The 124,045-nt window shown below is 36.8% G+C and overlaps 2 protein-coding genes and 1 long non-coding RNA gene across 3 annotated transcripts; 2 read left to right on the top strand and 1 right to left on the bottom strand.

The window, feature by feature from the left end:
* Positions 1-40,234: 40,234 nt before the first annotated feature.
* LOC135153294 (uncharacterized) lies at positions 40,235-47,904 on the top strand. The gene is made up of 3 exons (XR_010292749.1): positions 40,235-40,296; positions 46,561-46,857; positions 47,837-47,904. It is a non-coding gene; the product is annotated as an uncharacterized LOC135153294 (long non-coding RNA).
* Positions 47,905-61,783: 13,879 nt separating this feature from the next.
* LOC129254354 (adhesion G-protein coupled receptor D1-like) lies at positions 61,784-105,564 on the top strand. The gene is made up of 25 exons (XM_054892814.2): positions 61,784-62,016; positions 63,467-63,778; positions 64,307-64,518; positions 65,122-65,344; positions 66,168-66,416; positions 74,363-74,403; positions 74,997-75,137; positions 76,010-76,057; positions 80,185-80,317; positions 81,032-81,145; positions 82,403-82,478; positions 82,942-83,053; positions 90,939-90,991; positions 91,514-91,634; positions 92,617-92,720; positions 93,029-93,131; positions 98,202-98,352; positions 98,643-98,709; positions 99,538-99,604; positions 100,737-100,822; positions 101,436-101,598; positions 101,914-101,991; positions 102,296-102,341; positions 102,928-102,991; positions 103,230-105,564. The coding sequence occupies exons 2-25, from the start codon at positions 63,508-63,510 to the stop codon at positions 103,234-103,236; spliced, it is 2,730 nt and encodes a 909-aa protein (XP_054748789.2). The 5' UTR covers positions 61,784-62,016; positions 63,467-63,507; the 3' UTR covers positions 103,237-105,564.
* A 6,621-nt stretch (positions 105,565-112,185) lies between these two features.
* On the bottom strand, positions 112,186-121,304 carry LOC129280997 (5-hydroxytryptamine receptor 1A-like). The gene is made up of 2 exons (XM_064095616.1): positions 120,642-121,304; positions 112,186-112,758 (listed from the first exon to the last, which is right to left on the bottom strand). The coding sequence occupies exons 1-2, from the start codon at positions 121,302-121,304 to the stop codon at positions 112,186-112,188; spliced, it is 1,236 nt and encodes a 411-aa protein (XP_063951686.1).
* Between the last annotated feature and the right edge of the window lie 2,741 nt (positions 121,305-124,045).

The following is a 124,045-nucleotide window of genomic DNA, read 5'->3' as shown; positions in this document are numbered from 1 at the left end:
CTATATTCTTCCCTCAACCTTTCTCATCTGACCTTCCAGGTAATGATGATTAGTCTGCACTCTGCAGGCAGGCACACATTCTTTGTGTTTTGCAAAGTGCATATAGCAGAGTCTGAAGTTTGAGACTCGAGTCATTCATTTAAAGTGGCTACTCGGCAATTATTTGAAACAGATAGATGGTTTGGAGACTAGTCTCCTCCCTAGACATGGTATAATATGTTAATGTGTCAAAATTGAGTCTGTGTTTGTAGTCTAGATGATGATGATGGTGATGGTGATGGTGATGATGATGATGATGATAATGATGGTGATTGTGATGATGATAGTGATGGTGGTGTTGATGGTAATGGTGATGATGATGGTGATGATGATAATGATGGTGATGGTGATGATGATAATGATGGTGATGGTGATGATGATGGTGATGATGGTAATGGTGATGATGATGATGGTGATGATTGTAGTGATGATGGTAATGATGATGATGGTAATGGTGGTGATGATGGTGGTGATGATGATGATCTTTGCGATGATGATGATGGTAATGGTGTTGATGGTGGTGATGATGATGATCTTTGCGATGGTGATGATGATAATGGTGATGACAACAATTATACTAGTATTATTGAAGGTGTTGATGACAATGGTGATGAATATAATAACACTAGTATTGATAATGACAATGATGGTGATGATTATGACGATGATTATGATAATAGAGATAATACTAGTATTGGTGATTTTGGACAAAATACCACTGAAATTAAACGGTAGACCTAGACAAGTTTGAAATTTAGCATCAAAGATTTTCTTTCATTAAATTGGGAGTAAAAAATAAAATAGTAAACCCTTCAGAAAAAGGCAAGACCTGTTTTTTTTTAATAGTAAATATACAAATAGTTGAGTAATGAGGAAAGGTGGCGATCCTGGGATGGGGGTCAAGGCAGGGCCATGGGAACGAATGAGAATGGCGACAGATCTGTGCAAGAATCTGAGACTATTGATCTCGCTTTTTTTCAAATTTCTACCATGTTGTATTTGTGTTTTGTTTACATTGTTCATACGAATATGTAATAGGAGGCTGCATTCTACAAGCTTCGCTTTTTTGCTGCTTCCTCCGTTTCCGACCTGATACATGGTTATCTTGATTATTATACATATGAAGTTTCCTTGTTTTATTGATTATAATTATATCAAGATGTATGTAACAGGACTTATTGTAAATGATTGTTGGAAATGGAAAAGAAATGAAATGAAATGAAATATAAAGTCAATTTGGAAGAAAAAAATGACCACATATCAAAATTAAAGCATGATTTCCAGTCAACACGGGATTCCAACAATTTCTATTTACATATTACATCTATTCACTGCACTTTAATTTCTCACAAGACAGCAGCTGAAAATTAATACATCAACGTGGACCGTGTCTAAAAAACGAGATATGTAGTAGCTGAATTTGAATAAATCCCTACGAATTAATTTTACCTCATCTGCAGATTAACATAGATTTTAGAGTGTACTTTAAAAAATAACTTTGCAAAGTAGGTGACATTTTGATAGAACGTTTAAGCTGGTTCCATACTGTAATTCCTGACATTAAATGACTATGTTTGTACATATATCACTTCTTACACTTGACGGTACTCTATTTTATCTACTGCCACTTAGAAGGATCTCTGATAATTTTTCTTGAATAAAATATGAGAAACAAGCGTCGCAGAGGATAAAAGCTCCCTTTGTGCTCTCTACTTGCCTGACAACGGCATAACTTGGCGGTCTTGAAAATTTGTCATTATTTTATAACCTAGAATATCGGTGCCTCTCATTAGACTCATCCCCAGGATTCCCTAGGCTTATAATTTACTTTACTTTTATCCAACGATGCTTCTAGGACTATGCTGTCCTACATCGGTCAAAGTGAATAAACTGAACGCTCCACAATTCTTTGCATGTGGCAAGACATAAAAATCCATTACTCAAAGTCATACACAAGAGCAGTATCCTTTCAGTGATTATCAAGCCGATTCTTAAAAGAATTTACAGATGGTGCTGAAACCACATATTCTGGTAGACTTGTTCGAAGAACTTATACCTTTGATAAAAACAACATAACATTGTAGAGTGGCATTGGGTGTGATTGCCAAGGCCAATCCGATGTACTGTAGTGATACGAAGCAATTAAATACTGTAATACATGCCATCTTATTTTTTTCTTTCCAATTTATTTCTTTGATCGTTTCGGCCTTATATTACCCTCATGATATGATGGAAAGTGCCCAATATTTACCAAATCATAAACCATGATTGATTTTTTTTAATTAGAAAAAACTTTTTACAAGGTAATCAAATATGAATTAACACAATATTTGTTACAGTTTTAGTATGCGTATACATGATATAAAACGGCATCATCAAGATGTTGCAGTATGGGTGTAAGGAATCAAATAGAAATTGAGAATTCATGGGGTGGGGCGGCTTTCTTATCTATATAAATTACTGAGCAGGGATGACTCCCATGTATTTTGACCCGAGGCAAGAAGAAAGGTGTGATGTCAATTTTTCTTAATTGAATAAAAAGATTTAATAAAGATTTACACAGCCGATACCTCCTTTCTAGTTAATTCTTTCTTCCTTCTTGTACTTTTTTTTTTTTCATTTTCCCCTTTTTTCTCACTCTTTGAAAATCACCATAATTATAGGCCTATTAGAAACTGGCGTTGAGGCCATACAGACAATTTTTCTCCGGAGAGGGGGAGCAAACTATCTTAAATGTACAAGGGGACATGCACTAGCGTACCTACGGGGGGGGGGCAGGGGGGGCACTCTGCCCCCCCCTGACGAGTCAAAACCCATGCAAAAACGTATCTTTGCCCCCCCTGACGGACTTGAAAAACCTTTTTTGCCCCCCCCCCCTGACGAGCTTTAAGACCTTCAATGCCCCCCCCCCCCCCCAGACGAGCTTGAAGACCTTTTTTTTTTTTTTTTGCTTGTCAAATTTTTTGGCGGACGGTTTTGCCCCCCCTGTGGAAAATCCTAGGTACGCCACTGGGGACATGTAGACAAAGGAGGCAAAACGACCACTTTGATTTTGAGAGTGGTCTCAGATGAACATCTAAGGGGGTCTGTTGCACTTAAGGCGGAATTTCATAAAAATGCGCGCACGCACACACACACAAAAAAAAGAACTTATGGCAATGGTTGTGTTTGAAAGGCAGAGACGGAGTGAGGGAATCTGTGAGAGATGACTATAAAGTGTGAGTAGGCCTACGTGTGAGTCCATTAGAACCAATTTGTCGAATTGTTAATAGGGAATAACTTCATTGAGTCTTCATTTGCAATACATCCTTATTGCTATTGTTATTGTTCATGGTTTAAAAAAAGAATATATGCGCTTAACAGTTTGGCGAAGGGCTATTATAATGATGATCGTATGATAATCACGTGGTTACCATTCAACCAATCGTTTGCCACGTTCTGAGAATGCGTGTTTTACTTGTCTGTGATTGGCTAAAGACATAGCCAATCACCACATGGCGTGTCAAAACTCAAGGTAGTAACAATGCTCTACCATTTCTCATCCATATTATCGACCAAACCTAACATGCTTTTCATACGCAGTTTGATTTTTCCAGATATCACTGAACTTCATTGTCGAGGGGAAAAATACCCTTCCCACACGGTTATCAACCATCTCCTGGAGGATCGGCAAAAAGAAGCAGTTTCCACTAATTAGATTGTTTTCCGCTGAGACAATACTGTTCGATAGAGAGCATCAACTATTGTACTATCGTGACAATTTTGAAGAATTCTATGAATTCATTCTGTTGATCATACTTTGGAGCGGAATAATTCGCTTCGTTTTGTTTGTTTGTTTGAAATGGCTACCATTCATACACACTGTCAAACCTGAACATTTTGTAGACCTCAGTTCTCTTGTAAAAAGACTGAATCGAACAACACTTAGATACTTTTTCAGGACCGGTTTGTTGGTATATGGAATGATTTTTATGTGCCTGTGGCTTAATTGAAAATGAATGTGTGTACCATTTTTGCCATCGCCGTGTGCTTGGTGAGTAAAATTTTCCTTCTCATATTTCACAGTATTATATCGAGGAGATGATCCAGGAATTTTTTTAAAGATAGGGCTTCGAAAGTGTACCGATTTCCATATTCTGACAAAAAATCTTAACCACCTATTTTCTCTGAAAAGAAAGACGCAATTATGCACGATAAAACAATGTTTAAAATCATATACAACGCTGTTTACTATAGTGAACCTTGCAGTAGTTGTTTAATAACAGTTTAAAGGGATGCTCCGGGGTGAAGATATTTATATCTCAATAAATAGAGTTAAATTCGCAGAGCAAAATGTTGAAAATTTGATCAAAATCGGATAACAAATAACGAAGTTATTGAATTTTAAAGATTTGCATTATTCCGGTGAAACAAATTCTAGGCATGTCCTCATGTGTATTCATTAGGTGGGCTGATGATATCATATCCCCACTTGTTCTTTCGTATTTTATTATATGAAATAAGGTTTATTAAAAAATTACCAAGAACTAATGCAATTCGAATGACAACTGATTAAGTGCATTATAGTTATTTATCGCTGCAACTTATTATTTCATCATACTGGAGACACATCATTTACACATGTATGAAAAAATGCAACAGTTATGATTACATGTAATAAAATAAGAAAAAGGATAGTGGGGATGTGACATCATCAGCTTACCTAATGAATGTTCATGACGATATGCACAAAATATTGCTTAACTTTAAAATTCAATGACTTCGTAACTATTTTGTTTTCCGATTTTAATGAAATTTTCAGCATTTTGTTCTGTGAATTCTACTCTATTTATTTATATATAAATATTTTCAACCCGGAGCATCCCTTCAAACAACCATGCTTAATTCATTGAGAATTGAATATTAAAAATCAAACTTTGTTGTTTAAGATTTCAAGACTTGTTCAAATTGTTCAAGCAACTATACTGTCAGGTTCGTATAGTAAACGGCGCTGTATAAAAAAATTTGAACAGCGTTTTTACAGTGGTTTAAATTTGTGACATGCAAAAAAAAAACACTTCAAAGCGAAAACCACCTGTCAAGAAATGTGGAATCAAATTCACAACGCTCAATTTCAATAGTGGGTGATTATATGCACCTTTGGATTCACGCCTAATTACCAATAAAAATTCATTTTTGGATTCAGCTGTAAGCAGTTTAGTTTTGCCCTTCAATAAACGGTTTATTTCCAATTCGTCTAATGCCAATTCGTCCAATTACCAGCTCGTCTACTATCATTTGGTCTACCATCAGTTCGTTCACTCCCCACATGCATGGTCTACTTTCATTTAGTCTAATGCCATTCAGTCTAATAGCCATTTAGTCCATATAGCATTTGGTCTAATTGGACTAAGTGTTAAATTGTGCAAATGAATGAAAACTAGATTTTAATTCGTCATGCGGACGAATTAGGTGGTCTGTCATGATTTTTCATTCATTGTCGGCTAATGTTGTATAAAATGAATCCCGGGAATGAATCATTCAGATATGATTGATAATCTTGATCATAGACATCAAAGGAATAAATTTTGACCATTGCTAAATGTGATTATAAATGTAGTGATGACAATCGTGATGATTATAATGATGGTGGTGATAATGCAATATGTTAAATACGAAATAAAGTTAGGAGCACGTAAAATGCCGGCTTAAAAACTCTCCAAAAATCTCAGACGATTTTACCGAAATTGGCTTTCCAAAATTGCGCAATGAAAGGCGCCTTAATTTTCACAGCAGCTAATTTTTAATCGACAGTTTGATGTTATTTATGCAAATTCTTGTTAAAAATTCTTTGTACTTTGAGCATTTTTTTTTTTATTTCACCCACTGACATTTCACAATGTCAGTGGGTATTAATTTCACAGAATACTTGAAAATTCATAGGTGATACTTTTTAAAAGCTAAAATATCTTAAATATTTTTGTTCAAATTTTCTGCTACATTTCAATAGATTTTAATGAGAAGTTTCATAATGCTATAATTTCACAGCATTCACCTCAAAACTCATGAGTGATGTATTTGATAAAAGAACCAGATTTTTTTGTAAATGTTTGCCAAATTTCTGAAAATTTTTAAACATTTCAAATAATATTTTCCGTCAAAAATTTTCAATATCCATTTATTAATTGTGTATGACTTTGACATTTACTTGAAAATTCTTTCTTGATGATTTTTACTGAAAAAAAGTCAGGTAAAAGATTCAAATACTGGCAATTTTCCCGCAAAATTTCGGGAACATGTGTAATTAACTAAATTGCACAATTTTTTCATTTCACAGAAGGTACCTGAAAATTTGTTATATGTTATATTAAGTAAAAATGAACAAACAGAAAAAAATCCAGGAATTTCCGCAAAATGTCCGGAATGAAAATTTTCAACCCAATAGCGTTTAAATATTGCAGCGTTTACTAAAAAATACATAAATGATGTTTTACAATGTTAAAATTGCCCCTTAAAAAGTTCCGGCAAAATTACAAAAATTGTCCTACATAAAAAAATGCAAGGCAAGTGGGCTTGAAATTTTCAGGAAGACTGTACAATTGGTTAATAAAACATTTCTCTAAAGAATTTCTCAAAAATTACGTCCAGAAAAAATTTGCAAAAATTTAAACACATCATAACACATTGATGCTGTGGTCAAAAGTCAAAATTATTCACACGTTATTTGTAGAGAATTGTCTTCACTATACGATATCAAAATTTGGAAGAAAACTGACCAGTAAAAACGAAGATACGGTCAAGTCATTGACGTTTGTTGCGGAAATATGTAATTTTCACTAATAACTTAAAATTGACGTAATTACAAAATCTCCAAATGAAATATTGAATATATAAAAGAGTGAGAAAAAATTTGGGGTCAACGGACTCCCTGAAGAGCTACAGTGAATTTTATATAGGCATATTTTAGCCCATTTACGCGCGCGTAATGCAAATTTGAATGGACGCGCATTCCCGTATTATTGGTCGTAAGAGGCTGAATGAGGTATCAAATTAATCAGAAGATAATGAACAATGGAAAGACATGAAAGAAATGATGACTCGAAGATGCATAACGATGGTAGGTGCAAGAACGCGCACGCATACCTGTGCGCGCGCAAATTCTTGACATGCTCAAAATGACCAGAAACGTACCCAAACTTGACCACGGTCGATTTGGGGAAATTTAAAATTTTGACGCGCGCGTACGTGCGCGTCGTGACCTTTGCATGACCTCTGATGATATGTCCTGATGACCTGTCACCTGAACTTGATATGATGCAAATATGGATGATTTTTGATGATTAGTTGCGATGATATGATCAATCATTTAATTTTACAAAATGGCGCCTAGATGACGTCATCATGATTTGATAACCTTGAAAAGTTTCCATTCCCATGTCCATAATGATGCCCATACATGACATGAAAATCAAGGAAATTGACATGCCCGATTTTGAGATAGAGGTGGACAAAGATTTGGCAATAAAAATAAATAAAGTAAATTCTGACGAATATAATAGGTGATCTGTCATCTTCATGACAGACCACCTAAAAAGGACCAAAAAAAAAAAAAAAAAAAAAAAAGGGGGTCCAGCGAGGTTTGAACCACCGAACCCTGGTATACCAGTCAGGTGTGTTATCCAGTCGGCCACAGTGTGTTCGACAAGCACAGAGAGCAAAATAGGAAACATATTGTCAACTTGACATTGAATGTACATTCTTGCAATTCCAAATTGGCATGATGACAAAACTCTACAAATTCTAGTTTTGAGAATAGTACAAGCTTTAAAATGAAACAGTGGAGATATTGTCTAAAGGATACATTCTAAGCTAAAACATATTGAAAATTTGGCGAGAACAGACCAAGATTTACGGAATTAAAATCAATTTAAATGACTGTGGTGACATCATGAAACAGAAAACACTTGTTCTTAGTTCCGACGCCATTTTGATGACGTCACGATGTAATTAAGAGTCAAATGTGGCATGAAATCATATCTCCTATTCATACTCTATTCGAATATGAAAAGAAAAATTGGGGTCAACGGACTCCCTGAAGAGCTACAGTGAATTTTATATAGGCATATTTTAGCCCATTTACGCGCGCGTAATGCAAATTTGAATGGACGCGCATTCCCGTATTATTGGTCGTAAGAGGCTGAATGAGGTATCAAATTAATCAGAAGATAATGAACAATGGAAAGACATGAAAGAAATGATGACTCGAAGATGCATAACGATGGTAGGTGCAAGAACGCGCACGCATACCTGTGCGCGCGCAAATTCTTGACATGCTCAAAATGACCAGAAACGTACCCAAACTTGACCACGGTCGATTTGGGGAAATTTAAAATTTTGACGCGCGCGTACGTGCGCGTCGTGACCTTTGCATGACCTCTGATGATATGTCCTGATGACCTGTCACCTGAACTTGATATGATGCAAATATGGATGATTTTTGATGATTAGTTGCGATGATATGATCAATCATTTAATTTTACAAAATGGCGCCTAGATGACGTCATCATGATTTGATAACCTTGAAAAGTTTCCATTCCCATGTCCATAATGATGCCCATACATGACATGAAAATCAAGGAAATTGACATGCCCGATTTTGAGATAGAGGTGGACAAAGATTTGGCAATAAAAATAAATAAAGTAAATTCTGACGAATATAATAGGTGATCTGTCATCTTCATGACAGACCACCTAAAAAGGACCAAAAAAAAAAAAAAAAAAAAAAAAGGGGGTCCAGCGAGGTTTGAACCACCGAACCCTGGTATACCAGTCAGGTGTGTTATCCAGTCGGCCACAGTGTGTTCGACAAGCACAGAGAGCAAAATAGGAAACATATTGTCAACTTGACATTGAATGTACATTCTTGCAATTCCAAATTGGCATGATGACAAAACTCTACAAATTCTAGTTTTGAGAATAGTACAAGCTTTAAAATGAAACAGTGGAGATATTGTCTAAAGGATACATTCTAAGCTAAAACATATTGAAAATTTGGCGAGAACAGACCAAGATTTACGGAATTAAAATCAATTTAAATGACTGTGGTGACATCATGAAACAGAAAACACTTGTTCTTAGTTCCGACGCCATTTTGATGACGTCACGATGTAATTAAGAGTCAAATGTGGCATGAAATCATATCTCCTATTCATACTCTATTCGAATATGAAAAGAAAAATTGGGGTCAACGGACTCCCTGAAGAGCTACAGTGAATTTTATATAGGCATATTTTAGCCCATTTACGCGCGCGTAATGCAAATTTGAATGGACGCGCATTCCCGTATTATTGGTCGTAAGAGGCTGAATGAGGTATCAAATTAATCAGAAGATAATGAACAATGGAAAGACATGAAAGAAATGATGACTCGAAGATGCATAACGATGGTAGGTGCAAGAACGCGCACGCATACCTGTGCGCGCGCAAATTCTTGACATGCTCAAAATGACCAGAAACGTACCCAAACTTGACCACGGTCGATTTGGGGAAATTTAAAATTTTGACGCGCGCGTACGTGCGCGTCGTGACCTTTGCATGACCTCTGATGATATGTCCTGATGACCTGTCACCTGAACTTGATATGATGCAAATATGGATGATTTTTGATGATTAGTTGCGATGATATGATCAATCATTTAATTTTACAAAATGGCGCCTAGATGACGTCATCATGATTTGATAACCTTGAAAAGTTTCCATTCCCATGTCCATAATGATGCCCATACATGACATGAAAATCAAGGAAATTGACATGCCCGATTTTGAGATAGAGGTGGACAAAGATTTGGCAATAAAAATAAATAAAGTAAATTCTGACGAATATAATAGGTGATCTGTCATCTTCATGACAGACCACCTAAAAAGGACCAAAAAAAAAAAAAAAAAAAAAAAGGGGGTCCAGCGAGGTTTGAACCACCGAACCCTGGTATACCAGTCAGGTGTGTTATCCAGTCGGCCACAGTGTGTTCGACAAGCACAGAGAGCAAAATAGGAAACATATTGTCAACTTGACATTGAATGTACATTCTTGCAATTCCAAATTGGCATGATGACAAAACTCTACAAATTCTAGTTTTGAGAATAGTACAAGCTTTAAAATGAAACAGTGGAGATATTGTCTAAAGGATACATTCTAAGCTAAAACATATTGAAAATTTGGCGAGAACAGACCAAGATTTACGGAATTAAAATCAATTTAAATGACTGTGGTGACATCATGAAACAGAAAACACTTGTTCTTAGTTCCGACGCCATTTTGATGACGTCACGATGTAATTAAGAGTCAAATGTGGCATGAAATCATATCTCCTATTCATACTCTATTCGAATATGAAAAGAAAAATTGGGGTCAACGGACTCCCTGAAGAGCTACAGTGAATTTTATATAGGCATATTTTAGCCCATTTACGCGCGCGTAATGCAAATTTGAATGGACGCGCATTCCCGTATTATTGGTCGTAAGAGGCTGAATGAGGTATCAAATTAATCAGAAGATAATGAACAATGGAAAGACATGAAAGAAATGATGACTCGAAGATGCATAACGATGGTAGGTGCAAGAACGCGCACGCATACCTGTGCGCGCGCAAATTCTTGACATGCTCAAAATGACCAGAAACGTACCCAAACTTGACCACGGTCGATTTGGGGAAATTTAAAATTTTGACGCGCGCGTACGTGCGCGTCGTGACCTTTGCATGACCTCTGATGATATGTCCTGATGACCTGTCACCTGAACTTGATATGATGCAAATATGGATGATTTTTGATGATTAGTTGCGATGATATGATCAATCATTTAATTTTACAAAATGGCGCCTAGATGACGTCATCATGATTTGATAACCTTGAAAAGTTTCCATTCCCATGTCCATAATGATGCCCATACATGACATGAAAATCAAGGAAATTGACATGCCCGATTTTGAGATAGAGGTGGACAAAGATTTGGCAATAAAAATAAATAAAGTAAATTCTGACGAATATAATAGGTGATCTGTCATCTTCATGACAGACCACCTAAAAAGGACCAAAAAAAAAAAAAAAAAAAAAAAGGGGGTCCAGCGAGGTTTGAACCACCGAACCCTGGTATACCAGTCAGGTGTGTTATCCAGTCGGCCACAGTGTGTTCGACAAGCACAGAGAGCAAAATAGGAAACATATTGTCAACTTGACATTGAATGTACATTCTTGCAATTCCAAATTGGCATGATGACAAAACTCTACAAATTCTAGTTTTGAGAATAGTACAAGCTTTAAAATGAAACAGTGGAGATATTGTCTAAAGGATACATTCTAAGCTAAAACATATTGAAAATTTGGCGAGAACAGACCAAGATTTACGGAATTAAAATCAATTTAAATGACTGTGGTGACATCATGAAACAGAAAACACTTGTTCTTAGTTCCGACGCCATTTTGATGACGTCACGATGTAATTAAGAGTCAAATGTGGCATGAAATCATATCTCCTATTCATACTCTATTCGAATATGAAAAGAAAAATTGGGGTCAACGGACTCCCTGAAGAGCTACAGTGAATTTTATATAGGCATATTTTAGCCCATTTACGCGCGCGTAATGCAAATTTGAATGGACGCGCATTCCCGTATTATTGGTCGTAAGAGGCTGAATGAGGTATCAAATTAATCAGAAGATAATGAACAATGGAAAGACATGAAAGAAATGATGACTCGAAGATGCATAACGATGGTAGGTGCAAGAACGCGCACGCATACCTGTGCGCGCGCAAATTCTTGACATGCTCAAAATGACCAGAAACGTACCCAAACTTGACCACGGTCGATTTGGGGAAATTTAAAATTTTGACGCGCGCGTACGTGCGCGTCGTGACCTTTGCATGACCTCTGATGATATGTCCTGATGACCTGTCACCTGAACTTGATATGATGCAAATATGGATGATTTTTGATGATTAGTTGCGATGATATGATCAATCATTTAATTTTACAAAATGGCGCCTAGATGACGTCATCATGATTTGATAACCTTGAAAAGTTTCCATTCCCATGTCCATAATGATGCCCATACATGACATGAAAATCAAGGAAATTGACATGCCCGATTTTGAGATAGAGGTGGACAAAGATTTGGCAATAAAAATAAATAAAGTAAATTCTGACGAATATAATAGGTGATCTGTCATCTTCATGACAGACCACCTAAAAAGGACCAAAAAAAAAAAAAAAAAAAAAAAGGGGGTCCAGCGAGGTTTGAACCACCGAACCCTGGTATACCAGTCAGGTGTGTTATCCAGTCGGCCACAGTGTGTTCGACAAGCACAGAGAGCAAAATAGGAAACATATTGTCAACTTGACATTGAATGTACATTCTTGCAATTCCAAATTGGCATGATGACAAAACTCTACAAATTCTAGTTTTGAGAATAGTACAAGCTTTAAAATGAAACAGTGGAGATATTGTCTAAAGGATACATTCTAAGCTAAAACATATTGAAAATTTGGCGAGAACAGACCAAGATTTACGGAATTAAAATCAATTTAAATGACTGTGGTGACATCATGAAACAGAAAACACTTGTTCTTAGTTCCGACGCCATTTTGATGACGTCACGATGTAATTAAGAGTCAAATGTGGCATGAAATCATATCTCCTATTCATACTCTATTCGAATATGAAAAGAAAAATTGGGGTCAACGGACTCCCTGAAGAGCTACAGTGAATTTTATATAGGCATATTTTAGCCCATTTACGCGCGCGTAATGCAAATTTGAATGGACGCGCATTCCCGTATTATTGGTCGTAAGAGGCTGAATGAGGTATCAAATTAATCAGAAGATAATGAACAATGGAAAGACATGAAAGAAATGATGACTCGAAGATGCATAACGATGGTAGGTGCAAGAACGCGCACGCATACCTGTGCGCGCGCAAATTCTTGACATGCTCAAAATGACCAGAAACGTACCCAAACTTGACCACGGTCGATTTGGGGAAATTTAAAATTTTGACGCGCGCGTACGTGCGCGTCGTGACCTTTGCATGACCTCTGATGATATGTCCTGATGACCTGTCACCTGAACTTGATATGATGCAAATATGGATGATTTTTGATGATTAGTTGCGATGATATGATCAATCATTTAATTTTACAAAATGGCGCCTAGATGACGTCATCATGATTTGATAACCTTGAAAAGTTTCCATTCCCATGTCCATAATGATGCCCATACATGACATGAAAATCAAGGAAATTGACATGCCCGATTTTGAGATAGAGGTGGACAAAGATTTGGCAATAAAAATAAATAAAGTAAATTCTGACGAATATAATAGGTGATCTGTCATCTTCATGACAGACCACCTAAAAAGGACCAAAAAAAAAAAAAAAAAAAAAAAGGGGGTCCAGCGAGGTTTGAACCACCGAACCCTGGTATACCAGTCAGGTGTGTTATCCAGTCGGCCACAGTGTGTTCGACAAGCACAGAGAGCAAAATAGGAAACATATTGTCAACTTGACATTGAATGTACATTCTTGCAATTCCAAATTGGCATGATGACAAAACTCTACAAATTCTAGTTTTGAGAATAGTACAAGCTTTAAAATGAAACAGTGGAGATATTGTCTAAAGGATACATTCTAAGCTAAAACATATTGAAAATTTGGCGAGAACAGACCAAGATTTACGGAATTAAAATCAATTTAAATGACTGTGGTGACATCATGAAACAGAAAACACTTGTTCTTAGTTCCGACGCCATTTTGATGACGTCACGATGTAATTAAGAGTCAAATGTGGCATGAAATCATATCTCCTATTCATACTCTATTCGAATATGAAAAGAAAAATTGGGGTCAACGGACTCCCTGAAGAGCTACAGTGAATTTTATATAGGCATATTTTAGCCCATTTACGCGCGCGTAATGCAAATTTGAATGGACGCGCATTCCCGTATTATTGGTCGTAAGAGGCTGAATGAGGTATCAAATTAATCAGAAGATAATGAACAATGGAAAGACATGAAAGAAATGATGACTCGAAGATGCATAACGATGGTAGGTGCAAGAACGCGCACGCATACCTGTGCGCGCGCAAATTCTTGACATGCTCAAAATGACCAGAAACGTACCCAAACTTGACCACGGTCGATTTGGGGAAATTTAAAATTTTGACGCGCGCGTACGTGCGCGTCGTGACCTTTGCATGACCTCTGATGATATGTCCTGATGACCTGTCACCTGAACTTGATATGATGCAAATATGGATGATTTTTGATGATTAGTTGCGATGATATGATCAATCATTTAATTTTACAAAATGGCGCCTAGATGACGTCATCATGATTTGATAACCTTGAAAAGTTTCCATTCCCATGTCCATAATGATGCCCATACATGACATGAAAATCAAGGAAATTGACATGCCCGATTTTGAGATAGAGGTGGACAAAGATTTGGCAATAAAAATAAATAAAGTAAATTCTGACGAATATAATAGGTGATCTGTCATCTTCATGACAGACCACCTAAAAAGGACCAAAAAAAAAAAAAAAAAAAAAAAGGGGGTCCAGCGAGGTTTGAACCACCGAACCCTGGTATACCAGTCAGGTGTGTTATCCAGTCGGCCACAGTGTGTTCGACAAGCACAGAGAGCAAAATAGGAAACATATTGTCAACTTGACATTGAATGTACATTCTTGCAATTCCAAATTGGCATGATGACAAAACTCTACAAATTCTAGTTTTGAGAATAGTACAAGCTTTAAAATGAAACAGTGGAGATATTGTCTAAAGGATACATTCTAAGCTAAAACATATTGAAAATTTGGCGAGAACAGACCAAGATTTACGGAATTAAAATCAATTTAAATGACTGTGGTGACATCATGAAACAGAAAACACTTGTTCTTAGTTCCGACGCCATTTTGATGACGTCACGATGTAATTAAGAGTCAAATGTGGCATGAAATCATATCTCCTATTCATACTCTATTCGAATATGAAAAGAAAAATTGGGGTCAACGGACTCCCTGAAGAGCTACAGTGAATTTTATATAGGCATATTTTAGCCCATTTACGCGCGCGTAATGCAAATTTGAATGGACGCGCATTCCCGTATTATTGGTCGTAAGAGGCTGAATGAGGTATCAAATTAATCAGAAGATAATGAACAATGGAAAGACATGAAAGAAATGATGACTCGAAGATGCATAACGATGGTAGGTGCAAGAACGCGCACGCATACCTGTGCGCGCGCAAATTCTTGACATGCTCAAAATGACCAGAAACGTACCCAAACTTGACCACGGTCGATTTGGGGAAATTTAAAATTTTGACGCGCGCGTACGTGCGCGTCGTGACCTTTGCATGACCTCTGATGATATGTCCTGATGACCTGTCACCTGAACTTGATATGATGCAAATATGGATGATTTTTGATGATTAGTTGCGATGATATGATCAATCATTTAATTTTACAAAATGGCGCCTAGATGACGTCATCATGATTTGATAACCTTGAAAAGTTTCCATTCCCATGTCCATAATGATGCCCATACATGACATGAAAATCAAGGAAATTGACATGCCCGATTTTGAGATAGAGGTGGACAAAGATTTGGCAATAAAAATAAATAAAGTAAATTCTGACGAATATAATAGGTGATCTGTCATCTTCATGACAGACCACCTAAAAAGGACCAAAAAAAAAAAAAAAAAAAAAAAGGGGGTCCAGCGAGGTTTGAACCACCGAACCCTGGTATACCAGTCAGGTGTGTTATCCAGTCGGCCACAGTGTGTTCGACAAGCACAGAGAGCAAAATAGGAAACATATTGTCAACTTGACATTGAATGTACATTCTTGCAATTCCAAATTGGCATGATGACAAAACTCTACAAATTCTAGTTTTGAGAATAGTACAAGCTTTAAAATGAAACAGTGGAGATATTGTCTAAAGGATACATTCTAAGCTAAAACATATTGAAAATTTGGCGAGAACAGACCAAGATTTACGGAATTAAAATCAATTTAAATGACTGTGGTGACATCATGAAACAGAAAACACTTGTTCTTAGTTCCGACGCCATTTTGATGACGTCACGATGTAATTAAGAGTCAAATGTGGCATGAAATCATATCTCCTATTCATACTCTATTCGAATATGAAAAGAAAAATTGGGGTCAACGGACTCCCTGAAGAGCTACAGTGAATTTTATATAGGCATATTTTAGCCCATTTACGCGCGCGTAATGCAAATTTGAATGGACGCGCATTCCCGTATTATTGGTCGTAAGAGGCTGAATGAGGTATCAAATTAATCAGAAGATAATGAACAATGGAAAGACATGAAAGAAATGATGACTCGAAGATGCATAACGATGGTAGGTGCAAGAACGCGCACGCATACCTGTGCGCGCGCAAATTCTTGACATGCTCAAAATGACCAGAAACGTACCCAAACTTGACCACGGTCGATTTGGGGAAATTTAAAATTTTGACGCGCGCGTACGTGCGCGTCGTGACCTTTGCATGACCTCTGATGATATGTCCTGATGACCTGTCACCTGAACTTGATATGATGCAAATATGGATGATTTTTGATGATTAGTTGCGATGATATGATCAATCATTTAATTTTACAAAATGGCGCCTAGATGACGTCATCATGATTTGATAACCTTGAAAAGTTTCCATTCCCATGTCCATAATGATGCCCATACATGACATGAAAATCAAGGAAATTGACATGCCCGATTTTGAGATAGAGGTGGACAAAGATTTGGCAATAAAAATAAATAAAGTAAATTCTGACGAATATAATAGGTGATCTGTCATCTTCATGACAGACCACCTAAAAAGGACCAAAAAAAAAAAAAAAAAAAAAAAGGGGGTCCAGCGAGGTTTGAACCACCGAACCCTGGTATACCAGTCAGGTGTGTTATCCAGTCGGCCACAGTGTGTTCGACAAGCACAGAGAGCAAAATAGGAAACATATTGTCAACTTGACATTGAATGTACATTCTTGCAATTCCAAATTGGCATGATGACAAAACTCTACAAATTCTAGTTTTGAGAATAGTACAAGCTTTAAAATGAAACAGTGGAGATATTGTCTAAAGGATACATTCTAAGCTAAAACATATTGAAAATTTGGCGAGAACAGACCAAGATTTACGGAATTAAAATCAATTTAAATGACTGTGGTGACATCATGAAACAGAAAACACTTGTTCTTAGTTCCGACGCCATTTTGATGACGTCACGATGTAATTAAGAGTCAAATGTGGCATGAAATCATATCTCCTATTCATACTCTATTCGAATATGAAAAGAAAAATTGGGGTCAACGGACTCCCTGAAGAGCTACAGTGAATTTTATATAGGCATATTTTAGCCCATTTACGCGCGCGTAATGCAAATTTGAATGGACGCGCATTCCCGTATTATTGGTCGTAAGAGGCTGAATGAGGTATCAAATTAATCAGAAGATAATGAACAATGGAAAGACATGAAAGAAATGATGACTCGAAGATGCATAACGATGGTAGGTGCAAGAACGCGCACGCATACCTGTGCGCGCGCAAATTCTTGACATGCTCAAAATGACCAGAAACGTACCCAAACTTGACCACGGTCGATTTGGGGAAATTTAAAATTTTGACGCGCGCGTACGTGCGCGTCGTGACCTTTGCATGACCTCTGATGATATGTCCTGATGACCTGTCACCTGAACTTGATATGATGCAAATATGGATGATTTTTGATGATTAGTTGCGATGATATGATCAATCATTTAATTTTACAAAATGGCGCCTAGATGACGTCATCATGATTTGATAACCTTGAAAAGTTTCCATTCCCATGTCCATAATGATGCCCATACATGACATGAAAATCAAGGAAATTGACATGCCCGATTTTGAGATAGAGGTGGACAAAGATTTGGCAATAAAAATAAATAAAGTAAATTCTGACGAATATAATAGGTGATCTGTCATCTTCATGACAGACCACCTAAAAAGGACCAAAAAAAAAAAAAAAAAAAAAAAGGGGGTCCAGCGAGGTTTGAACCACCGAACCCTGGTATACCAGTCAGGTGTGTTATCCAGTCGGCCACAGTGTGTTCGACAAGCACAGAGAGCAAAATAGGAAACATATTGTCAACTTGACATTGAATGTACATTCTTGCAATTCCAAATTGGCATGATGACAAAACTCTACAAATTCTAGTTTTGAGAATAGTACAAGCTTTAAAATGAAACAGTGGAGATATTGTCTAAAGGATACATTCTAAGCTAAAACATATTGAAAATTTGGCGAGAACAGACCAAGATTTACGGAATTAAAATCAATTTAAATGACTGTGGTGACATCATGAAACAGAAAACACTTGTTCTTAGTTCCGACGCCATTTTGATGACGTCACGATGTAATTAAGAGTCAAATGTGGCATGAAATCATATCTCCTATTCATACTCTATTCGAATATGAAAAGAAAAATTGGGGTCAACGGACTCCCTGAAGAGCTACAGTGAATTTTATATAGGCATATTTTAGCCCATTTACGCGCGCGTAATGCAAATTTGAATGGACGCGCATTCCCGTATTATTGGTCGTAAGAGGCTGAATGAGGTATCAAATTAATCAGAAGATAATGAACAATGGAAAGACATGAAAGAAATGATGACTCGAAGATGCATAACGATGGTAGGTGCAAGAACGCGCACGCATACCTGTGCGCGCGCAAATTCTTGACATGCTCAAAATGACCAGAAACGTACCCAAACTTGACCACGGTCGATTTGGGGAAATTTAAAATTTTGACGCGCGCGTACGTGCGCGTCGTGACCTTTGCATGACCTCTGATGATATGTCCTGATGACCTGTCACCTGAACTTGATATGATGCAAATATGGATGATTTTTGATGATTAGTTGCGATGATATGATCAATCATTTAATTTTACAAAATGGCGCCTAGATGACGTCATCATGATTTGATAACCTTGAAAAGTTTCCATTCCCATGTCCATAATGATGCCCATACATGACATGAAAATCAAGGAAATTGACATGCCCGATTTTGAGATAGAGGTGGACAAAGATTTGGCAATAAAAATAAATAAAGTAAATTCTGACGAATATAATAGGTGATCTGTCATCTTCATGACAGACCACCTAAAAAGGACCAAAAAAAAAAAAAAAAAAAAAAAGGGGGTCCAGCGAGGTTTGAACCACCGAACCCTGGTATACCAGTCAGGTGTGTTATCCAGTCGGCCACAGTGTGTTCGACAAGCACAGAGAGCAAAATAGGAAACATATTGTCAACTTGACATTGAATGTACATTCTTGCAATTCCAAATTGGCATGATGACAAAACTCTACAAATTCTAGTTTTGAGAATAGTACAAGCTTTAAAATGAAACAGTGGAGATATTGTCTAAAGGATACATTCTAAGCTAAAACATATTGAAAATTTGGCGAGAACAGACCAAGATTTACGGAATTAAAATCAATTTAAATGACTGTGGTGACATCATGAAACAGAAAACACTTGTTCTTAGTTCCGACGCCATTTTGATGACGTCACGATGTAATTAAGAGTCAAATGTGGCATGAAATCATATCTCCTATTCATACTCTATTCGAATATGAAAAGAAAAATTGGGGTCAACGGACTCCCTGAAGAGCTACAGTGAATTTTATATAGGCATATTTTAGCCCATTTACGCGCGCGTAATGCAAATTTGAATGGACGCGCATTCCCGTATTATTGGTCGTAAGAGGCTGAATGAGGTATCAAATTAATCAGAAGATAATGAACAATGGAAAGACATGAAAGAAATGATGACTCGAAGATGCATAACGATGGTAGGTGCAAGAACGCGCACGCATACCTGTGCGCGCGCAAATTCTTGACATGCTCAAAATGACCAGAAACGTACCCAAACTTGACCACGGTCGATTTGGGGAAATTTAAAATTTTGACGCGCGCGTACGTGCGCGTCGTGACCTTTGCATGACCTCTGATGATATGTCCTGATGACCTGTCACCTGAACTTGATATGATGCAAATATGGATGATTTTTGATGATTAGTTGCGATGATATGATCAATCATTTAATTTTACAAAATGGCGCCTAGATGACGTCATCATGATTTGATAACCTTGAAAAGTTTCCATTCCCATGTCCATAATGATGCCCATACATGACATGAAAATCAAGGAAATTGACATGCCCGATTTTGAGATAGAGGTGGACAAAGATTTGGCAATAAAAATAAATAAAGTAAATTCTGACGAATATAATAGGTGATCTGTCATCTTCATGACAGACCACCTAAAAAGGACCAAAAAAAAAAAAAAAAAAAAAAAGGGGGTCCAGCGAGGTTTGAACCACCGAACCCTGGTATACCAGTCAGGTGTGTTATCCAGTCGGCCACAGTGTGTTCGACAAGCACAGAGAGCAAAATAGGAAACATATTGTCAACTTGACATTGAATGTACATTCTTGCAATTCCAAATTGGCATGATGACAAAACTCTACAAATTCTAGTTTTGAGAATAGTACAAGCTTTAAAATGAAACAGTGGAGATATTGTCTAAAGGATACATTCTAAGCTAAAACATATTGAAAATTTGGCGAGAACAGACCAAGATTTACGGAATTAAAATCAATTTAAATGACTGTGGTGACATCATGAAACAGAAAACACTTGTTCTTAGTTCCGACGCCATTTTGATGACGTCACGATGTAATTAAGAGTCAAATGTGGCATGAAATCATATCTCCTATTCATACTCTATTCGAATATGAAAAGAAAAATTGGGGTCAACGGACTCCCTGAAGAGCTACAGTGAATTTTATATAGGCATATTTTAGCCCATTTACGCGCGCGTAATGCAAATTTGAATGGACGCGCATTCCCGTATTATTGGTCGTAAGAGGCTGAATGAGGTATCAAATTAATCAGAAGATAATGAACAATGGAAAGACATGAAAGAAATGATGACTCGAAGATGCATAACGATGGTAGGTGCAAGAACGCGCACGCATACCTGTGCGCGCGCAAATTCTTGACATGCTCAAAATGACCAGAAACGTACCCAAACTTGACCACGGTCGATTTGGGGAAATTTAAAATTTTGACGCGCGCGTACGTGCGCGTCGTGACCTTTGCATGACCTCTGATGATATGTCCTGATGACCTGTCACCTGAACTTGATATGATGCAAATATGGATGATTTTTGATGATTAGTTGCGATGATATGATCAATCATTTAATTTTACAAAATGGCGCCTAGATGACGTCATCATGATTTGATAACCTTGAAAAGTTTCCATTCCCATGTCCATAATGATGCCCATACATGACATGAAAATCAAGGAAATTGACATGCCCGATTTTGAGATAGAGGTGGACAAAGATTTGGCAATAAAAATAAATAAAGTAAATTCTGACGAATATAATAGGTGATCTGTCATCTTCATGACAGACCACCTAAAAAGGACCAAAAAAAAAAAAAAAAAAAAAAAGGGGGTCCAGCGAGGTTTGAACCACCGAACCCTGGTATACCAGTCAGGTGTGTTATCCAGTCGGCCACAGTGTGTTCGACAAGCACAGAGAGCAAAATAGGAAACATATTGTCAACTTGACATTGAATGTACATTCTTGCAATTCCAAATTGGCATGATGACAAAACTCTACAAATTCTAGTTTTGAGAATAGTACAAGCTTTAAAATGAAACAGTGGAGATATTGTCTAAAGGATACATTCTAAGCTAAAACATATTGAAAATTTGGCGAGAACAGACCAAGATTTACGGAATTAAAATCAATTTAAATGACTGTGGTGACATCATGAAACAGAAAACACTTGTTCTTAGTTCCGACGCCATTTTGATGACGTCACGATGTAATTAAGAGTCAAATGTGGCATGAAATCATATCTCCTATTCATACTCTATTCGAATATGAAAAGAAAAATTGGGGTCAACGGACTCCCTGAAGAGCTACAGTGAATTTTATATAGGCATATTTTAGCCCATTTACGCGCGCGTAATGCAAATTTGAATGGACGCGCATTCCCGTATTATTGGTCGTAAGAGGCTGAATGAGGTATCAAATTAATCAGAAGATAATGAACAATGGAAAGACATGAAAGAAATGATGACTCGAAGATGCATAACGATGGTAGGTGCAAGAACGCGCACGCATACCTGTGCGCGCGCAAATTCTTGACATGCTCAAAATGACCAGAAACGTACCCAAACTTGACCACGGTCGATTTGGGGAAATTTAAAATTTTGACGCGCGCGTACGTGCGCGTCGTGACCTTTGCATGACCTCTGATGATATGTCCTGATGACCTGTCACCTGAACTTGATATGATGCAAATATGGATGATTTTTGATGATTAGTTGCGATGATATGATCAATCATTTAATTTTACAAAATGGCGCCTAGATGACGTCATCATGATTTGATAACCTTGAAAAGTTTCCATTCCCATGTCCATAATGATGCCCATACATGACATGAAAATCAAGGAAATTGACATGCCCGATTTTGAGATAGAGGTGGACAAAGATTTGGCAATAAAAATAAATAAAGTAAATTCTGACGAATATAATAGGTGATCTGTCATCTTCATGACAGACCACCTAAAAAGGACCAAAAAAAAAAAAAAAAAAAAAAAGGGGGTCCAGCGAGGTTTGAACCACCGAACCCTGGTATACCAGTCAGGTGTGTTATCCAGTCGGCCACAGTGTGTTCGACAAGCACAGAGAGCAAAATAGGAAACATATTGTCAACTTGACATTGAATGTACATTCTTGCAATTCCAAATTGGCATGATGACAAAACTCTACAAATTCTAGTTTTGAGAATAGTACAAGCTTTAAAATGAAACAGTGGAGATATTGTCTAAAGGATACATTCTAAGCTAAACATATTGAAAATTTGGCGAGAACAGACCAAGATTTACGGAATTAAAATCAATTTAAATGACTGTGGTGACATCATGAAACAGAAAACACTTGTTCTTAGTTCCGACGCCATTTTGATGACGTCACGATGTAATTAAGAGTCAAATGTGGCATGAAATCATATCTCCTATTCATACTCTATTCGAATATGAAAAGAAAAATTGGGGTCAACGGACTCCCTGAAGAGCTACAGTGAATTTTATATAGGCATATTTTAGCCCATTTACGCGCGCGTAATGCAAATTTGAATGGACGCGCATTCCCGTATTATTGGTCGTAAGAGGCTGAATGAGGTATCAAATTAATCAGAAGATAATGAACAATGGAAAGACATGAAAGAAATGATGACTCGAAGATGCATAACGATGGTAGGTGCAAGAACGCGCACGCATACCTGTGCGCGCGCAAATTCTTGACATGCTCAAAATGACCAGAAACGTACCCAAACTTGACCACGGTCGATTTGGGGAAATTTAAAATTTTGACGCGCGCGTACGTGCGCGTCGTGACCTTTGCATGACCTCTGATGATATGTCCTGATGACCTGTCACCTGAACTTGATATGATGCAAATATGGATGATTTTTGATGATTAGTTGCGATGATATGATCAATCATTTAATTTTACAAAATGGCGCCTAGATGACGTCATCATGATTTGATAACCTTGAAAAGTTTCCATTCCCATGTCCATAATGATGCCCATACATGACATGAAAATCAAGGAAATTGACATGCCCGATTTTGAGATAGAGGTGGACAAAGATTTGGCAATAAAAATAAATAAAGTAAATTCTGACGAATATAATAGGTGATCTGTCATCTTCATGACAGACCACCTAATGAAACTGTTTATAAGACGAAATAGTCATAGACGATATGGTGATTAGACGAAGTGATGAATGGACCAAAATAATGGACCATATGGTTATTAGACGAAATGTTGATGGACGGAATGGCATTTGATTAAATGAAAGAAACCATGTGGTGAGTGGACGAGTTGGCAGTATATAGACAAACTGGCAATTCACCAAATAAACTGCTCTTGTACACTAAAGTATTGAACTACATTATCGGTTGATTGAGAGCTAGTTAAAAGTTAAAAACGTCATGTTTTAGTTAAAAGACAACAACAAAATGACCAGGGTGCCTTTTCAATGCTGTTCGTAGTAAGTAAGAGTGACTTTAAGAACGACTGGTGATCCTTCTTGTGGTAAATGATATTCACCATAAACTATCTATTGGTCAGTTGGTGATCATTTCGCTCGTAAGAAAGGTTCATCAGTCGTTCTTTAAGTCGCTCTTAACTTACGAACAACATTTATCAAACACCCACCAGGTTCATAAAAATCTCCTATATACGGGGGTGGGGAGGGCAAAAGGCAAAAGGATACGCGAGGTTTTTCTTTTTTCTAAATGAAATAATGAAAGTATTGTGTAAATCCATACACGATCTCTGTTCAGAGATCGTCTCATTCTTCCTCTTTTCTTTTATCCCTTTTTAATCACTTGACAAATCAAAGGGCGATCGCCCTTCCTTAATAAGCATTTAACAAGATTTGCCCGAAATCACAGGTTTCTAGCAAAATCAGCGCCTCTGAAGTAGTAAAAACACGATTAAAAAAAAATTCGAGCTAAAAAAAAAAGATCAAACTTTCAGAAAGGCCATTTATGAAATCCAATCTATTTAATGCCGGTGTCGGAATATCATTCTAATTATAGCTATACTAGCGCACGCTTTCTTTTAGGTTCTATTGTCTAAGAATATCTTAATCTTCTATTGCTATTTATTATTTATTTGGAAAATATCAATCACATTAAAATACAACAAACATGAATCTACTTAGTATAATATAATATCACAGATTTAATGGGTGAATCCGGTCACGTTTCCCGAATATGGAAAATGTTATCTTACTAACTGTGGTCTGTTGAAATACATAATTAATAATCGTTTAAACATAATGAACATGCAACATAATTTCTTTTTATATTAAAGATGAAAATGTTTTGTTGATTGTACTATAATATATGCTTTTTGATTTTGGAGAGAAATAAAATATTACTTTCAAATAATAATAACCATCGTAACGTTTTTATGCGCTTCCAAAGAGCTTGGATATCATTACACTCGCCCGGTGGCCTTGTACAGCACGCAGATAGTTCAAGGAATTAATTATCATCATACAGATAATTATCAAAGTCATAAAATATTAATTCTAACGAAATTATATAGATGGAATTACGAAATTATATTAATGGATGTCAGTAAAGACATTTTTAATTAATGGCTTTACGCGTAATTTGTCATCTTGTACTTGTGTGTGTGTTTTGGTCTACAGTTTATAAGCACAACTTTAATAGGAGGTTGCACTCTATAAGCTCCACTTTTTAGCAGCCTACTCCGTTCCCAATCTGTTTCATGATAATCTTGACTATATGCATTGTACGTACAAATTTGCTATTTTGTTTTATGTACAAAACCAAACTTCATATTTGTAATCGTTGGAAATGGAAATAAACGAAATGAAATGAAATGAAATAAGGTAGCACCATAGAGCTATTAATAGCTCCATGGTAGCACCATCATGTATGTGTATGTAGGATGCAGATATGGGCCCCGTCTTACTAAGAGTTGCGATTGATCCGATCAATCGCAACTATTACATATCAACATTTACTTTGCATGTTTGTTCAAAATATCTTCTAGCTATGATATTCGTGCATTCATTGTTTTCTTGAAAATTCAATGCGCTTCTCTTTGCATGCAAAGGACATTGTGCAAAATTTTCGAAGACAAAACTTATGACGCTGATGGATTTCTATAGAGTTACGATTGATTGCATCATTAACTCTTTGTAAGACGGGGCCCAGATGTTCTGATGTGATATGATAACGTCGCCATCCAAAATTCCTTATTTTACTAACGATTCTTATAAAAACTGACGCTTTTGAAAGACACAATCATAATCATTACATTGTTAAATAATCATAATCGCATATTTCATGGAGGAAATTATAACATGATTTAGCAAAATTGTTATATTGGCTGTTTTTTCTCTCTCTTGATTTTATCAGTGTTAACAATGGTATACAATAAAATTCGGTTGTTTTGCATCAAAATGTAAACGAAATTGATTTTCAAATCATTTTTGTGCTATCAATTGCGAGTGCAGCTTATCAGGTATAGGGACTGTCAATAGACCACAGTTAGTAAGATAACATTTTCCATATTCGGGAAACGTGACCAGATTCACCCATTAAATCTGTGATATTATATTATACTAAGTAGATTTATGTTTGTTGTATTTTACTGTGATTTATATTTTCCAAATAAATAATAAATAGCAATAGAAGATTAAGATATTCTTAGACAATAGAACCAGAAAGCGTGCGCTAGTATAGCTATAATTAGAATGATAATTCCGACACCGGCATTAAATTGATTGGATTTCATAAATGGCCTTTCTGACTAATGCCCCTTTTGTCTCCTTGTTTCTAGTGTTGCTGTAGCTTGTTTGTGGTCTATATTATGGTTGTTCCACTTTATATGTTTGTCATTTTGCCTCCGACGAAGATTCTGCTAGGATCGAAAGCTTAGGCCCCTTTTTGACTTTCTAATTTTTTTTAGCTCGAATGTTTTTTTTTTTAATCGTGTTTTTACTACTTCAGAGGCGCTGACTTTGCTAGAAACCTGTGATTTCGGGCAAATCTTGTTTAATGCTTATTAAGGAAGGGCGACCGCCCTTTGATTTGTCAAGTGATTAAAAAGGGATAAAAGAAGAAAAGAGGAAGAATGAGACGATCGATCTCTGAACAGAGACCGTGCATGGATTTACACAATACTTTCATTATTTCATTTAGAAAAAAGAAAAACCTCTCGTAACCTTTTGGCCATCTTGCCCTCCCCATCCCCGTATAGGAGATTTTTATGAACATGGTGGGTGTTTGATAAATGCTGTTCGTAAGTTAAGAGCGACTTAAAGAACGACTGGTGAACCTTTCTTACGAGCGAAATTACCACCAACTGACCAATAAATAGTTTATGGTGAATATCATTTACCACAAGAAAGGATCACCAGTCGTTCTTAAAGTCACTCTTACTTACTACGAACAGCTTTGAAAAGGCACCCTGGTCATTTAAAAAAAAAACTAAAACATGACGTTTTTAACTTTTAACTAGTTCTCAATCAACCGATAATGTAGTTCAATACTTTAGTATACAAGAGCAGTTTATTTGGTGAATTGCCAGTTTGTCTATATACTGCCAACTCGTCCACTCACCACATGGTTTCTTTCATTTAATCAAATGCCATTCCGTCTATCAACATTTCGTCTAATAACCATATGGTCCATTATTTTGGTCCAATCATCACTTCATCTAATCACCATTTCGTCTATGACTATTTCGTCTCATTAACAGTTTCATTTTCATTCATTTGCACAATTTAACACTTAGTCCCATTAGACCAAATGCTATATGGACAGTGAAAATGCACACTTAAAATGACCACTGTGTTAAGTAATGTATGTTGCTAACAAAATATATATATATTCTGGGCAATTATTATCCCTATGAGCAAAGTCATTACCCAATTATTAGTTTTTCTTACCCAATTTGGACTGATTTTAACCAATAGTTGTGTGGACAGTATGTTGCCCAGGGTTGGCCAACTATATAAGAGCGTGTAGCAATTAAGAGATCTGGGGAGAGTTTCATGAAAGGGCGCGTCGGACATTTTATCCGTCAAGTCCTGTTTAATTAGACAGTTACCATAGTAACAGTGTCTCTCAGCTGATCAGATTCAAGGAAAGTTGTCAGATCTGAAAACTTGAATGTTGATGAAACGCTCCTCATGCAGGTCCATCGTTTCTTACCAAAATATTTACATGGGTAACAGAGCAAAACAATTACAAATTGTAGTATCGGAACAAGATGCAATTACAAAGAATAAAAGTTATAGATGCTAGAGATTGTTCAATTAAGGCTATCATGGACATTATATCGAAAATTGTTTAATTAATATTTCTTATGGCATAGGCGGATCCAGGGGAAGAAGCGACCCCCCCCCCTCCTTATTGGCGGTGCAAACAAGGAGTAAACAGGGGGAAGACAAAAAAGAAAGGAGTAAATATAAGAGGAAAGGAAGCAAAAGAAAGTGAATACTATGGCCCGTATTCTGAAGTAAGGTAAACCTCGGTCTAGGTCTGTGCTAAAATTATGGAGAGCCAAAAATTCAAAGATTCTGTTCATATTATATCTTTGTTATGTTTACTATTTTGTTTCCTTTCACATTCATAAAAACCTCGGTCTAGGTCTGTGCTAAAATTATGGAGAGCCAAAAATTCAAAGATTCTGTTTATATTATATCTTTGTTATGTTTACTATTTTGTTTCCTTTCACTTTCATAATAAAGAAAAATCCTGCAGTCGTCATTCCCAGATAACTAAGAATGATTTGAGTGTCAAATTAGTTAATAAATTGGATGTGTACTGTTTAAGGATTTGTGCTCTTATTGGCTCTCCATAGTTAAACCACAACTATAAACCAGGGTTTAATTTAAACCAGTGTTCAGAATACGGGCCTATGAGACAATAGAAAAAGTTTCGGGTTGGATAATAAACATACAAATAAATTTTATTCACGATTTGCATGTTTTGCGCTCGCATTGCATGTTGAATGAGATGATAACTTCTGCTCAAGAGAATAACTTGGGGCTTTATAAGATATCTCTATTTCAAGCCAACATGCACAAATCATTCTTCTCGCGATATGAATTTTCATTATTTTGTTATAGCGAGACAGGCAACCTCCTGTTCATGATTACAAACAAGTGCTAAATATCACAAGAAAAACCTATTCAACTCGCGCTACGCATTATTTGATTAGTGAGATACGTATCCTCTTCATGAATTCACACACAGTCCATAAAATGTCCCCTTTACAGGTTAGTATAAAACATATTTTAAGCTCATGCTTTGCATTATAGTAAAATGTGTCATCATTCTTTTCATGATGATGAAAAGTGCTTGCCGTTTTTAGGTCTAAATCGCAAAAAAAAAAATAATAATAATGACACGCTCGCATCATTTACTAACTGAGGTTCATGTCATTTTTACAATTTTCTTACAGGTAAAACAATGCTTAAGAGGTTCACTTTCAGGTGAATGTATAAAGTATTTCAGCTCGCGCTTCGCGCTTGCATTTGTTATTTATTCGGTTGCACAGCTTTTTCTTTATTAATAATTGTACTCAAACTGTCCAGTTTTTAGATCGGAATATCAAAACTTTCAACGTTCGCACTCGTATCATTATCTAAAAAAGATACACATCCTTTTTGTAGTTACAAAAACTTCATAGAATATCCCCATTTCTGTAAAAAAAAAATCTTAGTTAGTGCACGCTCTCGCGATGGTAATTTATTGAAATACATATCACGTTCTTTATTAAAAACGTGCTTAAACTGTCCATTTTTTAAGGTCGGAATGTCAAATATTTTAAGCTAATACTTCGCATACCCATTTTGTTCATTTGTAAAAAATGTTTTAAATGTCCCGTTTTTTTTAAAGTCTTTCTCTTAACTGTCCAGCTTTTAGTAAGATACATATCCTGTTAATTATTACAAACAGTGCTTAGAATGTCCAGTGTGGGTTTGGAAAATCAAAAATCTTCAGCTCGCGCTGCGCGCTTGCATTTATTGTTTAGTTAGATACCCACCCTCTTCGTAGTTACAAAAAGTACCTAGAAATGCCAAATTTTCAGTTCGTTGTATCAAATATTTTCAGCTCGAGCTTTGCACTCGCATTATTTGAGTTGTGAGATATGTATCCTCCTATGAGTCACTACAAGAAGTCCTTATCAGATCAATTTCCAGGTCAGTGTACTAGTACAATTAGCATTACTAGTATTAAAAAAATCAGCTCGCGCTTCGCATTTTCCTTGTATTATTCATGATTATATACTTTGATAATTATTGGTTTGGAATTTCCTGTTGCTTATTATTAAGTTTTGTTCAAGAAGCCCTATAGTCGAGGGGTCTATTCATAGAAAAAAGTTGCCTTTAAACACATATACCAAAAAATACAACTCAATCCCCAAACTTCACGCTTTGATGCGTGGTGTAAATTGAAGTCGCGTTGGATATTTTAGTTTCGTGTTAGGCAATGTTTGGTGCAACGGGTCCCTAATTTCTTCATTTGTTATCTGTTGGTGTAATTGATTTTTTTTCATTTAATTACAGATCTCCTCAAGTCAAGCCGATTATTGGACTTCAGGTACGTACCTATGTTTCAATCTTCTTCAGCCATATTTATGATCCAAACAAATTCAACCATTCAAGCCAGGGTTATACCAAAACCGAATTCTCCCGAATAAATTCGGACCGATTCTGCCCGAATACGGCCTGATTCGGATGGTTTCGGTGGATTTTGAATGTTCCCGAATCCCTCCCGAATTTTCTCGCATTCGCGGAGGGAGAACAGAATACTTCCAAAACCACCCGAATACGTGTATTCGGGATGGATTCGGTTCCGGTGTAACCCAGGCTTATGGTGCATGTTCTTCGAACGCAGTCCGGAATATACGCTCCGATACACATTCCTATTAATAATGAAAATGAAATTTGACTGTACTCGACAGAGAATGTGCTCACTAATTATTATCAATATTAAAGTCTGGAAAATAGTGATTACCTGATTAGTTATCCTGCACTCGTTTTGCAAGTGATAGCTCGTCGTAAGTTAAGAGCGACTTTACGAACGACTGGTGAACCTTTCTACCACCCTTTCACACTGTATTAATATCGTAATTTGAATGGTGATTCCAGTGACAAATAAGGCCAATGACGAATTTCTAGCACGTGTGAAACCAAACTAGGATCACATTCACGAATTCACATTCTACTCCGGACATGCCGGAGGTGATTTCCAGTCAAGCTTCACTCAAATTACGGTATGAATTTTCCGTGTGAAAGGTCAGATGATTCTAAAGACGAATTGCAATCATCATTACAATGATGATTCAAGATTCACGTGTGAAAAGGCCATTTGAAAGTTAAATCAACGCCAATGAAAACCTCAAGTATATGATTTACCCAAGAAGAGGTCGCCAGTTGTTTACAAAGTCGCTGGTAACGTACGAACAGCTTTATGAAACATAGGCCTACAGCTGCCGGACTGAGGTCTTTTTTTAGTTCAGTGGCGGGTCCCCACTTTGTAAATACCTTAAAATGTGCTGGAATAAAATAATGGATATGTATCTGAAACACGAATGAATATACACACGTTTGGAAAATTCTTCTAATTGCAGAAATCAAAGGGGAAAATAAAAGAATTTGGTTGTTATAGAGATTTCCTTCGCAACGATAAACAGGAAAGTTTGTGCTATTTTCTAGCAAATGTAATGATTGTTCATTAAAATATTTATGCTTTGTTAGAAATTGTTGAAAATAATCATTTGAAAATATCATTTGAATGTTAATCAATTAACCACGGTGGCAGATCAAAGTAGGGGCACATCTGGCCCCTGTGCCCCTTTTGAGAATCATAAAAAAATATTTGTTACTGCAAAACGTCGTCCATACGGAAGTGAAGACCCCCTGTTTTCTTTTCTTTTTCCTTCTCAATTTTTTCCTACCATAAATCACCATTAATTTGGAGGCAATTGGGGGCACTTGCCACCCAAAAATTCCCCGTAAAAAAATGTCCTTTTTTAAAAATGGAAAATGCCTTTTTTTTTTAAACGGAATGTGTCCTTTTTCAAAATGAAATACCTTTTTGAAGTTACACATATTTTAGGTTAGAAAATCACATAATTTTTTGCTCGCGCTTCGCACTGCACTTACGGATGCAAAGAGGATGTAAAACGGGAAAAAAAAATTTGCTATTCGTTGGGAAATGCTATGCATCCGTTGTGTACTTATCACATTTTGCTTCATACGCTCTGTCCATCGAGCATCTATCCAATGTGATTTCATCTGCGCAGATGATGAAGAGATGAAGAGCCCCAACTGCGTGGGGTCTGAGGCAAAGCCCCGGTAGCTTATTTGCATAAATTTAGCAAGCTTATAGCACAATGTTGAATGCAGTCCATCTTTTTTTCCCGCTCTTCATTTTCAATCCTCGGCAGCCCGGTCGTGTTATTAATTTTTTATTCTTGTCTCTTTTCCGGGTCCCTTTTCTTTGTTTTCCGATTTAGCTTTTGACTAATTCCATTCTACCTTCGTTTCCCGCTATTGTTTGCCATTTTGTCATCTTTTAATTTATTTCCCATCATGCTATTGCAAATTACATAGGCCTATTTCGGAATGATTTTTTCTTTCCCAAAGGTTCTTCTTTCGTACCTTTTCCCGCTTTCCTTCCTTTTCCATAAAAAAAAAATCGTCGTTTTCTTTTCACTTTTCTCTTTCCTTTTCCTCCTTTCCTTTTCCTCCTTTCCTTTTCCTCCTTTCCTTTTCCCCTTTCCTTCCCCTTTCTTTCTCCCTCCCTTTTTTCTTTTTCCCGTTTTTTTTTCCGGTGAAATCCGCCAGGGGGGCAGCTTGCCCCCCTGCCCACCCCTGTTACGCCACTGGGCATCCTCGATACTCACATCCACTGCAGCTGAACAACGGAAAGAGGGAGGAAAGATAGGGTACATAGAACGTATATAGTAATAGCACGGAAATAGAAAGGATGTAAGCGTATGCATCTCATAAATTAAGTATTCAAAACCATTGGTAGCCTCTTGGAGCTGTCATCCACTTCCATTCGTTTTTATCCGCTAGGTTTCCGATGAACATCCATTTAACAACCGCGTTACATACTACCCACGTCCGTTCTTTCCCGTTATGTTTTCGCAAATTTTTTTGTCAATTTCTGGAGCGGATGAAACGGATGGAATCACCCCCGAATTTTTGCTCGTCCGCTGTGTCCTTCATGAATACGTTTTGTATCTGTCGACCAGTTCCGTCGGCCAGTTCACGGTAAAAAAAATGCTTAAAATGTCCAGTTCTCAGGTTAGAATTTCACACATTTTGGAGTCGTGTTTCGTGGTCTTATCAATTATTCTTTATTAAGGTACTCATTTTGTTCCTGGTTACAAAATATTTTAGAATACCCAGTTTTCAGGTTAGAATATCACAAATTTTTAGCTCGCGCTTCGTGCTTGCATATTTCAACTGGTGAGATATGTATCCCATTCATGAGTCAATAAATGCAGTCTTTGAGGTTCCTTTTCCGGTCAGTAGGCCTATATCAGAATTGTCAGCCCGCGATTTGCACTCGCGTTAATACTTCAGTGAGATTTACATCTTTTTCATGCTTACAAAAACTACTCGAAATGTTTATTGTCCACACCAGAGGAGTGATAAACAACACCAGTTTGGTTTTGGTCTAACACCAGATAGGCGTTTATACAGCACCAATTAGTATTAAAACAGCATCGGTTTGATTCCAAACTGGTGTTGTTTCAAGACTTCTCTGGTAAATAGATTCCGGTCTGGTGTTAAACCAACACCGGCGTTTTTACAGTGAGCATAGACATCAACTCTGCTTATGGCTATTGCGCGGCCGCCACGCATTAAGTTGTCGCTACGTCCTATACGCCAGATAAAGTTCCCATGATGTTGAAATTAAGAAGAAATCCCAAGACGCAGCGCCAACTTCATTTGATTTTCTTGTCAAGTTCCCACTACTGTCGAAACGGTTCCCGCCAGTGGCGGATCTACGAAGGGGGGGGGGGGGGGTTAAATGTGAGTTCAAAATCGGTTCGTCACTTCGCGGCTCGCAGGTGATGGTCCTTCTGGTCATCCCCCCCCCCCCTCCCTTGGAAAAAGCTAGATCTTCCCCTTGGTGTCCGCTATGTCTATGTTACGTCGATGGAGTTGTTAGTAGGTCCTTACTGCTCGATTACTACGCACTATTCAGACGGTGCTCCCGGCGATACGTGGACTTTGTCTAAGTCCACACAGCGGAAATGAGTCTGCGAAGATCATGCAGACTATGCCACGTCAACAACAGTTCTTGCTACGATCTCAATTTGCTGTAGCAGTCATCACTGCGATATGGCAATTTGACGCAGCGAGAACTGCCTGGACGTAGCGTTGGTGTTTAAGCTGTGGTCACATCCCGTCGTACTTGCACGTGCGCGCAGTCTACGTGCGAAAACGTGGGCAAAAATGGGGAAATTCGTACGTCACGCACGTGGTGAGTACCGACTCGGTACGGATTTGGCAGTGCGCAGACACGACGCAGAACTTTTAGTGCAGGAGGAACTTTCGCTGCGTGCAGGCTACGTTCGAGCTACGGATTTGCCCCACGTGCGCGCACGCACGCCCTCGGTACTGCCAAAGTACGCACAACGCACCGACTCCGTGAGACTTTTTAGATATTCGCCGCGGCCACTTCCTGTACCGAAGGTGCACTTAGCAAGTGCGCGTTGCCGCACGGATAATTGCGTGGCCCGTGCTTACTCGGCACTTTCCCAATCTAATTATTCAAATGAACGTGAAGAACTCACGTGCACGTGCGGAGTAAGCATGTGATCAGCACTTACAACGCACGTTGTGCTAAAATATAAACAAGAAAACACAAAGTCATATTCTATTACCATGTTCCACATAATGACCTTATTCTTATTTATTCACACACTATATAATACATGAATTTCATGAACTATGTCCAAAATTTATTATCATGAGTGCTTGAAGAGGTTGTAGAATGTAAAAAATGAAATCGAATCGTGTATCATGAGTTCAAACAAAGACAGTGGGAAACTGTATTAGTCCGCCAAATAAAATAAAAACAAGAATAAAAAAAAAAATGATTTTTCATAGATTTCTATGAAATGAAATAATGCTTATTACGAGTTCCTGCGTTCACACAACGAGATCCTGCCATGGTATTCGTCCGCACGGGGAACTGTAATAGTTCGCGAAGTAGTTCCTTAGGGGTTTTCCTTCCCTCGCGGCCCGTTGGCCGACCATCTGGTCGGGTTCGGTCATCTGTACATCATTCCTCCAGGCCCCGGGGATTACCTTGCCATCCGCATCCTCACGGTCCACATTCACGTCAGTTTGTCCGGGCCGGTGCTTTCAAAGCAAATTGTGAAGGATGATACAACCCAACAGGACGCAAATTCCGTTGTTAGGCTCCATCTGCAAGGTAGTCAAGAGACATCGCCATCGATGAGCCAATATCCCGAAACCGTTCTCTACGACACGACGAGCCCGAGAGGTCCGATAGTTCATTACCCTCTATTTGTGTATCAGGGCATGGCGACAATATGGCTTCATCAGCCACTTTCGAAGGGGAAACGCGTCGTCACCCGCTAGGAAATTAGGAAAATTCTGGTCGTCACCTGGCAGTGGATCCGGTGGTGGAAATCCAATGGTGGTTCCCTCAAGTGCTCCCGGAATGCTCCCCAAAACGTGGACTGGTTGAACACGCCTGCATCTGAAGAGGAGCCGTTGGCCCCAATATTGCACCACAAGCATGACAAGAAGGAATAGTTAGAATCCACGATTGCCATGAGCACCACAGAGCAGAACCACTTATAAGAGCGATCCACTCGTCCTGGGTAGAGGGCTTGGTGCGCATCTATCTCCTTATATTCCTCGTATAGGGCGGTGCAAACTTCCGATACGAACATGGATATACTATTGTGTGCCACCCGGAAGTCATATGCAAGGGACCTGCTTCCCGTTGCCAAAAAAGCGAAGAGTGATGGCGAGTTTCAGGCCAGGTTCCAAGGCGCGGCGACTCCTGAAACATTGAAAGTATCTACACCATTGATATATAGTCAATATGTGTAATCACACGTAAAGACAATTCCTCCTTTTTTCTAAAAGGAAAGGCAATCCCCCTCCCCATAATGGAGAATATAAGTTTTAATTGGCATTATAATTGCAGTTAGTTTTGCCCAAACCTTTCTAATAGTACATGGACCTTTTCTATTCAAGAAGGATTGCTTCAAAACTGTCAATATTCTTTATTACAAAATTAAGGAGTTAGAAGTAGCGAATGAAATAATTGTTTATAACACGTCAAGTAATATTTGCCGTCCAAGTTATCGATTTTTATAAAGGTGCCACGTCTTGCTCATGCCCTGCCACTTGAAGCTGCTCTTGCAGTATCAGAAGTATTTGGAGTCTCTGTGGTAGAAGAGGCGGCATTTTAAAGGACGTCAGAAGATCAATCTCTATAAATATACCCCACCACATAGGGGGGGGGGGCTTACGTTCATCGCAAGTGCATGCAGTTGCAACCTGCGCGTAAGTAAGGACGGCGTACGTGAGCAGCACGTGTAAGTACGGCCTCCGTTCCAAAATGTGTCGAACGCACGGAGATCGTACGTTGTAAGCAGGTACAACTCACTCCACACGTGCGCGACGTACATTGCACGCAATCGCTCACTGCAAGGCGTGACACGCGGGCAGCGCACGCACTACGTACTTACACCTTGCGTAGTCGTACGAGTGACGTGCGTCGATGCACTTGCTCCCTGCGTTCGCCACTTTTCCCTACGTTTTCAGAAAAACGCAGCGACCGTAGCCTCCCCCCAAAAACGTACGGCCAAAGAAACCGTACGGCGGCTTGTGACCAGGGCTTAAGGGGGTATCAGTTGGCGCTACGTGCAAATAGACGAGGTATAGCTAGTCGCGTAATCTGTTGGATGTAGTCAGAACGTAGCGAGAAACGTTTTCACGCAGCATGGACCGCTTCTGCACGCATGATAAACTTAGTAGGAACACCACACACGTATCATAAACTTAGTAGGAACACCACACACGTATCATAAACTTTTTCATTTAAGTTTTTGTTGATTTTCAAGATTCATATGAATATTATGCATAGCAATCAATAACAAATTTCAACGTAGCACCCACGTGAAAATTTCGAATCTTTCGAGAAAATCAAACGAAGTTGGTGCCATGTCCGAGGTTTTCTGATTTTCAAGAACGCGTAGCGAAAACTTCATCTTGTGTAAATGGGATTTAAGTCACTATAACGTCTAAATAATATCACTATTATTTCCTCAATTCGTTCTCTCCAGCTCTACCTTAGTACCGACCACTCTATCCCCTCCCCATGTGCCCATCACCCCTTCCCCCTATGCCTGGCCATGTCATCTTGGTCATGGTTGACAATTTGACACATATTCGTTTCTTGATCGTACATCACCGTCCCTACCCTCCCCCTCGAGAAACTGGGGGATTCATCCTCCCCAAACCCCACCTTCTCGTGGTTGTCTCTGCTTCTGGTACGGTGAATCGACCCGTCTTGTCTTTTTATGACCTTAAATAGCTTTCTTCCTGGGGCAGATCCAGCTTCCGCAAATGGAGGGGGCGATTTTTTTTCCACCCATATTTTCCCCGATCGGCCGCTCAAAGTCGATTTTTGTTTGTTTCTTTGAAGGGCTAATCCTAAAAGTCACTTCTTTGCTTTATTCTTAAAACAACGTAAATGTGTAATAATCTCATAAGCCCTATTCAAATCGTACGAGTGCGAAGTGCGAGTTAAATTTTTTGGAAATTTCATGCATTTTGTCCTGAAAATTGAACATTCTGGGCAATGAAACTGGATAATTCAAGCACGTTTTGAATAAAGAACAAGCTGTGTATCTATTGTGTTCTTTTTGGAAAAAAATGATGGCGATCTGAAGAGGGTCAATTTAAGCACTATTTCAAGCATCGTAGGAAAATTGTGGATATGGATCGTACTTCACAAATGGTGCGAGCGCGAAGCGCGAGCCGAATCTTTTAAATTATTATTTAGACCAAGCACCCGGGGAAATTTTAAGAACCTTTTGTCATCATTATGAAAATGACTATTTTCCTATTCCTCTTCCTAAACGCGAGATGAAAATTGTCGATATTGATATTCCATTTTGAAAACAGGGACAATTTCATTATTAGGAATTCATGAAACTGTTACCTCAGTTATTTATCAATCTAATATTAATGAGAGCTCGAAATCTATTGATATTGAGGCCTGAAAACCGAACATAATTATGCATTTTTTAAATATTGTTTTACGCCCTACCTGTGGGCATATGGTAATCCTCCTATGCAGAGCTAATCGACCGTTGGTGGAGTGCAGGAGAATGTCCTGCGCGCGCAGTTGCGGAAGCGTAGTATGCCTACATGTGAACCAACAGAATGCAGTGCCACTGCGAGTAGGCCTGTGGTGATCGGGCCGGCCGTTACGAGTCCGTAAATTAAACATGGGTATAATACCTCCTTCGTACTTTTCTTTCTGTTTTTCAGCGTTTCTCTCAAGTTAAAAGGACATTTTTTGGTTGCCATAAAATAGGGGGGCCGGGGCCGGCTCGACCCCCCTTGGATCCGCCCCTGCTATTTATGTTTTGTAAATCATGAGAAGGATGGGAAATTTGGTATCTTCCTACATTAATAATGTGAGCGCGAAGCGCGAGCAGAAAAGTGTTGATATTTTTATCTGAAACTGTATACTTTAAGCACGTTTTAAATAAAGAACGAGCGGCGTATCTCAATAAATATGCGTGTGCGTGTTTTAAAGTTAGACAGAATATGGGCAGTCTAAATACAATTTTTGTCTCGCCTGCATAGCAGAGCGATACTATAGGCGCCGCTTTTCCGACGGCGGCGGCGTCAACATCAAATCTTAACCTAAGGTTAAGTTTTTGAAATGGCATCATAATTTAGAAAGTATATGGACCTAGTTCATGAAACTCGGACTTAAGGGTAATGAAGTTTCCTGCCCGAGTTTCAGGGGAGCGTTTCATGAAAGGACTTGTCGGACGTTTTATCCGACAAGTCCATTTTTATTCGACAGTTACTACAGTAACAGTGCCTCTCAGCGAATCAGAATCAAGGAAAGATGTCAGATCTGACAACTTGTCAGACAAAAATGTTGATGAAACAGTCCCCGGGTCACATGAACAAGGTCAAAGATCATTTAGGGTCAATGACCTTTGGTCATGTTGGGGGTATTTGATGAATCGGCATCATAACTTAGAAAGTTTATGGATCTATATAAGGGTAATCAAGTATTAATGATTGTTTGCACACATCTTAGATCACATGATCATGATCAAAGGTCATTTTGGGTCAATGGACATAGTATTTTATTATCATATGAATATTTTCTTTAGTGAATAATTATTCAATAGCTGTTTTAAAAATCCGCACTGCTGCTATATCGAATCGCGTAATACAGACGAGACTGTCAGAGGCGCTCCACATATTTTATCAGGAAATCAATAATGCGAGCACGAAGTGCGAGCTGAAAATAATGAAAGCTCGATGTCCGAGCTGAAATGTGTTTTGATATTTTTAGCTTCATATCAGCCTATAGAGCAAGATACGTATTTCATCGAACAGGAAATGCGAGCGAAAATTTTATATAATAATAATAATAGCTGGATACAAAGCGCTGCTATTATTACCCCGGCTTTAGCTCGAGCTACCATCACCGGCGCTCAGTGCATGCAAGGAATTACTCCTGCTGGGTACCCATTCACCTCACTTGGGTCGAGTGCAGCACAGTGTGGATAAATTTCTTGCTGAAGGAAAACAAGCCATGGCTGGGATTCGAACCCACGACCCTCTGTTTCAAAGGCGAGAGTCAGAACCACTAGACCACGACGCACCCACACTATAATGACATTAAAAGATTAAAAATATATTTTTTCAAAGTCTTCTGGCCTTATTTTATTCACTTGTCGTCTTCCTCATATTTTCCATTTTCTTTTTCCTCCTCTCTTTCCCCTTCTTTTTTTTGTCCCCCCCCCTTTAAAATTTGTTTCTCCACCGCATATGTCTTCGGTGGAGTGGAGGTTTGTCCACGAATCATGAAATCGGGCCTAAAAAAACTTGCTATAAGTTGTACAGGGCATACTTGTGTAATTTGTGTTTCATATTTCTAATTTTCCTTCGTTTCCAGATGACTTCGTGGACGACCTGACTCTCAGTCTCCGTCTCATCGGTGGTGAGGAGATGTTCGAAGGAACGGTCGAAATAATGGATACAGGTTTGGAGCACCCCAAATATGGCGCCATATGCGATGACTCGTGGGATATTCGAGATGCCAACGTCGTGTGCCGTAGCCTTGGTTTCCCCGGTGCTGACGTCGCCTGGAAATACTCCCACTTCGGCTCCAGTTCGGGGGAAATAATTTACGATGAGGTCGCTTGTACCGGGGACGAGAGGTACTTCGCTTTCTGTCACAAATCGGAAAAATGGACCACAGATTGCAGTGAATACGAGCACGCCGGAGTCACTTGTAAAAGAAGTAAAGACTTTGATTATTCTTTATTCCCTTTAATATTCTAAAGACTTAATGATTCCACATAAATATGGGTCTTATGCACAAAAAGTGACAATTATTGCATGCTTTTTCTAGCATTTTGTTAGCCTGTGCTCGAATCGGTTTGCATATAACAGTTTCCATTTAAAGGGATACTCCAGGCTGAAAATGAAATGATTTTAACAGATAAAGAGAAATCAGACAATCAAAACCCTGACAATTTGACCAAAATCATTATTTTTTATTTCAATTCCCTCAACCTTCTGACAGATCCTGCCAGTGAGTGAATGATTTTCCCCATATCTAGTGATATATCATGTTACTGTCGCCGCATTTGCACGTTCATATTTATTTTTTATGAGTGAATGGATGCATTTATGTTTGTTTTAACTGTGTATATGGACATAAAACAAATGCAAATCAATACATGAATACAACTGATTTCAATGTCAAATACCACTTTTATAACGTCTCCAAATGAGCAGAATTGGGAACATAATGTAAACACCTTCAAAGAAGAATAAAATAAGTACTTTAATATAAACATTGCAATTACCACTTGATTAGAAATATATCGATCACGATCCAATACATTTCATTTTTGGAATGATATACAAAAAATTATTAATTTCGACAATAAAGTGCAATCGCCCGATAGCAAATATCAGTAGTAGCAAGATCCCAACTGTTTTATTGGGCACCCCATGGGTAACCTTTCCCACCTTCAGTGCCACTTTCAGACCTACACATCCAACGTGAATGGGGGGGGGGGGTGGGCTGCAAAATGCAGGGCAACGAGAACTGCGAGGTGCCCAAATATCCTCGTGTATTGGTAATTTTATGACCGAATGTATAATTTCTGCACGTTTCACTTCATGTAAAAAAGGCAAAAATAATGTTCGCTCGCTTTGCTCGCTCGAAAATTAAAAATTGTGAAGTTGATATATGGGCAATGATTATCAGCCCCCCCTTGAAAAAATTGTGCCTATACGTCCATGCCTACTACCCCCCCCCCCCCACCTTGCTCATCCTTGTCGCTTGCCCCCCTGACGAAATATGCCAGGTACTCCACTGCGTACGGACGATTAAAGAACAGAGTACGCCTTACTGTAAAATGCCCGTCATGACAAAGAACAGCAAAGAGGTCGAAAATTGGATAAATAGGTGAATCAAAGCAGCAGTTCAATCCTTGATTTAAACTGAAATCAAGACTCTGAAACTACTATAAAATTATGACGAAACTGCTGTTCCGGTTCACCAATTTTGTGGGGGCGTCATGGACCAGTGGTTAAGACTCTCGTCTTTCAATCTGAAGGACGTGGGCTCGATTCCAAGCCATGGCGTGTTTTCATTCGGCAAGAAATTTACCCACATTATGCTGCACTCAACCCAGGTGAGGTAAATGGGTATACCGGCAGGAAGTAATTCTTCAAAAAAGCTGTGTGCACCGGAATCGGTAGACTATAGCTTATAGCCGGTGTGATGTAGGAGTGCCTTGAGCACCTCACAAGGTGGATACTTGCTCTATACAAATCCTATATTATTTTATTTATTATTATTTTCGACAGAGACTTTAGTTGTCATTTGACGGGCATTTTATACACACTCTATTCTTGAATCCCCGTACGTCACTGAGCGAAAACTCCTCAGTGTTGTAACCATGGACTTAACACGTACCTCTGCTCTGACTCGTATGTCAGCTGATCCTTATGCTAGCTTATGGTGATCACTATAATCATATGCCTGTACGTACACCTGAAACTAATGCATCATTGTGTGCAAACAAAATCAAAGACGCTTCACTTTACACAAGCTGAAATTAAAGCATAGGCTCGATCTGCACTCCAGTCGAGTCGAATTGTCCTTTTGTAACCCTTTATGATCAGGGAGGAAAAAGTGTGTGGAAAAGTCGATTTTGTTTCCTCTTCCGATATCTTTGGTTTTTAAAATAATGCAACACTCAAGATTAAGCAAATGCTCAGGGCTCGTTAAAATTTGGCTTAAAACTCACAAGCAAATGCACGTTTATTCATATCTTTTCGAGCAAGCACTTGATATCCATGCAATTACTTTTTAGGGAGAGGGGGGGGGGGGTCATGTACTTTTTGCAGTAGCAATTGCGTTTGCTTTTATACTAAGGAGCAGTCACACCCGAGTGTATTAGCCTGTGTATGCCGACATATACTCAGGTGGGTGTTTCATAAAGCTGTTCGTAAGATACGAATGACTTTACGCACGACTGGTGATCCTTTCTTGTGCTATGTGATATCCCTATATAATTGATTTATGACCTAAGAACATGTTCTAGTCGTGCGTAAAGTTGTGCGTAACTTTACGAACAGCTTTATGAAACACCCACCTGGTTATGGCATGCTGTTCATGATATTAAGAATGGTATTTTGTTTAAAAAAGAATGATTCTTCATAATTATAAAGAATTCTAATAATAGGTATTAAGTTTTGTTAATGCATTTGATCTTTGTACCAAGAATGCAATGCTTTATATTAAGAAATTGGATTAAAGGAGAAAACCACCAGCCATATATACCTGCGATACGTCGACATACGCAGGTGTGGGAGTGACAAAAAGCTTGCAAGCAATTGATATTTTTAAGCATTCGGTCCATTGCAAAAACAGTTAGAGTCCTCAACTCCTCGAACATTTCCGTGTTTCTGGCGCAAAATTCAGTGTATAGGGACGTCATGGTTTAGTGGGTTTGACTCAGAATTCAATCAGAGTCTTTTTCAATTGTGGTTCCGAATCCCAAACATGGCGTTTTTTTCATCAGCAAGAAATATACTCATATTGTGCTGCACTCAACTCAGGTGAGGTGAATGGGTACCTAGCAGGACTCATTCCTTGAATTCATAGAACACTTAAGAAATGGCAGGTCGAGTTGAAGCCGGGGTAATAACAGTAGTGCGCCTCGAAAAAAAGTTTATTTCCAGATAAATGGTAGGCCTACTCTATGAATGCATATGATAATGATTCTTTCAATGAATATACCTAGTAAAACAATGTATTTTGCAAACTTTACTCTTTTAAACATTCATTATACAAACTGATGTTTTTTAATGGTAAGGAACAGGATAAAGACAGATTGCTTGCCTTCATTTCTCCTCTTTTCAATAAAATCATTTGGTATCGCAGTATGTTATTGTTTGATTAAGCGGCAAAGCGCAGCTCGTTAAGATTGTTCCAGGCTTCAAAGATTTCAGTTAATTTTCATCAGAAAACTGCGAATAAAAGAACCCCCAGAAGAAGTTTACATATGAAGTATTCATATAAAAGTTTTGCTACAGATAGTTTTGATGATTCAAAATACGTAACAACACAGCACATGAATCTGTCAAAGGACCACTCGATTTTGTATCCTCCCTTTTTTTTTTTTTTGATTTGATTTGATTTGATTTATTTTATTTCCACATTTCAAAACAAAAAAAAACAAAGAATATACAAGTATAACATTTTTTTTCAATATTACATAATAGGCAAATATTTTTTTAAACATAATTAATAATGCACGTAAATCATTATAAAATATCAACTGTACTGTGAAATTATATCTATATATACATTTTCTTTAATTACTGAACATATATATAGAAATGTGGGAGACCTCCATCTTAAGCTTGGAGCTTGAAAGTGATGGAGGCCTCGAAAGGAAAGGGGATAGAAAACCAGACTGTATAGTGCAATAAAAGAGACTATCTTTTATTGCACAAAATAATAGGAATATATCAAAAGTTGATAGAGAAGAGAAATTTGATTGAGAGAAGATTAATAACGTTGATGAAAGTGAAAGTGAAAGTGCAAGTGCAGGTTTCTTCCCCACCTTCCCCTCTCTTGATTGCTATGTTTGAATAGTATCGGTGTCATCAGAAATATAAGAACAAGCGCAGGGGGGGGGGAAGGTAAAGATAAGGCAAAAATGTCACAGAAAAGACATGGATGAATCCCCCATAATAATAATAAAAAAATCAGTTCATAATAATTTTTATTAGAATGACAACATTCAATTGGGAGCAGGAAAGAGAACTAGAAAAGATATATAGGTTTTCTTTAGAACATTTTTTAAAATCTATTTTTGACATAATTATTCACCTCTGGATGTGGTTTAAAGGCGCCACTTAGTTGGATTCAAGCGGGCTTGACCACTAAACTAATTTAGATGTAGTGAACAATATAGTTTTAGCTAGCAATAGCGAACAACGTACAATCAATGTTGACACAAAAAGTCGCCCATGTTACTCTTTCAACTATATTATATTCATGGACCTCTAAGTTTGGAAATTTCGAAGAAAAAAAGGTCCCTGACAAACTGCTCTTTTATTATATTCATTTGGTATACAGGCAATTGGTATATTTCTCAGGGTTTATTTCCAATTCGTCTAATGCCAATTCGTCCGATTGCCAACTCGTCTACTATCATTTGGTCTACCATCAGGTCGTCCACTCACCACATTTAGTCAATAGACCAGTTCATAGTTACTTCATGGACAATTTTGGTCAAATGACTTTTCATTTCTTTCATTGTGATAGGCAGATTTCAAAGCAAGATATTACGTAAGGATGCCTTACAGAGCAGGATGAAGAAATTGAATAGACCAGTGCCGGCCGCACAAAAACGTTGTTAGCCTAACAGAGCTCTAACAGTATAAGCCAGTCACATCTTTCGGATTGTAAAGTCAAAACTTTCATTTCAATGTGTAAGTAATGCATTGTTGTAACATAAGGCATCACTGCCACATTACCGCCGCATTACCGGTTGTAACAGGGCCTCTGTTAACGCATTGTTAGCGTTAACAACGTTTCTGTGGGGTCAGGGGCCCGTTGCAGAAAGAGTTGCAATCGATTGCAACTCTAAAAATCATGCGCAACTTCATTTTCAACCAATCAACAGCGCGCATTTGGGACTTGCGATTGATTTTTGGGCTTGCGTTTAACTAGAATAGCACACCATTGGGCACTGTATATATGAAGGTATTTGTTACATTTCTACTTTGAATGCATATTATAGCATGTTGCACAATGTACTTGGCAAACTGTGAAATACCAGTCGTTCGTGGACACATTGTTTTTTTTGTGGACGTAAATGAAAAACACAATTCAAAGAATATATGAATAATCAGGACATCAAAGTTGGTGCTTATCTCACTAAATTTTAAACCACCATGTAACTTTAGTACAAATTACCTTCCTCTGATCATGCGCAGAATCTTCTGATCATGTGCAGAGTGGAACTACGAACTGGCTTGGTCAATTCGCCTAATAACCAGTTGGTCCAATAACCAGTTGGTCCAATAGCCATTTAGTCCATTTACCATTTGGTCTAATTGGACCAAGTGTTAAATTGTGCAAAATGAATGAAAATGAAATGGATGCTAGACCAACTGGTTATGAGACAAAATGGTCGTAGACGAAATGGTGATTAGATGTAGTCAGTGGCGGACCGTGACCCGGAGGAGACAAAGCATTGGGGGGGGGGGGCACAGCATTGTTCACAAACAATACAGTGCCCCTCCAATGCTTTGTCTCCTCCGGGTCACGGTCCGCTACTGGATGTAGTGATAATTGGACCAAATGGTTAATATTGACCAATTTGTTGTTATATGGACGAACTGTTGATGGAAAGAATGGCATAAGACTAAATGAAAGTAGAACATGTGGTGATGGTGAGTGGACGAGTTGGCAGAAGATGAATTAGGAATTTACCTTTCCCAATATACCTCAAGGACTACTTGGTCTAATACCACTAGCGTACCTAAGGGGGGGGGGGCAGACTGCCCCCCCTGACGAGTCACAACTCATGCAAAGGACGTATCCCTGCCCCCCTGCCGAGTCAAAACTGATCCCTGACGAGCCACAAGTGGCCCCCTCTGAACTTTAAGACTTTTTTTGTTTTTGCTTGTAAATTTAAAATGTCCTTTACTTGCGGTTGAAGACCTTTTTTTTTTTTTTGCTTGTCAAATTTTTTGGCGGACGAATTTGCCCCCCCCCCTTTGCAAAATTCTAGGTACGCCACTGTCTAATACCCACTTATTATGGTCTCATTTAGTCAAATATACGATTGATCCTCTTCGTCTACTCATTATTTTTTTTTTAATCAATTGTTAGTTTTGTTCATAAATGGTCTAATAATCTAAGCATGATAGACTTAGATTCTGTGATTGGACCGTGGGGAAGTGTGACGAAACGAAAAAGGAGGCTTATCTGATCATCCTCAATTCTGTTCACCCTCCCGTGCAGTAAGACTTGCCACTGGACACCCTCAAGCATTCTACGACGGCGATTGGCGATATATTTTGAGTGAGGAAGGAAAGTGGGGATTCTCCGACGCGCTGGTTCTTTGTCGGTCGGCCGGCTACGAGGTAGTCAGCCACTCTGATGAAATAGATGTAGAGCCTCAAACACTTGTTGTACATACGGGCATGATGGTGTCTTGCACTGGAAAGGAGACGACGATCTTTGAATGTGACATCTCGAGCTACGAGCCAACCCAGCACACATTAGACCTATTTCATGCGAGTGTCGAATGTGCACATGGTGAGTGATTGATACATTCTAACTTGCAATATTCACATCCTAAGTGGTTATAGTGACTGGTCGAACAGTGGATTTGATTTGAATTCAAGATATTTATTTTTCAGTCTCAAAGGATTGAAATTAAAATCTTTTAAGTCTATTTTGATATATATTTCATATATTGCACTAAAGTGCATGTCATCGTTCTAAATGATTACTAGGTTATATATAGGTCCTACAGTGTATGAACGATCATGCCCTTAAACGGTTATAGATGTATGGGATAAATCGGGACTCACTACTTCTCAGATTAACTTCATGGAGTAATCCAGTTGCGCATATATAATTGGCTATTATCAATTGTTTTCAGATTTGATACATTTTGGCCCGAAGTTGATTTAATGTTTCGCTCTGTGTGATATCCCAAACATGATAAATCACATCAATGTCTTTCAGAAAAAAAATATACAATTTTAGTAAATAAAAGTCGCTCGGGTAAGTGTTGTGAATGGGCATCTAATTTGACTCTAATTGTGATGTCACAAAATGGTACTAACCGTTTGTACAAGACTGACGAAAATCACTTGACTGCAGTTAAGTCATTCGGGAGCTAGGACCCTCTAACGATAATTTTTGATAGGAGTAGGCCTATTAGGATCCTATTCATTTAGCACATAATTCATCTAACATGAATCAAATCAGAGAAAATATGTAGTACTGTGTTTTGTGAATCTCGGTAGATATTCTTTAGGTTGTGCAGCAATGCTCTTTCAAAACTCTGAGAGCCATGCATTCCTTGGAAAGTGAAGAGAGAGCGAAAATCTTTATACTGCCAGGTGATCACTCATTTGCAATAAATATTGTATTCTTTTATTATTATTTTTTTTCTTTAAGGAATACGATTTTCTTTTAATATACAGGGAGGGACGTCAAATGTAACTTTTATTAACTATTTCCTATTTCATGAGACTAATATTGCCTTCCTTATTGTCCCATGTAGTTGAATTAATCGGTGGACGAACAGAAAATGAAGGGATTCTTGTCTTACATCTTGAACAACATTCTGCCACATTTATCAATCGTGATAATATTAATAAGGAAGGAGCACAAGAACTTTGCATGTAAGATATTTTTTAATCAGTCTTTAAACTTTGAAACGCCTTTACCTACAGGCCTTTTGTTTAAATGCTTTTATAAAGACGAAGACAAAGGTAATAGGCCTACTGTTTGTGAGACAAACGGGCAAAAGTCTTAAATCTTTTTTCACAAAATATTGATAAACTTTAAAATTCAATAACTTCGTTATTTGTTATCGGATTTGATGATTTTTTTTTATTTTGCTTTGTGAATTTTACTCTATTTATTTAAATATAAATATCATCAGCCCGGACCATTTCTTTAAAGCTAGTTACTGACAAAGATTTTGTTATATAATCGGGAAGATCGATCCTTATTTTATGTCCTGTATACTGGATAGGCCCGATTATGTTGAAACATATTTCTTCTGTGTTTTGGAATATGTATTTTATTAGATGAGATGAAAGAACAACATCCAGGTGGCAGGAGGGGCATCACACCTCCCCCATTTCACTATCTTTTATTCTGTTATTTTTTCTCTGCTCTCCCCATTTTATTATTTTCCCTCTCAATCTCCCCCTTTCAACTTTTCTCTTCTCCTTGTCTGCCTTTTAATTATTATGTATATATTTTGTTGGGGGGGGGGGGCAAGGCCCTTCAGAAAAACCTGGATTTGTTTTTTCTTATCTTTATTTCTATTTTTCCCCTATGTCCCCCTCTTCTTTAATGTTCTTCTTCTGCCTCCTCTTCTTTTCTCACTCTCTCTTTTGTGAGAAAACATGGCCCCCTGTATCCGTTTCTCTCGATCTTTAATTCTGTTCTTTCTTCTCCCCCCCTTTTAAAAATATGCTTCTTCCCCTCTCTATATCCCCTTTTTATACCGTTTTCCTTCTCCTTTTCTGTCTGTCTCTCTACTCTTTTATTTATATTTTCGGGAAGGCCCTTCTAGCCACCTGGATCTGTTTTTTATCTTCATTTCTGTTCTCTCCCCTTTTTCTTTAATTTTCTTCTTCTTCTTCTCTCTCTCCCTTTTTTTTTGGGGGGGGGGGTGGTGGAGCAAGAACCCTCTGACCCCCCCGTTCTGTTCTTTCTCTTTTTTTGGGGGGGGGGGGGTGGTGGAGGCAAGGCCCTTCCATCCACCTGGCTATTTTTTTAAAAATCTACTTTTCCCTCTCTCTCCCTCTTTTTTTGGGTGGGGGGCAAGACCCTTCCAGTCACCTGGATCTGTTTTCTGTCTTTATTTCTGTTCTTTCTTTGATTTTCTTCTTTTACCTAGCTGTTCCTCTTTTTATAAGTCAACTTGGCAAGATAACGTATCTCGCCATGTCGACAAGAACCTTTTATAAGTCGACTTGGCGAGATTACGTATCTCTCCATGTCGACATAATGAGGATATTATGTCGACATGGCAAGATAAAGTATCTCGCCAAGTCGTCCAGTCGATGGCACTTTAAAGGCTCCGTATATATTGACGAGGCCATACACAGAGCTGTTTTACCTTTACCAAAATAATGCAAAACTTTGACATTTCATTACTTTGGTATTCCTTGTTCGATTTTGATGAAATTCCCAGTGCTTTATTTGTCTGATTTTATTTGGGGTTGATTTGAAGTGTTTGTTATAAATTCGCATATTCATCGCAAATCAGACACAGAGCAGACGTAGTGCAAACGCAAGATTCTTTGCAAGTCTGTATGCCTTTTCTACAGGTTCTCTACATGTTGTTAATGGTCGGGCGTAGACGTGATAGGCACGCTCTACAGTGCGTATCAAAAAAAGTTTACACTTTGAAAAAGCCCTGGGAATTAAATAACATACAACATGTTGGTAATATTTTCACATTTATTCTTGGGTTTGGGTCTCATCTATCCAATGAAAGTAAAAGTTTTAACAGAACGTTACACTTGAGTGAGCACTGTCCATTTTCGTAAAGCTCGCAGAAATCTGTTTGCGCAGAAATGTTCGTTTTCATGCTGTGTCAAGGGGAAAGGGCGAAATCAAACTTACCCTGCGAAACATTTCTCGTACATTTCCATTGCACTTTTAGTCAATTAAAATAAAACGGATACATTCAAGAATTTTTAAACAATTTTGCCACCCAAATTGAAATTTCAACACTTAGTAAGCACAACCTTTACCCTTTTTGTGCCAGCTGGATTTGAGGACATAACTGAATATGAACAAAAGTTTATATCAGACATCTCCAGCATTTTTTCACTACGTTTTTATCATTTAAAATGGGTTTACATTTTATTTTTCATTTAATATTTGTTTCTTTTCCCAAGCTTCACAATGATTAACAAAATGAATATCAAACCTAAGCCATTTCATGTAAATCACAGCTCAGTGTCAAGCAAATATCGTCACGATGGCCTCGGTGTGTGGGGGAGCGGGGTGGGCACAATGCATTCTTGTTTTTTGAGTGTTTTGAGCCAAGAAACAAGTTAAAAAGGTAAAAGATATCATCAAATCAATTTTAACCAGCTAATTTCCACGTGTTCTTCATGATTAAGGTCTACCTTTATTCGCATAACTATTTGAAAGTTCTGCGCAAATAATTTTTCACTAACTTTTCAAAAAGTAAGTGGTGGTCACTCAAGCGGAAATATTTTTCGACAGTTATATCGTCATTTGCCTATTAAATGGATCTGAACCAATGTTAAAATGTGGAAAAATCACCAGGATATTACCAATGTATAATTTTACAGGAGTGTAAACTTTTTTTGATACGCACTGTATATCCGTTTTATGAATTGTCCCACCATAAACTATCCGGGGGGGGGGGCACTTCCATTGACGAATGGATACCATGCGTGACCCAAAAAAACACGTAAAAGGGATCTCCTTTTCAAGATAGGGCACGTTACGTACGTAACGTAATAAGGGTGTCAAAAACACTAAAAAAATTGAAAAAATTTGCATATTTCGCTAGGAAAACTATGTGTTTACGGTCCAATTTGCGAGGGGTATAAAAAGACTATAAAATACTTTGTAAAGGATGTACTTTTTGACCCACTATTACGTGTTTAGGGTCCAATTTGAGCGAGGTGTGTGGGGTGGTACTAAGCCCAATGAAAGTAAAGGTTAAGCCGACGTCCGTGACATAACAATTAAGATATCGTTGTTCTTGTTTAGGGGTTCAATTCAGGGAATACTTGTCAAGGGTACCGTTTTGTTCCCAAGACTTGTCAAGGGTAGGGTTTCACACGCCAATACTAAATTGTTAAGGGGTGCTTTTCGAAACCCCATGGCCACGCATGGTATCCACTCGTCTATGGAAGTTGCCACCGGGAAACTATCTTGAACAATTAAATTTGAACCCTTTGCCCCTGAATGATGAGTAGACCTAATATCTTTTTTAGGGGTTTTTGGGTGTGTAGAACCAATTTTTTGTTATCTATTTTGCAAAATAAGGTAATCTTCAGGAAAAATTCAAGAGGGCCACCAGATGACACCATCTTGAAAAATTAACATTTGAATCCTTTGCTCCAAAATAATGATTAATACCTTTGTTATGTTATGTTGATTCCATTTTTGTTATTCATTTTGCAATTTAAAATCTTCTTTAAATCAAATAATAAAAAAAAGATGGCCGCCAAACGCCATCTTGAAAAATGTACTTCCCAATACTTATTATGTAGGAGCTCCTCTAGGGGGATTTCAGTCAGAATAATTCTTTTTTTTTTCATTTTAAGGTCGAGGTCAAGTCAGATGTAAGATGTAAGATGGTCACTGATGGTGGCCAGATTTCGTCATTATATAACCACTCACCTTAGAATGAAACCTCTTAAGGTTTGGGTTATGATCAAATTCTGATATTCTAATCAATGTTTTTATGTCCATCCATGCTTTTGTACTGAAGAGACTTCAAAGTATATTTTATTATAAAGGGTTTTCTCTACATTTTTCAGAAATGAAAGTGTCCAATGAGTTCCCCGAGATGGACTTTTATGTAAAATCTGACTAAATGAGCTTTGCTGTCACAGTGCTCCTAGCGTGTCTGAGTTCAGTGGCTTCTACTTGAGGCCAATTTGACCAGTTACATACAATCCATTGTTGTATTTTAAACAAATATTAAAATCAACAACTTTCTATAACAAATCTAAATACGGTAGAAATAGGGTGTATATTAATTTCTTGATTACCTTCCTTTATATCATTGGACTTTTAGACCTGACAAAAGCCTGGTTAGCAGGAGTGGACTATTTACCCTCCTGCAAAAGATAGGCTGTCCCAAAGACTGTTACAGATATAGTCCAGGATAGAAGAGGCATAACCTTGTATTTTCATATATATATATATACAATATTTTTTTCATGGTTTCTTGTCAATTCGAGGGTGCTGATTACGAATCTGAATGATGCTACTCGTGTAACCTTGAGCATTTTCCGCAAAATTGGCAAAATCCAATATGGCCGCCAAAATATTCAAATTACCCATGAAAATCTTAAAATTGCCAGCAGACTGGCTACAAAATGTATGTAATTGTGTTGCAGAAGTGAAATACTCTCTGAAAAAAACGATTTTGAAAAAAATATTTATTTTCTTGATATTCGAAATGGCCGCCATATACCCTATTATGTACAAAATGAATAGGGAAAACTATTTTTCACAAAAATGATCCCTAAACTGCAAGTAAATGTGATCTATGGACGAAGTAATGTATGAAAATCATCAATGCTAACAAGATATATCATTTATCATGTCATGTATGGGAAAATTGTTGTATTTTATATTCAAAATAGCCGCCACTGGCATGACTGGCCCAAAAAGTATTATGTACTATAGCAAATGGGGCAAAAACAAATCACAAGAGTGAGCACTAAAATGCATATTATTAAGATAAACGAGTGGAATACTGACTAAAAACATAATCGTTCACAAAATATATTGTTTAATATGTCATGTATGTGATAAATGTTGTATTTTGATGTTAAAAATGGCCGCCAAAGGCCCTTAAAGTATTATGTACAATGGGAAAGAGGACCAATGAAATCACAAGAGTGAGCACTGAAATGCATTTATTTGTGATAAATAAATGGGATACTGTCTAAAAAAACATAATTTTAACGAAATATATCATTCAGGTTTAAAATTTGTGTTATGACACTTTATTTTGATTTTCAAAATGGCCGCCATAGACATATATTGTATTATGTACAATGCGAACTGGGAAATCAAATTTTACAGGAGTGAGCACCATAAATGCACGTAATTCTGATCTATGAGTGAAATATATAACAGTTCTCTTGCCAGGTAGGTGAAAATACTGGATTTTGAAAGTCAAAATGACCGCTACAGGCCCTAACATTATTATGTACAATGTGAATAGGGACAAGTGATTTTAACAGATTTTCGCTTTGCTTGACTAAATGGTGGTGTATGAGTAAAATATTGTCTGAAAACATGATTACTAACGAAATATATCATATTATATAAAATTTATTTCAAAATTCAAAATGGCCGCCATATGCCCTTTTGTGAAAATTATCTGTCCTCATTCAAATTGTACATAATACAGTATAAGGGCCTATCATGGCGGCCATTTCCAATTTCAGAATGCAGCATTTGTCACCTTAAATGCAACAGATATGATATCCCTCGTTAGGAACCATGGTTTAAGACAATATTTCACTCTTAGATCACAATTATATGCAATACTTATAGTCAAGCAAAGCCAAATTCTTTCAAAATTATATGTCTCAAATTACAATGTACGTAATACTTCAAGGACCTATGGCAGCCATTTTGAATTTCAAAGTGCAGCATTTATTACCTCCATGATCAATATGTGATGTATTTATTTAGAAATCATATTCAAGACAATATTTTTACTCGTACATCTCAGCAACATGCATATTTTATGATTCCCACTGGAAATAAGTTTCCCTAAACGCATGTAACATAATTTAGTTAAGGCTTCTAGCGGAAATTTTGAATGTCAAAATACAGTATTTATAACTTACATGGCGGAAGAAATTTTATATTTCATAAAAATCATGCTTTCAAATAATATTTTACTCATACAAAAGGATTATATGGATTTCATAGTCAAGCAAATCCAAATTCTTACAAAATTACATGTCCCCATTTACATTGTATATAGATAATAATTATTAATACCTATATGGGCCCATTTGAATTTAACAATACAGCATTTATCTCATGCATGACAAGAGAAATTATATTTTTAGCTAGAAAACATGTTTTCAGACAATATTTTACTCGTTTATCACAATTACATGCATTTTATGTACTTATTCTTGTGAAAATTAGTTTCTCCATTCGCAATTTACATAATGTATAATGGGCCTATGGCGGCCATTTTGAATTTCAAAATACAGCATTTATCACATAAATTGCAACTTAAATATTATATTCAGTTAAACTCGCTTATCTTAATAACATGCATTTTAGTACTCACTCTTGTGATTTTCTTTTGTCCGCATTAACAGTATACATAATACTGTCAGGGAGTTTGGTGGCTTTTTGAATACTAAAATGTTTCATTTATTACATACATCACATAACAAGTGATACATTTCGTTAGCAATCGTGTTTTCATCCATTAGTTCACAAAAAAAATCACAATTACTTGCATTTAGTGCTCACTTTTATGAAAATTATTTCCCTCCATTCATATTGTACATAATGTTGAATACAGCGGTCTATGGCGGACATTTGAATATCAAGAAAATAATATTTTTTCAAAAATCGTTTTTTCAGAGAGTATTTCACTCCTGCAACACAATTACATGCATTTTATAGCCAATCTGCTGGCAGTTTTATGATTTCATGGGTAATTTGCATCGTTTGGCGGCCATATTAGATTTTGCCAATTTGCGAAAAATGCTCAAGCATTAAAGGCTGCGTTCTTGACCTGACGCTCTTTAGGATCTTCGTTTCTCCACTGTGTATTTGGCGATTGCACAGTAGGCATCTACAGTGCGTCTCAAAAAAAAAAACTATACACTTTTGAAATGGCTGCCAAACAAAAAATATGTCACCTTTTGGGAAAAGACCGATATAACATGGAAAGCCAATAGAGACAACTTTCAAATGACACCACAAATTTGGAAAATTATTCACGCTTGAGTGAGCACAACCCACTTACACAGAGGGTATGAAAATTAGGCTGGGCAGGAATTAGACATCAATATCTTTCAGTTTTTGAGAGGCGAGTCCCTTGGAACTTGCAAAGTTGAGGGTGTTGTGATAAATGAATGATTTTTTGGTCAAAATTCATGAATTGAAATTTAATGCATGAGTGAACATGATTTGCAATTTTTAGTGCAGCATTTTTCTTTTTCATGTGAATCTCAGCAGTGTACTCATGGGAGTCAGGAGAATAGGGGTGAAGTGAGTGAAGATGGTTGATGGAACAAGGGTCAAAAGAACATTTAGCCCCCCCCCCCCTTTCTCCCCTCCTGAGAGACTAGGCTTTGCTTGGGTGGGCAGGATATTGCATTCCAGTTTTTTGAGAGGTGAGTCCTTTGGGACTTGCAAAGGTAAGGGTGTTGTGCTAAATTAGTGTTCAGTTAAGATCCGTTTTGGTTCCGTAAGCGAGTGTCATGAGTTAATGAATTGAAATTTTATGCATGAGTGAACAGGAATTGTTATTTTAGTGTAACATTTCAAGTTTATTATGCGGACCCTAGCTGTGTGTTCGTGAGAGTCAGAGTAATATGATGGTACCTTTTGCATGCAAGGGGGCGAGATGGGGTAAGACTTAATTAAAATGTCATTCTTCTTTGTGTTCTTTTACAAATTACAAGTCAACCCACCCCTCCATCCCCCTCTCTCCCTCTCTCTCTCTTTCTCCTGTATTCAAAACTTAACTGCCAATTCCCCAGTGGGTGATTGGTAAGTTTTTGTTGTTGTTGAATGATTACTAAGAATATGACTGATTATGATTTATGAAATAATTCATTAAAAAAAGAAAATGTTTTATTGATAATTTATTGAAAGAAATCTGAATTTTTGATTGATCACTTTGATTGAGTTGATTCACTGATAAATTGTTGATTAAATGATTGATAGGTAAAAGTTGACAACCAAAAATTCAGCATTCATTATTGAGTTGACAGTCCGCTCTGGACTTCATGCATACATGTAATAGCAACCAGTCTCGGTCTCAACAGGAGGGCGGGGGAGGGGGAAATCTGTAGGAAGAAGGCTAAAAGTTCTCTTGACCGGTTGACCCTTATCCCATCAACCTACTTCACCCACTCGAGTCCTACCTCACCCATATTCTCCTGAGTCCCATGAACACATTGCTGAGATCCCCATGATAAAGTTAAAATGCTGTACTAAAAATTGCAATTCATGTTCACTCATGCATTAAATTTCAAATTAATAGGTCATGAGTGATCATTAATTTATCACAACACCCTCAACTTTGCAAGTTCCAAGGGACTCGCTTCTCAAAAACTGAAAGAAATTGGGAGTGTAATTCCTGCCCAGCCTAATTATCATACCCTTTGTTTAAGTGGGTATTGCTCACTCAAACATGAATATTTTTTCCAACATTTTGGTGTCATATGAAAGTTGAGTTTATTGGCTTTCCATGTAATTATGAAGAGTTTAGTTGCAAAAGGGGTTAGGTCAACTTTGGACCATTCCGAGAAAAACCACGTTTTTATTCTCACTTATTGCAATATTCTTATGAGAAACTAAATTGTCATGATGTACTACCCTATCATATGAACATAGAATTGGGTATAAAAGAAATATACCTGTCTTCAATTTTTTTCTATATATTAAAAAAAAAATATCATTGTGGACCTAACCCCTTTTGCAAGCAAACTGAAATGAATCCAATCTCTTTTGATTAAAAAAGTGATTTTTCTTTGCCACTTTTATTCACGTTTTCATTTGAATTGAAAATTTTCTTTGGTATCATCAGAGGTTTTGAGACAGAAAACAATAAAATTTATGAAAAATGGACCTAACCCCTTTTTACAAATGAGCTCTGCAGAAGAGTTTGGTTGCAAAAGGGGTCAGGTCCACTCCAAGAAAATAATTTTTTTTTAATTCTCCCATATTGTAATATTCTTATGCGAAATTAAATTTTCATGATACTCTAACATGAGAACATAAAATTTGGTATAAAAGAAATCTACCTGTCTTCATATTTTAAAAAAATATTCTTTTTCAAAAAAAAAATTGTGTGGTCCTAACCCCTTTTGCAACCAAACTGAAATGGACCTAATCCCTTTTGAAAAAAAGTGATTTTTCTTTGCCATTTGAGTTCATTTTTTAATGGGAATTTCAAATTTTCTTTGGTATCATCTTATAGAGCTACTAAAAATCTATACATTCAGACAAAAACAAATCAAATATGATGAAAAATGGACCTAACCCCTTTTGCAAGTGAGCTCTTCATATATAAGTCTCTTCCCCCAAAGTGACATATTTTTTATTTGGCGGTCATTTCAAAAGTGTATATTTTTTTTGTGAGACGCACTGTATACCTTACCAGAGTAGTTTGGAAACTCTTCAAGGTTCCCATTCGTGCATGAGATGTACACCGACGCCGGCCCCCTTGCCTCTCTCCGAGAAGAGGGGCAGCAAGACCTAGTCAGGTGCCTGTCTTGTGCATGCAGGAGTTTGGATTAAACATCAGCCTGAAGAAGAATCAGAAGAAATTCTGACTCAAAGCACTGACTCTCCAACAGCTATATCTCTACCAACAGCACTCGTCTGAAGGTGATGGACTCCTTTCACCTACATTGGTTCGACCATCTGTCTCCAGCTCCCTTTTATTGGGAGCAACAGCCAGCTGACCCACAATACCAAGCTGTGCGTTTTCCGGCCCTTGAACGTGTCCTCAGCGTCGCTCATCCTGTATGGAAGACAGTCCTGGACAACGTCAGCCAGTTAAAGCATCTAAACATCTTTTCTATCACCTGTCGCAGACGAATCCTGCACAATGACAGGACAGATTGACAAATACAGCGGTCATTCAGCGTGCTGGCATTCCCAGCTCATTCTCGGTCCTTAGTCAAAGGCGCCACAGATTAGTGGTTGGGGCATGTTCGCCGCGTGGATCATGGGCTTATCCCATGAAGACAAGATGTCAGGTGAGCAGGGTGATGGGTCTCGTCCCATTGTTAATAGCTCCATGGTGAGACCACACATCCGTTACAAAGACAGTTGCAAACGTGACATGAAACCTGCCGCCATAGAAATAAAAACTTGGGAAGGTGTAGGTGATAGTATATAGCTATGGACAACTGTTAGTGTAGGTGTCAATACGGCAGAAACTAACCAGAATAGCTAGAAGGAAGGCGAGGGCAGCATCTCTATCTGAACCTGTCTCAAAACCTGAACCTGTGCCAGAGACTGCCACTCTAGACATGCTAGAGTGGGGCTTTCCAGCCATGCACTCTCGAAAATGTAAGATCTAGCGCTACACATAGTCTCTCGAGACGAATGGATGCCTACCTATTATTGGACACTTTGATGTTTTGAAAAATATGGAGAAAACGACTTTTAATTCAAGCAATAATTAGTTCAAGTTCCATTTATTCAAAAAACCAGACATATTATGAGTACATATCAATGATCAGATGGTACAAAAAAATACATGATACAATATGAAAGGTTTTCTAGGACCCCGAAGAAGCACAGCTTGTGAGTGGGGCCCTATACCTCTAAATAAGATGTAGATCTAAATGTATAAAGTGACAAAGGAGAATACATAATAAACAGATATATCGACTGAAAATATGTACAAAATGTACATTAAAGAAGTGTCAACATAAACACAAACACACTCTCACACACACCCGCACACACACACACACACACACACACACATGACTAGGGTGGCCAACTACGAGATACATGTAAAACATAATAGACTCTATGGAAGAAAAACTTTCTAAATTAACTAAGATAATAGATTGTCAAAGAGGTATTTTTTACATTGCACTTTAAACCGATAAAGAGTTGTACAGTTCCTAATATCAGAAGGTAACCTGTTCCACTCCGTGATACAGGTTGTTATGAAAGAATTTAAGGATACATTAGTTCTTACATAAGGTCGGTGGATAAAGTTATGTTGACGTGTATTGTAATTGTGTATCTGAGAGTTATGGGGAAATAAATCTTTTAGTTGGCAAATTTGGGGGAAAAATGAAGATTAAACATGAAAATCAGACAATTAAATGCAACTAACTCGTCAAAAGGGAGCAATTTTAGCTGAAGGAATAAAGGTTTACTAGGGTGTCTGAAAGTCGAATTGGTGATGAGCTTTATGATTTTCTTTTGTAAAACTTTTAGTTTGTCAATGTAAGTCTTAAAAGTATTACCCCATGCAACATTGCAGTAAGTCAGATAGGGAAACACAATGCTGGTGTATAAGATTCTTAGAATAGACCCAGGTAAAACACACCTTAACCAAGTCAAATGCTCATGAATAATTACTCCTAGAAATTGAATATGCTCACTACGAGCAACATTGTGGCCCCCAACATCAAGAATATTGACAACGTCTGGAATAATTTTGCCTCGTGATCGAAAAATAATACATTTAGTTTTCTTAACATTTAGCAAAAGTCTATTACAACAGAACCATGCAAGTAACTTTTTAATTTCTACATTTGCACTGAACTGAATAAGAGTAGCAACGTTTCTATCAGACAATAGTAGACTTGTGTCATCAGCAAACAGAGAATACAAAAACACATTTGATGAGTTAATGATATCATTGACATAGATTAAAAATAACAAAGTACCAAGTACCGAACCCTGGGGCACGCCATAGTGAATATTACCAGATTGCGATTTAACACCATCAACCATGACATATTGTGTACGATCTTGTAAATAGCTTTGGAACCAAGCCAATGCTACTCCGCGTACTCCATAGTGCTCAAGTTTACTAAGAAGGATGACATGGTCAATCGTGTCAATTTTATAATAGTATTTAATAAATTGAAAACACCCATGCTAGTAGAGAAGTGTTTTCGGAAACCATGTTGCTGAGGGATCAAAATGTTTCTTTCCAACAAAAACCCGTTCAATCGCTTGTAAACAATCTTCTCCAAGAGCTTAGAAAATATTGGCAAAAGAGCTATAGGTCTGTAATTAACAATATTCTTCTTGTCATCTTTTTTGAAAACAGGAACAACCTTAGCCACCTTAAACTTCGACTGGACTATCCCATGTGACAAAGAATTATTAAAAATAACACACAATGGTTCAACAAAATAATGAATACATTCCTTAACAACCCTAGGGGCAATATCATCAGAACCGCTTGACTTTGATGACTTAAGTGATGAAACAAAATTAATGATTTCAGTGACAGAAGTTGGTTCAAGAAACAGAGAAGAGAAGGTAGTCATAAAATACCTGTTTTGCTAAGCGAAGCGTCCTAACAAGAACATTTTTATATCTAACATATTTTGTTTTATTTGAATAATTTGGCATTTTGACATATTTCGAATATAGATTATGTTTGCGATTGATTGATTTTAGTAAACCACTAGTAACCCAAGGGTTCTTGCTTTTCTTCTTGTCACTTTGACGAGAGGGAAACATTGATCATACAAATCAGTGAATATACGAATAAAATATTCATAGGACTCATCAGGATTATCTAGCAGGTACGATCCTGCCAATCAGTTTGCAGTAGATTTTGTTGAAAGGTCAAAATCCTTTGGTCTGTGATTAATCGTTTAAATGAGGCTTGGTTGTTTGATCTGTCATCAACAAAATCACCCTTATTAACACAAAAATTGGCAAATGATCTGATGTATCTGAGCACAAGATACCAGCATCGAAATCATTATGGATACAGTTGGTGAAAATATTGTCTATCAGAGTTGCTGCATTTCGTGAGATTCGAGTGGGCTTTGATATAAGAGAAAATAAACCAAAATAATTCATCAAGTCAGCAAATTCTTTGACCTTAGCATCAGAATTATAATTTAGCAGATTAATGTTAAAATCACCAATAATATAGACATCTTTATTTTCTCTGCTAAGAGTCTGAAGCTGCAACTCAAGGTTTTCACAAAAGGATGTACTATCGTTATTTGGTGCTCTGTATACACAACCAATCACTGACTTTTTATTACTCAAAGACAATTCAACAAAAATAGATTATATGTTTCTTCAGTAAACAAGTATGGATGGACATAAGAACGTAAAACATTGATAAGAACACCGGAAATGGACCATAGCCCATCAGACCTTTATAGGTTTCATTCAAATATAAGCGGTTAATGCCGAAATCTGGCAACTATAATTATTCTTACTGAAATCCCCTCACATGAGCTCCTACACATAAGTCTCGGAAAGTAAATTGTTCAAGATGGCGTTTGGCGGCCATCTTGGATTTAATCTGAAGATGATCCTTTATTGCAAAAATAATAACAGAAATGGAACCAACATACCGAATAACCCATGAAAAGAGGTATAATTAATGATTCTGGGGCAAAGGGTTCAAAAGTTAATTTTTCAAGATGGCGTACGTCTGGCGGCCATCTTGGATTTGAGCTGAATACGAACTAATATTGCAAAAAATGATAATAGAAATGAACCCTACACACCCCAAAACACCCTACCAAGGGATTCAAAAGTTAAGTTTTCAAGATGGCATCTGGCAGTCATTTTGTCGAATGTCAAATCGACTAAACATATTTACAATAAATATAGATCGAAAAAGTTACGGAAACAAATCGTATCCCCCCAAAAAAAAAAAAATTAGATAGAATAGATAAATAAATGAATAAAAAATAATTCAATAAAAATTGAATAAAAATAACAAAGGAAGCAAAAAACAACAACGAAGCAACCAAGAAAACAAACTATGAAACTTTTTGACGCTCTTGTCAATGCTTGATAATAACAGGAGAATGGGGTTCGCTGATGCTGTTCACATCATCAAAAAGAGCATCTATCTGCAAATTTATTCAAACTTCGACGTCCTAGCCACTAATAGAGAAATATCATGTCATGACGAAGAGCATGCCTGGTGGAACTGCGAACAGCTGGAAATAGAGCCTGCAGGGTTTCTATCAACCTCCGATGAGCCTGCAGGGTTTCTATCAACCTCCGATGAGCTGGCGGTCGGCCTTGTCTGTAGACCATGTACGTACACTGACTATTATATATATATTTTTTTCTCTCTCTCTTTTGGGAAATATATTGGATATTTTTTTTTATTGATATATACATTTCCATTTTAAAGTGGGTATACATCTCAATGAAAAGTGACGTAATGTGTTGAACATATCCCGTTGACCCCATTGACTGTTTTTATTATATTAAAGTAAGAATTCAATCGTTTTTTCTATGCTGCAGTATAAGTTCAAAGAAAACATCTTAGGCGATCTATTTTACTAAAATTTAAATTTTTAGAATTGCGTTTTATCATCACCATTTGCATAATGACTGTGTTCCTTCTGTCATGCTGTCAATAATTTTATTGCTGTATCACCTGACAAAGTGTTGCATCAATACTTATATTTAATCGTCATGCTAAGTAATTGCAATATTGATAGTTATCATTATCATGATTTATATATTTGTTAAATGATTTCACTGGCAACGATTCGAGCAAATGAATCGAATTTTGAAAAAACAACTACAGTATATGTTCACTCCAAGGAAAGAGACACAGTTCTCCACGAGAAGAGATTCGAAGACTAAAAGCTTACGTATCTGACGTGGTTTCTATTTATCATTTAAAATCTGGGCCCGTTGCATAAAAAGTTACTATTATGGTATAAATTTGCCCTCAAATGGTAACTACCATGTTAACACTGATCAGCAGCCAATCAAAATCAAGGATTCCATTCAAGTTACAGTAATGGTAAATTTTATGCGACGGGGCCCTGGATGAAAAATTGAATAAGAGTATAATGAAGTTCTTTCTTTTTTATAGAAACACCAACAATTCGAATGCAATGGCCTGATAAGAGGGTCCCCTAAACTGTGGCAGGAAATTTCTTTTAATTATGCAAAGATATCTTACTGGCAGGAGAGCGCAATGTGTAAAAATGTATTTCATGATCATCAGAATATTTTACACAATTATAGATGCATGTACATGTTATGTGTATTTCGACAAAATATTGTTGAATGTGAAAAAATGTCTTGAAGAAAGAAAGATCGCAGAGAATAAGATTGGTGTGTGTGTATGGGAGTATATATATATATATATATATATATATATATATATATATATATTTATACACACACACAGATGAAGAAATTATAATTCTTGGTTCTAAATCGATAATTACTTATCTTCGACTAAGTACGTTTTAATGTCGTTATTTTTACGGAAATTTCAGAGAGAAATACTACGTGCATAAAATATTATGAATACAAAAATTGCACAAAGGTCTTGCCTCTAGAAAATAAAGTGTTATTCACTATTTTTAATCAATATTCACAAGTTCTATTATCTTTAACATGGCATATTCGCTCTCTGATCATGATTTTTTTTTCTTCAAATATTCATCTACCTCATGGCATCATTGAAATTTACGATTTTTTTTTATTGATTTGTTTTCACTGAACAATATACTCCCAGTCAACTCAATCGCAAGTGTTACATCTTTTGACCACTGGTCCATGGAAATGGTTTTGCCCAACATTCCTAGGGAGGAAAGAACTCCAGATGAACCCCTGTCTTCGCGTTCTACCGGTGGGCACCTTGGTAGCATGACAACCACTACGACTACAGCCTCTCCTCCACACATTCCGATGAATCACACGGGACACTCCCGTGAACACAGAAGAAGTGTATCAGCAGTGGCCACCTGCACACTTTACGGGAGTTTTTTCTCGCATAGCTTGGATGACATCACTTTGCACAATTGTGACATGTTCCAGGATGAGCGAGGTATATTATGTGCAAAGACTGATGTGGATTTTATTTGTTTACTTACTTATTCATTATTATTGTTATTTATTATTATTATTTATTTTTTATTTTTTTTGGGGGGGGCATATTCCAATCTAAGATACTTAATTTCGGAATGTTAAAGTTACATTTTGTCCTAGTTACAAAATGCTCGAAACAAAGCTTCCGTTGGTGTCAAAAAGGTTAGATCATGAAGGATTATCTTTTTTTTATTGAAAAAAGGTGAAATGAAACTCGTCTGAATGGAGAAACTGCCTGTAACACCTGCCTATGTTATCAATTATACTAAGTGGATACTACGATATATAAAATGAAAGAGGCCAGAGATATAATAGCGTAGTACCCATTGCAAGTCTAATGTTTTAATATGCCCTTTTTATGCATACTTTGTGCGAAATACAGAACCACTTGATGTAAAATCAAATGTATGTATTTGAAATTTGAAATGTATTAAATCAGTGTAATGAAAACTCCGCGATCTCCTATAACTTTCCATTATTTTTGCAGGCCCAGTTAATGGTGCTCTACTTGCTATCTCTGGAACACAAGAGATAACGTTTCCTGGGATCGAGAGCAAGACACATGGTTTAAACCTTTTCTGCGTCGACGACCAATGCCCGGATGGGTTTGCCCTTGCCTATTGGTTTACATTGCCGCCCTGTACAAAGCCAGCTATAACCATATCGATAACTAATGGATTGCAGAAATGCTTTAAACTGGCAAGTAACTTAAAGTGCAGTCGAGTATAGCCCAGAGACCCGCAGAATAATGAATGAATGACAAATGCCATTACACCTCCCAGATATCCAAACGACCAAGGATTTCATTAAATTTTCGTCGCAAATTTCTCATTGCATATACTTGAAACACACCTTCAAGACAACCAACACCGTTTCCACCCTCAACCACCCTCATTAATATATATATAAAATGAGGAGATTGTTACGAGACGTATAGCTTTCAGATCGGAGTTTATTCGGCATGCAAATATTACCCCTCTCTTTGTTTAATTGTATTATTATTATTATTACTATCATTCGGCATTTGAACAAAATGAAGTTACAAGGTAAACACATGAGAAGAAACAAATACAGTACAAGTCAAGGTTGCCTGGGAAGGGGAAAAGTAAAACAAGGTACTGTAGCCCACAGGCTTTCCAACCCGACCTGGACTTGTAAGGTGACATCCAAGAATAAAACACTATACATTCATGTGAAACTAAAAATCTGTTTGCAACCAGTTTCTACGTTTTAGTCAATATAAATAGTATTGTTTACCCTGTCACTTTTTTATTGTTTTTATTACTACGTGTACACATATAGGAAGCCGTGTCGCGAATTCGTATGAAATATGACGACGTCAACGATGACGGACAGATAACGATGTCAACCGTGGACTGGGCAATGGACGACATACCTGAATATTCTTCGGAGTTGCTCTACTCCAGAACCTTCACATCAACACCCTACGAGACCACGCCCTGTCCTGGGTGCCGATGTAGGGATCTAGTCTGGAACCACGTGGCCCTCAACATCCATCGATCAAGCAAGGCCTTCCTTTTCATTAAGAATTAAGCTTTATCAATAATCTATAACTGAAGCAATATTAATTTGATATTTAATAGATTAATAGTGAATTAAAGTTTCATGAATCTATGTATCTATCTTGATTTTTTATAAAACCTGAGATTATATAAAATAGTACTTTTGATACTACTAAGTACTTCTACTAATACTACTATTACTACTACTTCTACTACTATTACTACTACTACTACTATTACTACTACTACTACTACTACAACTACTGATAATAATAACATTAATAATGGTGTTATTCTATTTAGCACACACGCCGTTGGAAGACGATCATTGCGCTAGCCCGCATCAACAGTTCCTTTATATATACACACGGAAAAACCACAAATTTCATAAAATGTTCAGAAAGTTATTTTTTATCTAAGATAGAAACAGGATAACACACTTAAATTACCAATTATAACACTATTTTACCAAAGGTAGTGCTGAGTGAAATACTCTCACTAAAGATAGCACATAGTGTAGCACACTGTAATTCGCATACTCTAGAGAATTATAAGGCCAATATCATTTTGTCAACTCAGAACATCATCATTATGTTTGATGGGCAAATGTACAGACATCACATGATCTCTTGCTTCCAATCTTAGGGCAGTATTTGTGGTATCTGGAATAGGTTACTTTTGTTTTTATTATTATTGTTTCTTTTATTATTATTATTAATATCATTACTATTACACATTATTGTTCATCTTGCTGTAGTCCATTGTCACGATCAACGATGATTGCCTCATATTTTCGTCATTTTTGTTTATAATTTTCGCACTTAGACATGACCTGTGAGTTATACATCAACGGGGAACCCGAAGTATTTGATTGCAACCCCCTTCAAGATTGTCTGTCCTCGGTGGAAGGACGTCTTAACCTTGTTGCACAACTAGGAACTGACGTTGGTTTGGACGAGGTGGGACTATGGCGAAGGCCGCTTGATGAGAACGAGGTGAAGTCATTGTATCACCAGCCAACTGATATCCCAGAAACCTTCACGGGAATCCCGCTTTGGGCCGTACCGAAAAGGGGTAAAAGAAAACGTCTTTGCATAATACTCGTATGGTGATGATATACTGCCACTGCTCTTGATGATAAAAGTGATGGTGATAGTGATGATAATACTGATTAAATTTTCTTACACCCCCGCTCCCAGTTTTCGTATGTACTAATATCCATACCTGGGGCCTGCTATAGGAGGAGTTGGAATTCCAATGAAATCGACGCAAATACCAAATGCACTTTCTGATTGAAAATCAAGATTTTCTTTCAAGTCGTTTCACTGCAATTCCTTCTGCAGAGCTAGGATCCGTTACCATGGTTACAAAAAGTAGTAACACATTCCCTGCATTCACATGAGATGAATAACGTCGAAAGTAAATATATTTTCTTCTGACGAAAAAGAGGCATACCCTATTTCTTCGTCGAGTGATTACTTCGAATTTCAGAAGAAGTAGAAGTCATTTTGCTATTCGAAATCGTAACAAATAATCACGGCTCGCCGTACAACAGGCTTTTGGTCAGCAACCATCCCAAAAAGTTGGTTACTTGTCCCACTGACAGACAGTGTGCTACAGTGTGTTCACAGTGTGGATCGCAGTGTGAAATCACCTTCACACTGTTATATTTCACATTTCAAAAGTGTATCACGATCACACAGTCGACCATGTGAACACGCTGTGAACTGTCAAATTGTCGAGATGTTCTCAGTGTGTAAATATCTTCACACTGTGTAATTTGAGCATTTTAACAGTGTGATCATATTTTCACAAAGTCCTATACTATGTGAACACATTGTGATCACACTGTGTGACGCCGTCTATTTCCAGTAGGGATGAGCTAACCAACTGTTGGTTAACTATAATCCCAATTCCATTTTTGCGTGCATTTTTTTTTTGGGGGGGGGTAGTAAGTTCCCCAGGTAACAATACAGCGTTGGACCAACGTTGGATCAACGTTGGGAATTTTTTTCCCAACGTTGCCTCAACGTTGGCAGGCCAACGTTGCATCATCGATAGAAGTGCACGCGCATACATCGTCAGACCAACAACATTTCCAACGTCAGTTCAACGTTGTCCAGCAACAATGTTTCAACGTTGTCTGGCAACGTTGATCCAATGTTGGCTAAATAGTCAAATACAACATTGCTACAACGTTGGTAAGCAACGTTGCATCATCGATAGAAGTGCACGTCCATACATCGTCAGACCAACAACATTTCCAACATCAGTTCAACGTTGTCCACCATCAATGCTCCAACGTTGGTATAATGTCGGCTGAGTCATCAATAACAGCGTTGCTGCAACGTTGATGGGCAACGTTGAAGCAGCGATGGACATGCACTTGCATACATCGTCAGTCCAACTAGCTATGTTTACAACGTTGGTTCAACGCTGTCCAGCAACAATGCTCCAACGTTGTCTGGCAACATTGCTCCAACATTGTTACAACGTTGTCACTACGTTGCTCCAACATTGCTCCAACGTTATTCCAACGTATGGCAGTAATTAACAAAACATTAATTGGTTTCAAGGTGAAGTCCACCATTACAACTCTACACTCTAATCTTCATCATCATGTCTTATCCTATCCTAAAATCCTACATCCTAATCCTATATCCTATTCCTATCATCCTACACCTATCCACTGTATCCTGTCATTGACTCCTATATATAGAGCAACTTTGCTATACTCGGCAGAATACAGTTAATATAATTTTCCACACTTAACCTTGAATATTTCACTTAGAATAATATGTTTTGATTATAAATGATATGGTAATGGAGCCACATACTTTTCTGAAACTTTTCATGGTGGAAATATTGAATAAACATAAATACTCTAATTATTATCGCAATATTACCTAAAATTTTGGTCATTTACTGATGTAATGAATATTCATGAGTGCATAATCATTGTACAGGTGAGGCAGGTATGGCGGCGTTGGTCCAATGTTGGTCCAACGTTGGGTGACGTTGATCCAACGTTGGTATAATGTTGGTCCAATGTTGATGGAAAGTTGATTAAACTTTAGTCCAATGTTAGTCCAACGTTGGCGTAAACGTTGATTCAATGTTTGTCTAATATCGGTTAAATGTTGTTGTAACGTTGATTCTTTGTTGGTCTAATTTTAAACAAATCCAACGATGCGCCATCTCCATCAAACAGTTTTCAACACTGTGCCATCATCATCTGTCACCTGTTCATGATTCTATCAAAAAACATTACAACTATTATTACAGCTATTCATTTCTTTTCATTCTTTCTGTTACAAGTCTCTTCACATAATTAAGAGGAATCAAGAGAATTACGTGTGATATTTATTGAGGCCTTTGTAGCATTCAAACTTTTTTGACATCCTCTTTTTCTCAAACAAGACTAATACCAAAAAAACATATGCATATGTAATAAGAATTAAGATGTATTACATTTTCTTGTGAGTTGCAATCTCTGTTTCTGTCTACAATTGTTTAATGACTCGGTATGCAATGCCAATTGCAACGTCAGTAATCATCACAAAAACTCACATGTGTAATTGCAGTCTCTCAGTATTTACAAAATCTAAAAAGGAGGTCGCGTAACTTGGCCTCACTCAGAGTAACGTAGCTACTACCTACTGTAACTAAAGAGTGCCTCTTTTTGATTAAGATAGAAGTCAACTGATATCTCAATATGTATGGCAATGGCCTAGTCTCGCTCGTGCCATAACTATTAAATGATATTTCAGCGTCAAGTGTAGCATGCCTCACATAGCAACTACAGGTTTGACTGCAGTTGGAAAACACTCGGTCCAGGCTAGGCCAGGCAGGACCGACCAGGTCAATACAAGGCAGCGTATAATAAATAAGGCAGGAATGCCAGGTAGCAAGTCATTGGGTGATTTCAAGTACGGTGTACGGTGTTGAGAGCGTGAAAGGGCTGCTGAACTGAGCTCCAACACCAAGCGTAATATTATTTTTCATTGAAATGTATTAAAACTCTAATGATTTGCTCTCATCTTAAATGTAAAAGATAATTTTACGGAGATGGTTCGTCGTGTTTGCCCCCTGTTCGTGAGCTACAGTTCATCAACACCAACACTGAACTTTAAATCACGATTCTCCCAATCCCTGGGGGTCGGTGTTGCTGAATGGGGAAATTGCTTGTAGATCATCAACACCATGCAGCCACAGTGCAGTGTTGGGTTCAGCAGATGACAATCAACACCAGCCTTCAACACAAACTGCCGGAAATACACCATATTTTCCGAGGTCAATCTCAACACCAGCCTGATTCAAGTACGGTGTTGTCACAACACCAACACTAACCCAGGGAGCTCCGGCCCTCTCAGCAGGCCGGAGCCCAGGGGCTTACCGTGTAATTCACCATACCCACGGTAGTAGCGTGAAGTATGGTCTAAATAATTATCCGAATAAATAGTTTAAACAGAAATTCAGCACTTACCACGATTATATGGATGAAGGTCTAACGAGTGGCAGCTTCCTGACATCGAGGCACAGACTGGAACCTCAAAAAACGAAAAGTTCTGTCGCGGTAGCTCTCCTTCTTTCAGAATTCATAGCAAAATGGCCGTTCGAGACCGGTACCGAGGGTGTAGGGCGCATGCGCGAATTTTACAAACACCAACACCAGATTTCAACACTGTACTTGAAAATCATCCAATGACTGTTGCCTTGCCCTTGGTATCGCATACTCGTTCCCACTCACACGTATTGCGAGGTTAGTATTAGTCACTCACACAAGCTAATTACGAGGTTAGTTAGTATGTTATACTGTGCAGTGACTGGTGTTAGTACTACTTTACTACTACTTACACCCGGGGGAGGCCACTTCCATTGACGAATGGATACCATGCGCGACCATGGGGTCTCGAAAAGCACCCTAAACACGTATTTTCCATATTCTGAAAATGCACCCCTTAACACGTATTGGCGTCTGAAACCCTACCCTTAACAAGTATTGGAAACAAAACGATACTCTTGGCAAGTATTCCCTGAAATGAACCCCTAAACAAGCACATGAATATTTACGTCACGGGTCCTTCGGTCGTTGGTTTTACCTTTCAATACACATCATTTGGTTTAGTACGACCCCACCTTTCACACCTCGTGCAAATCGGACTCTAAACACGTAGTGTTGGGGGAAAAGGACATCCTTTATAAAACATTTTAATTTTGTTTTATCATTCCCGAAAATTTGACCCTAAACACGTAACTTTCCTAGCGAAATAGATACCCTTTTTTCATTATTTTTGTGTTTTTGACACCCTTATCACGTTACGTACGTAACGTGCCCTATCTTGAAAAAGACATCCTTTTTACGTGTTTTTTTGGTCGCGCATGGTATCCACTCGTCAATGTAAGTGGCCCCCCGGGTACTTACATCAATATACTAGCGTCGGACTGTACGCGCACAGAAGCTGACTCCGGGATCTTTCGGAGGGGATCAATGGTTGCAGTTACCGATTATCTGCAAGTGCAAAGAAAATTCCACTGTAGATTGTAGGTCCTAAATATGCAGCTTATAAGTACTGTTCCAGATCACTAGATATTCTGGAATTTAATTGTCTATATCCACTATCCGGTCCAAATTCTGCCAGATTCTTCAAGTTCAAAATTGAAGGAAGCAGACTACACACACATAACAGAAGGAGTCCGACGTCGCGACTAATTCTGCGCATCAGAATAGTATGGTATTTTTAAATAGGCACATTTGATGCTTGTATTTCCTTCTTCAATTTCTTCTAGTTATGTGACGGTAGGCCTATGACATATCTATTACTTACTGTGAAATGCCTAGCCAGCTGCAAAGGACGAGGGCGTTTCTGGAAATTCTGGTCTTAAACTACATTTTTTTTCTTGTTTTTCTCCTTTATTTTCTACATTAATCGACACATTTGCATCCCCCGGTGCATGCAGCCTCTCTATTCTACCCCATCTTTATTTTTGTTTTCCCCTTAGACTTAGTTTTAGTTCCTCTTTCCCTTCCCATTATTTTCCTTTTCTCTCGATTTCTTTTCCCCTTATTGCTGGGGATACCAAGGGTGACATGGATAGACAAGCAAACTTACTTGATCGACCCCCCCCCCCCCTTTGGCCCCATCGGAAATTATGCGAGTAGTCGTTTGTATATCATTATTAATTCTCCAATGAACCAGTTTCTAACGTTCTCAACACTGTGTATATTATGCCGGGATATTATGTTGACTGTCAAACAAATATCCAACAAACTATAGTTTCCAACATTGTGTCAATGTTAACTGTCAACAACTCTCCAATAAACTATTCCAATTACGCTGTCCACGTTGTGCCATTGTCCGTTGTTCAACAACTCTCCATCAAACTAGTTTCCAACTTTGTCAACGTTGTGCCATTGTCGACTGTCCAACAAATCTCCAAGAAAATAGTTTCCAACGTTGTTCCTTTGTCGGTTGTTCAGCAACTCTCCATCGAACTAGTTTCCGACGAAGTCAACGCTGTGCCTTTGTTGGCTGTTCAACACCTATCCAATCAAACACGCGTTTCCAACGTTGTGACGTTGTTGGCCGTGTCCAACAAATCTCCAACACACTAGTTTCCAATGTTGTGCCATTGTCTGTTGTTCAACAACTTTCCAACGTTGCCAACGTTGTGTCATCGTCGACTATCCTACTGATCTCCAATCTACCAGTTTCCAACGTTGTGCCAGTGTCAGTTGTTCAACAACCTCCCATCTAACTAGTTTCCAGCTTTATCAACGTTGTGTCATTGTATACTATCTAACTAATCTCCAATCTACCAGTTTCCAACGTTGTGCCATCGTCGACTATCCAACAAATCTCCATCGAACTAGTTTCTAGCTTTGACAACGTTGTGCCATAGTTGGTTGTTCAACAACTTTCCATCGAACTAGTTTCCAACGTTGCCAACCTTGTGTCATCGTCGACTATCCAACTAATCTCCAACCTACTAGTTTCCATCGTTGTGCCATTGTCGACTGTCCAACAACTCTCCAACTAACAAGTTTCTAACGTTGCCAACGTCGTGTCATTGTTGATTGTTCAACAACTTTCCAGCGAACTAGTTTCCAACGTTGCCAACGTTGTGCCTTTGCTGGCTGTCAACAACTATCCAATCAAACGTGTCTCCAACGTTGTGACATTGTCGACTGTCCAACAACTCTCCAACTTACTAGTCTCCAACGCTGTGCCATTGTCGACCGTCCAACAAATCTCCAACCAACTAGTTTCCAACTTTGTCAACGTTGTGCCATGGTCGGTTGTTCAACAACTTTCCAGCGAACTAGTTTCCAACGTTGCCAACGTTGTGCCTTTGCTGGCTGTTCAACAACTATCCAATCAAACGTGTTTCCAACGATGTGACATTGTCGACCGTCCAACAAATCTCCAACAAACTAGTTTCCAACTTTGTCAACGTTGTGCCAGTGTCGGTTGTTCAACAACTTTCCAGCGAACTAGTTTCCAACGTTGCCAACGTTGTGCCTTTGCTGGCTGTTCAACAACTATCCAATCAAACGTGTTTCCAACGTTGTGACATTGTCGACTGTCCAACAACTCTCCAACTAACAAGTTTCCAACGTTGCCAACGTCGTGTCATTGTTGATTGTCCATCATCTTTCCATCAAACTAGTTTCCAACGTCGATTCAACGTTAATCCATCAAGTTTTTCCAACGTCCAACGACTTTCAAGTTTCCAACGTGGAGCCAACGTTGGCTTGTTACCTGGGTCATATCTGACCCAAGTTACAGGTCGACAACTGATTGACGTGCATTTTCTATGCATTTGCTGCGTTGTAGGATTTATTCTGCGCCGTTGTGCAAAAACTCCCCATGTCTGAGAACACATCGCGGGCAGACCGCATAGCAGTCAGACCGCATCTCGTATGCTAATGAGCCTTGCCGTGCAGATTTACTGAGGTTCTCATTGGCGTGCGACCCAGTGCTCAAACGTTCGTTAGATTGCGAGATTTCGTGGCCCAGCGGAGTCATGCGACACGCGGAGACCATGCCCGTCAAAGAAATTTGTTATAGTATGATAACCCGGGATGATAACTGTATGATCCTTCTCATAAAATTGTAGATATCTTAATGATGAGAGACCACTTGGCTTATAAAGTTCTGCTCATTCCTTTCTGACATATAGAGGAATTATAGATGACATTATAGAGGAATTGTTTCTCATTGGATATGTCTCCAGACTTTCAACCACAAGGTTCGGGGTTCGAATCCCAACGCAGCACTCCCGTCCTTTGGCAAGGCGCCTATCTAAATTTGCCACTCTCCACCAAGGGGAGCGTTTCATCAACATTTTTGTCCGACACATTGACAGATCTTTCCTTGATTTTGAGTTATCCGAGAAGCACTGTTACCATGGTAACAATCCAATGAAATGGGATTTGTCGGATAAAACGTCTGATCCTATCATGAAACCCCGGCATGAAATGTTCCCCATGTGTAGTAAGGAATCTCCGCTAAGAAGAAATTCCTTGAATGCCTGAGCGCCCGATAAGAGAAACCGTGCTTAAACTGGGGTAAAAGTATGCAGCGCTTAGAAGCTTTGTATAAAGCGCTAAATTAATTTCATTATTATTAGTAGTAGTATCATTACTATTATTATTATTATTGGAATTATTCAATCAGCAGCTGAACCTGAATTCGATTTCGAAACTACATATTTACTTATACTGCCTATAGTGTAATTTACTATAAATATCCGCAATTATATCATCTATATATAGAGAGAGCGTTTTAGCCATACATTAAAAACGCTTATTTTGGTCTTCATGAATTCCCTGTGCAGTGTCAGAGCGTATCCCTAGAATGACCGAAATTCCGAAGAGTATCGTTAGGACCAATATTCCACTCATCTGCGATTCGTGGAATATTTGCCCAAACTCTTGGAATATTCCTGGTATTCCATTCTGAGCCATCAAATATAATATAAATATTTATCTTATCGTTTTTTTTTTATAATTGCAGAGAGATCAAACAATTGTCCATGTGAAGAAGTGACAGCAATGGTAAGAATCTACTCATAGTTGCAATCTACCTTTCAGATAGTTGTTTGTTGTTGTTGATTGGTTTTTAAAGGCACTCTCATTCAAAAAAACAATATATGCGCCAATCAAAGTTAGGTTATCATATCACTATAATGTTTTTACTTTTGTGATGGTAGTCAGATACGTGCAACTAATGGAAAAGAATACAAAATTAGGGACAACTACTTTTAAAAGAAATGGAATGGGGAAAGGTTCAGAGAGGGGGTTGTTGGGAAGCGGATAGTGGGGGTGAGATAGGGTGAGGAAATTGGTTCAGAGGGGAACCTTTCTTTTTAAAAGAAGGATTTGTATACTTTATTAATCATATCGATAATTGTTAAGAACAGATAAGTTCAACCGAAGTTAACGTTATGTAATTGATATCGATATGTCGCAATCGGTATTGGAAATAACTGTAGTACCGACCAAAATAAATAAGAGTTGCTTACACAAAATAATTACTATTTCAAAATAAAAAATCAAACTTTGTCTTCATTCAACAACCCAATATGAACTTCCTCTGCATAAAAAGTTAAAGGATGGAAATATATAGATATAATATTTTTTTCATTCAGGAAGTCTTAGAGTATATAGAGGACAAGGAAGAGATCGATTCAAGCGATTTGATTCAAGTTGCAGAATCGTTGTTGACGATCACCAATAAGACTGATTTCTCTCTCATCACTGATATGAGGCAAAAATATGATGCCGTTCAGGTATGATAACTATTAAAGGACAAGTCCACGCCTACAAAAGTTGATTTGATTAAAAAAAGAAAAATCCAAAAAGCATATCACTGAAAATTTCAAACCTCAAACAATAAAAAAAGAGAAAAAGTGAGTGGGGGACATCATCGACTCTCTCATTTGCATGTCACAGATAAGTACATATAACTGTTTTGTTAAAAATAAGCGATACTTTAAAATGTCCTAGTTTTCTTATTTTACATCCGATTTTGATGAAATTTTCAGCGTTATTCTTGTTTAATTTTTCTATAATGATTCAAAACACCATTTTTCTGGGGTGGACTTGACCTTTAATGTATTCATAAACATTACTATGCCACTTAATGAATATTCCTGATCTTAGAGTCTCCCATCGGCAGTAGCGCATATTTCCATGGAGCAACGGGACACGTGCCCCTGACTCCATTTTTAATGGGGCGCAAAAATGCTAAAAGTAAGAAAAATGGTAGCAGAAAAGGGGAGGGATAGGTTAAGAAAGCTCTCACGATGCCAGATGACGAAAGAAGAAGAAAGTGCAATTTTAACGCTAATCTCCCAAGTCCAATGCTAGTTTCGGAAGATGTGCGATTTTAGAGTTTGCTCCCGGTGTCAGACATTATGTGCGCTATCACGGGTGGCTTTTCTTCATGGGGTAACAAAAACAGTTCGATTCTCTGTGATTATAGCACTTGTTTTTCCTATCTGTGCAGCATTCCCTTACTCTAGAAATATTTGTGGTATTCCATTCTGAGCCATCCAATATAATACAGATGTGAACGATTTCAAGCGTAGCAAATGAATTCTCAATAACAACAATTGTCATGTGTCAAGCAGCCTTTCGATCTTTTTTTTCTTGTTTCCAGAGTTCTCTGGATACCATCTCTTATATTGCTCATCTCGGTGCACAAAAGGTAAGTATTAAGCAATATACAGATAATATAAAGATAAATGCCATTTGTGGTAACGATTTCAAAAGGAATTCGTATAGAATCCCATACCACTTGGGTGTCTGTTTGTATAAATGAAAAAAAATATATGTGCCAAAGGATTATGGAGGAAATTGTGTAATTGCTGACATATTAGCAAAAAAAAAAGCACGAAATTCGAGCTCGATGTCGGGTCTTTTTCCAAGCAACAATAATGCACAATTCCACGTTTGCTCATCTGCGTGAATAATCTTTAAGTGTGGTCATTTTTTTTAGCTCAGATTTCATGATTTTACAAAGTTCAGTTAATGCAATTGTTACACATATAGATATACCATGGAATATTGCTAATCTTGGTTTTACAGACTTTTTCATGAAAAAAAGTGTTTGCTGAAACTGCTTTCATTTAGCTTTAAGCATTTGAACAGTGTGAATCTCAATAAAAGTCCACGGACACGCTATGAAAACCGGGGGGGGGGGGGGTGTACTTGGATTACATCTGGACGGGGTGTGGGCTCGGGGCTTGAAACCCTTACCCATTTCTAAGGGTCATTAACAGGTACCCATGTCTTTTTTCAGGATTTTTCTCAGTAAAGAATTCTTTAAAATATAGACCCATTTTCCAGATGTGGAAATACTACAGGTACTCGTCCCGGGGTCTCGGCTACTCATACTCTCGACCGGGACTAACATAGATATTCCGGGGCCGTTTCCGTGGGCATTTCCTGGGGACTCTTATTTGTATTTTTTTTTCAGAAACGGACCCATGTCTAAATATTGTTCAGTTGAAAAATAGGAACCATGGCTAAGGATTATTCAGTTGAATAATAGGGCCCATGGCTAAGGATTTCTTGCAACAGCAAGACCCATGTCTAAGGATTTTTTTTTTGCAAAAAAACCACCCACTGGAGCGGCACATCCCCGTATGCGATATACACACGATCATGAAAACTCTCACTGTAGAAGTGTCTACTGTGTTAAATTGTCTTCACTCTTGTCAAAATTTTGATGAATTTCAACAGTGTGACTCCTAATCCACTAATTGAACACATGGTACACTGTGTTATTTCCATTGGGGATAATCTCTAGCATAGAGATTAGCAACCATGCAACCATTTAGTGTTAAGGCCGGGTGAGAATTGGAGAACCTCGGGAGCATCGTAGTCGTCAGTGGCGTAACTACGTAGGGGGGGGGGGGCGTGGGGGGTAGTGCCCCCCCCCCCCAATCGGCTGGCCAAAAGAAAATTAAAAAAACGGGGAAAAGGAGAAAAAGAGGTAGAAATGGAGAGAAACGTAGTGGGAAAGAAGAAATTATTGTTAACTATAATGTTATATTATAATCGTGTTATGTTATATTACATCATAACTTTATGAAACATAATTTGCTCAGGGCCTATGTCTTCATTGTTCCTGGTGCATTGTCTGTTATACAATCCTGTTGTACTAAAACCTCCCGTTTTCAAGTCAGTATACACCAAATATATTTCCTAGCACTTCGAAATATTATTGTTTTATGTAGTGACATATGCTTCTTTTTCATGACTACTTGAAGTGATTGTCCCATTTTAAAGTCTTAATATAAAACATTTCCTGTCCGTGCGTACGTTGGCATTAGTGGATAGATGAGATATGTCTGCTCTTCATGAATTCTTGATATCAGTCCTTAAAACGTCCCTTTTCTGATCTGAATATCTAAAATTTTCAGCTTGCACTTCGCGCTCGCATCATTTAGTTTAGTGAAATACGCATGGTCTTCGTGAATTCCTACAAACAAGCCCTACAATGCCCCTCTTCAGATCTGAATTTCCTAAATTTTAAGCTCGCGCTTCGCGCTTGCAATATTTGATTAGTGAGATGCGTATGATAATCATGATTACAGTGACTACAAAAAGCGCTTCATGTGTTCAGATGTAATTCTAACAAAATCAGCATGCGCTTGGCACTCGCATTAGATGACTATGGTGAGATATGTGTACTTTTTATGGATTCCTTAAAAAAATAGTCCTTAAAATATCCCTGTTTGGGGTCAATATATACAAAAATTTCAGCTCGCGCTTCGCACTCGCATCATTTGGTTAGTGAAATACGTATGGTTTTCGTGAATTCCTACAAACAAGCCTTAAAATGTCCCTCTTCAGGTCTGAATTTCCTAAATTTTCAGCTCGCGCTCGCAATATTTGATTAGTGAGGTTAATAATGCAGATAAGATTTATATTCTTTTCAACTCGGTCAGTTAATGTACAAGTTTATCAATAAACAATTACCGTTACCTTTTAATAATATGTTTGTAAAAAATGATACAATTCATAAGCACTTCACTCGCCAGGCGAGTTCCTTTCATTTACCTCTGAATAGAACATCGTTTGCACAGAAGACATTTGTTTTTTCTGGTCCAAAATTATGGAATTCTTTTTCAAAGGATATTATACAACGTAATTCAATACACAATTTCAAAGCAAAACTTAAAAAATATCTTCTGAATTCATATTAGATTATCGTTTTTTTCCCAAAGTAATGTAATTCAGAACTTAACATGTAAATGTGTTTATTAATTTCTCTTTGTATATATATTTAATCGTTTTATGATTTCTGTATACAGTGTATACTGAATCATTTATTTTTATTATTATTTATTTATTTTTATTTTTATTTGTTTATTTTTATTCATTTTATATATACATATATATATCTATATATATATATATATATATATAATTATATTGTTTATTTCTTTATTTTATCTTATATTTTATTCATAAAATTTACTTATAAAAGGGGGCCTTCACCCTACAAGCTCTGCTTTTTAGTTGGTCTCCTTCCCTTTCGATTTCATGGTATAATTGTATTATAAAAAATGATTTAAATGTTATATTTTGTAAATATGTATATTGAACTATCATTGTAAATGTAAAAAGATTGAAAAACAGTTTTGTAACTGAACTGGACTACCCTCCACTGTTCTTTTTATCGATTTTTTGTTCAATAAAACATGAATGAATAAATAAAGAAAAATAAATGAATTGAATTGAATTGAATAGTGAGATACATATCCGTTTAACGGCACTGTGCTTAAAATGTCTCTTTTAGGTCAGTATACATGGCAACTGAGCGCGCTTCGCGCGCACACTAAGTGACTCAAATTTTTTTGCTGGTGCCCCCCATGCCATTACCAACTATACGCCATTGGTAGTCGTAGAGGTTAAAGGGGAATCCAGCCTTGGCCATAAAATGCTGTGTGGGGAAGGAGAAAAAATAAATGAAACAGAATGGTGAAACTTTGAAAGAAATCGGACAAGCAATACGAAAGTTATAGCTGCTTTCAAATTGAGATCACTAATACTATGTAGTTTTCAAATTGGCAACTGGGTAAGTAAATTATGACAAGGGGCAAGGACAACTTTCCCATAGGCCATGTACTTTATTATCAGGGATGTGTGGTTTTCTCCTAAGTACCCATTCCCCTGGGACAGTAATCCAAATAAAACCCATGTAGTATTTTGTTTTATGTCCTCATGAAAGAAAAATATCATTTGAAATAAAACTTTTGGGAAAAATGACATTTTAGCCATAATATGTATTGGAGTACAAGAAAGAGTAGTCCTTGCCTTACATCACTATGACATCCCATATGCGGCCAATTTGAAGTCTCCATGGGTATAGTGATTACCAATATTTACAACTTTTAAAAATTCATAACTTTCTTGTTGTTTGTCCGATATTGTTCAAACTTTCACCTATCAACTTGTCTGATTTTTCTTTTCCTTATAAAAACAAGTTTTTATTTGGGTTTGATTCCCCTTTAATAATGCAGACAAATATAATCTATCGCCATCCTTACCACCATTAACACCCAGGTCCCTGGGAACGATTTTTGATTACTGGGGGTGCTGATGTAAATTTGAAAAGCAAAAAGAAAAATAAAGGGTTTCACTAAAAAATCTATTTTTCCACACCATTCCAGGGGGTGCTGCCTACTATATAATGGAGAATAATACACGCAGCATCCCCCCCTGAAAATCTTGAGGGTGCTTCAGTACTCCCGCTTCCCAGGACCATGTCAACACCACCGATATGATTTCAATCAACATCATTATCATGTCATCGTTTTGCAGGTCAAGAAGACCGCAGAGAACACGGCTGATCTCCAAGAAGTGGGGCACAACATTCTTGGTTCTCTCGATCGCTTGCAGAATGCAATCCTAAATGATGGCACGATCGTCCATCCACTCATCTCTGACTTAATCGGTACGCCCGCCCCCTCCCGCCGATGCTTTGACCAGTCTTAATTATATTGCAGAAATTTGTATATTAAGCATAAAACGTATATAAATCGACCTTGAGCGTTAACAAGTTGCGGTTGATTGCAAATAAATATGCATGCGTTTATTTTCAAAGCAATTTCGATTGGTTCCTTGTGAGCGTTCATAACAAATGTGCATGCTATGGCGATTCTGTTTGGTCTAACCTCTGCATTACAAAACTCTAATTATAGTTCGATGCTATCTGTAAAATGGAATATCCGCTTGGGCTTTTTTAAAAACAGAATAGCTATAGATAATATAAAAAACAGTCTGTGAAAGTAGGCGCTAGCGCTTATTAACCTTTGAAATTGTGACCACTTTGGAATAGAAAGTGAACATGAATTTTTAGGCATGCGCAAAAAAATGAGCTAGTCATACCCTTTTTGTGGACCTCCAGAGAAGAGAAAACGATTGACTTTTTTTGACCAATACATGCAGTAAATACTAAATTTTTCCTTAGCTCGCACTGGGATTTTTTTTTTTTTTACTGATTTCGATTTTCTTTTCGTCGAATACATAATCATTCACCAACTTACTTGTTCAATATCTTATTGACCAATTAAGAGTGCGGATATAATCTGCGATGATGTAGAGAAATAACTCATACATTACACGCTTTACGAATCCCGAAATCAATTGATCATTTAAAATTTAATAGAAATTGTAATGGAACCAGCGGAGCCAGATATGGACTTCTTGTATCGCAGTGACGAGACTGGTATTGGAGACGGTGAAACTAGCGTTCGCATTCCATCAGAAAACTTTAACAGTGGTAAGTTAGGAAACTCGAAACCAACTTTTGTTATCGATAGAATATCTACAATGATCTTGGGAAATGAAAAATGCATATACAGATAATAACAATAATAATATTTGAAATTTATATAGCGCATAATAGTCCAAAGACTCTATGCGCTTTACAAAATATGTTAAATTACTAAATTATACATTAAACCCAATTCAAATCATCAAATAAACCTAAAATATGTCGTACAAATAAAAACAAATTAAATCAATACATAAAAGTTACATAATTGATGAAAAGTTACAATATTTAACAACAACATACTATATTGAACATTCTGAACATTATTTTGAAAATAAGTGAGTTTTAAGAATAGATTTAAGTATGGAGATGGATGGTGCGGTTCTATTATTTGACCGGTAGAGAATTCTAGAGTACAGGGGCAGATATAGGGAAAGGGCTCTTTGACCATTATGCATTTGTATTTGTGGAGGGAACAGTGAGAAGATGTTGTGAGGATGATCGACGGCTACATCTTGGTTTATACGGTTCTATGAGTTATGATATGTACTGTGTGGGGGGGGGGCAATTCTGCAATAGAAAGTCAGTGTTAGAGAAGAGCAAAACAACCATAGATTACCTCTGCTGATGTAGTTTGAATCACATCTCATTTCTTTGTATACATGTAAAATAGATGTCAATGAAAATATGAACCTACCGAAATAAAAGTTTGTTGGTTGACAAAATTCATTATTAAAACCAACAAAAGTAAGCACCAGTGAACGTAGCCATAAATGCCACAGATGTCGCACGATTCGGTATAATTATGAGATCGAAGAGAGCGACTTTCGATTTCTTCAGGGACTCTCCGGATACTAACTTTGACTGATTCCCAAGATGTACACACCTTGGAGACGTCATGTGTTGAAGATCTTGAAGGTTGTGCTAAAATCTTTCCAATAAATTCTATAGCTATACGATTCAAGTTCAGAATGCTTCTTCTTTTTCCTGCTTTCGACGCATTTGTGACGAGGATCAGCGACTAAACGCTAGCATCAGCTAAATTTTTGAAAGAAGGTAAAGATGAAATGTTTCAATAATATGCCTACTGTTAGACAGTTGGACAACGCAAGAAATGTCGGGTCATTCTTTAACTGTAACATGATAGTCAGCTCTTTGATTGCTGGCATCAACGAACAAGAAAAGACAATATGTTTCTTGTTTGTTTTTCAAATCATTTTTTTTTATTTATCTTATCTGTACTCTGGTCTTTTGCTCATTTAGGATCTCGAGTGAGTGTGGCGCATTTGAGAGAGTTCCCCGCCGCTTTTCTACCGACGAGACTAGCTCGGAGAAATGGGTATGTAAACGATCTCCCAAAGATAAAAACGATAAAAATACCGTTAGACTGTCTTTGATTGATAAACAGCCTCGTCACACAAAATCCGACACGGGCCACTATGTCCCAAAACGTATAAAATTATTTTCAGATCAATTCTATTATATATTTTTCTCCGGTAATACGTTTGCTAGCCAGACATCGCAATAGACCGATGTGAACATATTCAGTTTGGAATAGTAAATCAAACAAAATGCATCCAAACTAAAATAATACACATTATTTTGCTTGAGAATTAACAGGCCAATTAGAACCCACTCACTGTCCCTTCCATTTACCCTATTTTTTCGTCTTGATTAGATTGAAACTGTTCCAAATGTAGACCTACTTTCTCTTGTTAATTCCCTTGTTTATTGTTTATGCAAATTTAATTGTGTGCATATAAAATTATCACTGTGTTGCTGCTCTCATTGTCATTGTATAGTTCTACGGTTCTCACTAATGTGACGTCATCCGTGATCAGCGTCCACACTACTGGGATTGATGTAAACTCCATGAAGGAGGATCTCATTATGACTATCCCTCATCGTCCAAACGTGCGTATACGTAACTAACCCAATATGATTGGGACAAACAGATGAATTTTATTCGATTTACATATATATAGTTCATCTTTATTTGCCATTTGCCGTAAAACATGAAAACATTAACAATACATCAGAATAGGCTTAATAAAGACGGAAATAACATGTAAACATTTAAATCAAAAGAATAGAATCAAAGCCCAGGTCCCTGGCAGGAAAAGTGATAAATAGTAGGGGAGAGAGATAGGGTTCCCATGCACCCGAATGATATATTTTTTTAACCTACATTTTTGTAATCCATAAGATGTGTAGTGAATGAATTTTGATGTTCCCAAAACGAAATATTGTCCCATGGGGTTCAAATTCAAGATGGCGTCCAAAATGGCCGCCATATTCATGGGATTTGGTTTTTCGTACATAGATTCCGACACAAACATTCATTGGCCACAAAATTAGTGTCATATGAAAGATAAATAAATTTTCTACAAGTTGATACTATTCATGGGTGATGAAAAGCTAATTTGGCTGAGATTTTGATAAGAAAAGTGCAATTTTGAGAATTTTTTCCAAAAAATTGAAAATTCGCGAAATACATGATTTACCATAAATCTAAAGAAAATAAAGGAATCGCCTCAAAAATTTCTAGAAAACTTTTCCTATATACAACTATTAAGCGGACGAAATTCCAAATTGATATCGTTTTTAGTCACAAACTTATAATGTCTCAAACTTGAAAATTCAATTTTCAGAAATTTAGCTTTTTTACTGCATATCGGAGACTTGGATACACTAATGTATATTGTCACATTTTCAACCCAGAAAATGGAGATAGGCCTTAATAAAATGCGAAATTATCTATTATTTTGTCCCTTTATTCTTCGATTTAAAGTCGGTTGATATAGTTTTTGAAAGAATTAAGACTTTTGGCCAAAATTTGTATGTTTTTGGTACAAAAAATGCACATGCACTGTTATTGATCAGATTTATTATGAATGTTAGTAATAAATTCACAATCTCAACATTCGATATGAAAGAGGGTGTATCAACGAGAATATTGGCAGGCTTCATGCCACCATACGTATCTTCATTTTCTTCAAATAAAAGGAAAATATGCTGAATGTATTAAGCGATTTTGCGCTAAAGTGATGCCAAAAAGCAACCTCAGTGTGGCAGTCACACCCATGAAAACGATTGCAAAGTGATGAATGGTACGTCATTCAAATTATACAATAGCTTGGATCAGCCTCTCGCATCGATTGTGTTGGTATGACTAACACACCGTAATGTACAGTATGTAATGTGAATGGTAATAAAAATGTGATTCAGAAGGATGTAAAGGCAAAAAAAGGTGTTTCTGTTACATTATATATAAATTTATTTAATGAAGTCTCTTGGAAACAGTTATAAGATACACTTGCACTGCAGGTAATAGAGATGAAGTTCTTACACACAGTGGCGTACCTAGGATTTTCGATCACAAATAAAGGATTTCGTACCAGAAAAAATTTGACAAGCAAAAAAAAAAAAATAAAAAAAAAAAAAATAAGGTCATCAAGCTCGTCAGGGGGGCATTAAAGGTCTTAAAGCTCGTCAGGGGGGGCAAAAAAAGGTTTCTCAAGCCCGTCAGGGGGGGGGCAAAGATATCTTTTTGCATGGGTTGTGACTCGTCAGGGGGGGCAGAGTGCCCCCCTGCCCCCCCCCCCCCCCCGTAGGTACGCTAGTGCTTACACATCAATACACAACCCAAAGGAATATGTCGAAGCTACCCCCACTTTATCTGTATTTTGAATCTATGGCCTGTATTCCTAAACCAGGTTTATCTTCGAACACAAAATTAGTGTCATATGAAAGATGAATAAATTTTCTACAAGTTGATATTATTCATAGGTGATGAAAAGGTAATTCGGCTGAGATCTTAATAAGAAAAGTGCATTTTGAAATTGTTTCCCCCAAAAATGAAAATTTGCAAAATACTTGATTTACCATATATCTAAGGAAAATAAAGGAATTGTCTTGAAACTTTCTAGAAAACTTTCCTATATAATAATATACAATTATTAAGAAATTTAGTTATTTTTTTTACTGCATTTTACAGACTTAAATGTACTATATTGTCATTATCTTGACCACCCTTTTCAACATATTGATTAGTTTTTCTAACCTACACCTTTTCAATCCTGGAGTCGTATACTGAATGAATTTATTTTGATCTTCTGAAAACTTGAATATTGTCCCTTGGCCGCCACCTTGACGGCCATCTTGGATTCTGACAAAAAAACTCTTAACAGAACTTTTCAATTCAACGTCATAGGAAAACAAATTACAAATGTTTTGAGGGTATTCTGATTATGAGAAATTAATTGAGTGGGTTATCTTTATTCTTTACGATTTGAATTAAACAATTCTGATACATTAAAGTGCCAAATATGACAAAAACCTCTGTTGACCAATGTAAAGAAGGGGAAGGTCTTTTTGGAACATTGAGATGTGTATGGTTGTGTTATTAATCTATTTAATATTTTCAAAAGTAGAAAATGTGGTGACGAATCAGTACCACGGAAAAGGCCTCCTGTAAATTGCATTTTACAACTTGCAACAATTAACTTATATCATGTCAAAATGTAAGCTTTATGGTTCTTAGGGAGGACTTTGACAGACAGGCAGTCAATCTTAGAAGTCATTGGCAGGCTCATGTGCTAGATTTGGGCGATCTTTTTTAACTAAAACTTTGTGCCAATGTGATCTTGGAAGATATATTCCTGATCCAGAAGTTGTAAACTTTGGACTGGAAAAGCAATTTAGTTTGCTGCAAAATTCAAGAGATTTTTATTCTCTTTGAGAAAAAAACCACGGAATTTTCTTGGTTGCCATCCGGGCAACCATGATGGCAGTTTTGGTTGCCAACGTCACCCACGTGTGATCTGTTCCTTCTCAAGATTCCTCCGCTCGGCTTTGATACTTCGTAAGACCTGGGTTCCTCACAGACTTTGGATGCTTTAGCTGGTATCCAAGTGTGTTATCTTGGATGTTTAACTCACACTGGCTGTCCTACATGCAGAGGCGGTAGATTAGAACTTGCATGTCGATAATGCACTTCCTTCACCTTGTCTTGCCTATTCAAGAGAAAATCAGTGGTAGTAGAATCTCTCGAGAAATAGTGACTTGATAATGTGGTTCTGATGGGTCTACCAAATAACATTTCTGCTGGTGATCTCAAGTTACTTTCGACTGGTGTTGCTCTCAGGTACATCATTGCTAGTTGACTGTCTTGGCCAGTCTGAGAACATTTTGTCAAATGATTATTGACTGTACGAACCATCCTCTGAGCTAATCCGTTTGATCTTGGATAGTGTGGAGAAGAAGTAATGTGCTTGATATTCCACTTCTTTTCTTCTGCTGCCTTGCTTGATGTTTCTGGCATGTTTCACTCTGCTTTATCAACTGGTCGATGTCCTCGTTGATGTTTGACAAGAACTCTGTCTCACGAGCAAGTCGTCTGGTACTTTCGATTCCCATGTGTCCTAGGTGAAGCTGTCCAAGGATATAATTCCTCAGTGACTTCGGTACGATGACTTGACTTCCCGTGAAGAGTACTCCATGTGATAATCCGATGTTATCTCTATACGACCAATACTGCCTAAGGGATTTCAATAACTCTTGGATTGTTTCAGGCCAACTCAGGCCAAATCTGCCATAATGATCTGGGAATTGATGTATCTATCTCGACAGTTCTCTCTCTCTCTGGGTCATAGAACTGTAGACATGCACCTGATGATACTGCACATTTCAGGCTGTTCAAGGAATGTTCATGATCATCGTCCCAGATAAACGGTACTTCCTTGTGAAGAAGTTATCGAAGTGGTGCTGACTTTTCCCACAAATTAGGAACATATGCTGCTAGGTATTTGAACAATACTAGGCATTTCTGAACATCCTCTTTGGCCTTGGGTAATAGTACTTGGGTAATGTGTTGGCTTCTACCTTGCTAGGATCTGGGTAGATATCTGATCTAGTGCACTTGGAGCCAAAGAGGTTGATAGCTTCTTTCTTGATTGTGCACTTGGAGCTGTTGAACACTGAGTCTTCTTGCTTTGCCGTCTCCATGAACAAGTACATATTCTTGTTGTGTTCCTCCACGTTGATCTTGATCTTGTCCTTCAATTAGTGTGCTGCACTTGCGTGGTGCGTCTATGGTAGGTTTAGCGATGTCCTTGACATGAAGCATCGCTTTTCCTTTGAAACTACCAATAGCATTGAAGTGCTCTGGAAATGCTTGTTCGAGATCCTTATCACTCGTGATAGGTGTTTGTTTAGGTTTAGGGTTAGGTGTAGGTGTGTCATAATTGTACATTGAGTGAATTGTGATAATTCCAAGGTCAGTGCAACCTAACAACCCAAGGATAGCTGAAACCTTGACATCTGGTACATAGAATGTCTGTGTTGACCATTTCGGACTGTAACATTTTATGTCAAGTGTACCTTTACATTTAATTGGAATCTCACCATAAGCTTCAAGTTTTACTGGTGTTTGTTTCACTAATGATTCCCACTTTGAACTTTATATTTCCTTGGCGTACGTACTATGATAGTCTTAGTACTTGCACGTGAGTCAACTCTTAGGTAGAGCTTATGTTGACCGACTCTGTGGGCATATGTAAATGTTAGCAAATGCTACTGTACCTTCTGAATTTACAACTGTGTGTGGCCCATTGGTGTGTATTGTGTCAAATTATGCAAAGTTTGATAGACTGATAATGATCATGATCTGTGATAGTATCGTGTGCTGTGTCCATTTCGCTGATTGGTTAGTTCTTTCGACATTTTGATTTTGATCGTGATTTCTTTTGTTTTGGTAAACGATCATCAGATATCATGTCAGATCTTCGGTCATCTGAACTAAGTTATGGTTTTCTAATTATGATCACTTTTTGACTGGCGACAGAATTACCCCCAATGACTTTTACTGACGTGGAGAGCCAATTTCATTAATATTGACCCCCAAACGGTTCATAGTTGTCTGAGAATGATAATTGAGTTTTTTTCCTTCATTATGAAAGCAAACGGAACAGAGTTGTAAACATAAGAGATATACAATAAACAGAATTTTGGCTCTTCATAAATTTAGAAAAGAGTTAGAACGTGTTGGAAAATAAACCTGATTTTGGAATACAGGCCATAAATTCAAAATACAGATAAGGTGGAGGTAGCTTTGACACGTTCCTTTCAGTTGTGTATTGATGTGTCAGAACTTCATCTTTATTACCTGCAGTGCTAGTGTATCTTATAACTGTTTTAAAAAAGACTCAATTAAATAAATTCTTTATGATGTAACAGAAACACTTTTTTTGCCTTTACATCCTTCTGAATCGGATACATTTATATTACGATGCACATTACATAATGTACATTAAGGTGTGTTAGTCATACCAACACAATCGATGCGAGAGGCTGATCCAAGCTATTGTATTATTTGAATGGCATACCATTCATCACTTTGCAATAGTTTTCATGGGTGTGACTGCCACACCGAGGTTGCTTTTTGGCCTCACTTTAGCGCAAAATCGCTTAATACATTCAGCATATTTTCCTTCTTTCTAAAGCAAATGAAGATACTCATGGTTGCATGAAGCCTGCCAATATTTTCGTTGATACATCCTCTTTCATATCGAATGTTGAGATTGTGCATTTATTACTGATATTCATAATAAATCTGATTAATAACAGTGCATGTGCATTTTTTTTTACCAAAAACATACAAATTTTGGCCAAAAGTCTTAATTCTTTCAAAAACTAAATCAACCGACTTTATATTGTAGAATAAAGGGATTGTAGTAAATTCTAACAACAAAATAATAGATAATTTCGCATTTTATTAAGGCCTATATCCATTTTCTGGGTTGAAAATGTGACAATATACATTAGTGTATCCAAGTCTCCAATATGCAGTAAAAAAGCTAAATTTCTGAAAATTGAATTTTCAAGTTTGAGACATTATAAGTTTGTGACTAAAAACGATATCAATTTGGAATTTCGTCCGCTTAATAGTTGTATATAGGAAAAGTTTTCTAGAAATTTTTGAGGCGATTCCTTTATTTTCTTTAGATTTATGGTAAATCATGTATTTCGCGAATTTTCAATTTTTTGGAAAAAATTCTCAAAATTGCACTTTTCTTATCAAAATCTCAGCCGAATTAGCTTTTCATCACCCATGAATAGTATCAACTTGTAGAAAATTTATTTATCTTTCATATGACACTAATTTTGTGGCAAATGAATGTTTGTGTCGGAATCTATGTACGAAAAACCAAATCCCATGAATATGGCGGCCATTTTGGACGCCATCTTGAATTTGAACCCCATGGGACAATATTTCGTTTTGGGAACATCAAAATTCATTCACTACACATCTTACGGATTACAAAAATGTAGGTTAAAAAAATATATCATTCGGGTGCATGGGAACCCTATCTCCCTACCAGACTAAAAGTAAATGCCAATGGCAGGGCAAACAAAATGTAGTATACGGATATAAGAAAAAATATAGATGAAGAAGGAAAAGAAAAAGAAGAGAGAGACAAGGAGAGAGAAAGAAAGGAAAGAACGCAGAAGGAAAAAAGGAAGAAGGCAAGGTAAAGGAAGAAATAGAGAGGGTAGAAAGGAGAACAAGTCTTGTCGTATCGTGTAATACATAATATTAACATTGCACATTAATCAATCATTACCAGATAAAACAGGACAGCATTTCGTTGAACAAATACTCGTTAATCTTCACTGATTATAAATTATGATCGTATCAAGGTGCATTTATTAATACTTTCATGTCTTGGTTTTATACCTCCTGACCATAACAGGCCATGAAAATACTAACACCACTTTTTGGTAGAATAAGTTGACAAACAATTGAAACTTACTATCGATCGGCTACAGTGATAGGAATGAAGAGGCCTATAGAGGTGTTTGGCCCATTGCGCTTCTGGAAGACGGTCAATGAACGTGATAAGATCATATCAGAGGCCAAAAACAAAACTTACTAGATCTTTTATAAATGAACCTCCTGTGTGTGAGTAGGTCTGCTGGTAAATAAAGATTTAGAAAGGTGGTTTATATGCACTATCATCGTACTAGAAGCAAAACACAAACTTTAATAGATCTAAGGTAGATATGAACCTACTGATAACGGGATGACCTTTTGACAGGGTAAACTATTGTAAAGACGGTTTGGGAATGTAGGAGGATCGTATTTGATGCTAAAAATAAAAACTTAATCTTAATTTGAAATTAACAGACTGTGAATGAATAGACGTTGTGATCTGAAAGGCGGGTTATGGATGCAAGAGGATCTTATTTGAGGATACAATCACAACCTACTCAATCTTAATTATGATCTTTGAGTGTGGAATTACATTCTTACGTGGTAAACGTACTGAAAACGGTTGAAAGAACGTAATGAGATCGTATTAAAGGCTAAATCAAAATTACTTCATCTAAAGTAGATATGAACAGACTAAAGTTGGGCTGACAGGTTTAACGTGTGCAAAGACAGTTAATGATAGTGACATGATCGTATTCGAGAAAACACGTATCGGCTAAACACAAAACCTCTACGACCAGTAGGACTACTAGATATGAATTAATTGTGAAAGGGTAGGTTTTCTCACTGTGTAAATAAATAGTAGACGATTTCTATATTGGGATCAGAGCAGAGGCTGATAACAAAATTATATTAATTATATTACCCAATCATAATTCATTTACGATTTTTTTTATTAACCGGTAGAAACTTCAAGAGAACTTCAAAGAAACTAGGACAACCTTTAATATCCTGGTTCCATAAGACTCTAATACTTTTGACATTCATATTATCATGTTATATGTTTGTTTTGTTTTCAAATTGCAGACGATGAAACCGAAGGGTGCCTCGTTCTTATGTGCATTCTATGATACCAACTCGTAAGTTTTCAAAATGTTCTCAAATATAAATTTGAATAGAAACAAGGGGGAAACAGCTAACTTTGGCATTATTGCAAAATTTGAAACAGAACAGGCGTGCCACTAAAGCTATTCATCCTCTATGTATCATTCTTAAAGATTTACCAGGTTTGTTTGACCAAGAACACAAATCCATCGATTTTTTATTACGTATTTTTTAAATGAAAAACAAATTTTATGTTCTAATTGGCCTACTTTGACATGAAAAAGACGAGTGGAGAAAGTTTTATAATATCTCGAAAGGAATATATTTCTGTATTTTCTAAAGTGAAAGTGAAGGATTGCGTGCACACTTTTCTTGAATTGTGCGAAGTTTTCAGTAAAACATGTTACAAAATTTCTGGGAGAGGAGCAACCCCCCCCCCCCCTTTGCCCGCTGTGTACAGCCAAGATAGACAGAAAGGGGTGGAGATCTAGGTTAAAAAAGCAAAAATGATCTTGTCACACTAACATTTATCTCCATATTTTGTTTGGATCTACCAGTCGGCATTTTTCCGCGAGGGGTTGTATGGTAGTACCAAGCATCAGTAATGACCAATCAACGACCTGCTCGTGTAATCACATGACCAGCTTTGCTATTTTGATGGCTGTGACGGACATAACGGTGAGTATGCTCTGCCGCGGATGAATTAAGTCCTGTGCTGTGCAAAGGGGACGGATTCTACAGCATAGGAAAATCTATTGTCAAAAGGCCTTCACGACAAAGAATTCTTTGCCGAAAATCGGTGAATTCAAAACAGCATTTTCGTCCGTGACTTTGGACAAACGATTCTTTGCCGAAAAATCGGTGAATCAAAACAGCATTTTTGTCCGTGACTTTGGAAAAACGACATATTTGCAATGTTTCGTCTGCTCAGAATCTTACACCGATCAGCTGGTCAGGTGCACCAATTTTCGGCAAAGACCTCTCAGCTGTTCTTTGTAATTTGACAGGCGTTTTCAAATATGTTTACTATGTTTTAGAATCTGTCCCTGTTGCAATTGCGAAAACTCACCAATGAAAGTTAATGCAATCAGTACTTCACAGATTTTTCCTTGCGCTGCCACTATTTGAATTGTTCACTGTCACTGTGTGATAAGTTCTGACAATGGATATCTTGAAAATAACCTTTTAAAAATCCCATTCCAGTCCTCACCCCAATTCATGGAAATATTTCGTCTTATCCTGCTCACTGCCCTCCAAGATATTGTCAATCTAATAGTCTACCTCTTGTGTATATTTGTAAACATCCGGTCCCCCAAAAAATCTTTATAAAGAATCTAAATCGCAAAGCAAAGCACAGTGCAATTGATTTTTTTTTCAATTTCAGCATCTTCATGTTCGTATTAGTTATCATTATCATTGTTGACCTCACTGCAACGACGAGGCAACGAAATGTTCAGACGTTTTATCAAAAAGACCGAACAATCAAATGCCCAATGTAAAGGAACAGTTTTTGTTTGGGGTGACATTTAGGGTGGCACTGCTTGACTATTGATCCTAAAATACAATTTACATATCTCACTAAGAATCTAAATAATAGTTATCCACTGAGGCCTTAAGGCAAGGCTGTTTGATGTCATCTGCATCATTCAATTTTGTTCAGATCTCCCGCGGTAACGAACTTTCTTTGGATGTGATCACCTACACAGGGTGTAGTTTGTCGATTGTTGCACTCGTCTTTTCACTTATTGTCATCGGTGTATCCAAGTAAGTGCTTTTTTTTTCTCTTCCATTGAATATCATTCAAGATTGACACACTTAGTTGTTAAGAGGAACGTGTATTTTAAAGCGGTCTTCCAAGGATGTTGGAAAAATATGTTCACTTTTTTTAAGTTAGGAACACGGCTGAAAAAATATTGAGAGTGGATATATCGCCAATGCAGCCAGTCTTTTTACGATATTGTTTGCCGAAGCTTGAATCGACGCGGAAAGTGACCAAATGAAATGTTTGAAAACGGCGGCAAATCAATCTAATCAGTTGGTAATTATCATTGATATGTCCATTTCGATTTCAGATTGAAGTCCATTCGCATTCGTATTCTTACCAACCAGTGCGTAGCCATGTTTCTTGCTCAGAGTCTGTTCATTTCCGCAGTCAAGAATGCCTCGGTCAACAAGGTTTGTCTCACTCTTTAACACCTCAAGGTGTTATTTTGTGAGTTTGTATAGTCATTTTGTGAAAAGAAAATGTTTTGTGAATTTGATTTGATTTGATTTTATTTTACATATTTCACAAGTACAAACAAAATTATGAAACAATATCAGAAAACTTATGAGAATACAAATCAGACAAGGCGTAACAATTAATTCAAATTAAAGAAAATAGCGATTTGGAATTAAAAACAATTTAAAACAGTGAAATATGGGGGAACCTGCATAAAAAAGCAAGGCTTGTTAAGTCTGCAGGATCCAGAAAAAAAAATCGGTCTTAATGAGGAGAGGACAGGTAAGTAAATTGATTATAACAAAGTAATGCCAAAAATGTGACGATTGTGTAAGGAATACAAAAAAAAAAAAAAAAAAAAGAGTCCGCCACTCTATGACTATTATTTATTACTCATTACTCGGCCAGAGCGTATTAACAAAGTGCATGAATATAAAAGTTTACAAAGGGAAATTATAAGAATTGATAAGCATCGCTTTCAATTTAAGTTTGAATATATTAAGTGAGGCACTATGTACAATATCATCGGGAAGATCGTTCCAAAACCTGGGCCCTTCAAATGCGATTGTTCTTTGAGCAAGGAGAGTGCGAGTACGCGGAAGGTGATAGGAGTCACTTAGCCGGGTGGGATATGTGTGGATTAAATTGTTCCTTTGAAACATAGAAACAAATGTATCAGGCAATTCACCTCTTGAAAGCTGAAACATAAATATACCAACTTGAAATGCATATACATGTATATCAGAAATTTTGAGTACTTTATTTTGGAAAAATAATGGGTTTGTATGGGAATAAAAACCAACTTGATTAACCACCCTAATTGCTCGTTTTTGTATCGTGAATATTTTATTAATTAAGGTTGTATTGCAATTACCCCAGGCCAATATTCCATAATTCATATGGGATAAAACAAGTGTAGAATATAATGTTTTTAAAATGTGATCAGGAAAAACATATTTTAGTTTATTCAAAATGCCAGTGTTGCGAGAAGATAACTTACATATATAATCAATTTGACATTTCCATGATAATTCATGATCAATGTAAAGACCGAGAAATTTGGTGGAATTAACTTGTTGCAAATCAACATTGTTTATAATTACATGGTCCGGCAAAGAATTCAAAGAGTTACTGAAAAGCATAAAATTTGTTTTGTTTACATCGAGTGACAACTTATTTGCTTGAATCCATGTCTGAACAGACCGCAATTCCCTATTCAAAATGGTAAGTAGTAAATTAGGGTTACGGTGTGACAAAAAAAGGTTCGAGTCATCCGCGAAAAGAATAAATGATAGGTCATTTGATGAATTATTAAAATCATTAATATACAACAAGAAAATCAGTGGGCCTAGGAGTGATCCTTGCGGTACACCGCAAGAAATAGTTTTAATTTGAGATTTATGGTCTTCTATTGAAACAAATTGTTTTCTGTTAGTTAGGTAACTCGTGAACCATTCCAAGGCCTTTCCACGCACACCATAATGTGATAACTTGTAAAGCAAAATAGCATGATTAATCGTGTCAAAGGCCTTGGAAAGGTCCAGGAATACACCAACTGTGTGCAGAGAATTATCAATAGCATTTGCCACTTTGTGAATAAAAGAAAGTAAGGCGTGTACAGTGGAATGTTTTTTTCTAAAACCGAATTGGGAGTCGCATAAAATATGATTATCAGATAAGAAATTTGTCAAACGAGAATAGATTAATCTTTCAAGAATTTTAGACAGGGAAGTAAGGAGTGAAATTGGACGATTGTTGCTGACAATCCGTCTATCGCCTTTTTTAAACACTGGAACAACCTTGGCTACTTTCATATTTTGAGGAACCAGACCAGTTACCAAAGATTGGTTGAATATAAAAGTCAAGGGAGTTAAAATTTCATTAATGACACGTTTTATGACACAATTCGTAAGTTCGTCGCATCCAGGACTTTTCTTAGGTTTTAAATTATTTACAATATTTTTAATTTCAAATTCAGTGATCGGAGTAAGGAAAATGGTTTTAGGGTTGGGATTTTTTAGAGAGTATTGGAATCTTTTGTCAGGTTCAGGAATATTATGGCAAAGAGTCGCGCCAATATCAACAAAATAGTTGTTAAACACGTCAGCCATATCTGCAGGATTAACAACCGTTACATTATTATTTATAATTTCTTTAGTGAACTCCTTCGATTTCTTTGTTTGTAAAACATTATTTATCACCTTCCATGTACTCGATGCATCATTTTTATACTTATTAAATTGATTAGCAAAATACTGTTTTTTAGCTAAACGTAACAGGGATGTAAGAACGTTCCGATAACGAACATATTTACGTTTTAAATGACTATTTTCAGGATTCTTTTTGTGTTTACAATATAAATTGTTTTTACGATTTATTGACTTCAGGAGCGATTTAGAAACCCACGGAAGTCTGGGTATTTTTTTATAATTAGATCGGGAAAATTTTCTTAGTGGTATAGTTTCTTGATAAATCGACATAAATATGTCCATAAACTTGTCAAAACAAACATTAACGTCGTGAATATTGTATATTCCACTCCAGTCAACCAAATCCAGTCTCTCTCGAAGTCTAATAATATTGTCATCCGATAAGTCACGAAATGTATGTTTTTTTTATTGTTATCTTTAGAGACTCTATCAAATACAATTTCAACAAATATTGGGAAATGGTCGGATATATCCGATACCAAGATGCCAGATGATATATGGGAAAAATCGTTAACAAAAATATTATCAATTAAGGTTGATGACGTATCTGTAATCCGTGTGGGTTATTACTAATGGAATGAAAAAGTTGGGTAACATCATATCTATAAATTCTTGATTACAGGGGGTATTACGATATAACAAGTTCAAATTAAAATCTCCCATTATAAAAACCTTTTTATTATTCAAAACATGCATTGACAAAAGACTTTGAGCACGGTGTAAAAAATCATAGACACTACCTTTAGGGGGTCTGTATATTTCTCCAACAACTATTTGTTTTTTATCAGGTAATTCTATTTGGATAAATATGCATTCAATAACCTCAGACATCACATAAAGCTCGGTAAGTTCATTGACTTTCAAGTTATTTGATACATAAAACCCAACCCCGCCTCCTCTTTTGTGTTCCCGATTGTTTGTATAAAAAGTAAAGCCGTCAATGGTTACGAAGGATCGCTGCTGGTCATTCAACCACGTTTCAGAAAATCCAATAACGTAATATCCATAACAAAGTTGCTCAATGAATGTCTGAAATTGGTCGATCTTTTTATTAATGCTTCTTATATTATGATGGAGGAGAAAGAGTTTATTTTTTGAATTGCGGGAATTTACAACAGTATCGTACTCAGAGAAGTATTTGGTACATATGGAGTGCATAGAACGATCTTCAGGATGGAAATCAAATTGGAGTTCTGGCATTTCCAGGTTTAAGTAACGCTGGAAGTGGCCATTATCATTTAAATCAATATTATGTTCATCCATAAGGAATTACGAGATAACTATAGTATAGAAAATAGAGCGAGGATTCCTGTTATGTATAAAAGTAGAAAAGGATGCATTGCTTACTATTGATAAAACGCACTGGCTGAGCAAATTATAGGGTGGCAAATGATGTACAAGAATGTAAAACAAGTCAATTACAGAATTAATTAAAGTAAGGTGATATTCGAATATCACAAAAAGTAACCAAGCAAACATAAACGATTTGCTTCTATAATCATTGGCTATTTGCAACCACCAAAGTATAAAGAGATAACAAGTCATTACAATGAGGTAATTAAAAGAATTGCATAACAATCATTGAAAATATTCAGAAGGTCAACAAAATGAGATAACTACTTTTGCATACTATGGCGACAGTACCTTCAATTTAACCTGAGAATGCATGTGAGCAAATAGTAAAGGAGTATGAAATGCAGTAAAATATTGTGAAGACCATATAGCAATAATTCAAAGCAAATTACATACAATTTCCAAGAAAACCCAGTCATTTTAAATCGAAGCCATCACTTATGTTATAAATAATGATACTTCTATCTTGGTTTAGTTTTGGATTCAACAATGAAAATTGGCCAAGCAAGGCTGACAAAAATGAAATGAAATATCAAGCTGTCGTGCATCTCCAGTTAAAAACTTCTTTGAATGTCATATAGCAGAAAATTGAAGACTAAAAGGAAAACCGTGTTTCTCCTCGAGGTTGATTTTTAGTGATATAAAATGAATTGATTGATTAAATGCGAATTGATTGATTAAATGCAGTTTCATGGACTAAAATGAAATAGTCAAATCAGATCTTAAAATGCTTTTAAGGAAAAAACCCATGAGGGAAAAAACATCAGTGTGAAAAGTAGCACTCATTATGGTATATATTTGAAATGCAAATAAAAACCACAACTTAACTCAGCATGAAATATTTTTCTTCTTCATTTCAATGAAAACCTTTCCAAGGCCGCTTATGGCGCATTATTTTCTACAATTCATAAAGCGCTTGTCAATACTTGGCCATCTAGGTGCAAATCTTTTAGAATCACGATAGCGTAAGTTGAAGCCGTTGAAGGCAATGGAAAGCCACGTCAATGGAATCATCATTTGCTGCGAACGGTGTTAAAATGTGCTAGTGACCGGAATTTTTCAATCATGAAATGCGATGATATATAAGGACACGACACAATCATCTCCCGAATGGAACTGCCCATTTAATTTAACCTTTCTTATAATAATGATTGATGTTTAAATATTAAATTTGCTGGCACTTAACTGTCCGTGTCAACAAATCTACGACAGTTTAACTAAGTATCAATCCAACTTCAACAAAGTCATAAAAGAAAGTTTGAAATCGAACATTATTATGTCTATTTCAACAACGTTTCATATTATAAGTGGATTTTTAAAAAATATATAATTTCTTGTTTCCCATGTATATTTAAAACACGCCGAAAATGTGAAGACACATCAAAGAAATTACACAAATCGTACCAGACCGCGTAAAGCTCTTATCCAATTCAAACATTGAATAATGATATTCTCAAACAGGTTGCTTGCAAAGTGGTGGCAGTATTTCTCCATCTTTTCTTTCTCGCCGTAATGTTCTGGATGCTTGTCCAAGGGGTCTACATGTACAGTAAGACCACCATGTTGCATAAAGCCGTTATCCCTCTCAAGTACTTCATCGTTGTTGGTTGGGGTAAGTTTATCGATTAATTTTTAATTTTTTACATTTACCATGTGGTTGTACCCATTTGTACAGGGGATGGGGTTACTCTATTGATTTGTTATACATTCACACAACCAGCAACATAGGTCTCAGTCGTGTTTATAATGTTTGTCGTTACTTTTAACATGCAAAATTATTTCTTTTCGGAAAAATAATCAGTATAATTATTGGAATAAATATCATTATAGCTATTTAAACACTTGGTATTGTTTTTTTTATTCAATGAAATATTACATTTTTGCTTTACTTTTCATCACTAGGAGTACCAGTTGTTATCGTTGCTGCCACTACTGCAGCTGATATAAACTTTTATGGCTCGGAAGACACGTAAGTTGCCTATTTTTTCTTCATAATTTATATTTGAACATACAGACTATAGTCCCTTTCCTTGATTTTATGATTACATTAACATCTTTTGTTTTAATGTAGTGGCCAGTGCGGACCTCACTTTTGAACATAAAAATAGCTTTAATATATAAATTGCTAATGCAATCAAATCCAGTGTTTAAAGAGGCTGCAAATTCAAAAAGATGTAAATATGGGCTTTTTATAGACCTCCGAGGTGGCGTGAGATATTGACTTTATCAGAATTTATCTCCATGAATTACCAACTCAATCCTTCGACTTACTTACTTTTTCCCCACAAATAACTCGACGTAGTTAAGTCAATGGCTGATAAGAACGAGTTTATAAGAGAAGGAAAGTTAGTGAGTCCAGCGGGAATAGGCTATGGAAAATAAACTGTAAAAATGTTACTTTTTCTTTTACTATGCTGCTACACCATTGCAAGAGGTTCTTATTTAGTGTTGACCTCAACCTTCAATTTTAAAGATTTGAAAGTAGTATAATAGACTATCGAAAGGGACCATTCTATAATCATGTCAAAATATTTTATTCAAAATGTGAAAATTTGTTTGTAAGAATTATTTTTGCTCTCTTATCACATCGTGATGATTACTTGTATAACGTGGAGAGTGCAGATGAGAAGAAAGTGAGGGGGGGGGGGTCGAGAGGGTAGTCGTTGTTTACACGAACATGACTATTAGTAGGCTAGCTTTGAAAAATAAAGATTTTGCCGAGATTGTCCTGTACGTGTCAAATTTACAAAACCATGAATTTGTCTCTGAAAACTTTGATAAATTTGTCTGTATATAGATGCTGGCTGAACAGGGAAAATGGAGGGATCTGGATATTTGTGGTTCCAGCTCTGGTCATTGCAGTGGTAAATTAAAGAACAAGTCCACCCCAAAAAAAGCTAAAAAGAGAAAAATCCAACAAGCATAATACTTAAAATTTCATCAAAGTCTGATGTAAAATAAGAAAGTTATGACATTTTAAAATTTCACCTAATTTCACAAAATAATCATTTGAACATACTATTTTTCTCCTCATTGCCCTGTGAAACAAAGTTTTATTTCTTCCTGAACATGTGGAATTACCATTTTTTAACACTTTATGGCTCAGACAAGTTGGTCCTTATTGTCAAATCTGTAAAAAAATGAAATTATGTATGATTCAAACAATAAAAAACAAAAGAAATAGTGAGTGAGGGACATCAGCGCCTCTCTCATTTGCATATGACTAAATTGTGCAGATAACTATTTTGTGAAAAATAAGCGAAACTTCAAAATGTCATAACTTTCTTATTTTATATCCGTTTTGATGAAATTTTTAGCATTATGCTTGCATGATTTTTCTTTATTGATTCAAATCAACATTTTTCTGAGGTTAACTTGACCTTTAATAAATAATTTATTTTAACATTGATTTTGTAAAGACGCAGTCACACAAAGAAAATGCCATTACGTTATTTTCAATGACATAATGATTAAAAAGATAAATGAAGCTATAACAGTCTTTCATTCATTTTAAAGCTATACATTCATCAAATTAATCATTCATAATTTCTCTTTATTCATAAACAATGAAGTGGCTCATTTCTATCCTATTTCATTATTCCTTATATTCATTATAGTCGTTTTTGTTGCTCCTAGAACTCAATCAAATTAATATAATATGCAGGGGTGGCGAAACTGGGGATGGGGGCTGAGGGCTTCAATCACCCCCCCCCCCCCCTCTTCCCCACTCTTTTCTAAAACCGTGTACAAAAACATAAAAACGACAATCTGATTGTGATGTTTTGCATGGCCAGCCCCCACTTTCAAAACCGTACCGCGTCACCGTGAATATATGATTTCGAATTATTTGTTTGTTGATTTCTCCGTCTTGTTAATTTATTAATTCCATTATTTCTTTCCGAAACATGATGTGAATAGCTGTTTTGGTGAACCTATAGCGCGATGGTCTCTTTGAATTATCGTTTTTTTTTGTTCTTTTATTTTCATTGCCTACAGATCAATGGTATCATAATGATCTTAACTGTGAGGGTTCTTAGGACGGTTAGGGTGTTTCAGAATAAGACAGACCGGGAAAAGATCAAGTGAGTTGACATTTACCAGTTCTATATCATTTCCATCATATTTCATTATTAAAACCCCTAGCAATAAGTGTATCCATTGTCAATTTTGGATTCTGCAGTCACCCTTTAACCGTAACTTCATTACAGATTGAACACGTTAGAATGTAAATCACTTTGTAGTAATACTTGTACATGATTAGCAAAATACTTGGGAGCATTTTCGGGTCAATTCTTGCACATTTCATGAACAAGGTGTTTGAGCAATGATGATCTTACAACTCAATTAACGAGCAGTGGGCCTTCAGAGATTAGCTATTGAATTCGCCACGTTCGCCTGCCTGTTTAATCAGTAAGCTTCCATGATCAGAATCCAGTTTCACTTAAGTAAAGATATGCCAGGCAATCCCATTGGGTTCATGTCATTAAGTTTCAGGTTATTACTTCAAATTGCATTTGTCTTTAGTTTTTTAACGTGGTATGTACGAACTGAATTATTCCAATATCAAGTTTAATTTATCAACTTCAGTCATAGAATCATAAAATTTTTTGGAACGTTCATATTAATACGTATTTCAACTAAAATCAAAGACTGAAGTGAATGTTATATTGTTTTTATTTTATTCTTATTTTCAAGGTCGACCGTAAAGGCGACTATCGTGATCTTACCCGTCCTTGGTGTGACGTGGATAACAGGAATACTAGTCAACATATCAGTCGTATTTAGTTACCTCTTTGCCATTTTCAACGCGTTCCAGGGAGTATTTATTTTCATCATGCAAATCCTCATGAATGCCGAGGTGAGATTATTCACTTTTATTGGATTAAAGAGATTGAATCTTTATTTTCTTGGATTGCTTCTCCCTAGTTCGATAACGGACATATAGGGCGTTTATGATATAATGACATTCTGTCACTGAGGACAAGGAAATAGCAACTTCTTTCTGAAAAAACAATGTGAAAATTCCGCCTAAACACTTAAACACTAATTTTCTGTTTAGTTTAAGTTTGTGATATGGTAATAAAATGAAATGAAAGACATGATTTCTCTTTTAGCTTATCTAGACCTACACCCCCTTCCTTACGGATCGTTCCCTCATTCATTTTTTTTACAGATCCGGTCTGCACTGCGCCTGCGCAAGAGTCGTATTCTGCCGTTCAACACATCGTCGATTTTGGATAGAACTGTTACGGTACAGTATTATGTAGTATAAATACAGCAGGCCTATAGGTGTCCCACTACTTGATAGATCAATTTTACATTGGTGTTGTCATTTTGCAACCATTCATGAATATGTCTGTATTACAATTCAGTTGTAGATGTTCATTACAGACTGAGTAAGGATACTATTACATCATTATTTGCTCAAGGAGTTCTGTAGAAATATATTTTATCAAGCAAAATCGTCGTTCCCCGGAGCTAATCTTATTGTCATAACTTAACACATATTTCCTAATACCTAGACAAGTTTCTGTGATTCTGTTGTAATTTTCCAGAGCAACAACACTGCTAATAGCAACAAGAGCCATACGACCCAAACAGGTATGTTTTAGCACAAACAAATACGATTGACTGGATTCATAAGATACCTACTCTGTTTTTATTTCCTTCTTATTCTGTTTATTGCTTCCTTTTTTTCATTGATCACCTCCTTCATTATATATTCGTTGATGTGCTAGTCCAGTCACCCGGGGAGTGTTTCATGAAGGACTTGTCAGACGTTTTATCCGACAAGTCCTGTTTTATCCGACATTTACCATAGTAACTCGGCCAATCAGAATCAAGGAAAGATGTCAGATCTGACAACTTGTCGGACAAAAATGTTGATGAAACGCTCCCCTGGTCTATGAAATTTCTGCATATGTCAGACATGAATACATAACATCTTGTTTTTAAAGTTGCCTTCCCTAATGATGAAAGAAAGGAAATGTCATTTGAATAAACTTGAGGTAACTATGAACTGGTGATAGCATCTAGAGGAGGTGAGATTGGTTATGAGTGTGTATAATTGTATCATTTTATTGAAGAAATGATAATAATCGAAATATATATGTAAGTAATGGCATATTTGTAAATAAATTACTAACGATTCATCCGTGTTTGGATATTGTTTTTTTTTTCGACATAGGTGTAGGAGTGGTTTCCATTAGTGGCAGTCAGGGAAGTGTGATTGGCGAACAAATGCCTCGTGCGTAAGTATCCATTCAATTCAATTCATTACATTCCATTGCATTGCCTACCCTTTCGCGTCTTTTATTCAATTATCTTCCTCATTTCATTGCTTCCATCCCATTTAATATTACTTCGTTAGTTTGATTGACTTGATTTTTTCTCCCACTGAACGTTCAACCATTCCTCGTTCATTTGTGGCTGAACTTGCACTTTGTCGTATTAACATGATTTCTTTCTCCCTTTCTTCTCATTGTACAGGGAATGAGGTGGCTTCGGAATGGATTTAAATCACCACGATTGATGTACTTTCACGATTTTATATGAATATACGATTCATTTTTTAAATATTTCATGTTAAAAAAATCCAACTTACAAAGGAACGAATAAATAAAGGAACAAATTGATTGAACGTATAATTATTTTGTGTATTTTTTACCCCATTCTGGGACCAATACTTCATTTTTAGTACTAAATTTGAAATGACGTTTTCAATGAGTCAATTTATAATCTTTTGTAAAATAATACATTTCTCATCATACAGGGAATGAGGTGGCTTCGGAACGGCTTTAAATCACCACCATTGATGTACTTTTACGATTTTATATGAATATACTATTCATTTTTTTAGATCTTTTATGAGAGCACCTATATATGTGTAAATATTTCATGGTAAAAAAAAATCAACTAACAACGAAGTGAATAAATAAAGGAACAAATTGATTGAAAGTAGAAATATTTTTGTGTATTTTTATACCCCACTCTTGGACCAATACTTCATATTTTAATGCCATAATTGAAAAGACGTTTTCAATGAGTCAATTTATAATATTTTGTAAAATAATAAATAAAATAAGCCTAATGGTTCTTATGTCATTTGTTGTTCGCTTTTTCGTTTTTTGTATTCGCTTATATTCACATCCCTGGCAGTTATATTAACCTGCTGTTTGGTTATTCAAGACTTGTAGGTCTACTGATTTTGATCATTTATTTTGTAAAATCTAATTGTATTTTATATGGTGTGTGACCAGTAGTCAGTTTTAAGCAGTGAAAAAAAAAACGACCGACGAAAATTTATGAAATTTGATACAGATTTTTTTCACATTACTAGATTAAAATCTTAAGTGCAAAAACATTCGATGATTCATTTGTACGGCGACTTTTTATGCATGAATATTTGCAGCATTTAATTACTTTTCTTAAAAATCGTTCATTTATGAGAATTTACGAGAATAGCATTTAAATACATGTATGTGTAATGTTTAGAATATTCCTGACAGATATTTTTGAAATGTTAATGTTGCTTCTGCTTTTTATACTGTTAATATTACTTCTACCACTTCCACCACCACCACTTCTACTACTACTACTACTACTACTACTACTACTACTACTACTACTACTACTACTACTGCTGCTGCTGCTGCTACTACTACTACTACTACTACCACTACTAACACTACTACTACTACTACTTCTACTACTACTACTACTTTTCTACTTATACTCCTCCTCTTACCACCACTACTACTATTGTACTATTACAACTGCTTGCATGATCAACACTTCTCTTTCATTGTAGTATCTTTAAAACAATTAAAATACAATGGGAATCATTGAACATAAAGTATAATATTAGACCCGAGTGTACAAAATGCGGGAAAATCCTGAACTGTTGCAAAGAGGGAATCTGTTTTGTAGCAACCAGCTAAAAAGCACATAAAAGCCTGCAATTTTTTGTAAAGACTTTCCGCAATATACCATAGTTGGTACAGTTTCATTACATTCATAGTAATTTTGATAAATATTTAGGGTAATAGCTCTTTCAACGTACCATGATGACATGGTTTTTGGTTGTTGTTTTTTTTCCTTCGGGAAATAATCAAGGTTTATTGTTACAGGTTTTCTTTATACCGTAGTTTGTTAAGTCTCCTATTAATATAATTGATAACATTACCCACGATATTTTCATTTGATTTCATTTATTTCCATATCCAACAAAGAAATATAATTCAAGTAACAAAATATGTATTGTAAAACAATGTAAAGCATTGGAATTCATTTAACAATGGGCTGATATTGTAAAAGAGGTAGTTTATATAACAGGTTGCGTAAGGAGAGGACTGCTAAAAAGCCAGGTATGTAGAATGCAGTCCCCTATAACTTGAATTTCCGGTGGGGTGTTTTGTTTTTGTTCAATTGCTGATTTTTATTTCAGTCAAATGTTTTTAAAGATATCTGATACAGCCTAAGAAATTGTCGATTTATTTTATCAAGGTCAGTTTACTGCTTACCTGCAACCATTATGTTTTCATATCAATAATCATGAAAAATTTATTGTGCGTTTAGGGGTTAAATATAAAATCACGAAGATGTAAGACAAGTATGGTTTCCACCGAAGTTATTAAAAAATTGATATAAATCTTGTACATTACACATCATTTTTCTCTCGATAGCTCTTATTTCAGAAAAATTCAAGCAATATATATTCAATCAATAATTTTATCGTATGAATTACATCAGTAATATATAAGTGTATAATATGTCGCTATCTGGAATTAAAACCTAAGTGCCTATCTGTGAATAATTCATTGTCAAACATTGTTTAAATGTCTTCTCATATTACGCTAGTATTGGTTTAGCGGGGTGCGTGTGTGCGTATGTTGTGGTTATTGCGGAGTAATTACGTGGGGAAATAATGGTGTGTGTGTGTATGAGGGTGTGTGTATGTCTGTTGTGGTTTTTAAGGGGTAATGACGTGAGGGGCATAATGGTGTGTAGGTGAGTGTGTGGGTATGTCTGTTGTGGTTATTGAGTGTTAAAGGCGTGTGGAAAAATGGTGTGCGTGAGGGTGTGTGTATGTATGTTATGGTTATTGAGGGGTAAAGGCGTGTTGGAATAATGGTGTGTGTGAGGGTGTGTGTATGTCTGTTGTGGTTATTGAGGGGTAAAGGCGTGGTGGAATAATGGTGTGTGTGAGGGTGTGTGTATGTCTGTTGTGGTTATTAAGGGTTAATGGCGTGGGGGATAATGGTGTGTGTGAGGGTGTGTGTATGTCTGTTGTGGTTATTGAGGGGTAAAGGCGTGGTGGAATAATGGTGTGTGTTAGGGTGTGTGTATGTATGTTGTGGTTATTGAGGGGTAAAGGCGTGGTGGAATAATGGTGTGTGTGAGGGTGTGTGTATGTCTGTTGTAGTTATTAAGGGTTAATGGCGTGGGGGATAACGGTGCGTGTGAGGGTGTGTGTATGTCTGTTGTGGTTATTAAGGGTCAATGGCGTGGGGGATAATGGTGTGTGTGAGAGTGTGTGTATGTCTGTTGTGGTTATTAAGGGTTAATGGCGTGGGGGAATAATGGTGTGTGTGAGGGTGTGTGTATGTATGTTGTGGTTATTGAGGGGTAAAGGCCTGGGGGAATAATGGTGTGTGTGAGAGTGTGTGTATGTCTGTTGTGGTTATTAAGGGTTAATGGCGTGGGGGTAATGGTGTGGGTGTGTGCGTATGTCTGTTGTGGTTATTGAGGGGTAAAGGCGTGGTGGAATAATGGTGCGTGTGAGGGTGTGTGTATGTCTGTTGTGGTTATTAAGGGTTAATGGCGTGGGGGATAATAGTGTGGGTGTGTGCGTATGTATGTTGTGGTTATTAAGGGTTAATGACGTGGGGGATAATGGTGTGCGTGAGGGTGTGTGTATGTATGTTGTGGTTATTGAGGGGTAAAGGCGTGGTGGAATAATGGTGTGTGTGAGGGTGTGTGTATGTCTGTTGTGGTTATTGAGGAGTAATGGTGTGGGTGTGTGAGGGTGTGTGTATGTCTGTTGTGGTTATTGAGGAGTAATGACGTGGGGGGATAATGGTGTGGGTAGGTGTGTGTATGTCTATTGTGGTTATTGAGGGGTAAAGGCGTGGTGGAATAATAGTGCGTGTGTGCTTTTGATAAATACCAAAATCTGTAACTATGTTGCGGCAAAGTTTGGTTACTGCGCATTTTGGTTAAAGAAATTTGTTACCTAAATGTGCAGTTATGATGTGATGTGCCTGCACATTTTCGAAAATATGCACATATTGGTAACAACCTAAAAACAAATTTAATTGTCATTATAGAGTAAAGGTTGGTAATTGTATGGGGATTTCGTGGTCTATAGTGGTTATGATTCGCGTCTTTCAATCTCTGGGACGTGGGTTCGATTCCCAGCCATGGCGTGTTTTCATTCAGCAAGAAACTTACCCAGATTTTGCTGTACTCAACCCAGGTGAGGTGAATGGGTAACGGGTGGGAAGAAATTCCTTGAAATATTCTGCGCCAAAATGGCAGCACAGCTAAAAAGCCGGGGTAAAATTAGCAGCGCTTTGTATCCTCAGGTAAAAGCTCTATAAGTCCAGGTAATATTATTATTATTATTCGCCAGGGGTAGTATTCATGTGTGTGTGGGGGGGGGGTTGTAAGGGTGTGTGTGGGGGGGGGGGGTTGTAAGGGTGTGTGGGAAGGTGTGTGTGGGGGGTGATTTGCCCCTTCGTCCGATCGACCAATGCCATTTCGTCCAATGACGATGTCTTCTAATGCCGTTTTGTCCAATATCGTTTCGTTCAATGGTCATGGTTTAAGAGCCACTTAGTCCAAAAGCCACTTCGTCTAAGGGCAATTTCGTCCAATGGCCGCTTCCTCTAAGAGCCACTTCGTCCAAATGCCACTTCGTTTAATAGACACTTCGTCCAATATAACCGGGGAGTTTGGAGGACTCTATAACTATGACGGCCATAACGGGGGAGGGGGAGTCTTGTAAAGAAGAATAAACCATGACCTATATAGGTGTGTTCCTATATATCAGAACATAGTTTTTCAGTTCATAGATATACTTGAAGCCCCCAGTTCGAAATCACCGAATAATAATACCTAAACCGAAATGGTTGGAAGCTGCCATACACTCACCCCCATGAATAATATATATATGTTAATGAATAATAGATTATTCAATTAAAACCCTGAATAGATAAGTTAATTGAATGTTTGACTAGACTCGAGAAGTATCATAGAAGGAATGGAAACTTTTGTAATCATTCAACACATAATGTGCTTCTAAGGAATAACAACAAGACGCAAAGTACATCTGCTTTGGGGCTCCATGTGGGAAGTCTTCAACGACGAAAAGTTCTGAGGTCAATCAACACTTTTGTTTTTTCTTACACTATTTCAAAAAATACCATGCACATGATCTGCACATTTTATTGGAAATATTGCATTGGAAAGAAAATGTCTAAATAAGAATTTCAATTCATTTTTCTATAATCTGTGTTACAGAATAACAAGAATGGAAATTATCTCCAAATAAAGTTATTTTTAGGATCTCTTCAATATCCCATCATTCTAATCCGTGATTTTAACTACTTTTCTGATATGTATTTCTGCTTGTTTAAGTAATGTTATCATTACACAACTCTGAAATTAGAAGGGCTCTGCTCAGTCTTGGCCAACGCTTACACACATTTTACAATAATATTGATGGAACATGATTATAAGGGGCTGTGGGCGGCCGTCGTGTTGTTATTATTACACAACTCTGAAATTAGAAGGGCTCTGCTCAGTCTTGGCCAACGCTTACACACATTTTACAATAATATTGATGGAACATGATTATAAGGGGCTGTGGGCGGCCGTCGTGTTGTTATTATATATGTGTATAAATATATATATATATATATATTGTATAATAATAATGATTCGTTTCCTTTTACGCTCATGTATGACATTATATATAATTGAGTAATGATTCTGGTTAGGTTGTAAGTGGATGGATGAGGACATACCAACATCTACTGGAAAGAACACAATGTCTCACAGTGTATTCACAGTGTGGAACACAATGTGAAATCACCTTCACTCTGTTTTAGAATTGAGCATTTCAAAAGTGTGATTCACATATTTAGATTTAGTCGACCATTCTGTTTCTGTTTATGGTAACTCCCGTAGGAACTCGGCAGGACCGCATTTTCGCTGGTAAACGGGAAGCTGGTATATAACCAATTACCTAGGAAACATTTTTAGGTCTAGGTTAATCTGTCATTGTGGCTGACCTTTTAGACGACAGATATTACTCTCAGGCGTTTTTATCAAAGTGGAGACAATGGCAGAATGGGGATTCGAACCCACAACCTTGCGATTATGAGTCCGATGCTCTAACCACTGGACCACACGACCATTTGAACACGCTTTGAACAGTAACACTGTGGAAGTGTCCACAGTGTGAAAATAGATCTTCACACTGTTGAATTTGAGCATTTTAACTGAGTGACTAATATTTTCACATAGTCCGCACTGTGAACACACTGTTTTAATTAGTTTATAGTGACCATTGAGATTCGGTGTATTTTGCAATAAGATAACGGTGCGAACTTTAACAAATGCAAACAGAGAAATACTGAAACGCAAAGTTTGGTTAAACAATGTGATGCATTTATTATAAATATGCAATGCTACCCTGTTTCATGCGCGGGATTTCAACTATTGAATCGAAATGCATTCTACATTATTATATACATAACATATTCAACCACACATTAATGAGAAAGTGGAGCCTGTACATAAAGTGATATAATGCGGTGGAATGGTTTAATCATATATGATTTAGACGGCCATATACGTGACTTCACTTTTGATGATATTATCATTAAGTATAATAATGTCGTATTTAATACGACCTTCCGATTAATACACTTAATGTTGCACTGCAATTGGCGGTTTATTCCCGATGCACTTCCGTCCTTCAGATGAAAACCTATATAATTACCACCGGATATGTTTTAAAGCGTTTCACGACAGCCGAAAATGTATCATCCACTCTGAAGGCAAAGAGAAAAAGGATGTTTCCTATTTGGTTTCATTATAGCCTATACATTTCAAAAGCCTACATACACTAGGTTTGACGTATAATTGATTAATAAAGAGATGAAATATGACATCTATATAGACTGCACATCTATAGCCTAGTTGTGGCGGTTGGTGCAGTTTAGACGAAAATGACTCAAATAAAAAAAAGAACGAAAAAATGATTATATACAATATAATACGATATATGCAAAGTGTGATAAAAATGAAAATCAATAAACCAGTGTGGATGGAAAATAAATGAGAATTATATCTTTTATATCTGTATCCTATACTTCTTCATGTTTGGTTCAGTTTAGCCGTATAGCATCTTGATAACAAATACTATGATCACTGAAACGGTTGAACGGAATGCGATCGAAATCCTTTGGGGAGATTTTTCGGACCCAATAAGAAAAAAAAATAGTTTTAAATGATCCCTCATTCAAGCGACCCCTTTTAAATTGGAAAGAAAAGTACTGAACATTGTGCAGAAGACAGTGTCGATGCACTTTTAGATAATCTTATCATTTTGGTCAGATTCAAATGAATGATTTTACACATTAAACGAGTTAAAAGAGGGCTTGCTCTAATCGACGACCCTTTTAGATGCAATTCCTTTATAGTTATTATCAGAATATTAATCTTTGTTGAATAGACACCATTAATGAATAAAGAGTGATTTATTGATACGTTCATCGTTTCATTTGGTAATCACTCCCTTTTGTGGTCGACCGCCCAGAGCAGAGAATGGAATGGGTTAATAAGAAAGAAGTGCAATCCTCCAAAAAGACCAGATATTACGAAATTATTTTCAAGAGATGTGATTAACGTAATGGCTTTTCAGGAAAGTTGATTGTCTAAACTTGGCGAAAGAGCTTTAAATTGAATGGAAGTACAGTTTTCCGGTAAAATGGTTTGGCTTTTGCTATGGAGAGTATATTTAAAGGAATGCATATGAGAAAAGGGTAAGGAGGCTTCGATTTATTCTCATTTAATCAACAGCAGAGCCCAAATATCTCTTCATTATGAATGAGCTCATAGGGGTGCTTAACCTGAGATACATGGAACACTGTTTCATTCCCCAAGAGAATAAGAATTCTCAATAAACATTACTCTGTTTTAGTAATTTTCTATGGTAATTTTGTTTCTTTTCGTTTCATTTATTACTAGTATTCTCTCACATGTTTAATTTGAATAAAGTGGATTGGACACACCTGCAAATTATATCTGGACCATGCAACCTCAGATGGAAGTCTCGAACACCATCCAAGGCGCTTAATATATTTTTAACCGTTACACAGAACAGTAGACGTGGTAGACGAGTTCAGCATGTGCTGAAGACGAAATAAGTCAAAATCTTACTAAGATCTCCGGGTATATCATAAATTACATTCATAATCACACAAAAACAAGATAATACGCTTACACATGATGCAATATGTATACCTCCATCGGAAGTAAATGAATTTCATTTCAAATCCTCTCTAAAGGTGATAAAAAAAAAAAAAATTAAAAATTGCAGCCAGTCGCCGTGCCACAGCACAACGTGAATGAATAAAGTCCGATTGCCATTCCCCTTATGATTTTCGAAGTAATTAATAAACAATGATAAGATGAAAGGAGACAAAATGTGAAAAGGAAGTAATAAGAAGAAAAGACGAGAAAGAAATATTACGGAAATATTTACCCCAAGGGCCTATTATTTGGAGGGGGTGTATATACACTGTTAGAAAATTTATCCTTAAAATAAAAGAATTTCCTGCAGCAGAGTCTCGAGAACGCCTGTAATCTTACCAGATTGCGTAATCTTACATTATATCATGTAAAATTACAGAAAATTGGTATTTGGTGTATGGAACCTTACAAATTTCCTTAAATAAAACACCCTTTCTAAACAGACCTGTTCTGTTAAATTACAGAAAAATTCCTGTTTTATGAATTTACAGAATGATTCTGTTATTGCTTTTTGCAAGATTTTCTTCTTTTTTTCTGTAAAATCAGGTTTTTTTTAACAGTGTAAGGTATGGTGCCGCCACTGTTATTGATCATAATCTTAAAATCAATTAGAACTAAACAATGAGAATTGAAAATTATAGATATTTCCTTTTAATAGGGAAAACTTAATTATTCTATGCATATCATTTCCTTTATTGACATAAATTTTGTGCAATCACTTATCAGTTAGTCAGTTGTGCACAGTTCTATGTTGTCTGTCGCCATAAAGTAAACAGAGTACACCTGTTTCCTTGTGTAAATATGGTACACTATTTATACCCGCTGTCAGATTAACATTTTATTTACAAAAACAAGAAAGGGTAAATATGATTTCAATTAGACATAGCCTTTATTGATTTCTTCAGCCTACGGTAGACACGGAGTGTACGCCACTGCCTTCTCCATGCACGCGACGATTTTGGCACGTTATTCTCGCCCACCATCGTCTAAAAACAAGCCGAAACTCACTCTTGCGCGCGTAGATGACGGGGTTAAAAGCACTATTGAAATGGCTTAAGAGAACGGCGAGGTTAAGAACGTGCTGGTTGATACTTGGGACGATTCCAAAGGCAATGATACTATCAAGAGTGAATATCGGACACCATGTGCAGAAGAGAAACAGCATGAGAAAGCAAAAGAATAGCGCTTTCTTGCGTTCTGCTTCTACTCGCTTGAATGAATTCGCTACGCTGCCGGTTCCCTTACTTTTTTCATTAACATCTTTATCTCTTCTATCTGCATTCCCACAATTGCTGCAATCGTCATCGTGTTTGTTATTCTGCGTTTTACTCGTTGGCGCCAAAACGTCCTCTGATTTTCTTGTCGTATCATCATTATCTTTAACGCTTGAAGAACCATTCTTGGAGGCGCCACGAGATGAAGCTGGCACTTGTAGTCGGGTCCTTATCTTCTCTAGATCTTCCAGTTGACGCATCTGTCGAAAAGAAGCAAAATATTCCAGTAATCATCATAAGATGAGATTGATAGAAAAGAGTCCCTCAAGAACAGTGATTATGATATCAATAACCCCAACAGGAAAGAACAGTGTCCCACAGTGTGTGCCGCAGTGTGTTCACAGTGTGGAACACAATGTGAAATCACCTTCACACTGTTAAATTAAGCTTTTAAAAAGTGTGAATTACATATTCACATGGTCGCCGATGTGAACACGCTGTGAACAGTCACACTGTCGAGATGTCCACAGTATGAAAATACTGTCACAGTGTTGAATTTAAGCATTTTAACAGTGCGAATAGTATCTTCACATAGTCCGCTAAGTAACCACTCTGTGTGACACTGTGTTATTTCCAGCAGGGGTGATATTGGATGATATAGTCGTTTAATATCTACTTAAGATAAATACCTTTTCATTCAAACAGGGTGATTATGATTATTTCTTAACACCAGGAACGATTCACAAACACAACATGATACAGATGACTTATCATTGTAAAACCTGTAGAGTCTCCTCTTTAATCTGGTATATTTAAGTAGATAACCCATTCACGCATGAGTGAGTACAAACATTATGAAGAAAGCATACCAAAAAGTCATTTAGCAGGTAGTATCTGAATTTCAAACAGAAAATCACCTGTCAAAAATGTTATTATCTTCTTTTTAATTTTGATACCTCGATCAAAGAAAATGGTTAAGATCGTCGATAATTTTCGGTTTCGTTTTTTATGGGACTCATAATACCAATTGACAATCAAGTCCACCCCAGAAAATCGTTGATTTGAATTAATAGAGAAAAATCTAACAAACATAACGCTGCAAATTTCATCGAAATCGGATGTAAAATAAGAAAGTTATGACATTTTTAAGTTTCGCTTATTTTTCACAAAACAGTTAAATGCACAACTCAGCGATATGCAAATGAGAGAGTCGATGATGTCCATCACTCACTATTTCTTTTGTTTTTTATTGTTTGAATAATACAATATTTCAATTTTTACAGATTTGACAATAAGGATCAACTTAATTTAACCATACACTGTTAAGATAATGGTAATTCAACATGTTCATGGAGAAATAAAACTTTGTTTCACTTGACAAGGAGGAGAAAATTAGAATATTTCATATTTCATATAATAAAATATAAAAGAAATAGTGAGTGGGTGACGTCATCAGTCTGCCAATTTGCATACCGACCAGGATGTGCATATAACTGTTTTGTGAAATTAAGCGAAACTTTAAAATGTCATAACTTTCTTATTTTACATCCGATTTTGATGAAATTTTCAGTGTTTTGCTTGTTGGATTTTTCTCCCTTTTTTCAAATCAACTTTTTGTTGGGGTGGACTTGTCCTTTAAAGCAACAAAAAGAAGAAGAAAATGAGAACAAAACATTACGCAAGTAATTGGGAAATGAATCTTGATCTGAGGAATCTTTGCCAACTCATAGAATTGATTCACGTCAATAGTTCCAAGAGATAATTATAATCTTTATGTTATCTCTTGTGATTGCAAAATTTCCTGTCTAATGTGATTAGGGAAGGAATTGTGGTAGTTAAGTTTAATACCAATATTGCTACTATTTGAGACAATTTGAAGATTTCATGTCTTCTGTCAAAATATTTGCCATCTCACGCAATTGCTCTCTTAACGGGGAGGTTCACCCGAAGAAAAATTTGTTGTAAAAAAGCATAAAAAATAATGAAATTATTGGTCAAGTTTTGAGGAAAATCCATTAAATATGAAGAAAGATATTAGAGTTTTAAATTTTGGATTTGTGACGTCATAAGCAAGCAGCTGCCTCATCTATTTTGCAATATAAGATTCATAAATTTATTTTTTTGTAATTGTTCGTGATGACTTATTTTTGTTTTCTCTTTAGGAACGGGTGTAAAATGATATGTCTATTGAAATACTGAATGTACAGTAAAAACCATTTTCATTTCTTCCGAGAAAATGAAATTTCCTTAATTTTTTAAAATTCGATATATAGGAAAGCTGCTCGCATATGACGTCACAAATAAAATAATCACAATTATAATAACTTTTTATATTCTTTGATGGATTTTACTCAAACCTTCGAAAACATTTTGTATTATTTTTGTGCTATTTTTACAATAAACTTTATGTCAGGGTGAACTTCTCCTTTAAAATGTGCGAAGTTTCATATACATGTAGCTTTAATATGATTAGGGAGAGAATTCCAGCATTTTAGTGCAGTATGATAGAAGTAGTTGCCAATCATTACTACCCTTTTCAGGCAATATTGTCAATGTCCAGCCTGTAACAAGATTAGAGTTGTGGCCAGTTCGCCCTCGAGTGATATCTTTTGTTCGATTGGTCAAGTATGAATTGATCTTTGATTGAAAACAAGTATACTGCACATAGCCCATTGTATAACTGAAATGAATGCGTTCTTGAATCCAAACAATGAATAGATCTAACCATTCTATGTTCATTTGTTTTGATCTGTCAAAACTATCATACTGTTTTCTGTTTAATAACAAAGTGTAAAGAGATAGTGCTGTCTTTCTTCCAACATAGGGGAGACCAGGGACATTTTTAACACGAGGTTAATGTAATAGAGGCTCTCATTGCTAGCAGGAAGAAGCTAACAAGGATAAACTTTTTACAGAGCATGTGCGGTTCATCGCTCCACATGCTGTTCGAGTGTAGGCAAATATAACCATTCGTGGAACTTTCTACAGCAAAATAACTGTTTTAGAGTAGGAAAGTAATTATCTCACATTACATAATGTTTTTCTTCTGGACAAATATGTAATTGAGCTATAGCTGTCATTTTTTTATGTTTAGAAAGTATTTTTTTAGGTCTGTATTTGACTAACATATTTTTCAACGACGAATACCCATGCTAAGATAGAAGCAAAGGTAGCCTTCAAGGCTGCCATATAAGTTTAGAAATAAGGTCTACATAACTTTGAACATATATCTGTTAAATTTGTTTTGTTAAAATGAGAAATAAGAATTTTGTCTTAAAAAGTTTGCGCATATTGTGTTGAATTGTAAATCAGAGCATTCCGTGTTTTTGTGCTTGTTCTAACCTTTATGATATATATCACTTTACTAGAAAAGAAAAAGTTAAAAATACGAGGAGAGTCTACTATTATATGTTCTAATGTCAACATTGTGAATCTGAGTAAAGACTCATTGTTGACAAGGAAAATGGTAGTCTTTTCTATAAGCTCAGACAAGAGAAATAATAAATTTGAACATATCTATCCAATAGATATGGATGAACTATATTACAAAATGTTGCGTTGAATTTACCCTTAAAACATGCATTTTGCCCTTTTTTGGGGGGAAAAATTCCTAGCAAACAAGAATGTTTCCTTTCTTGGTTAATTTTTTACTCGTTGTTTTTTAGAGTGTATATATTTTTATTACCTACAATATACAGAGAGGGTAAATAAAAGGGAGTACGTGTAAATTGAAAGAGGGAACATTTCTTTCGTACAAATGGTATCTGATTAAAACAGTAATTCTGGATTTGATACGTTGTTCACACGGTAAAGAAATATAGAATTTGTCCAAAAAGTGTCATGTTTTTAACAAAGCTGTCATTTCCCAATATTTAAGAAATAATGTCACTTTATTTGGAAAAGAATACAGTAAAGTTAAATAAAACAATGTATAGTGTTTTACCACATTCATCCATTTCAAGAGATGTTGGGTAGGTATTGTAATTTAAAGTAGATACAGAACCCAAATAGAAATTGATATTTAGTTCTACAGTTAGCAGGTTAGGGTGAAGCCGCAACAACCTTAAAAAACAGTCAAAACGTTCCCAATGACAATAGCAAGTGAAAAAATATAATGTTTAGAATCAAGCGTTGTCATTTTTTATTATATTTGGGGCTTATGTTGTTTAAAATTAAATGTTAAAAATCTTTCATCTTCCAAGTGCATAAACTTTGATAAAGAAATATAAAATGTTACAATTTCATGTGTTACAATTGCCCAAAAAGTGTGTTACAATTACCCCATGTTGTGGGGCAATTGTAACACTTGACCTCTTGTTTTCAAATAATAATAATAATAATAATAATATAGGGTATTTATATTGCGCACATATCCACCTTGTTAGGTGCTCAAGGCGCTCTTATATTACCCGGCTAAGCTAGGCGTTCATAGCGCACACAGCTTTTTAAGGAATTACTTCCTACCGGTACCCATTTACCTCACCTGGTTTGAGTGCAGCACACTGTGGATCAGTTTCTTGCTGAAGGAAATTACGCCATGGCTGGGATTAGAACCCACGACCCTCTGTTTCAAAGTCCGAAGACTAATCCACTGGGCCACAACGCTCCATATAATAGCTTCTAAATTATTTTGTTTTAACTTAATTCAAGCCTATTTAAATGCCAAGCCAAGATATGCATCTTTCGTTTTGTATAGGTTTGAGCAGGTATTTAGCTTTAATAAAGGTGATAATTCAAATTTAGTAATTAATGTCCCCGGTCTCCCCTACACATAGGAAAATAGAAATTTTAGAAGAAAAAGACAGGGGGAAAGGGGAAGAAAAGAGTGAAAGTGAGATAGACGAAGAGGTAGACAAGGAAAGGGTAAAGAGGGAGAGAGGATGAGAGAGGGAGGTGGATAAGTGAAGAAAGTGATAGGGGAAGGGATGAGAGAGAGAGAGAGAGGGGAGCTAGCTATAGGGCGGGGTTTTTTAAGTCATATTTCTCCATGCTGTGTGTTCTGTAAAACATGAGTTACAGAGCGCAAACGCGAAAAGTAAAACCTGAAGAAATAGGGTTTTAAAGACGGAGAATATACAGAATTCATGTATTGTGAGAGCAAGCTAAAAAGAGTTTTAATTGTTGATGGATGAAATATGAGAAAGGGAAACTAATATCAATGTTCAAATCACCGCCGCGATGACCTTGTAATGCTACGAGCTTTTATTCCCATTTAACATTTACCGCATCTGATTCTCTAGAGATTAAATAAGAGGGGACCCACGAACGTGTGAATTATCAAGATTTTATGCCTTATAGCCCGATTGTCAATCAAATTAACAAGTATGAAAAGGTGGAATGCCATGACGGAATGTACAAGACTCCAATAGTTGCTCAGAAAAAGCTTGATGATAAATAATTTATCTTTTTCTCCATTGCCTTAATGCAAGGTGTCAAAATGTGCAATACGTGTTATCACAAAAGGAAATTAGTGCGAACATACATAAAACGTTTAAAACCTGAGTGAATATTAAAGAGTAACTATTTTCTTATGATTATGGAATATTAGATGGGGCACCCTAATCATTTATACTATACTGTACATTAATGTATGATTTTGTATATATTTTGGTTTGTGTATTGATTTTTTAAATGATTGAATAAAAAATTGAATTGAATTGATGAATAGGATGTGGAAAATGAAGAAAAAGGAGGAAAAGAAAAAATGACGATGGTGATGATGATGCTGAAGATGACGGTGATGAACAAGAAGGAGTTCAGAAACCCCTTCCGAATCGTTTGATAACTACCAAGAAAATAACAGTGATATAATGATGTGATTGAAGGTTCATAGTGTCCAAATTCTTTTTCACTTTTTTTAAGGAAACGTGAAAAGTTTCTTCTGTTTTTATCATGAAGGCAGGAACACTCCAAGGACAAGCAGGAACACCTCTATTGTCATATCTAGACTTGATGCAAACGTTATCAAGATGATATTGGTTACGCAAACATTAGATGTGGTTTTATTGAATTAAGTTGTCAATGATACTCCGCTGCTTTTCACTGACATGACGACGATGTCTGAATACCATGCATATTCGCTTTCAGGACTATTGATTCATCAAGCACACACACAAAAAAAAAACACACACCGCCGGCGTCATGTTCGAGATTATTTAGATAAGAACTTAAACCTCTCGTTACACGCCACATGGAAACCGATTATAAGTGTACTCGAAATGCATTTAGAGACTCTGAACAAGATACATATGATAAATCAAAGACAGTTGAATTTACTTTCTTGCCTATAGTACACTGGTATATTGCTAGGATTTTCGTAAGGGAAGGGGTAAGATGACCTCCAGTGAACACCATGTTTGTTTCTTTATTAAGAAATAGGAATAATGTAGCTATCCTACCAAATTCTTTCTTTACTATACTTCTCTCTCTCTCTCTCTCTCTCTTTCTTGTTTTACTTTCTCTCTTTCTATTTAATTTTTTTTAATCACTTTGAGAAGAATAAATTATATACCTCTTTCCGCCGTAGAAGCGCACCTGATTAAAAGTATAAAGAGGGGCACGTCTGCGCACCTAACTATTCAAGTCAAGATTTAACATAATTTTCTTTTGATTTTACAACAATTTTATGTTAACAACCATCCTTATATTCTTATGATTAAGTGTGCCAAAAATACCATAAAAATTTTGAAGAAATATATTTTTTTCTTGGAAAAAAACAGCAGCCAGTCATTTTCAGATTGAACCAAAACCAAAAAAAATGGTGTCTCATTTCTGCGCACCCATTCACTTTAGAAAGGCTGCATTTTGAGGCCGTCACAAGAAATGCCCGAAATTTATTATTTTCTACCATTTTATATGGGATTTTTTTAATGAATATCTTTCTATAGTACTGAATTGTAAAGATGTGGTCGTTGTACATCCCCTTTTATTAGAATCGCGCAGATACGCGTGTGCGCAGACAAGGGGGACGTTTGACATCCTTTGTTTTACGAGTAGAAACATTCGGTGATATAAAATGCACTTATAGAAAATAGTAAAAGTTTCATTAATGGGATATCAATCATTCATTTTTATTTGCATATTTCGAATATTTAGGTGCACTAGTAACCCTGTGCAAAATTTGGTAAAAATCTGACTATGGAACGTCCTAAAAAGGCGGACTTTGGTGTTGGTGCACACCTAAAGTTTTATGACTATTTTGGGATAAAGGTAAATGATTATTCCTAGTTTCGCCTACATATACCTGGTGTCAAGAAAGGATTGTTTAACCTTAAAATATACCCCTTTGTTCTTATGTGCTACCTTGCAAGCATTGTTGTGAAATAAGATTTTAAATGCATCCACGTCTGACATTCTGTGTTTTTCGAATAGAAACATTCGGTGACATGCAATGCACTCAGTTTCATAAATGGGATATCATTCCTTCATTTTATATGGCATTCCGTAATCACAACCTTTATCCGTTTCTTATATGAATGTAAATAAACAAAGATAGCATGATATGATAATGAATCAAATGAAATCTCAACCTAGTTTCATAATCGGATTCCATTGAAGATGATCATTACAATGTTAGGCGTTTTCGCGTTACTTTTATTTAGACACTTACAGCTGTGAGTCAGAATGCCGATAGACAGCTTGTAATACTGATGTTGACATTGATTCCTAAAGGACAAAACTCAATTCGAACAATGACAATAACGAATAATGAAATGAATACTCAGTATTATGAGGGTGGGCAGTATATTGATAGCCGAATTAGAAATTCTTCTGAAACACGAAAAGTAGAGGATGAATATTTGGAAAGATAAAAGTAACGATAAATTGAAATTGTACTGTATTGTGCTAATGCAACAGGCGATATCTATACACTCTAAATTACAGGGATTTAAAATAAATCCTGATCGGCTGTGAATAGGGACCAGTCGATTTTGGATTTAGATTTAAATCTTAAAGATTTATATTTAAATCTTAAAGATTTAAATTTTAAGCATTTGTGGATTAAATATAAATCCTTAATATTTAAATCTAAATCCAAAAATCGACTGGTCCCTATTCACAACCGATCAGGATTTATTTTAAATCCCTGTAATTTAGAGTGTAGGCCCACTGATAACCAAGAGTGCATGAAGTATTGTCTTACCTGTTTTGAAATAGCTTTGAATATACTGCGATACATGATGCACATAGCGATGAATGGGGGTATCATGCCAACGAAGAACATGAAGGCCAAGAAGTCCATACTAACAATCTCTATCAGAACACAGAGGCCCTTTGAAGGATCGCCGTTGTTCCAACCAATCGGCATGACCAAAGCGACGGCGAGAGGGAAAGTCCAAGCCAGGAACACGTGAAGTATGACCCGATTGGTGGTACTGATGGTTGGATAATGGAGGGGTCTGCAAGTGCAGTAGTACTGGTTGAAGGTGTGTGCCAGGAGAGAGTACATGGAACACAGATCCAGGAGCAGGACGATGGTCAGAAGCGTCATGCAGAGGCCGTAATTCCTTGGGTAACCGTTGAGGGCGAGCAACAGGGAAGGAATCCCTAAAACACCCATGCAGAAGTCGGTAATGGCCAGGGAGACGAGGTAGGCGTTGGGTACGGTGTGGAGCTTCTTTGTGGCGGCTACGGCTATGACGATGGTGGCATTACCGACAGCTGCACAGAACCCCAATATCACCTCGCATGTATAGTAGGCAATGGTCATCCAGGGCATAGGAGGCGCATCATCAAGACTTTGGCCTTGATCTTCCCATGTATTCATTGCAGGGGAGCTGGAAACTGGTGCCACTGCAGTTGCCATTTTGCTCAAATTTCTTCCTTAATGGTAAACCTTATCTCACCGTCCAATATCAATGATTGAATCTGTATCCATGTGATCGAGGAATTATTTAGCCCGTCAAATAGGTCAGGTTACGTTTTTATAATTAACAAGACGCTCGAAATCAATACCCAAACCCTCACCAAGAGGATATGTTCGTAATCATGGTAATGTAGCCCCTGAAAACAAAATACTGATGTAGCTGAGTCAAAGTACAAGAAAACCTGATCAAAGTTTTAGATCACCTTGCGGGACTGACATGCGATGCAGACGAAGATTTAGAGTGGTTTCGGTTTACTTCATCCAGCAGTATTCTCTGCAAGAGACCTTTATGGCACAGGTGACAATTAGCAAGAGTTCCATTGCACAAAAATGTCTTCGATCTAAACTTCACAATCGCAAGTACATGATTTTATACTTTCTACTAGGGTATATTAATTTCGTGGCCAATGACATGCATGGTGTGCGTAAAAGACATCTGACGTAGTCTAATCTTCTGATCGGATCTGACAATAAATTTGAAAACCAAATATTTGCTCAAGATTACGTTCTCTTACTTTACACACAGGGAGTCTTCTCAGATTTGTCGTTTTCCTCATATATTGATATGTTTGAATATTCATGTATATTGCAAGAGTATAGTCCGAGTCGAAGTTTGGAGGTGTCGCAAGTCAAATATCAGCGTCATCGCAAAGCACAACAGTGATGATCGAGTTGGTCGATATACTTCGTCTGGAGTAAAGAGAGAGTGATGTAAGCTGGCTGGCTGGTGGTGGGGGTTTATATAGCATTTACGACGACATCATGTGCTTCATCAAACAATAGCGAGTCGGAAAGTGATTTAGAAAATTGATGCATTTCGAGCAAAAATTTCGACTACGTTTCACCGTTAGAGGTTCGTAATTCCACCGAGGTTCTGAATTCTCTTCAATAACAAACGGGACTCTTGCAAATGGAGGGAGGAGGGGCTTGCAACTATGAGAAGTATTGGCTGGCAAGCTAAAAAGCTAAAGTTTACTCCCCTTTTCTCCCTTTATCTGGCTGCTAGCTTATGCACTCGCTGAACTGCTATAAACCAATGTCATACATAGGCCTATGATATTTGCCATTTCATTTTGCATTATGGTTGTAATAAACTTTAATTGTTTTTTTTTTCATGGATGTTTGCGTTCTTGATAGTTCTGACTGAATCCATGTTAGATAGATTAACAGTCAAATAAATAAAGCATCTTAAAAGCAGATTTTATAAAAGGGTGAAAGACAGAAAAAAAATCGAGAAAATTTTATTCAATCTCTAGATTATTACTTAAGTGGTTTTAGTTGTACATGAGGAAACAAAACGGTACTGAATCAACTGGGTCACGTAGCTTTCCTTCTTTAATAATATGTGCATAGCGGAAGCCTGTTTGCAATTTAAATGGGGCAATTCGTCTTCAGAAAAATGTCACTGTTCCAATAATGTTCACTGACTGAATTTATTGAATTATCGCCCAACAGGTACTCAAAATCAATCCAACAAATTCAATAGATTCATTCATGTCTATTTTTAAATGGCAGTCGTCGAAACTGTTTCCATCGCTTAAACGTCAATCAAACAACAATGTTATGTACGTTTAAGAACCCTACATGCGACATTAATGACATTGCTCCTCTTCAGATGATGTTTGAAGGTTTGCAACTTTGCATGGTGATATGAACAATCGCGAAAGTGGTTTACGGTACACCATGTGAAACAGTGGCGTATACCGTGGGTCACGGCATGGGGGCATCAGTCACTTAGTGGGTGCGCGAAGCGCGCTCAATTGCAAGGCACACTGACCTAAGAGAGAAATTTTAAGGACTGTGCCATTAAACGGATATGTATCTCACTGATCAAATAATGCGAGCGCGAGCTGAATTCTTTTTTATAATCAGAACTAAAAAGGGACATCATAAGCAAATTTCTGTCATGATACGTACCTGTCTCACTAGACAAACAATGCGATTGCGAGTTGGAAGTATTGTATATTGAACCCAAACAGGGACATCTTAAGGACTATTTTTTTAGGAATCCATTAAGAGTATACATATTTCACTATAGTAATATAATGCGAGCGCCAAGCGCTTCCTGATTTTGTTAGAATTACATCTAATCATATGAATCACTTTTTGTAGTCTTTTGATTATCGTACGCGAGCTGAAAATTTAGGAAATTCAGACCTGAAGAGGGGCATTCTAAGGCTTGTTTGAAGTAATTCACTGACCATATGTATTTCACTAACAAAATGATGCGAGCGCGAAGCGCGAGCTGATTTTTTTAATATTCAGATCAGAAAAAGGAACACTTTAAGGACTAATTTTAGGAGTTCATGAAGAGCAGACATATCTCAACAATCCACTAATGCGAACGTAAGCACGGAATGGAAATGTTTTATATTCAGACCTTTAAGTAGTAATGAAAAAAGATACATATGTCACTATATACATAGAACAATAATAACTCGAAGTGCGAGGAAATATATTTGATGTTTATACTGACTTGAACGGAATGTTTTAGTACAACAGGATTATAATATATCTCGTTAAACAGACAATGCGAATACCAGGAATGATGAACACATATATTGGCCCTGAACAAATTATGATTATAATGTTATGAAAAAAATATTTCTTATGTAATAACATAATAATAGGATATAATATATTATAATGTACAATAATTTCTTCTTTCCCACTACGTTTCT

This window comes from Lytechinus pictus, chromosome 2, assembly GCF_037042905.1.
Source record: "Lytechinus pictus isolate F3 Inbred chromosome 2, Lp3.0, whole genome shotgun sequence".
NCBI classification, from domain to species: Eukaryota; Metazoa; Echinodermata; class Echinoidea; order Temnopleuroida; family Toxopneustidae; genus Lytechinus; species Lytechinus pictus.
The sequence above is the reverse complement of the archived record's forward strand: the minus strand, read 5'-3'. Positions and strand labels throughout refer to the sequence as shown.

Bases quoted from the DNA above. Each gene is read 5' to 3' on its own strand.
- LOC129254354 (XM_054892814.2), top strand. From the start codon at position 63,508: ATGGAAATGGTTTTGCCCAACATTCCTAGGGAGGAAAGAACTCCAGAT. The intron at 63,779-64,306 runs GTATATTATGTG...TTATTTTTGCAG, and splicing joins CATGTTCCAGGATGAGCGAG to GCCCAGTTAATGGTGCTCTA. The intron at 74,404-74,996 runs GTAAGAATCTAC...TTTTTCATTCAG, and splicing joins GTGAAGAAGTGACAGCAATG to GAAGTCTTAGAGTATATAGA.
- LOC129280997 (XM_064095616.1), bottom strand. From the start codon at position 121,304: ATGGCAACTGCAGTGGCACCAGTTTCCAGCTCCCCTGCAATGAATACA. The intron at 112,759-120,641 runs GTAAGACAATAC...TCTTTTCGACAG, and splicing joins TCAAAGCTATTTCAAAACAG to ATGCGTCAACTGGAAGATCT.